General features: G+C 42.8%; 5 protein-coding genes across 6 annotated transcripts; 1 reads left to right on the forward strand and 4 right to left on the reverse strand.

Annotated features, from left to right (window-relative positions):
* Positions 1–12,154: 12,154 nt before the first annotated feature.
* Positions 12,155–13,707, reverse strand: LOC139405685 (twist-related protein 2-like). Its single transcript, XM_071148103.1, has 2 exons — positions 13,040–13,707; positions 12,155–12,706 (listed from the first exon to the last, which is right to left on the reverse strand). Exon 1 carries the CDS (start codon positions 13,571–13,573, stop codon positions 13,070–13,072), a length of 504 nt encoding a protein of 167 aa, XP_071004204.1. The 5' UTR covers positions 13,574–13,707; the 3' UTR covers positions 12,155–12,706; positions 13,040–13,069.
* Positions 13,708–45,422: 31,715 nt separating this feature from the next.
* On the reverse strand, positions 45,423–47,399 carry LOC139405588 (transmembrane protein 196-like). Its single transcript, XM_071148001.1, has 3 exons — positions 47,093–47,399; positions 46,954–47,010; positions 45,423–45,698 (listed from the first exon to the last, which is right to left on the reverse strand). The coding sequence occupies exons 1-3, from the start codon at positions 47,252–47,254 to the stop codon at positions 45,423–45,425; spliced, it is 495 nt and encodes a 164-aa protein (XP_071004102.1). The 5' UTR covers positions 47,255–47,399.
* Positions 47,400–59,210: 11,811 nt separating this feature from the next.
* LOC139387241 (metastasis-associated in colon cancer protein 1-like) lies at positions 59,211–64,508 on the reverse strand. Of its 2 annotated transcripts, none has more exons than XM_071133358.1 (5): positions 64,367–64,508; positions 62,948–63,073; positions 60,479–62,532; positions 60,128–60,316; positions 59,211–59,838 (listed from the first exon to the last, which is right to left on the reverse strand). In XM_071133358.1, the coding sequence occupies exons 2-5, from the start codon at positions 63,063–63,065 to the stop codon at positions 59,635–59,637; spliced, it is 2,565 nt and encodes an 854-aa protein (XP_070989459.1). In that variant the 5' UTR covers positions 63,066–63,073; positions 64,367–64,508; the 3' UTR covers positions 59,211–59,634. The 2 variants fall into 2 exon arrangements, with proteins under 2 accessions (XP_070989459.1, XP_070989451.1); XM_071133350.1 differs by having other exon boundaries at positions 59,224–59,838; positions 64,363–64,426.
* Positions 64,509–74,989: 10,481 nt separating this feature from the next.
* Positions 74,990–96,310, forward strand: LOC139387256 (ATP-dependent translocase ABCB1-like). Its single transcript, XM_071133370.1, has 29 exons — positions 74,990–75,236; positions 75,933–76,010; positions 76,894–77,011; positions 77,110–77,155; positions 77,348–77,498; positions 85,550–85,643; positions 86,022–86,213; positions 86,369–86,540; positions 86,837–86,961; positions 87,085–87,262; positions 87,426–87,539; positions 87,697–87,807; positions 88,014–88,139; positions 88,691–88,894; positions 89,168–89,338; positions 89,591–89,752; positions 90,022–90,252; positions 90,723–90,878; positions 91,130–91,234; positions 91,368–91,445; positions 91,837–91,920; positions 92,128–92,331; positions 92,611–92,711; positions 92,814–92,954; positions 93,404–93,560; positions 94,103–94,300; positions 94,548–94,754; positions 95,020–95,166; positions 95,359–96,310. The coding sequence occupies exons 2-29, from the start codon at positions 75,959–75,961 to the stop codon at positions 95,554–95,556; spliced, it is 4,023 nt and encodes a 1,340-aa protein (XP_070989471.1). The 5' UTR covers positions 74,990–75,236; positions 75,933–75,958; the 3' UTR covers positions 95,557–96,310.
* A 2,158-nt stretch (positions 96,311–98,468) lies between these two features.
* On the reverse strand, positions 98,469–101,516 carry LOC139405686 (transcription factor Sp8). The gene is made up of 2 exons (XM_071148105.1): positions 101,496–101,516; positions 98,469–100,964 (listed from the first exon to the last, which is right to left on the reverse strand). Exons 1-2 carry the CDS (start codon positions 101,514–101,516, stop codon positions 99,627–99,629), a joined length of 1,359 nt encoding a protein of 452 aa, XP_071004206.1. The 3' UTR covers positions 98,469–99,626.
* Between the last annotated feature and the right edge of the window lie 42,663 nt (positions 101,517–144,179).

Here is a 144,179-nt window from a genome sequence, read left to right on the forward strand (position 1 = left end):
TTTGACATGATCTGATTTGACTACAAATGCATTGGAAACATGATTCAAACCATAGCCACATGTGTTGTAGGACTAGCGGCGTTGTGCGGAGCCTGGCTGGATGTGAAGGTGGTATGATAACACAGCCAAAAGACTGAAACAGTTTTGAGAGCCAAACAGTTCACATTTACCAAGGAGGTGTTTCTCTCTGCTTCCTCAGAAAATCAGATTTCTGCTACGCTCTCAAAACTGTAACTCCGGTTAAATATATAGCAGCCTATATTAATCATGGTTGGACATAAACAAGAACATTTTAAATCATTGTGTTTGGGGCCGAAACCGCTTTTCCCTTCATATGTGTGTTTACTCCTCCTATGAGGGGCCCTGTATTTACCGGAGAACACAAATAATCATCCCCCTCAAATGAAAAATCAGCCTTTATCATCCATGAACGTCTGCAGTGCCTTTGTGTACTCTCGTGCTGCCTCCTGATTGCTTGTTTATTATTCCAGGGTGGCCTCTGAGCCAATGGGGGGCGAGCCAGCTACCTCAAGGTGCCAAGTCATTCCCAGCCATTTCCTGTCTGTGACATCATTGTGTATTCCCCAGAAAGCACCCTGATCCGTGTCTTGTCTGCAGCCTGGGTGGCACACGGCGCACACAGCTAGCGTAAACACAAGGTGCAGTGGTGAACCCGTCATTTAGCCTGTTCTCTGGACAGCTATGAAGGGAGAACTCAGGGCTCTGGACGCAATCTGATGCCACGTTTCAATTACTCAGTCACTTTGGATTACCAATGTACCATTCACTGTGATGAAACACTGACCTGTTATGATTTGATTCAGACGTTTTATTCTTGGTGAATTGTTGTGCTGGAATGAATTGGCCTTTCCTCTGACCAGCAAATTAAGTATGCAAATCTTGCTTCAGTCAACTCTCTCTCAACATAGCTCATTAAACTAACCAATGCAAAGTGTAGCAATAAGGTATTTAATTTACCATAACTTTATACATCGACTGCCAGATTAGGTTGTATTGGTTATTTGAGACCTACCTGAAAGTCATATTGACTTTTCCTCAAAAAGCCTAATTTGATCATCTATTTCTGGAACATTTCTCTAAACATTTCTGTATTCTTTGATTGTATTGTAAGGACATGTGACTTATAAAAAGTCAAGCCTAACTGGTCTGTTTCATTTTCTCTCTTCACACTGATGAAGGCTGCAAAGCCAAAACGTCCGTGTACGCTATTCCTGATGCAGTGAAAACAAGCTTCATGCGACATGGATTTGAGTGTGAACCCATCACACCTTTTGTTTGTCTGAATTCACAATTAGGCACCAGCCAAGCTTCTGGGGGAGCACCATGATCCCCTTCTGATTAACTCTCTCACCAACCCACCTGAGAGAAAAGCACCTCCCTCTCGCTCCAGTTATACATCGATTCACAAATCCAAGGGAAATCCTAATGAAAACAAGCTTTCCTCCAAGGCTGAGATGATATGGGTCAAAGAATTACACCCTATTCCCTACATAGTGCACTACTTTTGACAAGAGCCCTATGAGCCCTGGTCAAAAGTAGTGCACTACAACATATTGAGTCAGTTCCATTTGGAACTGACTCAATATGGTTTCAGTTATACTGAAACAATGATCTGAGATCTGTAAATCAAACATGAAAAGGCCTTGGAGGAAAAGACAGAATATATTTTTCATTGGTCATCCAGTCAGGCAATACTTTGTCCATCTCTTCGGGAATGGAAAGGTTCAGTCATCCCCATCTGTAGTATTGTACAGCACTGCTTTCATGAATACATACGCCTGCTTATCAAAATGACTACTACTTTCAAACATTATCCAGTTGAATGACACAATAAAGATATAGGCTTTAGTCTCAGTGCTGAAATCGTACATTTAGTGTACTGTGGATGTGCACCTCTACTCATTCCCAGCTTCCAATGGGCTCATTCAATCCCTGTCCTATCCTCCTCCCCAAGTTGTTGTTGTATCTACATGTTTTCAAACACCTTACCTGGTAAATGCATGTAAGTAAGTAAATAAATACAGAAACAACTCATGCCATGTCAGAGCTTCTTCCACTTCGTAAACCTCATAGACATCTTGCCTTTCCACACAGCTCTCAGGGTTTTTCATTGTAAAGCACAAGGCAGCTAGAGGTTGTGACTCAAATGGAACACTATTCCCTATATAGTGCACTACTTTTAACCAGATCAAAAATAATACACTATACAGGCAATAGGGAGACATTTGCATGCATCCACACTGTTCCTACAACAGCAAAGCTAAACAGATTCAACAAGCCCTCCCCTTACCTTCTAGAACAGTACAGAGCTACAGGGGAGATGGTGGGAGTCTCAAATGGCCCTCTATTCCCTATATAGTGCAATACTTTTGACCAAGGTCCATAGATAAAAAGGATGCACTATATAGGCAATAGGGTACCATTTGGGATGCAACCAGGGGCCTTACTCTTCATTTCTGCTGGATGAGTCTCACTTTGTCTGTAATAATAATCATAGCTTTGTGTCTCTGTCTTACCTTCCATAATATACAGCTAAGAGTGCAGGAACCAATGGGACTGGTCCTTTATTTTTCAGAGACCCTGAGGTGATCTCTCTGACACTGGAGGATGTGTCAATGTAAGCTGGTGTATAGCAACTATATGTGGACAACACCAAATTAATTGTTGCAATTTTAGATATTTATATTGTAGATCAGCACATCTGGACTGAATATGAGGGGTATCGTTCATTAATTATTCATAGATTTTCAGTATTCAAACAATCAGCAGACTTACAACCTCAGGGTGTGTGTGTGTGTGTGTGTGTGTGTGTGTGTGTGTGTGTGTGTGTGTGTGTGTGTGTGTGTGTGTGTGTGTGTGTGTGTGTGTGTGTGTGTGTGTGTGTGTGTGTGTGTGTGTGTTGGTCTCCTGTCTACCAAAGCCTTGTCTGGATTGAAATACTGTATCTTTGATCTTATCTCCAGCCCTGGTCTGCACCGGTCCTTTGTTGAATCCTCACATAGTTGGAGGGCTTTGCAGTCTGCACCTGTTTCTTATTGGGATGCCACTAGGTCTTATAGCTGCAGTCTGCACCTGTTTCTTATTGGGATGCCACTAGGTCTTATAGCTCTGCAGTCGGCACCTGTTTCTTATTGGGATGCCACTAGGTCTTATAGCTCTGCAGTCTGCACCTGTTTCTTATTGGGATGCCACTAGGTCTCAGCTCTGCAGTCTGTACCTGTTTCTTATTGGGATGCCACTAGGTCTCAGCTCTGCAGTCTGTACCTGTTTCTTATTGGGATGCCACTAGGTCTTATAGCTCTGCAGTCTGCACATGTTTCTTATTGGGATGCCACTAGGTCTCAGCTCTGCAGTCTGTACCTGTTTCTTATTGGGATGCCACTAGGTCTTATAGCTCTGCAGTCTGTACTTGTTTCTTATTGGGATGCCACTAGGTCTCAGCTCTGCAGTCTGTACCTGTTTCTTATTGGGATGCCACTAGGTCTCAGCTCTGCAGTCTGCACATGTTTCTTATTGGGATGCCACTAGGTCTTAGCTCTGCAGTCTGTACCTGTTTCTTATTGGGATGCCACTAGGTCTCAGCTCTGCAGTCTGTATCTGTTTCTTATTGGGATGCCACTAGGTCTCAGCTCTGCAGTCTGCACATGTTTCTTATTGGGATGCCACTAGGTCTCAGCTCTGCAGTCTGTACCTGTTTCTTATTGGGATGCCAGTAGGTCTCAGCTCTGCAGTCAGCACCTGTTTCTTATTGGGATGCCACTAGGTCTTAGCTCTGCAGTCTGCACCTGTTTCTTACTGGGATGCCAGTAGGTCTCAGCTCTGCAGTCTGCACCTGTTTCTTATTGGGATGCCAGTAGGTCTCAGCTCTGCAGTCTGCACATGTTTCTTATTGGGATGCCACTAGGTCTTATAGCTCTGCAGTCGGCACCTGTTTCTTATTGGGATGCCAGTAGGTCTCAGCTCTGCAGTCGGCACCTGTTTCTTATTGGGATGCCAGTAGGTCTCAGCTCTGCAGTCGGCACCTGTTTCTTATTGGGATGCCAGTAGGTCTCAGCTCTGCAGTCGGCACCTGTTTCTTATTGGGATGCCAGTAGGTCTCAGCTCTGCAGTCGGCACCTGTTTCTTATTGGGATGCCAGTAGGTCTCAGCTCTGCAGTCGGCACCTGTTTCTTATTGGGATGCCAGTAGGTCTCAGCTCTGCAGTCGGCACCTGTTTCTTATTGGGATTCCAGTAGGTCTCAGCTCTGCAGTCAGCACCTGTTTCTTATTGGGATGCCACTAGGTCTTATAGCTCTGCAGTCGGCACCTGTTTCTTATTGGGATGCCAGTAGGTCTCAGCTCTGCAGTCTGCACCTGTTTCTTATTGGGATGCCACTAGGTCTTATAGCTCTGCAGTCTGCACCTGTTTCTTATTGGGATGCCAGTAGGTCTCAGCTCTGCAGTCTGCACCTGTTTCTTATTGGGATGCCAGTAGGTCTCAGCTCTGCAGTCTGCACCTGTTTCTTATTGGGATGCCAGTAGGTCTCAGCTCTGCAGTCTGCACCTGTTTCTTATTGGGATGCCACTAGGTCTTAGCTCTGCAGACTGCACCTGTTTCTTATTGGGATTCCAGTAGGTCTCAGCTCTGCAGTCTGCACCTGTGGCCCACAGTTAAATCCACCAAACAAAATATTGTCAAGTCCATTGTCCTGCAATATATCCATAGTCTATTCATCATAGTCTATTCATCATAGTCTATTCGTCATAGTCTATTCGTCATTGCAATGTATTCTGTCAGATATTTCCATCTAAATTGTTACATTCGTCAATCAATTATATTTTCAAACATATTATCACTTTACAAATCATAGCTGAATAATCAGCGAGGGTGCCGTGGAAATTGAAGTTCCCCACTGGTCACAAAGTGGTTGAATCAAGGTTGTTTCAACGTAATTTGTGAAGGTATTGTGATGTGGAATCTATGTGGAAAATACATTGGATTTGAAAAAAGTACAATTTAAAACTGTTGTTTTAAGGGTGAAATTTCAACTACAGGATTGTGTCATCATGGTAAACAAACTTCAACATAGACAAACCTTGGAGAAAATATGTATTGGACATGTACCTTTCAAACAACGTCAGATCTTCAACTTAACTCCACTGGGCAGCACCTCCTACTGGAGAATTGATGTATCTATCTACAGCTTCCCTTTGGCCTCCCATCCAGGGTTTTAACCAACGTCTGTGTTAAAGAATAGGCCTAAAGCAAATCAAACTTTTTAAAGTGCATTTAAAGTTAGATTTTCTTTCATTTAGTCCTATTCTTTAAATTAGATTTTTGGATGAAATGGAGACATGAATACAACATATCAATGATTCATTGTAGACAACTGTAATTAAAGCCAGACTAAGTCAATGGCACAGATGGAACTATCAAGCAGAAGGTGCATATCTCATACGTTGATATTTGGAAAAACCAAAGACTAATCAATATCACTTTTGAAATACAACAAATTGCGCATTCATTTGTCCACAAGTTAACCAATTATACTGTATGTTGGATTCACCTCTCTAACTCAACCAAAAATGTAAGTCAAAGACTGTGATTAAGCCAGTGGTTCAGATGGAACTATCCAAGCAGTAGATACATCTCCTTTAAATGTTGATATCTGGTTGCATTGTCAACCAAAGACAATTCAATATTAGGTTTGTAATATTAAGTTATGGCTATTTTACAAACGAATGTAACATTCAACATTAAAATGAGTATCACATCCATGGCCACATTGAGGTTACTGTAACTATACATGTCTTATTGTGTAATCATATAACGCGTGCATGTTGAAGATAGCATGCATGACCTATGCATGTCTTGTTGTGTAATCATATAACGCCTGCATGTTGAAGATAGCATGCATGACCTATACATGTCTTGTTGTGTAATCATATAATGCGTGCATGTTGAAGATAGCATGCATGACCTATGCATGTCTTGTTGTGTAATCATATAACGCGTGCATGTTGAAGATAGCATGCATGACCTATGCATGTCTTGTTGTGTAATCATATAACGCCTGCATGTTGAAGATAGCATGCATGACCTATACATGTCTTGTTGTGTAATCATATAACGCGTGCATGTTGAAGATAGCATGCATGACCTATGCATGTCTTGTTGTGTAATCATATAACGCGTGCATGTTGAAGATAGCATGCATGACCTATACATGTCTTGTTGTGTAATCATATAACGCGTGCATGTTGAAGATAGCATGCGTGACCTATGCAGGTCTGTGGAGAGCTTCACAATTACTGTAATAATCTGCGCAGAATCTCTAACGGCATTGATCACTTGCGCCATGTACTTTTAATGTCATCTCAACTGCAATCCCGGTCATTCGGTTCTGCTAAAATATTAAACACAGTGATAACACATTATTAATGCTGAATAAATAAAAAATATATTTTAAATTGAATTCCCATTTTAATTTTGCTGTGCTTTTAAAAATGTTTTAAAGTGCATAGACATTTGGTTGACAATTAAACCAAAACATCTGACATTGTTTTTCGATTGGAATTTCGTGGTACTTACTGACTTTATAATCCCCATGGGGAAACTGTGTTGCCGTGTCATGTACACGTTTAAAGCGGCGTTTAAAACAAAATTGACAATACAACTTTCATAATATACCAATATATATATATATATATATTTAAAAACTAGCCTGCTGGCCTTACTGTGTCGATAGGAACATTAGCCCGAGATATTTAGGAGGGATATCACACCTGGCACAAATGACTGTCTAGTTCTGTTTTTCCTGCTGAGTGGTGCCCAATGCCTGCGCCCAGAGGGGAGTAGCTCAAAGTCCGGGTACAGGGGGTGGCTTGGGTCTAAAATGATTTTGTACGTTTTGTACGCATAGTGACAACACATTGGAAATTCAACTAACTTTTGGGTGTATTTTTGAGTGGGTGAATAAAGGTTGTAATCTCATCAACGTCTCAACCAAATATTACCCAATTGTCCACGTTGAAATGACGTGGCGTGCCCAATATAATTGTTTTTAATATTACCTTTATTTAACTAGGCAGGTCAGTTAAGAACAAATTCTTATTTTCAATGACGGCCTAGGAACAGCGGGTTACCTTCCTTGTTCAGTGGCAGAACGACAGATTTGCTCGGGGATTTGTTCTTGCAACCTTCCGGTTACTAGTCCAACGCTCTGACCACTAGGCTACCTGCCGCCCCATTATGATCAAGTTGCATCTACCGACTACTGTCCTGTCCTTCACCACGGAAAGTTTTGATGCGGCCTGGACAGACTTGTCCTGTCCTTCACCACGGAAAGTTTTGATGCGGCCTGGAACGACTTGTCCTGTCCTTCACCACCGAAGGTTTTGATGCGGCCTGGACAGACTTGACCATTGAAAATGTTTATATTTTCACAACATTTATAATGGGTGTGTACATATTTAGCCATTGAAAATAGCGTCATTGGAATAGTAGCTTATGCTATTTATGAAAGAATTGTGTGCTATTAGGAAAGCGGCCTATGGTAGAATAGGTCTATACACCTGTTCTCATGGTAGAATAGGTCTGTACTCCACCTGTTCTCATGGTAGAATAGGTCTGTACTCCACCTGTTCTCATGGTAGAACAGGTCTGTACTCCACCTGTTCTCGTGGTAGAATAGGTCTGTACTCCACCTGTTCTCATGGTAGAATAGGTCTGTACTCCACCTGTTCTCGTGGTAGAATAGGTCTGTACTCCACCTGTTCTCATGGTAGAATAGGTCTATACTCCACCTGTTCTCATGGTAGAATAGGTCTGTACTCCACCTGTTCTCATGGTAGAATAGGTCTGTACTCCACCTGTTCTCATGGTAGAACAGGTCTGTACTCCACCTGTTCTCGTGGTAGAATAGGTCTGTACTCCACCTGTTCTCATGGTAGAATAGGTCTATACTCCACCTGTTATCATGGTAGAATAGGTCTGTACTCCACCTGTTCTCATGGTAGAATAGGTCTATACTCCACCTGTTCTCATGGTAGAACAGGTCTGTACTCCACCTGTTCTCATGGTAGAATGGGTCTATACTCCTGTATACACCTGTTCTCATGTATGTCACAGTCATTCTTTACACTGTCCACTTGACCTAGTCCCCTGCTATATCAGAACTCAGGCACCCCTCGCCCCATTTGTGTGTCAATTATATTATAATAATTATTATTATAATAATAATAACAATCATAATAACAATCATAATATTCATCATAATAAATTGTGTATAATTATAAATAACAATTTGATAAAATGTGTTTTAGGCCAAAATATTATTTTATGTAATTTACCTTGGGCCAAATCTTATTAAGAAACGAATGAACTGAATATAGAATAGTACAAGACAGTATCAGAAAGCCATATATCCTCGAAGGAAGGAATGCATTCTGGAGATAATGAACAACTGTTACCAGTGTATGCAGTTAGTTATTCAAGACTCATTTTCTGATGAAGTTATTGGCACCCAGTGATATAAACCGAGACTACAGGGATGAGGGATTATTTCACATTTTTTTATTTTAAAATCACGTTATTTCATTCTTACATTGCATTTAAATTATACATTCGGTAGGCCTATAATTTGCTTATTAGGAACATCACAAATACTTCAACCCTTATAGAAAACATTCCGTTATTGGTCAACACAGAAAATAGTCTGTATTATATTGATTTATGATAGATTGATTTTATTTTCTTGTCCTTTTCAAAACCACATATTTGTCATCGATCATTTTACGTCCCCATTTTCTAACAAAGAGGTATCATTTTGCATCCCGATTTTCTAAGAAAAGAAACTCTGCAAAGTATTGGCTAAGGTTTAGCAGTCAACGAAGAGCAGGAAACTCACTGCAGGTCGTATTGAAGGCCCATTTCAGACTAACCCTTTGTACCAAAGTACAATTCCACACAGGCCTGGCCTATATTATATTCAACATCTCAATAGATAAGCGCGTTTCAATAACTATCAGACGTTATTTGGCGTCTTTCCAACAACCACTGGGATACGGTATTGCATCCTGCCATTACCAAAACAACTTACATAATACTGGTTAACAACATTGACGTCGATTGCTGTAGGCCTTCTCCCAGCACATATTTAAAAAAATGCTATATTCTCTTACCCCCATCTCCAGCAAATTCCTGCGCGGTTGGAACCGTCCATTTTAGTTTGATAGATTTCCAATGGGACGTAGGCCGAGGTTCCATCGCAGGTGAGGCCCGTGGTAATCTATTATCACCCACACGATGTGCTGAGTCGTTTTTTGTTGTGAATAGAACGCTAATGCTTCTCTCCGATCTTATTTCGAAGCCTTTCTGTCGAGGAATGCTCTCGAACCAAGGCGAGTCCCTGTTCTACAACAACATCTGTTCATTTCACGTGACTTTTGTAAAATACTAACATCTGTTCAGAATAGGTTTCTTTCCGTGCCTCTCTCTGCGTCGTGTCCGTTACCAACTCCTCTCCGCAAACACAGGAACGTATACTTGCTCTTAGTTGTATTACATTTCTGAGTTGGAGAGAGTTTGTTGACTTCAAATTAAGCTATTTTGCTTGTCAACGGGAACAGCTTGGATGTTCATATAAGCAAGTTGTGTTCTTAGGTAGGCTAAGGACTAGGTTTATCTTTTGCATTCAGGTTTTTAGTTTGCACGTAACTCTATTTTGCGTTTTGGAACTTTTCTTGTGATTCTGCAGTGACTGTGTCCATAAAAACAAGCGGTGTATAGGAGACTTTCACATATGCTGGTTGTATACTCCACCACCTCACACTAGCCTACAGGGCCTACCAAAGACGCCTTGAATTTCATAGACATCTGGGAATTCCATACATGCCTCACAAGCCAATTGCACACCTTCAAACGGACACGTGCTTTGAATTAAACGACTTCAGGAGGGTTGAAGAGTCCAAAATACTTTTCCAGATTCAACAAACGGATGGATAGATGAAGCGTCCAGGGGCAGTAACTGCAGGCTATGCAATACTTTGATTGAACATGTATTCTGAGGGAACACGCCTGCGATCTCAGATTGACAATCAGTTGTTCTGCGTTATCTGCCATAAAGGGACATGTTTGCACAGCATCTACAACTGATACACATGGCCACATGGCCTAATACATGCTAATGCTAATAATCTATCAACACCCGTTCACCTCAAATAAATCGGTGAAGAATATGGGGACAACGTTATGGGGATCAATTCATTAGACGCGCTTTGATTTACAGGCGGTTTGGCAGGAGCTTTAGCCTGAGCGCTTGCTATTAAAGCCCGCCATATGGGAAATAACGTGCGCTCATCAGTTCGATTTATTAAATAGTTTTTGTTTATATGAAAGCCACAGACAGAAAATAAAACCCACCAACAAGATTTGTTAACGTAAGCTTAATATTTGACTCTGTCTCGCATCAGTAGCCTATTACATTTAGCAAAGTAACATGACTCTTTGTGAATAGATTAGAAGTAGCCTAAAATAATACAGACAGTCATTTACAATAGGCCTGCTACATCGTCTAGGCTACATACTAGGCTATATGCAATATCATGATTTAAGGTGTTATGAATCGCATATCAATATATATCACAATTGAATAGGCCTATATTAATTTAGTATGTTTCAGCTTTTGCAAAACTAAAACTAGAGTAACTTCATTTATCAGAAACATGGAATAATCTCATTTATCAGGAACACAGAATAATCTAATATATCAGGAACATGGAATAATCTCATTAACAGGAACGTGGAATAAACTCATTTATCAGGAACATGGTATAACCTAATTTAATATGAAAACATAATAACCTAATTTATCAGGAAAACGGAATAACCTAATTTATCAGGAACATGGAATAACCTCATTTATCAGGAACATGGAATAAACTCATTTATCAGGAACACTGAATAACCTTATTTATCAGGAACATGGAATAAACTCATTTATCAGGAACGTGGAATAACCTTCTTTATTCTTTATCAGGAACGTGGAATAACCTCATTTATCAGGAACATGGAATAAACTCATTTATCAGGAACATGGAATAACCTCATTTATCAGGAAAACTGAATAACCTCATTTATCAGGAAAATGGAATAACCTAATTTATCAGGAACATGGAATAAATAAATTTATCAGGAACATGGAATAACCTCATTCATCAGGAACATGGAATAACCTCCATCAGGAACATGGAATAACCTCATCAGGAACATGGAATAACCTCATTTGTCAGGAAATTGAATCATCTAATTTACCAGGAACATGTAATAACCTAATTGATCAGGAAAATGGAGTAACCTCATTTATCAGGAACATGTACTAATAGCAAATGTCAACACTATAGGCTTTAGTGGCGCACAAAGTGTTGCTACACAATTAAAAACGGCAAAGTTTGCCTACTACTATACAATAATAATTAAAGCAGTAGTCTGGTTTATTTTACAAATAGGCTAATAATAATATTGTTCATAATAATAATAATAATACATTATTCCAACGATGTCCGTTCATTACTACAAAACAAACCTAATAAATAGTATGATTATTTAGTCTTTCATAACCTATAACATAACCTATAGTCCCATTGGGTCGAGAGAAATCCGATATTCGGAGGCATTTCAGGAGTATGTTGGTTTAAGATGAAGCGTGATTATGTTGATTATAAGACCATGCCAAAAACAACCGTGAAACGTTTCCCAGGTGGACACAGTTTTAATACATTGCATACACACCTCTTACTGAATGATCTCTGCGAAAGTTGTTGTCGTAAATGTGAATGTTAAGCATGGTCCACTTGTGGATTGGAGCAGGACACATTATAAACATTCACTTCAATGTGAAGACTTACCGCCAATTTATTAACTATTTGTGTCAGAATAAAAGTCGAAGTAGCCTAACTGGTAGCCTACCAGATAACTCTGCTGCATAAGATTGCATGTTTGCATCAAAAGAGGGAATTACTAAAGTATTTGACAATTGTTCGATCCTAGGACATTTAGATTTGTATAATCATACCATATGTGTTTGGTTGAAACTTAATTAATGAAGTAAAAAGGGAAATCATTTTGTTTTATCATTTACTTTATTGCGGAAAATATACAATTATTTACACAACAATAATAAAAATAGGAATGCATTTCAGACATAAGATCTATTCCTCATGTAACACGTGTCATCAATAAATAAATACATGTATTCTGAAAAGAATAACCTCAATTATTTTTGCACAGGTTGGCGACACATTATTTCAACCCATTAGCCTATAATACCGCAGTCAGTCCACATCGAAAGTCTCACACGGAAACTGAGACAAATGCGTCGATGCGGCCCTTTAACCTCCACAGAATACGGTCCACAGAGTCAAAGACATGCATGAAAACATACATTTCCAAGTAACATTCGTCGTCAACAATAAAAAAAACTAACGTATTTCAGAATGTAGTAGTGTAGTAGCCTAGCACTCGAATGCAGATCCAGGTCGTCCAAACGCGGGCCTTTCCCAGGCAAAGTGCTCTCCCCACGCCCTGTCCTTTTTGGTTTTAAATGGTTGTCAAAGTTTGCTCCCATAAACCGCAGCTTTGTGTGTTTCCAGCATTATTCTCCAGAATTGCCCCGTTGTCATACTGATAAGCAGAATCAGCTGTCACCTGCAGATCAGAAAATTATAAAAAATACGATTAATTATTGACGCCTGACTACGAAAAAGTTCAACAAAACACAGCAACCTAGACTTGTTTATGGCTGCAGTATGACTCACAGATCCAGGAAAGTACAATAGTCTATTAAAGTAGAACACTATTTAAACTGATACTGTTAAAAAAACAATAGCCCAAATAGGCTGTAGTCAAATGTAGTAGGCCCATAGGCCTAAAGTGATTATTTTTGTATTTAGCCATTTTGTACAACGAACATCAACTGAAATGGTTGCAATGTAGTACGGTCTTAAAAAGTAAGACAATGAGTTGGAAAACAGAGCATACCATTTTGGACTACAACTCTTCGGCCGTGAGCTAGTGAGATGCTGACATGGACCAAGCGCCCTCCATCCTCCATACAGAAAACGCATAGCTTAATCTCTCATGAGCCACATAACTACAACTTGCCATTTTGGAGTCCAATTCATCGCTCTGCAGAACTTGGTACAGGAAATCGATGTACCTGGCAGCAAGTTTTAAGGTTTGTATTTTGCTCAGTTTGTCTGAAGGCAAAGTGGGGATGATTTTCCGCAAAGACGAGAAAGCTTCGTTGAGTGACTGCGTCCTCTGCCGCTCGCGCACGTTCGCCATGACTCGTTGCGTCTGTAGGTCTTCGAAAGAATGTGGACTGCTGCTGCTTGACTTTTTCCCTCTTTTCCCAGGGGTAGGGCTATCTGAATCCTCCCCGTTTTTCCTGCTTGATGTCCTTTTCCTCCCACATCTCTTCGGTTGCCTATCCAGTTCCCCCTCACTGTTGCCGAGACTGTCTAGTGGAGAGCCTGGGGAGCTCGACTCTTCCCCGGTCATTTCCTCAGACATCACCCCTTAGTTAGAAGACAGACAAGCGACAGTCAGTCCGAATGATCCACGCATCAAGTTAACGGTTATTTCCAGTTGCGCCTTCGATTCACCGCCTTTGAAGACACCAATAATAAAGTATCCATACATGGGATCCCGAGACAAGAAATGTTTTCTGATACTTGAGAAAGTTACGGAGTTCTTATAGCCTGTATGGCGTAAAGATTTGGAGAGAGAGAGGATTGGCCAATAAAGTATATTACGTGTAAAGAGGGGTGGGCGCGAGCAAGGAACTATGAGGAACTCCTCTCGCTGCATGGTCTGCTGAAAACAAAGTCGGAGACCTCTGAAAGCTACTTCATCAATGGCGGGATTGGTATTGTAAAGCCTAGAATATAAATTGGATAGGCTTATCAAAGTAACACATTTTGTTTGATCTAAATCTCATTGAATATGCTAATGTGTAATGACACTATTAGGTAAAACATAAATACGTTTAAGCGTTGAATGCAATATTTGTTTTTACGCGCAACAAACAATCTAGATTTTAACTCAATGTATGCCATGCACCATGTTGTAATTCAAGATGAAATTAAACACTAAAGTAAAACAGTAACACGATATGGAGCCAAACGATGAATACCTAAACGTTATTCTTATATTCCTCTAGTTTGGATAAACATTATCATTATACGCTGGCTCATTCATGCGCACAAGTAGAGCGTATCCAATAGACCACACACACACCACCTGTAAACATACAACTGGCAACCCGCTGCTGACCCAACCTTTAATTTACCTAAACAGTTTTCGAGGTAATTATCCTGGATGAGAATGATCCTGGGTGAGAATGATTCTGGATGAGAATGATTCTGGGTGAGAATGATCCTGGATGAGAATGATTCTGGATGAGAATGATTCTGGATGAGAATGATCCTGGATGAGAATGATTCTGGATGAGAATGATTCTGGGTGAGAATGATCCTGGATGAGAATGATCCTGGATGAGAATGATTCTGGGTGAGAATGATCCTGGATGAGAATGATCCTGGATGAGAATGATTCTGGATGAGAATGATCCTGGATGAGAATGATCCTGGATGAGAATGATCCTGGATGAGAATGATTCTGGGTGAGAATGATCCTGGATGAGAATGATCCTGGATGAGAATGATCCTGGATGAGAATGATCCTGGATGAGAGTAAACTGACATATTTTTTCTTTAAGGGCATTTAAATGTGTCCTTAACTGGAATCCATGTATTTATAAATGAATATGAGACTTAGCCCATACTTTCTGTTGACTAGGCTACTGCAGTACTACTTTTAGCCCCTTATTCTGGAAACTAGAGATGCGTTTGAGTCCAACAATATCATTGTCCTCTATAGCCACAATTCTTCAGTGTTGTTGAAACTCCAATTCTACATGGGCATCAGTGTTGTTGAAGCTCTCTTGAGAAGACTGTAACTACATTGTCCACAAGAGGGCATATACCTCTATCATTATCTTTATCTCTAGACTCTAGAGCAGAGCTCTCCAACCCTGTTCCTGGAGAGTACCCTCCTGTAGGTTTTAACTCCAACCCTGTTCCTGGAGAGATACCCTCCTGTAGTTTTTAACTCCAACCCTGTTCCTGGAGAGCTACCCTCCTGTAAGTTCTAACTCCAACCCTGTTCCTGGAGAGCTACCCTCCTGTAGGTTTTAACTCCAACCCTGTTCCTGGAGAGTACCCTCCTGTAGCTTTTGACTCCAACCCTGTTCCTGGAGAACTACCCTCCTGTAGGTTTTCGCTCCAACCCCAGTAGTAACTGATCTGGTTCAGTTTATCAATCAGCTAATTAGAATCAGGTGCGCTAGATTAGGGTTGGAGTTAAAACCTACAGGACGGTAGCTCTCCAGGAACAGGGTTGGAGTTAAAACCTACAGGACGGTATCTCTCCAGGAACAGGGTTGGAGTTAAAACCTACAGGACGGTATCTCTCCAGGAACAGGGTTGGAGAACTGTGCTCTATAGTCACTAGACCAGGGTTCCCCAACTGGCGCGTTTTTAAATTGAATTATTCATTTATTTGTACTTTTATTATTGTTGGACATAAAATATTGTTCCCAAGTATTCCCTCGCATACGATCAATAGAAATGTAAGCAAGGTTTGAAAGGATTACGTTTTAGTGAAATATTATATCTGTTTGGGCTTGGGGTCAATTTGCAGCCTGCAAATTATTTGAAATTATGTTCCGGTCCCCCGACCAAAAATCTTCCCACAGCTGAATCTAGTTTGATGATCCCTGCTCTATAGCGTTTCTAATTAGAAGATATTCCCCCATGCTATAAAAGTGATGTCTCATGTACAGTAATTTAGCTTAATACAGAAATCTAAACAAAAAACAGTTATCTCATAAATACTGCAATAAAATATTATTGAAGTCAATCACATTTACTACATTTTGTAACATACAGTATGAATGCTTAGTCCTGGTTAAAGTTGTAGCCAAGGCTACATGTGGGCTCCCAAATAAAAGGTAAGTTAACACGGCTGCTACCTCACCCTCTAATGAAGGTGAATTGAGGAGAAAACTGAATTGCAGAGGAAATTTTGCAACTCTTGGAGGACAGTGCCCCTATATAAAAGGCCTCTCTGTAAGAAATATTTACCAGGATGTGGGGGTGGTAAACAATAAACAATATCCATCTTGTGTCATAGTAAGAGGATTACCTTCTCTGGGTTCTAGAATCCCCAGGAGCACCAATAGGGGAGCAGGAAGCATGAGGGCAGGCAGGGTTAGAGGTCACAACACCAGTGACTATTCATTGAAACCAGCGTCCAACCAGGGCCCAGGGCTCAGAATGAATCATTGTTCTGACTGGGGGACAGACAGGGAGACACCTTAGGGCATACCTTACTTACACCGAGGTTGGTTAACTGTGACCTGTCCTGACCAATCATTTAATTGAATCAGTTTGACATGTTAGGGGCCAAACTGAAGTGCCAGTATCCAGGAACATCCATACATTTTGACTTAAAATATTATTGCGATTTGCCTACAATTTAAGGGCTCATTTGAAAAAGAGGCCTGGGTCCCAATGGGACTCCCTGTCAAAATAAAGGTTCACTAAAATATTGTAGCGACCCACACAGACAGCTGTGTGTTATGTGTTAGGCTATTAGTTGGTTGTGTTGTACTTACCAGTACCCAGTGTTTGCAGGGTCTGCCATGCCAATCAACCTGCTATCTGCCAATCACGGGAATGCCTGGAATGTTCTGATGCCGGGCATCCTGGTGGTTGGTGGAGTGGCGTGGAGGGGGGTTGGAACATTGGAAGTTAAGACCAGGTTTAGCCTTTGTTCTCTCTCTTACGTCTGGCTTTCACAAGAGAAGGTGACGGTTGTTTTATAGGGTATCCTTCATTTATTTGGCGTGGGCTACGGCCAAACAGTAGCCTGCGTAAAGTTGGGTTAATAAACCATAAATTCGTAAGCTCAATCCTCTGTCTGGACAATTGTTCCTTTGTGATCTAGTCAGGACATTACAATATTTTTTCTTCTTCTCCAGAATCATAAACGTTTTCAGAATGATTTAGCACTGAGACTAAAGATTCAACCAGTGATATTTCAGTAGATTTGAAGAGTCTATAAGCATCAGGTCCCCTCACCAGGTGACTTTACCTGCCTGTGTAGCCCTGTCCGTGGTGCTGATCCTTACAGTATTACTTCGCCTGATGTTGTCGTCAGGCTACAGTAAATTATGTCGAGCTATTAGCTTGATTATGGAAAACATCACATTCTGCAGTGAGGAGGCAGACAATAATATTACGCTGTTTTGCTTAAAGGTGAGGGCTTTTCTTTGATGTTGATATAAATAGGTTCCAAAACCTACAATGTTAATTAACAAAGCAGTAAACTGGACCAAAAGAAGAGCAACATAAACTGGATTGAAAGTCAGCAGTAGTCTAACCCAGCATTTCTTAAAGTATGGGTCGCGACCCGAAGTGCGTCGCGGACCTGTTAATAGTGGTTCGCGACGTGTCAGACTAAATGTATAATTATTTAACTAATTACTGGAATTGAGTTGGTGCAAGTGCAAATGCGCTCACTGTTTAGCAGCGGTATCTCAGCTCTGTTTGACAGCTGCTCGAATGGGAGGAAGATGTATGCTTCGTCGTTTACCGGGTCTTTTTTCTGCAGTTTTCGTGAACATCACTCTGCGCCCAACACGCTGCAGCTCTGTTGTTCAGCAGCAGGTGATGTGCTGTCTGCCGCTGACTTGTCATTCCCTCTCTCCATCACGTACCACTGTCATCAAATGGACTCGAGCTAGCCACAAGTTCTGACTGAGCTCAATCGTCATGAAACGCAAATACAGCGATGAGTTTCTCACTCTTGGTTTTGTACAAACTTTGAGAAATAGCGAGGATCGCCCGCAATGTGTTTTGTGCGGGGAAGTGCTTAGTAATGATTCTCTTAAAACAAACAAATTTAAACGACACGTCCTGACCAAACATCCACAGCATGACGGTGAACCCAAAGAGTTATTTCAGAACAGGGGAGAATGCTTCAGGAAACAGGGCTTCGACAGTGGAAGAGTAAGTCAACTAGCAAGGCATTGTTGTCATTTTATAACAGGTAATGATAAACAGAAATAAGGGAGCATGATTTCTCATAGAAGTAGATGCGAGTTTCTCTTTCCAACAACCACCTCGTACTCAGCTATTAGCTAACGTTACCCAAAGCAAGCTAGTGCTTGCTTGCTTGCTTGCTTGCTATACTAATAGTGCAGCCCTAAGTAACAGTACAGATGAAGATGACAAATTCAGTCCTACTGTACATCTTACTGTAGCGATGATTGTTGAAAACAAGTCTAGGTTGGAACTGTTGCTGTTAAAATACAAGTATTTAAAAAAATTCTAAATAAAATTATTTAGCACATCATAGTCTAACACTCCACAATGCCCAGGACTCCATAATGCCTGATTGATAGTCAGATCAGTAGTCTAACCCAGGACTCCATAATGCCTGATTGATAGTCAGATCAGTAGTCTAACCCAGGTCTCCATAATGCCTGATTGATAGTCAGATCAGTAGTCTAACCCAGGTCTCCATAATGCCTGATTAATAGTCAGATCAGTAGTCTAACCCAGGACTCCATAATACCTGATTGATAGTCAGATCAGTAGTCTAACCCAGGACTCCATAATGCCTGATTGATAGTCAGATCAGTAGTCTAACCCAGGACTCCATAATGCCTGATTGATAGTCAGATAGTACTAACCAGGACTCCATAATGCCTGATTGATAGTCAGATCAGTAGTCTAACCCAGGACTCCATAATGCCTGATTGATAGTCAGATCAGTAGTCTAACCCAGGACTCCATAATGCCTGATTGATAGTCAGATCAGTAGTCTAACCCAGGACTCCATAATGCCTGATTGATAGTCAGATCAGTAGTCTAACCCAGGACTCCATAATGCCTGATTGATAGTCAGATCAGTAGTCTAACCCAGGACTCCATAATGCCTGATTGATAGTCAGATCAGTAGTCTAACCCCAGGACTCCATAATGCCTGATTGATAGTCAGATCAGTAAGCTGAACCCAGGACTCCATAATGCCTGATTGATAAGATCAGTAGTCTAACCCAGGACTCCATAATACCTGATTGATAGTCAGATCAGTAGTCTAACCCAGGACTCCATAATGCCTGATTGATACTCAAATCAGAAGTCTAACCCAGGACTCCATAATGCCTGATTGATAGTCAGATCAGTAGTCTAACCCAGGACTCCATAATGCCTGATTGATAGTCAGATCAGTAGTCTAACCCAGGTCTCCATAATGCCTGATTGATAGTCAGATCAGTAGTCTAACCCAGGACTCCATAATGCACAATCGTGACAGAACCATTGTTTAAAAGGTCCCTGACAGTTCCTGGTACAGCTAAAACAATCCCCAGTTTACCGGAAACATATTATAGAACTCCCATAGTTACACAACAACGTAATGAAATGTTGAACCACTGTTCCCTACATGTAGTGTACCATGGGCCCCGGTCAAAAGTAGTGCACAATATAGGGAATAGGGTGCCATTTGGGACACAACCATAAAACTAGTATAAAGGGTCATATCTATTTGAGTCTTTTTGGCAGATCTCCCCCTCAGTGTTCCCCTCACCGCGGCAGAAGAAGTGACTCTGAGAAAACACAGCTGTTTCATGAGAATATGATGTCATCAGAGGACACACAGACAGCCTGGTGTTGATTTTTAATAAAGACAGGCCTTTAGGAGCCATAATAACCTTTAAAATGAGATAGCATTTGTCAGTGGTGGATATTACGAGAGGTAGTAGGTTAGTCATGTCATTAGGACACTGAATAGGGACCGAGATAAATCCTGTCCTGTCATGCTTATTTTGCTAACAGGTACACCAAATGAGGCTCCATAAACTCAAGCTGCTCCCTTCAGGGTTAAAGCATGCTCATAGTATTTTCTTTCTGAATATTAGTGCTGACTTTGTGCTGATTCTTTGCAAGTGGATATGAGCTCTGACCCACTATGTCTGTCCAGCCAACTCTTTAAGTTGGACAAGGACATTCTGTGTTTTGATAAGATAAGAGGTTTGCACATCTAACAGTTACATATGCATTTTTCTTAATAATTGTTTTCCTTCTTTATTTTTGATTGTGTGGTATAAATGGTTTCAGGATGTAACTGTCTCCTACACTACAGGTTACATAAAGGAATAACACAAACTGAGTGTCCCATCCCTCACCACCATAATACAAACCCACTCTTTGTCTTTATGAGTAGTGAGTAGGAGGAGTGATTGTCTAAATGTATAATGGTGATTCATGCACCTTGACTTGACAGTCCTGAGTGACCCAGCCCAGAGGATTACTAACAGCCCCCACCAGGTCATTCAGGTCCATCCAGCCTGCAGTCAGAACCGGGTCCAAGCTCCACTGCCAGAGTCAGATCCACAAGGACTGGTGACCTCCAGCCTGCAGTCAGAACCGGGTCCAGCTCCAGCCTTCACCACCACAGCCAGAGTCAGCCCACAGGGACTTGTGTCCTTTCCTCTGTTATTAATCTATCTGCTGAGCCTTATCTCTCTCTCTCTCTCTTAACCTACTCACATATCTGTAGAAATAACAAACCCTGCACGGTCTCTCCATAACATAAGTCTCCCCACAATTGCCAGTGATATTCGTGTTCACTCCATTAAGTTGACCACACCGAGTGGGACGCCAGAGAGGGAAGATGGATCAGCTGCTAGCGTTGAGAAAAGACAGGGGCCTTGTCTTCAAAGAGGCAGGCAGAGCTTGGAGGATAAAGTCCCCTCGGGCCTCGCCAACTAACAAGGTCAGGCTCTTGTGTTGGATGACAGCAGTTTTCCACCTCAAATTCATTCAACCAAATTACCTCAAAACGTTGCATTCCGAGGAGAAACTCAGACATCATATCTGGGTGTTTGATAGCGGCCAGTCTGGCAGTCGGTCGGGGGAGAGAGGAGAGGATGTGGGGTTTAGATTAGAGCGAGGCGAAGATGAAGACAGGCTTTTATAACCAGTCTGGATGTGAGCCGGGGCCAGAGCTCCTGAAGTAAGCTGTTAAAGAAGCCTTTTAAAAACACAGGGCTTTGATGCTGGGAGAGGCTAATCGTTTTGGTTGGCTATGTATCGCTTTAGCAGAACTCTAACCAAGTCCCAGACAGACTGCCCAAGAAAAAGACCCTCAGATCTGGCATGGCTCAGAGTGCCTACTGCATTGGACACAGAGAGACACCTCGACCTAGTCAGTCACCAATCAGTCATATAGCATAGTGGTATGTCAATGTGCATCACTAGGAGCTTGCTTTCATTATTTCTGTACTAAACAATACAAAAAGACAGATTGGAACACTGTTTTGGTAGAATAGAATCTACTCTATACCTGTATGGTTTGTAGAACTTGGTAGACTAGAATCTACTCTATACCTGTATGGTTTGTAGATCTTGGTTGACTAGAATCTACTCTATACCTGTATGGTTTGTAGATCTTGGTTGACTAGAATCTACTCTATACCTGTATGGTTTGTAGATCTTGGTAGACTAGAATCTACTCTATGCCTGCATGGCTTGTAGATCTTGGTAGACTAGAATCTACTCTAAACCTGTATGGTTTGTAGATCTTGGTAGAATAGAATATACTCTATACCTGCATGGTTTGTAGATCTTGGTAGACTAGAATCTACTTTATACCTGCATGGTTTGTAGATCTTGGTTGACTAAAATCTACTCTATACCTGTATGGTTTGTAAATCATGGTAGGCTAGAATCTTTTCCTGTATAGTTTGTAGATCTTGGTAAACTAGAATCTACTCTATGCCTGTATGGTTTGTAGATCTTGGTAAACTAGAATCTACTCTATACCTGTATGGTTTGTAGATCTTGGTAGAATAGAATCTACTCTATACCTGCATGGTTTGTAGATCTTGGTAGAATAGAATCTACTCTATACCTGTATGGTTTGTAGATCTTGGTAGAATAGACTCTACCATATCTGCATGGTTTGTAGATCTTGGTAGAATAGACTCTATAATATCTGCATGGTTTGTAAATCTTGGTAGAATAGACTCTACCATATCTGTGTAGAGCAGTAGGAAGATGTCTAGTCTCTATCGACAGCCTGTGGTTATAATGGCTCACTGGGATCTCAGACAGCTCTACCATACATCAACACCTTATTGGCCACCGAACCCCAACAAACCTTTAGCATGTTTTCACAGCTTGGAAGCCAGAGGTGAGGGGAGGTCTGGGAAGAGCTGGGATCCCCACGGTATGCTTTCCCCCTTTTACTTTGGAGCACACACTCACGCACCCACATGCACACTCACGCACGCACACACACTTGTGGAATTCACACAAACACACACATATGCACACATACATCCACATGCACATTTTTGGAATTCACTCACACACACAAATTATTCATACAATTATTTTATAAAGCCTTTTTTTTTACATCAGCAGATGTCACAAAGTTCTATACAGAAACTCAGCCTTAAACCCCAAACAGCAATGCAGATGTTGAAGCACATGCATGTACACACACTTTGCATGGATGAATGCACGCACACACATACATTTTGAATTTCACACACGCACACACACGCACACACGCACGCACACACGCACACACGCACACACGCACACACGCACACACGCACACACACACACACACACACACACACACACACACACACACACACACACACACACACACACACACAGTGAAAGCCTTTCCCCTAGGGGTGTTTGAAGCTGCCTCTCCAACCCATGTTTATTATTCCTGAGTGATTCTCTCCACAGAGACAATAGATTTGAAGGGGCACATGGCTCTCTTCCTCGAAATCTTTGTTTATATGTTTTCCCCAACCAAGTAAACATGCCTTGTGAAAACAAGACAGATCGGGTTAGGGCAACACGTTACATCATGGACACACAGCGAGGCAGTATAGTCACTATTTGTGCCTTCTGACAATTGTGAGAAGTTAACAATGAACCATTATTGCACCTGCTCTAAACTTGTTTGGTAACATTGGAAACATTCATATTTTCAACCATAGCATGTGATGAATGGGAATGTGAATGTGGTGAGTTTCCAACATGATACACCAGGGGTATGTACGTCTCAAATGGCACCCTATTCCCTTTATAGTGCATTACTCTGATCAAAAGTAGTGCACTACATAGGGAATAGAGTGCCATTTGGGAAACAGTCTAAGAGAACAAGGGCCTCGCAACCACTGAACCACCCTGCTCAGCCTTCTGCTACCCATAAAGCACTCTGCCTGCCACCAGGCAGATCCCACACATCTTGCCATCCTCTGGCTCCTGCAGGAGGCCAACGCACTGACCCACGGAGGGAAACAGCCTCACTACAGATAACTATTTTAGACCACAACAGGAGCTACTGTCGTTTTACTGTGCGATGACTGAAAACGTTATTTGAGTGAAGTAGCTAGATGTTTCTGTAGCAGTCACCTCAGGACAGGAAATCTAAATCATTACATCAATATTGGTTATGATGTCATGTAATAGCAGGCTGTAGCCATAGCAACATAACCTATAACTACCGTACCATGAAGCCTTACATTTAAGAACTACATATTTAATTTGTTGTCTAGTACTGCGAGGTGAGGACTCATAGTCTCTTAATGCGAGCTCTGTGAGAGGAGAGGAGGTCACACAGAGTGTCTGCAGCTGCAGTCCAGGATGAATGGGGGGCAGGGGGATAAAGATGGGGGATGCATGGGGGGGTAGGGGGATAAAGATGGGGGATGCATGGGGAGGGGCCGGGGGATAAAGATGGGGGATGCATGGGGGGGGGGGGCAGGGGGATAAAGATGGGGGATGCATGGGGGGAGGGGGATAAAGATGGGGGGGCAGGGGGATAAAGATGGGGGATGCATGGGGGAGGGGGATAAAGATGGGGGATGCATGGGGGGAGGGGGATAAAGATGGGGGATGCATGGGGGGGTAAAGATGGGGGATGCATGGGGGGCAGGGGGATAAAGATGGGGGATGCATGGGGGAGGGGGATAAAGATAGGGGATGCATGGGGGAGGGGGATAAAGATGGGGGATGCATGGGGGGGTAAAGATGGGGGATGCATGGGGGGAAGGGGGATGCATGGGGGGGAAGGGGGATAAAGATGGGGGATGCATGGGGGGGACAGGGGGATAAAGATGGGTAGGGGGATGCATGGGGGGGCAGGGGGATAAACATGGGTAGGGGGGTGCATGGGGGGGCAGGGGGATACAGATGGGTAGGGGGATGCATGGAGGGGCAGGGGGATAAAGATGGGGGATGCATGGGGGGGGGCAGGGGGATACAAATGGGTAGGGGGGTGCATGGGGGGCAGGGGGATAAAGATGGGTAGGGGGTGCATGGGGGGGCGGGGGATACAGATGGATAGGGGGATGCATGGAGGGGCAGGGGGATAAAGATGGGTAGGGGGATGCATGGGGGGGCAGGGGGATAAAGATGGGTAGGGGGATGCATGGGTGGTCAGAAGGATTAAAAAGATGGGTAGGGGGATGCAGGGGGAAAAAGATGGGTAGGGGGATGCAGGGGGAAAAAGATGGGTAGGGGGATGCAGGGGGATAAAGATGGGTAGGGGGATGCAGGGGGATAAAGATGGGTAGGGGGATGCAGGGGGATAAAGATGGGTAGGGGGATGCAGGGGGATAAAGATGGGTAGGGGGATGCAGGGGGATAAAGATGGGTAGGGGATGCAGGGGGATAAAGATGGGTAGGGGGATGCAGGGGGATAAAGATGGGTAGGGGGATAAAGATGGGGGATGCATGGGGGGGCAGGGGGTGCTCTTGGCCAAGAACAAGAGAGGGACCGAGGCTGACCCACCACTCAGAGAGACAGAGACATTATGGTGTCCCACCTAACCTGTGGTTCTGCTCCTACAAGAAGAGAGAAACAGACAGACACACTGATAGACACAGACAGACAGACAAACATGGACAGACAGACAGAAACAGACACAGACAGACACAGACAGACAGACAAACATGGACAGACAGACAGAAACAGACACAGACAGACACACTGACAGACACAGACAGACAGACAAACATGGACAGACAGACAGAAACAGACACAGACAGACACACTGACAGACACAGACAGACACACTGACAGACACAGAATGACACACTGACAGACACAGACAGACACACTGACAGACACAGACAGACACACTGACAGACAGACAGACACAGACAGACACACTGACAGACACACTGACAGACAAACATGGACAGACAGACAGAAACAGACACAGACAGACACACTGACAGACACAGACAGACAGACAAACATGGACAGACAGACAGAAACAGACACAGACAGACACTGACAGACACAGACAGACACACTGACTGACACAGTCAGACACAGACAGACACACTGACAGACACAAACAGACACACTGACAGACACAGACAGACACACTGACAGACACAGACAGACACACTGACAGACACAGACAGACACACTGACAGACACAGACAGACAGACAAACATGGACAGACAGACAGAAACAGACACAGACAGACACACTGACAGACACACTGACAGACACACTGACAGACACACAGACAGACACACTGACAGACACAGACAGACACAGACAGACACACTGACAGACACAGACAGACACAGACAGACACAGACAGACACACTGACAGACACACTGACAGACACACTGACAGACAAACATGGACAGACAGAAACAGACACAGACAGACACACTGACAGACACAGACAGACAGAGACAGACTATTTGCACACAGTGAACTATTTGGACATAATGACATTTGAAATGTCTATGTATTTTTACTTCTGTGAGTGTAATGTTTAATGTTCATTTCTATTGGTTATTTCACTTTTGTTATCTACTTCACTTGCTTTGGCAATGTTAACATATGTTTCCCATGCCAATAAAGCCCTTAAATTGAATTGACAGACAGACAGCAGACACGCTCACAAAGAGGGAGAGAATTCCTCACTGGTTTCTCAGGTCAACATGATAAGTATTGTGAATTATGTGGTTAAGTGAGAAGCATCATCCTCCTGTACATCTGAGGAGGGTGAGGTGGCTCTCGGCCCAACAACTATAAACACCATGAGAAACATAACCATTTACACCATGAGAAATAGAACCTTTTAAACCATGAGAAATATAACCATTTACACCATGAGAAAAATAACAATTTACACCATGAGAAATAGAACCTTTTAAACCATGAGAAATATAACCATTTACACCATGAGAAATATAACAATTTACACCATGAGAAATATAACCATTTAAACCATGAGAAATATAACCATTTACACCATGAGAAATATAACCATTTACACCATGAGAAATATAACCATTTACACCATGAGAAATATAACCATTTACACCATGAGAAATATAACCATTTACACCATGAGAAATAGAACAATTTACACCATGAGAAATAGAACCATTTACACCATGAGAAATAGAACCATTTACACCATGAGAAATAGAACCATTTACAACATGAGAAATATAACCATTTACACCATGAGAAATAGAACCATTTACACCATGAGAAATAGAACCATTTACACCATGAGAAATAGAACCATTTACACCATGAGAAATATCAAAGAGATCCCAAAAATGTATCCTAGCGGTCCATCTTAATTATGTGAGACGGTGACACCCCCACTTCTCCCCTGAACTGCAGCTGTGAGCTTCACGCTGTGCCACAAATGGCAGCCTATTCCCTACATAGTGCCCTATTCCCTACATATTCCCTATCCCCTACATAGTGCTCTATTCCCTATCCCTTACACAGTGCACTAATAGTAGTAAATAGGATGCCATTTGGTATGCAGACTAAGTTTCCGTCTCCAACTAAAATCCAGTTTCCCTCTCCTCTCATCTCCTCTCGGCTCTTCCAAGCTTGTCAGAGAGATGACCTCCTCCTCCCCAAGTTAGACCAATCTGTCATGACACAATGGGCTTCCTCTCCTCTCGTCTCCCATCGTGTTGTTTTTGGAACGCAGACCCCCTCATCCTGTTGAGGGCGTCCCAAATGGAGCTTTATTCCAGGAATAGGGTGTCATTTGGGAGGCCCGCTTACCTTATTCTCCCTCTGTTGACTGACAGACGTTAGTGGCCGGCGAGGAGTCGAGGGACGGCGCTATGTGTGATTTATCTCCACTCTCCTCAATTCACACTCATGAAGTCCATTTCACAATGTGTTTCTAAGGAGCTGTTGATTGGAACACATTAATGTGGTGACCGTGGAGTCGCGGTCCAGTGGTCCAGTGATCCTGTCTGACCACCCAGCTTAGACAGCTTCTCTCTCTATGGTGTGTCATACAGGATGCACCCTATTCCCTATTTAGTGCACAAGACCAGGGCCATTGTCCAAAGTAATGAACTACATTGGGAATAGGGTGCATTTGTGGACAAGGACACAGTCAGCTAACATGTAGACTGTTTCACATTGACAGTATGAATAGAGGAATCACATTGATTCTGTACCTGTACACATCATTTGACATGCTCCTCAAGCCATGGCCACTCAAGAAGCAACAACTCTGGCCATTAGGTTTTAATAACAACACATGGGTTTTATATGCTGCTTTTCATGGACTCTTAGATGCTCCTTCAAACCAACAAAGTGCATCACCAGCTATGTACTATGTCCTTACGCCTATTACCATCAAACAGTAGTGGAGGTCTGTGTCTGGTGGACACAGAGCAGTGTGAAGGTCTGGGTCTGGTGAACACAGAGCTGTGGGAAGGTCTGTGTCTGGTGAAAATAGAGAGCAGTGTGAAGGTCTGGGTCTGGTGAACACAGAGCTGTATGAAGGTCTGTGTCTGTTGAACACAGAGAGCAGTGTGAAGGTCTGGGTCTGGTGAACACAGAGAGCAGTGTGAAGGTTGTGTCTGGTGAAAACATTAGACCGGTGTGAAGGTCTGGGTCTTGTGAACACAGAACAGTGTGAAGGTCTGGTGAACACAGAGAGCAGTGTGAAGGTCTGTGTCTGGTGAACACAGAGCAGTGTGAAGGTCTGGTGAACACAGAGAGCAGTGTGAAGGTCTGGGTCTGGTGAACACAGAGAGCAGTGTGAAGGTCTGTGTCTGGTGAAAACATTAAACCGGTGTGAAAGTCTGGGTCCTGTGAACACAGAACATTTTGAAGGTCTGATGAACACAGAGCAGTGTGACGGTCTGTGTCTGGTGGACACAGAGCAGTGTGAAGGTCTGTGTCTGGTGAACAAAGAGCAGTGTGAAGGTCTGGTGAACACAGAGCAGTGTGAAGGTCTGGGTCTGGTGAACACAGAGCAGTGTGAAGGTCTGTGTCTGGTGAACACAGAGCAGTATGAAGGTCTGTGTCTGGTGAACACAGAGCAGTGAGGGGGTCTGGTGAACACAGGGAAGTGTGAAGGTCTGGTGAACACAGAGCAGTGTGAAGGTCTGTGTCTGGTGAACACATTAGAGCAGTGTTCTAGTGTAACATGGAGCCCCTGGCTCTGCAGACCATCTGGTCCTGTACGGCCACTCTGGAGGTCAGGGAAGGTAAAGAGGAATGTGTGGCTCCACACTGCAGTAGTAGAGGAGCAGATTCTAGTCCCATTCCCTATATCGTGCACATTAAAGGGAATAGGGTGCCATTTGGGCCAGGGACTATGAAAACTCTGCCTTTCTGTGGGTTCCAGTTCCACTATGTATATACACTGCACTGGTGAAAGACATAATCGACTCTTTCCACTCCAAAGCATTAATATGACTAACAAAACATACATAATCTACTGTCCTCATCATTATGACCTAATAAAACATACATCATCTACTGTCCTCATCATTATGACCTAACAAAACATACATAATCTACTGTCCTCATCATTATGACCTAACAAAACATACATAATCTACTGTCCTCATCATTATGACCTAACAAAACATACATAATCTACTGTCCTCATCATTATGACCTAACAAAACATACATTAGTCTACTGTCCTCATCATTATGACCTAACAAAACATACATAATCTACTGTCCTCATCATTATGACCTAATAAAACATACATAATCTACTGTCCTCATCATTATGACCTAACAAAACATACATAATCTACTGTCCTCATCATTATGACCTAACAAAACATACATTAGTCTACTGTCCTCATCATTATGACCTAACAAAACATACATTAGTCTACTGTCCTCATCATTATGACCTAACAAAACATACATTTGTCTACTGTTCTCATCATTACGACCTAAATCATCAGTGTCCATATATCCATGCTGTGTCAGTAGTATTGAACCGTTGCCCTCCTCCTCCTCCTCCTCCTCCTCCAGCTAACCATCCCTCTGGTTCTAACGTTAACAGGGGAACTGAGAGAGTCGATGTTGATACCTCAGCAAAACCTGGCCCACAAGTTTTTGACAAACAAACGATTTTTACAAACAAATCTGTGAAGGAAAAAATCTGTGCGGCCTTCCATGAATTTCAAAATCCAGAGGCTGCTGTTAGACTCTCCTCCAACTTATCAAAGGGCTATGCTGTGAGGATATCTCTTTAAGTGGTGTGTAGGTGGCTAGCTGGTGGAAAAAGTGAGAGTGAGAGAAGCACAGTGAAGTGTCCAAGGATGTGGATATGACCCAGCAAACCACAACGATTACTCACAAACAGACTTCCAAACACTTCACATTTCCTCTCCCTGCAGTGAGTCACAGGGCTGGAGCGGCAGAGCCCTCCATTCCCAGCGGTGGTCCCGGGGGACACTGCTCCCTTCCCAATATTGTTTAGTCAGATCAGGGGGAGAATCTACAGTACCTCTAGTCAGATCAGGGGGAGGATCTACAGTACCTCTAACTTGTCAAAAGTACGACCACCTCTTATACGTTCATAAGTCATACGTTATACGTATGTTCTAACTCTTGTACATAGTTATGTAGTAATACTCATTATTAGTAATACTCATTATTAGTAATACTCATTATACTACTACTCATTATAATAATGCTCATTATAATAATACTCAATATTAGAAATACTCAATATTAGAAATACTCAATATTAGAAATACTGGGAAATGGCTGACAACACAGCTCTTAGCTCCCTCAGTAGATGCCTACTGGATAACTTATTTGTATTGCTTTTAATCTTTTTAATGAATTTATCTTATTAACACTTTGTTCTAGATAGCTATTTGTGTAGGTAGCTATTAAGGAAACGCAATGAAAAACTCATATGTATTAATAGTCATTATTAGAAAAACTCATTTTTAGAAATACTCATTATTAGTAATACTCATTATTAGTAATACTCATTGTTAGACATACTCATCCATCATTAGTAATACTCATTATTTGAAATACTCATTGTTAGAAATAATAATTATTGGTAATACTCATTATTATTAAAACGCATAATTAATACTTATTATTAGTAATGCTCGTTAGTAATACCCATTATTGAAATGCAAATTATTATTAATACACATTTTTTTTAACCTTTATTTAACTAGGCAAGTCAGTTAAGAACAAATTCTTATATACAATGACGGCCTAGGAACTGTGGGTTAACTGCCTGTTCAGGGGCAGAACGACAGATTTGTACCATGTCAGCTAGGGGATTTGAACTTGCAACCTTGCAACCGATTACTAGTCCAACGCTCTAACCACTAGGCTACCCTGCCACCCCATAATTAATACTCATTATTAGTAATACTCATTATTAGAAATACTCATTATTAGTAATACTAATATACATAATTAGTAGTCGTAATATTATACGTGGTAAATCTTTTTGTGTAATTTTATGGCATTGTAGAATGGTCATTTACTTACGTGTTACACTGAGGGAATTGAAATGTTCTCTTAATTGTTCCTGGTCTGTCTTTGGTGTATAACAGCTGACTGATTAATGAGGAGTTGATGAGAGGCTGGTTACAGGACAGATCAACAAGTGACTCAACACCATCTACAGGCTGCATTCCAAATGGCTCTATATCCTCTATAAAGTGCACTTCAGATCCCTATAGGCTCTGGTCAAAAGTAGTGCCCTAAATAAGGAATAGGGTGCCATTTCAGAGACACATAATGCACAGTACATGTGTTATACTCTGCTCTGTCAGAGGTCTGCTTCCATGCACTGGTCTCAACATTCATCCATTACCTTCCACAGTACTCAACTACCAGAGTGATACATTAACTGTTTTCATTTGGTCTAACTGTCGAACTTTCTCTACCTTCACATCATCTGTCACAACATGATTAGAGTACTCCGAGGAGGAGTGGGAAGGAATAGAGAGATTGAGGGATGGAGGGATAGAGGGATGGCGGGATGGGGTAGACACTACTGGTGCTTTTATAATGTACACAGAGGAGGAGTGGGGAGAGATGGAGGGATGGGGTGGAGGGATGGAGGGATAGAGGGATGGAGGGATGGGGCAGACACTACCAGTGTTTTTATAGTGTACATAAATCAAGGGGCTAATAAATTAATAGCTACATGACTTCTTGGCCTCAGCATATATCACAGAGGGGAACCAGACGAAGCCCCGTATACCCCAGAGGACAGAAGAATGCTTCTGTTCAGAACTGTGATTTGTGGATGTCTCTTAGACACGTCAGCCTCTGAAACTCAAGCTCAAAGACGGTAATCAGGCTTCGAGAGGCCAAGGACTCTGGTTACACATACTAACAAGCAGAACCCCTCTGTATACAACAGGTCTGTGTCCCAAATGGCACCCTATTCCCTATATAATGCACTACTTTTGTCCGGGGCCCATAGAACCCTATTCCCTATATAGTGCACTACTTTTGACTAGGGCCCATAGAACCATATTCCCTATATAGTGCACTACTTTTGACTAGGGCTCATAAGGCTCTTGTCAAAAGTAGGACACTATATTGGGAATAGGGTGCCACACCTCAGAATCCTGTCTTCCTGCAATGTTATGGGTGTGTTATTGGATAGATAGCGGTTTTGGAGGTACATTTTTTTGTTAGTTAATAAATGGATTTGGTACATTTTTGAGGTGTTAGTGACAGGCTGTTAATGGACTCATAAAAGAGGCCCCAGGAACATCTCAGATTCAAATAAAAGCAAAGACTATACATCATTAATGTAAAAGTTAAAATACGGATGTACCAATCCCAGATTGCCCCTTTAAACCACAACTACACCCTCTGGCAACGTTCTTCTTCCCAGGTTGGCTGAAATGAACTGTAGTGAAAATGTAGTTTTGTCTAGACTCTAGTAAACCCACAAATTCCAAAAGATTATGAAGAACCATTAATCTCTATGAGTTTGCAGATTAAAACTTCTTACAGGGAGCAAATGGAGAGGCAGTGGATTACTAGGAGAGAAAGGAAAACAGAGGAAATAATAGCAAAGGACAATCCAAAATAACATGGTATTAGACACGGGATACTGTTCTCATGCCTTTGACCTCTTTTTATCAACACAGACATAAAGAGCTCATTCAGACTGAATAGACAGGGACACAAAGTGCATGTTCCAATCAGTTCCTCGTCTTTTGATACCACAACATACAGCACCAGTCACCTAGTCATTCAAGGGTTTTTCATTATTTTGACTATTTTCTACATTGTAGAATAATAGTGAAGACATCAAAATTATAAAAAAACAAATATGGAATCGTGTAGTAACCAAAAAAGTGTTAAACAAATCAAAACATATTTAGCATTTTAGATTCTTCAAAGTAGCCACCCTTTGCCTTGATGACAGCTTTACACAGTCTTGGCATTCTCTCAACCAGCTTCACCTAGAATCCCTTTCCAACGGTCTTGAAGGAGTTCCCACATATGCTGAGCACTTATTGGCTGCTTTTCCTTCACTCTGCGGTCCAACTCATCTCAAACCATGTCAAATGGGTTGAGGTCGTGTGATTGTGGAGGCCAGGTCATCTGATGCAGCACTCCATCACTCTCCTTCTTGGTCAAATAGCCCTTACACAGCCTGGAGGTGTGTTGGGTCATTGGCCTGTTGAAAAACAAATGATAGTCCCACCAAGCGCAAACCAGATGGGATGGCATATCACTGCATAATTATGGGGTAGCCATGCTGTTTAATTGTGCCATTAAAAGCACCCCCACACCATCACACCTCCTCCTCCATGCTTGACGTGGGAACCACATATGCAGAGATAATCCATTCACCTATTCTGCGTCTCACAAAGAAATGGAGATTGGAACCAAAAATCGAAAATGTGGATTTATCAGACCAAAGGACAGATTTCCACCGGTCTAATGTCCATTGCTTGTGTTTCTTGGCCCAACCAAGTATCTTCTTCTTATTGGTGTCCTTTAGTAGTGGTTTCTTTGCAGCAATTCGACCATGAAGGCCTGATTCACGCAGTCTCCTCTGAACAGTTGTTAAGATGTGTCTGTTACTTGAACTCTGTGAAGCATTTATTTGGCTGAAATTTCTGAAGTGCAGTTAACTCTATCCTCTGCTGCAGAGGTAACTCTGGGTCTTCCTTTCCTGTGGCAGTCCTCATGAGAGCCAGTTTCATCATTGTGCTTGATGGTTTTTGTGACTGCACTTGAGGAAACTTTCAAAGTTCTTTACACTTTCCTGATTGACTGACCTAATTAATTTGTAACTTATTTTGTACATAATGTTTCTGCAACCGTATCTTATGGCAAAAAAGAGCCTCTGGATATCAGGACAGCGATCACTCACCTCGGATTAGACAAAGATTTTTCTTCAACAAACAAGATGCACAGGACATTCTTCAAACACCCGACAGGGCCAACACCCCCGTTATTTGCAAGAGGAAGCGACAAAGGTACAGAGGACAAAGATCTGGATGCCTGGTCAGGACCTGGAGAAGGCGACTGGGAAAGCTGCTGTTACCATTAATACTACTCGCCAATGTGCAATCATTGGACAATAAACTAGACAAGGTATGATCACGAATACCCTACCAACGGGACATCAAAATCTGCAATATCCTATGTTTCAGCTATACTTTTCGTGACTGTTTATTTACCACCATAGACAGATGCTGGCACTAAGACAGCAGTCAGTCAGCTTAAAAGGAAATAATCAAACAGAAAACCACTCACTCAGAGTGGTTGGAGACTTTAATGCAGGGAAACATACCAGTTCTACCAAATTTCCATCAACATGTTAAATGTGCAACTAGAGGGAAAAAAATGTTTAGATCACCTGTACTCCACACACAGAGTACAAAGCTCTCCCTCGCCCTCCATTTGGTAAATCCGACCACAACTCTATGATTCCTGCTTCCAAGCTAAAATTAAAGCAGGAAGCATCAGTGACTCGGTCTATAAAAAACTGGTCAGATGAAGCAGGTACTAAACTACAGGACTGTTTTGCTAGCACAGACTGGAACATGTTCCGGGATTCTTCCGATGACATTGAGGAATACACCACATCAGTCACGGCTTTATCCATAAGTGCATTGAGGACGTCGTCCCCACAGTCACTGTACGTACATACCCCAACCAGAAGCCATGGATTACAGGCAACATTCTCTCTGATCTAAAGGGTAAAGCTGCCGCTTTCAAGGTGCGGGACTCTAACCCGGAAGCTTACAAGAAGTCCTGCTATGCCGTCAACCATCAAACAGGCAAAGCGTCAATACAGTGCTAAGATTGAATCATACTACACTGGCTCCGACTCTCGTCGGATGTGGCAGGGCTTGCAAATTATTACAAACCACAAAGGGAAGCACAGCCACGAGCTGCCCAGTGACACGAGCCTACCAGACGAGCTAAATCACTTCTATGCTTGCTTCGAGGCAAGCAACACTGAGGCATGTATGAGAGCATCAGCTGTTCCGGACGACTGTGTGATCACGCTCTCCGTAGCCGACGTGAGTAAGACCTTTAAACAGGTCAACATACACAAGGCTGCGGGGCCAGACGGATTTCCAGGACGTGTGCTCCAGGCATGTGCTGACCAACTGGCAGGTGTCTTCACTGACATTTTCAACATGTCCGTGATTGAGTCTGTAACACCAACATGTTTCAAGCAGACCACCATAGTCCCTGTGCCGAAGTACACAAAGGCAACCTGCCCAAATGACTACAGACCTGTAGCACTCACGTCCGTAGCCATGAAGTGCTTTGAAAGGTTGGTAATGGCCCACATCAACACCATTATCCCAGAAACCCTAGACCTACTCCAATTTGCATACCGCCCATAGATGATGCAATCTCTATTGCACTCCACACAGCCCTTTCCCACCTGGACAAAAGGAACACTTATGTGAGAATTCTATTCATTGACTACAGTTCAACACCATAGTACCCTCAAAGCTCATCACTAAGCTAAGGACCCTTGGACTAAACACCTACCTCTGCAACTGGATCCTGGACTTCCTGACGGGCCACACCCAGGTGGTGAGGGTAGGTAGCAACACATCTTCCACGTTGATCCTCAACACTGGAGCTCCCCAGCGGTGCATACTCAGTCCCCTCCTGTACTCCCTGTTCACCCATGACTGCATGGCCAGGCACGACTCCAACACCATCATTAAGTTTGCAGACGACACAACAGTGGTAGGCCTGATCACCGACAACTACGAGACAGCCTATAGGGAGGAGGTCAGAGACCTGGCCGGGTGGTGCCAGAATAACAACCTATCCCTCAACGTAACCAAGACTAAGGAGATGATTGTGGACTACAGGAATAGGAGGACCGAGCAAGCCCCCATTCTCAATGACGGGGCTGTAGTGGAGCAGGTTGAGAGCTTCAAGTTCCTTGGCGTCCACATCAACAACAAACTAGAATGGTCCAAACACACCAAGGCAGTCGTGAAAAGGGCACGACAAAGCTATTCCCCCTCAGGAAACTAAAAAGATTTGGCATGGGTCCTGAGATCCTCAAAATGTTCTACAGCTGTAATACTGAGAGCATGGTTGCATCACTGCCTGGTACGGCAATTGCTCGGCCTCTGACCGCAAGGCACTACGAGGGTAGTGCGTATGGCCCAGTACATCACTGGGGCTAAGCTGCTTGACATCCAGGACCTCTACACCAGGCGGTGTCAGAGGAAGGCCCTAAAAATGTTCAAAGACCCCAGCCACCCCAGTCATAGAATGTTCTCTCTACTACCGCATGGCAAGAGGTACCGGAGTGCCAAGTTTAGGACAAAATAACTTCTCAACAGTTTTTACCCCCAAGCCATAAGACTCCTGAACAGGTAATCAAATGGCTACCCGGACTATTTGCATTGTGTGCCCCCCCCAACCCCTCTTTTTATGCTGCTGCTACTCTCTGTTTATCATATATGCATAGTCACTTTAACTATACATTCATGTACATACTACCTCAATTGGGCCGACCAACCAGTACATTGGCTAACCGGGCTATCTGCATTGTGTCCCACCCACCAACCCCTCTTTTACGCTACTGCTATTCTCTGTTCGTCATATATGCATAGTCACTTTAACCATATCTATATGTACATACTAACCGGTGTCTGTATTTAGCCTCAATACTTTTATAGCCTCGCTACTTTTATAGCCTGTTTTTTTACTGTTGTTTTATTTCTTTACCTACCGATTGTTCATCAAATACCTATTTTGCACTATTGGTTAGAGCCTGTAAGTAAGCATTTCACTGTAAGGTTGTATTCGGCACATGTGACAAATAACCTTTGATTTGATTTAATGATGGACTGTCATTTCTCTTTGCTAATTTGAGCTGTGCTTGCCATAATATGAACTTGGTCTTTTACCAAATAGGGCTATCTTCTGTTTACCACCCCTACCTTGTCACAACGAAACTGATTGGCTCAAACACATTAAGAAGGAAAGAAATTCCACAAATTAACTTTTAACAAGGCACACCTGTTATATGAAATGAATTCCATGAAGCTGGTTGAGAGAATGCCAAGAGTGTGTGCAAAGCTCTCATTAAGACAAAGGGTGAAGAATCTCAAATCTAAAATATATTTTGATTTGTTTAACACTTTTTTGGTTAATACACGATTCTGTAAAAAATAAATAAAAGACACTGGAATGAGTAGGTGTGTCCAAACGTTTTACTGGTTCTGGTCATGGTCTTTAATTTATGAATAATCCCTGCCCTTTTCTTGGACTACAAGTCATGATGAGATAGACTCTTTCTCAATCAAAAACCATAAATCCCTGTGGTATACAATGGAAACAGCACATGTCAGCTGTGTATATTAAGGGCAGCTTGTGATGTATGGGGATGTTGGATAGAAATAGTTTTAATCCCAATAGGATAGTGCCACCCCTTGGATTGACAGTGTACTGCAGTTTAATTCCCAGTCCAAAATCTTCTGTTCGCTCTCACACAACTGAAAGAATACTATAGTCGATAGTACAATATTAACCAAAGGACAAAAAAACACGAGTTATGTAATCAACATGATATCACATATATGTCCAGTACAGTATATAAGTAATGATAGAAGTAAATATCAGGTGTAAACAGTACTTGATAATGGCAGGAACTCACTGGAACTAAGTACAGGCACCTCTAATGTTATTCTGCTTGTGTTCCTCTTCCTCCTGTTGAATATTACCCCAGAGGTATTGCACCTACATATAAACGCTACCAGAACCCAAAATGAGTAGCGGCCCGTATTTCAGTCCAAGTCAAGCACGGAGTGTAAAATGAGACCTGTTTGATCACAGAACACTTGTGGCTGAACCTGTGGGATGTCTGTTGTTCACCTAAAAAAAAATGACATTGACATTCAGTGCAGAAAGAACAACACTCACACAAACACACTCAGGATGCATCCCAAAAGACACCCTATTCCCTTTTTAGTGCACTACTTTTGACCAGGGCCCATTGGGCACCATGCACTATGTAGGGAATAGGGTGCCATTTGGGACTCTTACCCAGTCTGCTCAGTGTACAAATCACCTCCCAAATATTGTGGGGGCTGGCTCTTTCTGTGGCTCCAGGATTAACCTTCAGTCATATATCATCAGACACTCCCTTCTGAGACAGGCAGGCAGGCAGGCAGGCAGGCAGGCAGGCAGGCAAGCAGGCAGACAGATAGCCAGACAGATAGCCAGACAGACAGAAACATAGTCAGACAGACAGATAGACAGAGTCAGACAGACACAGGCAGACAAACAGAAACAGGCAGACAGACAGACAGACACACAGGCAGAAAGACAGATAGACACATAGGCAGACAGACTTATAGACAGTCAGACAGACACACACACACACAGACAGACACAGTGGCAGACAGACAGATAAACACATAGGCAGACAGACAGTCATACAGTACAGTATGGACCTCACCACCGGGGCAACATCGTGTAGATCTCAAATGGCTCCCTGCATATGCCCTATGGGTCCTATGGGCCCTATGGGCCCTGGTCAAAAGTAGAGCACTACAATGGGAATAGGGTGTCATTTGAACACATCCACTGATCCATCACTGTAGTACTCACTCAACATTCCCTGAAAACATCAAAGATGGCATATGTCTGTCTGAGCTCTTCCCCTGAAGTCTCTCATGAAGGAAAAACAAATACCAATGAATAATAAAATAAGTTGTTATTGGCAGTCAGCCAGTCAGTTTGTCAGTTAGTCAGCCAGTCAGTTTGTCAGTTAGTCAGCCAGTCAGCCAGTCAGTTAGTCAGTCAGCCAGTTAGTGAGGCAGCCAGTCAGCCAGTCTGTCAGCCAATTAGTCAGCCAGTCACTCAGCCAGTGAGGCAATGGGTCAGTTAGTCAGTCAGTCAGTCAGTTAGCTTGCCAGGAGTAGAGCCAGGTGATACAGTCAGCCAGCCAGTCAGTTAGTCAGCCAGTCAGTTATTTAGTCAGTCAGCCAGTCAGTCAGATAGTGAGCCAGTCAGCCAGTCGGTCAGTCAGCCAGCCAGTCAACCAATCAGCCAGTCAGTCAGTGAGTTAACTGGTCAGGACTAGAGCCAGGTGAAACAGTCAGTCAGTCAGGACTAGAGCCAGGTGAAACAGCCAGTCACCTAGCTCAGTCAGTTAGGATTAGAGCCAGGTGAAACAGTCAGTCAGTTGGTCAGTCAGTCAGTTAGGATTAGAGCCAGGTGAAACAGTCAGCCAGTTAGGACTAGAGCAAGGTGAGACAGTCAGTCAGTCAGTCAGCCAGTTAGGACTAGAGCCAGGTGAAACAGTCAGTCAGTTGGTCAGTCAGTCAGTCAGGACTAGAGCCAGGTGAAACAGTCAGTCAGTTGGTCAGTCAGCCAGTTAGGACTAGAGCCAGGTGAAACAGTCAGTCAGTCAGTCAGGACTAGAGCCAGGTGAAACAGTCAGTCAGTTGGTCAGTCAGCCAGTTAGGACTAGAGCCAGGTGAAACAGTCAGTCAGTCTGTGAAACAAACAGTCAGCCAGGTGAAACAGTCGGTCAGTTGGTCAGTCAGCCAGTTAGGACTAGAGCCAGGTGAAACAGTCAGTCAGTCTGTGAAACAAACAGTCAGCCAGGTGAAACAGTCAGTCAGTTGGTCAGTCAGCCAGTTAGGACTAGAGCCAGGTGAAACAGTCAGTCAGTCAGTCAGGACTAGAGCCAGGTGAAACAGTCAGTCAGTTGGTCAGTCAGCCAGTCAGGACTAGAGCAAGGTGAAACAGTCAGTTAGTTATCTGGCTGGGACTAGAGCCAGGTGAAACAGCCAGTCACCTGGCTCAGTCAGTTAGGATTAGAGCCAGGTGAAACAGTCAGTCAGTTGGTCAGTCAGTCAGTTAGGACTAGAGCCAGGTGAAACAGTCAGTCAGTCTGTGAAACAAACAGTCAGCCAGGTAAAACAGTCAGTCAGTTGGTCAGTCAGTCAGTTAGGATTAGAGCCAGGTGAAACAGTCAGTCAGTTGGTCAGTCAGCCAGTTAGGACTAGAGCCAGGTGAAACAGTCAGTCAGTTGGTCAGTCAGCCAGTTAGGACTAGAGCCAGGTGAAACAGTCAGTCAGTCAGTCAGGACTAGAGCCACGTGAAACAGCCAGTCAGTCAGTCAGGACTAGAGCCAGGTGAAACAGTCAGTCAGTTGGTCAGTCAGCCAGTTAGGACTAGAGCCAGGTGAAACAGTCAGTCAGTCAGTCAGGACTAGAGCCAGGTGAAACAGTCAGTCAGTTGGTCAGTCAGCCAGTTAGGACTAGAGCAAGGTGAGACAGTCAGTCAGTCAGTCAGCCAGTCAGGACTAGAGCCAGGTGAAACAGTCAGTCAGTTGGTCAGTCAGCCAGTCAGGACTAGAGCAAGGTGAAACAGTCAGTTAGTTATCTGGCTGGGACTAGAGCCAGGTGAAACAGTCAGTCAGTTGGTCAGTCAGTCAGTTAGGACTAGAGCCAGGTGAAACAGTCAGCCAGGGGAAACAGTCAGTCAGTTGGTCAGTCAGTCAGTTAGGATTAGAGCCAGGTGAAACAGTCAGTCAGTTGGTCAGTCAGCCAGTTAGGACTAGAGTCAGGTGAAACAGTCAGTCAGTCAGTCAGGACTAGAGCCAGGTGAAACAGCCAGTCAGTCAGTCAGGACTAGAGCCAGGTGAAACAGTCAGTCAGTTGGTCAGTCAGCCAGTCAGGACTAGAGCAAGGTGAAACAGTCAGTTAGTTATCTGGCTGGGACTAGAGCCAGGTGAAACAGTCAGTCAGTTGGTCAGTCAGCCAGTAAGGACTAGAGCCAGGTGAAACAGTCAGTCAGTCAGTAAGGACTAGAGCCAGGTGAAACAGTCAGTCAGTTGGTCAATCAGCCAGTCAGGACTAGAGCAAGGTGAAACAGTCAGTTAGTTATCTGGCTGGGACTAGAGCCAGGTGAAACAGTCAGTCAGTTGGTCAGTCAGTCAGTCAGGACTAGAGACAGGTGAAACAGTCAGTCAGTTGGTCAGTCAGTCAGTCAGGACTAGAGCCAGGTGAAACAGTCAGTCAGTTGGTCAGTCAGCCAGTTAGGACTAGAGCCAGGTGAAACAGTCAGTCAGTCAGGACTAGAGCCAGGTGAAACAGTCAGTCAGTTGGTCAGTGAGCCAGTTAGGACTAGAGCCAGGTGAAACAGTCAGTCAGTCTGTGAAACAAACAGTCAGCCAGGTGAAACAGTCAGTCAGTTGGTCAGTCAGTCAGTTAGGAATAGAGCCAGGTGAAACAGTCAGTCAGTTGGTCAGTCAGCCAGTTAGGACTAGAGCAAGGTGAAACAGTCAGTCAGTTGGTCAGTCAGCCAGTTAGGACTAGAGCCAGGTGAAACAGTCAGTCCGTCAGTCAGGACTAGAGCCAGGTGAAACAGTCAGTCAGTTGGTCAGTCAGCCAGTCAGGACTAGAGCAAGGTGAAACAGTCAGTTAGTTATCTGGCTGGGACTAGAGCCAGGTGAAACAGCCAGTCACCTGGCTCAGTCAGTTAGGATTAGAGCCAGGTGAAACAGTCAGTCAGTTGGTCAGTCAGTCAGTTAGGACTAGAGCAAGGTGAAACAGTCAGTCAGTCTGTGAAACAAACAGTCAGCCAGGTGAAACAGTCAGTCAGTTGGTCAGTCAGTCAGTTAGGATTAGAGCCAGGTGAAACAGTCAGTCAGTTGGTCAGTCAGCCAGTTAGGACTAGAGCCAGGTGAAACAGTCAGTCAGTTGGTCAGTCAGCCAGTTAGGACTAGAGCCAGGTGAAACAGTCAGTCAGTCAGTCAGGACTAGAGCCACGTGAAACAGCCAGTCAGGACTAGAGCCAGGTGAAACAGTCAGTCAGTTGGTCAGTCAGCCAGTTAGGACTAGAGCCAGGTGAAACAGTCAGTTGGTCAGTCAGGACTAGAGCCAGGTGAAACAGTCAGTCAGTTGGTCAGTCAGCCAGTCAGGACTAGAGCAAGGTGAAACAGTCAGTTAGTTATCTGGCTGGGACTAGAGCCAGGTGAAACAGTCAGTCAGTCAGGACTAGAGCCAGGTGAAACAGCCAGTCAGTTGGTCAGTCAGTCAGTTAGGACTAGAGCCAGGTGAAACAGTCAGTCAGTCAGTCAGGACTAGAGCCAGGTGAAACAGTCAGTCAGTTGGTCAGTCAGCCAGTCAGGACTAGAGCAAGGTGAAACAGTCAGTTAGTTATCTGGCTGGGACTAGAGCCAGCTGAAACAGTCAGTCAGTCAGGACTAGAGCCAGGTGAAACAGCCAGTCAGTTGGTCAGTCAGTCAGTTAGGACTAGAGCCAGGTGAAACAGCATTTTGAAGTTTTTCACCAAAAAGGGGAAAGAGTAAAAACCTAGAAGTCAGTCTGCCACACCCCCACCTGGTTCACCGTGGCAACAGATTTCTGGGACAGAGAACTGGGTGAAGACCTTGAAGGGAGCTTTGTTTGGGAGGTCTTACCCTGTCCAATGTCCCCATGAGAGGAGGGGTGGCCATGGAAGGACCAGGTTTCACTTTACAGGAAGTTCTGGTGGTTCTCACAGCTTCCTGGGATACAGTCTCTCCGTGTCCCAAATGGCACCCTCCCTATGGGCCCTGGTCAAAAGTAGTGCACTGTGTAGGGAATAGGGTGCCATTTGGGACGTAACCCATAATCTGTATTCTTACTTTGCAAGGGATGAGGGAGTCGGTAAGAGAATACATGAATGTAAATTCATGGAATGTTTTTCCTTGTCCTTCCATACTCTGCTTATCTTCTCTGGACAGCATTCCCATAAATAGGACTGGATATTTTCAGGTTAAGGGTTTTGCTCAGGGATACACAGGAAGTAGGACTACAATTTCAATCTGTCAGCAACACTTTATCCATAACTTTCTATATGTATTATTCTGTTCAAATGTTCGACTAAAAGATTCAACCTCTGAGTCCCAATTCCCTATATAGTGCACCACTATTGACCATAGGGTTCTGGTCAAAAGTAGTGCACTATATAGGGAATAGGGTGCCGTTTGGTAAAGAGATTAAGTTAAAAGGAGATGGAGTGCTCCCTCTAGTGGGGGAATATAACTATCACTACTGCCTCCTACTGGTTGTGGTCTGGTGCAAAATATACTAATGCATATAGAATTAATTTCCTAATGGATACAATAAAGTCATCATTCAACATCATCCACCATAGTCATCATCGTCATCATTCAACATCATCCACCATAGTCATCATTCAACATCATCCACCATAGTCATCATCGTCATCATTCATCATCATCCACCATAGTCATCATCCACCATAGTCATCATTCAACATCATCCACCATAGTCATCATTCAACATCATCCACCATAGTCATCATCGTCATCATTCATCATCATCCACCATAGTCATCATCGTCATCATTCAACATCATCCACCATAGTCATCATCGTCATCATTCAACATCATCCACCATAGTCATCATTCAACATCATCCACCATAGTCATCATCGTCATCATTCATCATCATCCACCATAGTCATCATTCAACATCATCCACCATAGTCATCATCGTCATCATTCAACATCATCCACCATAGTCATCATCCACCATAGTCATCATTCATCATCATCCACCATAGTCATCATCGTCATCATTCAACATCATCCACCATAGTCATCATTCAACATCATCCACCATAGTCATCATTCATCATCATCCACCATAGTCATCATCGTCATCATTCAACATCATCCACCATAGTCATCATTCAACATCATCCACCATAGTCATCATCGTCATCATTCATCATCATCCACCATAGTCATCATCGTCATCATTCAACATCATCCACCATAGTCATCATTCAACATCATCCACCATAGTCATCATCGTCATCATTCAACATCATCCACCATAGTCATCATCGTCATCATTCAACATCATCCACCATAGTCATCATCCACCATAGTCATCATTCAACATCATCCACCATAGTCATCATTCAACATCATCCACCATAGTCATCATCGTCATCATTCATCATCATCCACCATAGTCATCATCGTCATCATTCAACATCATCCACCATAGTCATCATCCAACATCATCCACCATAGTCATCATCGTCATCATTCAACATCATCCACCATAGTCATCATCCACCATAGTCATCATTCAACATCATCCACCATAGTCATCATTCAACATCATCCACCATAGTCATCATCGTCATCATTCATCATCATCCATCGTAGTCGTCATCATTCATCATCATCCATTGTAGTCATCATCATTCATCATCATCCGTCGTACTCGTCATCCAACACCATCATTAAACCTTTAATTCATTATAATGCTCTAAATTGTAAAAACCTATCACAGATGGGATGTTAGTATATTTTCATGCTTATGAATAAACAAACATATATTTAAATAATAAATACATAAATAATAATTCAAATAAATAATAGTACTGGAAACTACTTCCACTGTATGACATGATCGCTATGACCAGTCAAACCCTGAAGCAGTTATGTCTTTCACCATCTCAACACTGACAATCTCAAGTGGTTTAGTTGTTCTTTTTGAGCCTTTGGATGTGCCATAGCTTTGTTCCCTCTACCTGCTGTTTCCATGTCCCCCAAATCCATGTCTGGGGACTATCCAGGTGCATCATTCAGCCTGCATCGTCACTAGTAAGCCGATTGTCAAATCTCACAGCGCCTTCTCATAGTGTTGCCGTATGTTGATTCCTTTGTGTATTAGTTCATTGTAAGAGATCACGTCCCCTGTAATCGTTGGTGTTGAATGGAACCAACATTGTCTCCATGATGCTTTGAATACAGTTAACAAAGCTGGGCTTCAGCCTAATGACAATGGAGGTGAGGACTTTCCATTGAAGGAGATCTGGGGAATGCTGGCTGCTCTCTCAGATCTCTCACCCAACTCCTGGAATAAACAGTAGTACAGCAGGGTTATATGAGCTTCTCAATTAGTACTTTTTATCATTTTAGTTAGCAGACAGTCTTATGCAGAGCGACTAAAGATAGGTTCGCTCCAGTGGAGGCTGCCGAGGGGAGGACGGCTCATAATAATGTCTGGAACGGAGCAGATGCAATGGCATCAAACACATGGAAAACACGAGTTTGATGCATTTGATAACATTCCACTCATTCTGCTCCAGTCATTACCATGAGCCCATCCTCCCCAAGTAAGGTTCCACCAACCTCCTGTGGTGCATTCATATCCCTCTTCAGAACAGTGGTTCCCAACTCCAGTCCTCCAGTACCCCCATCAGGACACATGTTTATTGTAGCCCCGGACAAACATGCCCGATTCAACTCATTGAGGGCCTGATGATTAGTTGACAAGTTGAATCAGGTGTTCTTGTCTGGGCTACAATAATAATGTGTAGCGTTGAGGGTACTGGAGGACCGGAGTTGGCAACCACTGCTTTAGAAATACATAGTGACAGAAATGACAGGCCATTCACTCTGTCCAATTCTATATTATTATTGAGTTTTCCGTTCATGTTTTATCTGAGCTCACCTTTTCACTCATCTCATGGGAATGGTGCAGGGACAGCTCTCTCTCCAGGTACATCCTCTGCTGTTCACTGCTGGCCAGACGACAGGTGAGCCAGGTAAACAGGATGGACACTCCGATGCCCAGGCAGGCCAGCACCATGATGGCCAGGTAGAGGGACGGCAGGGCATCGGGACGCTTTGCCACCACGCGCACAAACTGGAAGTTTAGGATCCCACTGATCAACCCACAGATACAGCAGGCTGAAAATAGGATCATCTGAAGAGAGATTTAAAACACTTTTTTTTGCAATTCTACACATTTTGCCATGGGGTGGAGAGACAGTTTTGCAGTTTAAAAGTTAATTTCATACATTTTGCCATGACTTGTGCCATGTTAATGATATCTGAGTGAGAGTGACTAACAAAACAATGGGGGCCCCCTGCAGGTCAGGGCCACTGGGCACGTGCCCTGCATGCCGGTTGGTATTCAGGCATTATTACTATATGTTTAGATGGCTGGCTAGACTAATTTACCAATCTAAAAATGTTTCGCTGACACGGCTAATTGAGTGACTGTCAGTGACTGACAAAACAAGAGCAAAACTGCTGATGCACAACCACATGTTGAACTGCACCTTGTGTATTCTACTACTGTAAAGTTAACTGTCAACAGTAAGTTGAGATCCTGACTGAGCTCTCTAGCAGCCTGGGGCCCCAAGTGACCGCTTATGTTCCTTATGCAGCTGGCCCTAGGCAGTGGTGGAAAAAGTACCCAATTGTCATACTTGAGTAAAAAATACCTTGTTAGAAAATGACTCAAGTAAAAGTGCGTCACCCAGTAAAATACTACTTGAGTAAAAGTCTAAAAGTATTTGGTTTTAAATATACTTAAGTATCAACAGTAAATGCAGCAAGTGTGTTTAGTGAGTCTGCCAGATCAGAGGCAGTAGGGATGACCAGGGGTGTTCTCTGTTTAGTGAGTCCCCCAGATCAGAGACAGTAGGGGTGACCAGGGATGTTCTCTTGATAAGTGCATGAATTTGAAAATGTTTCTATCCTGCTAAGCATTCAAAATGTAAAAACTACTTTTGGGTGTCAGGGAAAATGTATAGAAGTAAACATGACATGGTTTTATTTAGGAGTGTAGTGAAATAACTGTAGGTACAAATATAAATAATAAAGTATACAGATACCCCAAAAAACGACTTTAGTAGTACCTTAAAGTATTTTAACTTTAGTATTTTACATCACTGGCCCTAGGTGTGTTTCAAGCACAAGTACAGTGAAATGCCTTTCTTGCCAGCTCTAGCCCCAACAATGCACTGCATGCACTGTACACTCTTAGAAAAAAAGCTCTTAGAAAAAAAGTTTGGCTTTGGCTGTCCTCATAGGAGAAACATTTTGGGTTCCAGGTAGAACTCTCAGTGGAAAAGGGTTATACCTGGAACCAAATAACCCTTTTAGGTTCTAGATAGCACTTGTTTTTCTAAGAGTGTACCCACGTTAAATACGTCGTATTAAAATCAACTTACAATCAATCCTGACCTCTTCTTTGCACACACCATCCCACATAGTCCACAGATGAGAAACTGAAGGGAAATAAGAAGTTATACCCTCCCTCCTATTAACAATAGAGGTAATAATATTGCAAATTTGAATTATTTGACTTACACAAATTCCGCTCCATATAGGAGAGGCATCCCCCAGCTGCAGCTTGTGAACCGACCGGACTCGGATGATGCCGAACACCCCGAGGGCGATGCTGGACGCACCGAGCCCCATCTCCAACACCGACAGTACCACCAGACTCCAGATGTTACATCTGTCCGGCATCACTCATTCCTTCACAGCGGGTCATTCAAGAGGTGGTGGTGGTCACCCCCTCGAACCACCCAAAAAGCAGCGAGTATTGACTTTTGCGCTAAAGGCATTAATCCATTAATCAAAATTACGCAGGTGGACTTTTGCGCGAGGGAACGTTTTCTATCCAGTAACCACCAAGTGATCCACCATGTAAGGGCTACTTACACGTTCCCTCTGAAAAATACTCTACTGTTAGACTTTATAAGGCATTCTAAATCATATCTTGTCATAGACTACATGGATTTATCAGGATTTGCTCTGGACAGCTCTGTGGACTGCTAGTATGCGTGTTTGATCTACTGTAAGACAGACACGCGTCATTCTCGCCAGTTGCCACCCTCTCAAAACTTTTCTTGCCCACAGCTGCAGTGCTCGCGACTCACGTGACTTCCTTGACGTCTTATAGCGCTCATGTGTGCAGTTTATATACATGAGGGTGATTTAAGGTAACTAGCTAGTAAGATTATATAACTAACGAATCCCATGAATTACCCCTAAGGGGATAAAAATAGTCATCTTAAATTAAACACCCATCAATGCATAATGCATAGGCTAATGCTGTTAGTGTTCAAATACTGGAGAGTTGAGACCAAATCACGGACGCTGGACAGAGTGGATTTCAGTTGTAACAAAAGACAGTTTTAATGAGTCAGAGATATCTTGTCCCGCAGTTTTACGTGCACGGACCTAGTTCACATAACTCGGCAAGGAGCCAGGTGAAAAAGAGACCTATACAATGGTTACATACATTTTTATACATAGAATAAAGTAGGTGGAGTCTTGTCGTTTCGGTCTTCTTGACTGGTCGGAGGGTTGGAGGCGGGCCTTGCTCTAGCCAGAGCGGGCCCCATTGGTGCACAGCAAAAGTTCTTTGCTCTTGGGACCGGCCAGTTAGAGGGAGATGAGATGTGTGTTTATATAAGGAAGAGGGGGTCAGTCTTATGGCTGGGTGTATGTGTTCTTACGACGGAATGTCTTTGTTTATATGAGCTATGTGTATGAATATTTATATAACAATGCACAATGCATAATACTCGATATCTTTGATAATTGCATTTAGAAAATTAGTGTCATTTGTTTTAAGAGGAAAGTTATTGTCAATTGCATAGCTTGTATGGTCCAATGTTACAGTATATAGTTGAATGAATCCATTTTTGAATTTATTTTGTGCACATTATTACACATTATAAACTGGGTGGTTCAAGACCCTGGATGCTGATTGGCTGAAAGCCGTGGTAAATCAGACCATATACCATGGGTATCTCAAACATGTATTTTTACTGTTCTAATTACGTTGGTAGCAATAGCAATAAGGCACCTTGGGGGTTTGTGGTATATTGCCAATATACCACAGCTAAGGGCTGTATCCAGGCCCTCCGCGTTGCGTCATGTTTAAGAACAGCCCTTAGATGTGTTATATTGGCCATATACCACACCCCCTCGGGCCTTATTGCTTAATTATATTTAAACTGTAGTGTTAAAAAAAATATATGGCATTATGAAATATATGTAGTAGAATTACTTCCTGTGTAGTATAAGACCCAGTAACATGATGTAGGGCTGGTTTCCCAGACACGGATTAAGCCTGGACCTGGACTAAAATATTTGAATCCAAGAATAAGCATAATCTGTGTCCAGGAAACCAATCCTTAAATGTTGCATAATAATTGACAAACCCTTCCAACCTGATCCTTTACTCCAAGCCCTGGAGAACAACTCAGTCTGACATAGTAAGAGGCTTGCTATTTTTAGCACCTGCCACGATATAACATGAACACTTCCCTCTACAGAGGCAGACATTGATGTTCACACTGCTAAACCCTACACACCTACTCTCTGAATGAGATAACACTCCATGATCAGTGTGTGCATTTAACACTACTCTCTGAATGGGATAACACTACTCTCTGTATGAGATAACACTACTCTCTGAAAGAGATAACACTACTCTCTGAATGAGATAACACTACTCTCTGAATGAGATAACACTCCATGATCAGTGTGTGCATTTAACACTACACTCTGAACGAGATAACACTACTCTCTGAATGGGATAACACTACTCTCTGAATGAGATAACACTACTCTCTGAATGAGATAACACTCCATGATCAGTGTGTGCATTTAACACTACTCTCTGAATGGGATAACACTACTCTCTGTATGAGATAACACTACTCTCTGAATGAGATAACACTACTCTCTGAATGAGATAACACTCCATGATCAGTGTGTGCATTTAACACTACTCTCTGAACGAGATAACACTACTCTCTGAATGGGATAACACTACTCTCTGAATGAGATAACACTACTCTCTGAATGAGATAACACTCCATGATCAGTGTGTGCATTTAACACTACTCTCTGAATGAGATAACACTACTCTCTGAATGGGATAACACTACTCTCTGAATGGGATAACACTACTCTCCGAATGAGATAACACTACTCTCTGAGATAACACTACTCTCTGAATGAGATAACACTACTCTCCGAATGTGATAACACTCAATGTTCAGTGTGTGCATTTAACACTACTCTCTGAATGGGATAACACTACTCTCTGAATGAGATAACACTACTCTCTGAGTGAGATAACACTACTCTCTGAATGGGATAACACTACTCTCTGAATGGGATAACACTACTCTCTGAATGAGATAACACTACTCTCTGAATGAGATAACACTACTCTCTGAGTGAGATAACACTACTCTCTGAGTGAGATAACACTACTCTCTGAATGAGATAACACTTCTCTCTGAGTGAGATAACACTACTCTCTGAATGACATAACACTACTCTCTGAATGAGATAACACTACTCTCTGAGTGAGATAACACTACTCTCTGAATGAGATAACACTCACATGTTCAGTGTGTGCATTCCAAATTGAACACTTCTTTTGACCATGACCCATAGGGCACTATAGATGGAAAAGGGTGCCATTTGGGACAGAGTGTGACAGTGAATGGGAAGGCTACAGTATAAAAGGCTCCCTCAACAAAAGTACTCATATCTCATTAATCTCAAAATGCGCTGCCTCACTAAATCTGAAAAGGCAGAGTGCTGGTCCATTCTTTCTGCAGGTTGGTTTTGCCTGGGGGCATTTTGGGGTTTTGCTCCTCTGGTTTCGCTGCTATGGGTGAAGTCTCTCGGGTGAATCCTCCCTTGGCTTGTTAACAATAAGTAGGCAGGCAACAGATACATTCCAGACAGTGTTCGTGTTCAGTTCACACAGACAGTCCATGTTTTTGGTGCTGACAGTCTCAGACAACCTGTTTTGTGTGTTTCTGTGTGTGTTGTTCTGTTCTTGCTCTACTGTCGGTGCAAGGAAGACACCAGGAGAAAGAACTTGTCAAGCAGCATTACTTTTTACACTTGACAAGATACAGTTTATGTTAACGCTGTTGATGTTAGTGTTGTATGAGTGTTGTATGTTGTATGTTATTGTATGATGTATAAGTGTTGTATGTTATTGTATGATGTATAAGTGTTGTATGTTGTTGTATGAGTGTTGTATGAGTGTTGTATGTTGTATGTTATTGTATGACGTATAAGTGTTGTATGTTGTTGTATGAGTGTTGTATGTTATTGTATGATGTATAAGTGTTGTATGTTATTGTATGATGTATAAGTGTTGTATGTTGTTGTATGAGTGTTGTATTATGTATGTATGAGTGTTGTATGAGTGGTATGTTGTTGTATGTGGAAGAGGATGCATCCTTTAGTCAAATTCTTGTTCCTGAAAAAGAAACAGTATTCAAAAATACAAGCTACAGTTGTACTATTTTAAAAAATGGTTTTATTTATCCGTTATTTATTTATCTGTACTATTAATACAGTGGGTCCCTCCTAAATGGCACCCTATTCAATAGATAGTGCCCTACTATGGGCCCTGGTCAGAAGTAGTGCACTATATAGGGAATAGGGTGCCATTTGGGACACATACTGTGTGTTTGGAAATGGCCGTCATCTTTAACTGGCCGAGCAGAGGAGACACTGTCTGATGTGGTTGATCATGTGACGTCAATGAGTAGAATGACGGTGATTTACAGTAATGCCAACATCAAAACAGGGTCATGGGGATTAGCTGTGTGTCTTATTCAACGGACACCGACGATCTGTCACCTATTTAGGGGTCGACTCGGTACATTACAATATTTTATTTAACTCTGTAATCGACTATTAACTCTAACCTACTCTCAACATGTGCAGGAAGTTGCGTTACAGATGAGAACGGTTAAAAAACAGAACACGACAGACATGTTTCACACATTTCTTGAGCTTGAGACATGACATCATTTAAATGTAGAACAGGTTCACACACTGTAACCTGACACCTCGGATTATGAAACATGTCAGGTGCGTCGTTTCATCTTCACAAAGGGAAGCTGCGTACCTCCGTCAGGACCTTCTCTTCCTTCCTGTTTACTTTAACTGAAGAAAACCCTGCCACTGAAACTATATTTGAATCATGTAAGCTCAGACCTAAATAAATAGACAATATATCACTGTCTCTTCCTATATGATACTAAGAGAGTGTTGACATCTCACACGTGACGATCTGTGCCGTCCCAGAGAGGAGGTGAGTGCGTGTTACAGCCATTACCTCCATCATCACACTGCTCCCAGTAATGTGGAGTGTCAGAGCCAGCGTCATCTTAGAGAACAGCTCACCAGGTACAGGCAACACTACCTGCCTGGCTTCAACATGTCTAGTGAAGGGAAACCACAAAGTAACTATTACTGTACAACAATAACCTACATGGTGTTATTCTAAAGGCCCAGACCGTTAGATGCAGGGTTGAGTCAATCAATTCTGTTTGAACTTCCTGAATGACAGAAGATTACGGTGTAAACGTGGCTTTCATTTGAACACATTCAAATGAGACATGGTGAAAGTGTTTCCTATGAAGCAGATCTCCCTGTCTATGGTGGTGACTGGTGATTGAAGGAAACTGATTGAAAAGGAAACTGATTATTTAAACAGATGAATCTGTTTGTTTTTTAAATAAATTGAGCAACCTGTTTCTTTATTGAAACAAGGAAGTGAATCAGAGGAATTGTCCCAGGAAGTGTAGACATGTCAATGACTAAATAGGCAGACATCCTGGCCTGTGGTGGAAATCCAGACTGACAGTAGTCTCTCTAGCCTGTCACATCAGAGAACTGTCATGACTTTGGAAGCTCAGGACGGTAGATTATGTTCAACCACACACTGTGGTTCTAGCTCTGCCTATGATGAAAATGTTTTAATGTTAATAGTGAGGAATAAATACTAAATGTCTCCTCTATGTTCCTCCTCTCTTCTCCTAGGAAACAGTCGGACACGAGCCAGATAACTGGACTGGATTTGGTGTCCTCCTTGTGTTACTGCCTGCTCACCCGGGCTTTAACCTCGCCCGGAAAACAGGACCTCTTTGTCTTGGGTTACGTCACATTGAATGGCCACCTAATTGATCTGAACGCTGGGATTCTTTAAAAAAATGTTTTATGAACTTTTATTTAAAACAAGGCAAGTCTGTTAAGAACAAATTCTGATTTATAATGCCGGCCTACCAAGAGACAAAAGGCTTTCTACTGGGACTGGCGCTGGAATAAAAAATAAAACTGTAGTACAAAACACACATCACAACAAGACACACCACAACACGTCATAAAGAGAGACCTAAGACACCAAAACACTACATAAAGAGAGACCTAAGACACCACAACACTTCATAAAGAGAGACCTAACACCACAACACTACATAAAGAGAGACACCCACAACACTACATAAAGAGAGACACCACAACACTAAGAGAGACACCACAACACTTCACATAAAGAGAGACACCACAACACTACATAAAGAGACACCACAACACTACATAAAGAGAGACCACCACAACACTACATAAAGAGAGAGACACCACAACACTACATAAAGAGAGACACCACAACACTTCATAAAGAGAGACCTAAGACACCACAACACTTCATAAAGAGAGACCTAAGACACCACAACACTACATAAAAAGAGAGACCTAAGACACCACAACACTACAGAGAGACCTAAGACACCACAACACTTCAGAGAGACCTAAGACACCACAACATTACATAAAGAGAGACCTAAGACACCACAACACTACATAAAGAGAGACCTAAGACACCACAACACCACATACAGAGAGACCTAAGACACCACAACACTTCATAAAGAGAGACCTAAGACACCACAACACTTCATAAAGAGAGACCTAAGACACCACAACACTTCATAAAGAGAGACCTAAGACACCACAACACTACATAAAGAGAGACCTAAGACACCACAACACTTCATAAAGAGAGACCTAAGACACCACAACACTTCATAAAGAGAGACCTAAGACACCACAACACTACATAAAGAGAGACCTAAGACACCACAACACTACATAAAGAGAGACCTAAGACACCACAACACTTCATAAAGAGAGACCTAAGACACCACAACACTACATAAAGAGAGACCTAAGACACCACAACACTTCATAAAGAGAGACCTAAGACACCACAACACTTCATAAAGAGAGACCTAAGACACCACAACACTTCATAAAGAGAGACCTAAGACACCACAACACTTCATAAAGAGAGACCTAAGACACCACAACACTACATAAAGAGAGACCTAAGACACCACAACACTACATAAAGAGAGACCTAAGACACCACAACATTACATAAAGAGAGACCTAAGACACCACAACATTACATAAAGAGAGACCTAAGACACCACAACACTACATAAAGAGAGACCTAAGACACCACAACATTACATAAAGAGAGACCTAAGACACCACAACATTACATAAAGAGAGACCTAAGACACCACAACATTACATAAAGAGAGACCTAAGACACCACAACATTACATAAAGAGAGACCTAAGACACCACAACATTACATAAAGAGAGACCTAAGACACCACAACACTACATAAAGAGAGACCTAAGACACCACAACATTACATAAAGAGAGACCTAAGACACCACAACACTACATAAAGAGAGAGCTAAGACACCACAACACCACATAAAGAGAGAGCTAAGACACCACAACACTTGATAAAGAGAGAGCTAAGACACCACAACACCACATAAAGAGACCTAAGACACCACAACATTACATAAAGAGAGACCTACGACACCACAACACTACATAAAGATAGACCTAAGACACCACAACACTACATAAAGAGAGAGCTAAGACACCACAACACCACATAAAGAGAGACCTAAAGACACCAAAACACTACATAAATAGAGACCTAAGACAACAACACAGCATGGCAGCAACACATGACACATGAACTCTGTCTCTCATGCTGCTGAAGAGAGACTGCCCCTACGACACCACAACATAGTAACAATAGTGCAGAATAGGAAGTTACTGTACATTTACCACCATGACCTAAGACACCACAACACTACATAAAGAGAGAGCGATTAAGCATATAGTCCACAACACAATGTAGATTCACATAAAGAGAGACCTAACACCACAACACTACATAAAGACACCAAAACACTACATAAATAGAGACCTAAGACAACAACACAGCATGGCAGCAACACATGACACATGAACTCTGTCTCTCATGCTGCTGACCAGTCTGACAGAGAAGGAAAGAATACTGCCCCTGCAAGCTGGAGGAGTGATATCCATCCCTCTTTTTACGTGTATATGAAAATACATAGTAACAATTTCTTGTTTCCTCAGTGCAGAATGAGGAGTTGGTGTTGACTGTTACTGTACATTTACCACCATGTAGGGCCTTTTTCCCAGACAGCGATTAAGCCTATATAGTCCTGGACAAAAAAAGACTTTCAATGTAGATTCTCTGTTGAGATGTATTGTTAGTCCATTACTGGACCTAAACTGTGTCTGGGAAACCGTCCCATAGTGCTTAAAATGTAATATAGGATCTCAGCTATTGCCCCTTTTAAAGTGCACATTCAAGCGTTGGTCAGAGTCACAGAATCCCTTTTATAAATCAATCTAAAGTTTCAGTCAGTGCGGGCAATTGACTTCAGTGTATTCTCCACTCTGGTGTTTTACAGCACTCTTTGTGCCTCCGCCCTCGCATGGCAAAGTTTTGACTTGGTCAGCCTAATCTGGGATCGGCCCGGACTTCCATTTCAGTGCGGGAGAAATTAGATCGGCCAATTAATCCCAGAGTTTTATCCATCAATCACTTGATGTTTTGCCCAGTGAGATGTCGTCTTCCCATGTATAAATGAAGTGTCACAGCTCCATAATTAATCTACACTTGATGCTGGTCCAGTAACATGTCACTGGTCCACTATCTGGATGGAATATTACCAGGATATTGAATAAGACTATTGTCTCTCTGGTGTCAACAACAGATGAACTAGAAATCACTTCAATGACAAGATATTTCACTAGTCATAATGTAACAGACATTGTTTAAAACTATACAGAACATCTTCTTGCTTTAGGACTGTAAATGTATTAGGAAGGAGGTACATACAGTATATTATACAGTATATCACAAAAGTGAGTACACCCCTCACATTTTTGTAAATATTTGAGTATATCTTTTCATGTGACAACACTGAAGAAATGACACTTTGCAACAATGTAAAGTAGTGAGTGTACAGCTTGTATAACAGTGTAAATTTGCTGTCCCCTCAAAATAACTCAACACACAGCCATTAATGTCTAAACCACTGGCAACAAAAGGGAGTACACCCCTAAGTGAAAATGTCCAAATTGGGCCCAATTAGCCATTTTCCCTCCCCGGTGTCATGTGACTCATTAGTGTTACAAGGTCTCAGGTGTGAATGGGGAGCAGGTGTGTTAAATTTGGTGTCATCACTCTCACACTCCCTCATACTGACTGGTCACTGGAAGTTCAACATGGCACCTCATGGCAAAGAACTCTCTGAGGATCTGAAAAAAAGAATTGTTGCTCTATATAAAGATGGCCTGGGCTATAAGACGATTGCCAAGACCCTGAAACTGAGCTGCAGCACGGTGGCCAAGACCATACAGCGGTTTAACTGGACAGGTTCCACTCAGAACAGGCCTCACCATGGTCGACCAAAGAAGCTGAGTGCACGTGCTCAGCGTCATATCCAGTGGTTGTCTTTGGGAAATAGACGTATGAGTGCTGCCAGCATTGCTGCAGAGGTTGAAGGAGTGGGGGGGGTCTGCCTGTCAGTGCTCAGACCATACGCCGTACACTGCATCAAATTGGTCTGCATGGCCGTCGTCCCAGAAGGAAGCCTATTCTAAAGATGATGCACAAGAAAGCCCGCAAACAGTTTGCTGAAGACAAGCAGACTAAGGACATGGATTACTGGAACCATGTCCTGTGGTCTGATGAGACCAAGATAAACTTATTTGGTTCAGATGGTGTCAAGCGTGTGTGGCGGCAACCAGGTGAGGAGTACAAAGACAAGTGTGTCTTGCTTACAGTCAAGCATGGTGGTGGGAGTGTCATGGTCTGGGACTACAGTTCATTGAGGGAACCATGAATGCCAACATGTACTGTGACATACTGAAGCACAGCATGATCCCCTCCCTTCGGAGACTGGGCCGCAGGGCAGTATTTCAACATGATAACGACCCCAAACACACCTCCAAGACGACCACTGCCTTGCTAAAGAAGCTGAAGGTAAAGGTGATGGACTGGCCAAGCATGTCTCCAGACCTAAACCCTATTGAGCATCTGCGGGACATCCTCAAACGGAAGTTGGAGGAGTGCAAGGTCTCTAACATCGACCAGCTCCGTGATGTCGTCGTGGAGGAGTGGAAGAGGACTCCAGTGGCAATCTGTGAAGCTCTGGTGAACTCCATGCCCAAGAGGGTTAAGACAGTGCTGGAAAATGATGGTGGCCACACAAAATTTTCACTTAGGGGTGTACTCCCTTTTGTTGCCAGCGGTTTAGACATTAATGGCTGTGTGTTGAGTTATTTTGAGAGGACAGCAAATTTACACGGTTATACAAGCTGTACACTCACTACTTTACATTGTAGCAAAGTGTCATTTCTTCAGTGTTGTCACATGAAAAGATATCCTCATATTTACAAAAATGTGAGGGGTGTACTCACTTTTATGATATACTGTTCTTCTATTTTAAGCCAGAATGTATGCAGTCATAACATTCACCTGTAATACAGAACAGAAACAGGATAGACATCCTGAGCTTCCCCGTTGCCAACGCCAACAGATAAAGACTAAAGACCATACAATGCAACTCCCAGTTGAAACCAGCTTAAATAAACAGAGGAGAGAAAGTCAAACTAAAAAGGTCAACAAGAGTAAGTCAACAGAAAACACACAGCCAGGAAATTATAGGACAAGATTCAGTCATATATAAGGTTCAAGGACAGGATTCAATCATATATAGGGTTCAAGGACAGGATTCAATCATATATAGGGTTCAAGGACAGGATTCAATCATATATAGGGTTCAAGGACAGGATTCATTGCTTATAAATTTCATATAGGGGAGTTCATTGCTTATAAATTGGGGAGTTAGGGAGTTTCAGATGAATTTAAGCTTCAGGTCTTTTAACTGAAGGGTTTCCTCTGTGGATACAATCTGTCTGTACAGAGAATGTGATCTAGGCCTATGTAATTAAAGTGTTATTGCCATGGTAAATCAAGTCGTTTCAATCATGAACAGACTTCAGTATTAGGGTCAATGCACGTCCCTAACGGAACCCAAATATTCTCATTTATCTTTAACTGAACGGATGTGACATGTTAGAGACCAAAGTGAACCGCATGACACTACTCGTAGTATCTTGTCACATTATTACACTACCCACAATGCAAGACACAGACCCTTACTGCTCACTATCCCTGCTACTCTTACAAGACATGTGATTCACAACATAAATAATTGATCTTCTTCTCAATTGACTACTTTAGTTGACAAATCATTGAAAATAGTCATATATTACTTATCTGTCAAAATGTAAGTGATATTAATTCATACTTCATACACACCAGGTCACCATTTCAGTTATATATTACTTATCTGTCAAAATGTAAGTGATATTAATTCATACACACCAGGTCACCATTTCAGTTATATATTACTTATCTGTCAAAATGTAAGTGATATTAATTCATACACACCAGGTCACCATTTCAGTATATATTACTTATCTGTCAAAATGTAAGTGATATTAATTCATACACACCAGGTCACCATTTCAGTTATATATTACTTATCTGTCTAAATGTAAGTGATATTAATTCATACACACCAGGTCACCATTTCAGTTATATATTACTTATCTGTCTAAATGTAAGTGATATTAATTCATACACACCAGGTCACCATTTCAGTTATATATTACTTATCTGTCTAAATGTAAGTGATATTAATTCATACATATATCATCATTGTGAAATATTATATTTCAGAAAAATCACAACAAGGTTGTTTTACATTATATTACATATTTCAAATATATTTTAACATAATATGCTATTTTCAAGTAGACAAAACTAAATGCACTGAAAAAGGTTTCAGTGTATGGGCTTAAGACACAGAGTTAAAAAAATAGCAATCTGAATACTGAGGATTGGATTTGGCAGAAAAAACAAATGTAATCCCTTCCAACCTTAACTAAAATTAGCGTAAATACAGCTAAAATAAACGTAAATAAATGTCAAATGTAATGAAAAACCAGGGGGATTTCATGTAACATTGTAACATAAAATATAAAAGGTATGAAACCGTGTGACAACTGGAACTGGAAGTAACTCTACTGTATGTTGCCTCACTATTAATGTCAAATCAATAACAAGCGCTATCACATAGTGTCTAACAGAAAAACCCAAAGTAACAGACCTCAATATAGTTTCTGCTGTTTGGTCTTAAGAAATGATGTCAAAGAAAGCAGATATCTGTTAGACAAATTATCAAAACGAAAACTTTATAAAACTCATGTAAAGATACATATGGTTAATATGGCTGAGATATATGTTCGTACACTGGTTCTGGCTTTGTATGAACCAAATCTAGCAATATAGTTTAAGTATCTAGCCACAATGAATAATTAAATATAGCTATAATTATGTTTACGACATGAACTGAACTCTAAGAAGAAACTCTGACAAAGTGGGCAAAGACGACATGACACAAGAACAAGAACAAACAGACTTCATCTTCGCCTCCCCCTCTGCATCGTAACAAGGACCTCCATATTCAAAGACAGTGGGAACTGCAGTAAGCTTGATCAAAAGGCCTCTGTGGCCTCAGTTCTACAGTTGTTACCCATTTGAGCTCTCCAGCATGCTCATTCTTCTCCTCAGTGGGGTTCTATGGTTCTATGGTTTGGTGAAGGCTGAGACCCTGAGGATCTCCAGACAGTTGACTGCGATTAGCGCCCCGGTCAGCTGCCTCCACTGTCTGGTGATTGGGCTCTTCATCTTGTCTAGGGCCAGGTGGAGGTCCTGGATCATGTCCTGGTAGCCCTCCCCGTACAACTGGCTCCATGAGTACAGGAAGTCATAGGCAGGTTTCCACATAGACTACAATAGAGAGAGGAGGATCCACAAGTTCAGTTGATAGATTCTCGAACTATCAACTAACTATCAAATCAGAGTTTATTCGTCATATGCACAGGATACGCAGGGTGTAAATGGTACAATGAAAGCAGTTGAAATAAATCTACAGCACATCTATAATGGACTATACAAAAAAAGTATTGGTACAGCCTCCCTAATCGTTGTCTGTTGATCCAATGAGATCATGAAGGGGTGATCTCCTAAGAACAACACATTTTCCTAAATAGAACAAATAAAAGTCAAATGAACTAACCACGACGCTAACTTCTCCACTCTTCCCCCGGTGTGGTGCCTCGTAAGCAGCGATCTGAGCACTGGAGAGTTTCCCCAGCCTCTCAGCGAGCTCCCTCCACCTGATACCCAGCTCCACCGCTGTGGACAGGATGACCGTGTTCTGGATCAGATGAGCCACTAGAGCCTGAGAGTCCATCTTCAACAGACCCTAGGATGGAAAAAGCAACATATAAAACACTTACTTGAAATGCAACAAATGAAGCGCAATTGGAAAAGAGAAAAAGTTATTCAAAACAAAGGTCAAGCTGGTTTGAAGATTCTTCTCTAAACCGGAATACTATCAAACATGTCCCGTCCTTTCTACACTTACGATCATGAGCTTGTGCTGGAACTTCTTCTTGCTGTTCTCAGTGTGGCAGTCCTCCTTCAGTTTCTCCAGCACGCAGGCCACCTTCTCGGCTTCTGTTTCAGCATGTCTCCGTGTGATTGTGTCCAGCAACAAGCTCGAGTAGCCCAGGGCATCAGCGAAGCCCCTCCAGCTGGGGATGTGTTCAGTCACCAGTGTCTGGATGTCTGAGTAGATGTAGGTGAGCTTCTTGAACGGCAGTGCCATGTTGTCCAAGAGGGTCTCGGTGGTGAAGTCAGTGCCGTTGAAGTCGATCACTTGGTCTCGGGTGATGAGCTTGACGTTCTTGCAATGGACCAGGCCGGTCCTGCCTCGGAGGAAGCCGATGTACCACTCCTTGACTTTGGACTGGCCCACCGACCTCACGGTCTCTCTGGAGAGGAGAGCCACGGTGTCACCCTTGAAGTACTCCAGGAGGTACTCCACTCGCGGTTGCCGGAGCACTGACTTCAGCGCCACCCCGTAACACTGCACCTTCACAGGTCTGGTCCAGAATTTGGGGAACTCTGGGACGGATTCCTCCGGTATAGATAGCGATTGACACATTTTGTTTCGCACGGGATCTCGCTTTTCAGAGCGAATAGGTGCCGCTGCAGGGGAAGACACCTGGAACTCTGCTACTGTGACGCTGTTTGAATCCCTCACCTGGAGGCATAGTTTAAAGGAATCCATCTCCCCATTGCCCATCTTGGCCAGCTCAAGAGGCAGGTGAATGACTTTACCCAGTTTGAGTAGCCCTTGTTTCACCTCTTTCCTTTTATCCTGGGCTTTGACTTCGAACTTTGACGCTAAGACGGAAGTCGCAATGTGTAGGTCATTCAGTCTCTCTGGGCTAAACTGGTGCTTCTCCCAGAGCTGTAGCACCAGAGGGGGCAAGTTTCTGCTGCCCCTGTGGATATCTGAGAACGGAAGCCTCGGTGGAACGTTATCGTGGCAAGAGACGACCACGACCACTTTGAAAGATGGATGGATATACTTTGGGCCATAAACGGCGACGGTGACTTGACGATCCAGGTAATCCCAAACGGATGTAGCAGGGGGCTGGATAACCGAGGCCTCTGCGGCTACAATAACATAGAAATTAGACTTTAAGTCTTGAAGACTCATCTGCATGATGTTCTTGTAAATGTAACAGTCCTTGACTTTCTGATAAGGTCCCTCTCTCTTGTTGGACACTAGTCCCACAAATGTGGTCATGACCTGACTTATCGGATCCTTCTTGACCTCCGCGACCATTTTCATTTCCAGCGTGATGGATTCCTTTCCACTCGTGTTGCTGAGACTCACCTCCAGGAGCGGACTCACGGTTGTCATGTAGTTGTTGTTCAGCCCGTGAGGGGGCTCCAGGATGGCTTTCAGTGCAACCTCCTGAACCTCCCCAGCAGGAACATGGCCCTCTGGGATATGGACGGTAATATCAGAGTCTGGTAACTGTAGTGACCCTCCGCTGTGATCTATCTTGCAGACTATCTGAGAGTCGGTGGCTTGGGTCTGGGCCCATCCAGGACTCTGACTCATCAGGCCTAGGTCAAGACATGATCTCGTTAGTTGCCTGTGACTCAACCAGGCCATTTTGTACGCCTCCCGGTCATTTTTCAACCACTCAAAATCTGCATTCAGAAATGGGCCTGCTGACAATTTGAGGCCATTTTCCCTTTTCGGTTCCTTTCTCTCCTGGTCGTCGAGAATATCCGAGGCACTCCTCCATCTCCCTGATTGTCTTATGCTCTTTTGCTTCGTATCCGCAAAATGGGCGAAGTTTGTTTCGTCCGAAGATGTGCTACTGGCGTCAAAGTTCTCAGTGTCAAACAGAGTCGAAGGTTCATCTTTCTGTACTGAGAGATCAGCGTTGCTTAGTGTTTTGTCATTGTTTGTGTGTAAAATGTCATCCAAAAACGGATTGGATATAGACAGTTTGTTCCAGAATGGATTTGTGGTTTGACTTCCATGTTTGACCTCCGGCTGCAACACAGGCCACTCTGAATGTTTTGTCACTTGATTTATTATGTAACTACTCCCTGTGAAAATACAAAATATCTGTGTCAAATCAAAGCCTTACTTACTAATATAAAACATACATATGAGAGCATGGTAAAATCACACAGAATGGGCTTCAATACTGGTTGTTGCTCTTTAAAGAGGCATTATTTTAAACGAAGGTACCACTCAAAGGAGCTACTGTACAAAACACATAATGCAATCCTCTATTTGAAACTGTTTCATAACCAGGGTTGCAAACATCTAGTAACTTTCCCAAGACTACCAGGCTTTCCAAAAATCCTGTTTCTGGATTTCCTGCTTATTCTCTTCTGATTCCGTGAATCTTCCAACTGGAATCTCTGGAAAACCTGGGAAAGTTACCCGATTTTTGGAAACCTATTAATGACATCTAGTTCAAAGACAATATATTTCATAAACGTTAGAGTAGGCTACCATTTAAATTGTTGATGTTCAGCGTTCCAGTGTCGTCTAGATCAATCAACGTCCCCTCAGATTTGCTCCTAATGAGACTTCCTTGGCGACGAAATGACTTTGCTCTGACAGCTGCCATCTTTACATCTGTAAACAATAAGATTCATAAGTTACACACACAATTACTACACCTCAAATTGCAATCAGTTGGCATAATAATATAGAGTACACAGTATAACCTATATAATATTTTTCAGAATTCGGAGGGTTGCCGTGGCTCGAATTCGGGTCCAGCGGCTGTGAAGCCAAGACATTAACCGTTATGCCAAGAGGTCCGAACCACTTGACAAGGTCTCTAGGTGTCGAGTTAAGGTCGCTAAAATATATTGGCCAATGTTATGTTTTCTACCCTGGCTGTTTATTCTATAAAACGTGGCTACAAACATGATAGTTTAAGAATACGGATAAAGTAGCCTACAGCGGAATCTAAAAAAAAAGCCTATGAAAACACAGAGAAACAACATATCTAATATGGCCTACAGTTTCTTTCGTTTACCAAAAGTTGTTTTGTAGTAGGGCTGGCCGATATCTCAAATTCATATTTTTGGGCCCGATTGCCCAGCCCTATGCCATTGTTAGTCATTTTCCTCCACACTGGTTCACACCTGAGATTCTTTACCTGGGGCTACCTGTGGGATTAGTTTGAGGTAACCTATTTTACAGAGCATAAAGCATGAATTCATTCAGGCTGTAATTTGTTTGCGTAAAGGGATACTTCTTATGATTCATGTATACCCTATGTTGCTGTCGCAGTGAGTCAGTAATAATTAATTTGGGTTGTACACGAGTGCACACAAACAGGTTGCTCTTGTCTGGGATTCAACAATCAGTTATTCCGCAAAGCCGATTCTTGAATGTGTGGGTGGGTGGGTAGCCAACCCTCCTGTCGAATTTCACCTTCGCGTTATCTCGAAATACAGAAGCCTTGTTCAGGCGCACCTGTTGGATAGCCTACCTTATCGTTGAGAAAATATATAGAGACAGAGCTAGGTGTGAATAAACCATCATCAAAATTTGGCTACATACATACAGTATGACTATTGTAATAGTTGTTTTTTCACATGTAGAAATGCTGCTCCTCTGTCTATGCCAGATTTACAAAGATACTGTTTCCGCAGAGTCAACAGGTGTATTACAAACGCTCGCTTGTGCGCTTCAACTACGGTAAACCAGTGGCTATGTAGTTCTGTAAGATGAAATATATATATAATAATAAATAAATATATAGCGTCGCTGTCAAACTTTCAAACACAAGATAGACCTACCTGTACTATGTTCATACAAATGTTATGATTCCGTTCAGCTACTAGATTTGCACACTTGCCTACAATTTCCAGCGTCGGTAGAAAGAGCAGAAATATTGTAACAATACTTACTTACCATGTCTAGCCAAACTGTGTATCAGAGATGTCGGGGAATCTCACTTTTGATCCATGGTAATAAGGTTTCCGCCATAGCCTTATTTAGACACTAACCAAATAATATCTTTACACCTTCACGCCACAACTCTCGGCTTCTGTTTGCTTTGAAACTACAAGCATTCCGGGACTAGTAGTTCAAAACAATGAGGCTACTCTTCAAATGAGCTGGTTTAACTTTATTATACAACTACAATATCCGTAATGCAATCCTGTATTTACGCAAAGAGTATTGCAACACCTGAAACTGTAGCAGAAACTAGGTCGGTTCAGTGTTCTGTCATTAAGGTAGAGATACTTTTTTTTTCTCCCGCGGATGCAATTATGTGAAGGGCAGACAGTTCAATTACAAAATTGGTTCATCATGCATAATCATTTAAGCTATTATAAATAATGGGTCATAATAACACACGTATAAGCTATTTACTAATTGCTTTAAACAAAGAGTTTTGATTAGAAGTTATATATTGTGTTACTCAATTAGTGCATTTAGTGTATGTGTTTGGACATACCTACTCACTCAAGGGTTTTTCTTAATTTTTTACTATTTTCTACATTGTAGATCAATAGTGAAGACATCAAAAGTATGAAATAACACATATGTCAAATCAAATTTTTTATTTGTCACATACACATGGTTAGCAGATGTTAATGCGAGTGTAGCGAAATGCTTGTAATCATGTAGTAACCCAAAAAGTGTTAAACAAATCCAAATATATTTGAGATTTGAGATTACACATTGTAGAAAATAGTAAAAATAAAGAAAAACCCTTGAATGAGTTGGTGTGTCCAAACTTTTGGCTGGTACTGTATGTGAATAACATTGTGATCCTCTCTCTTAGTATAAACGTGGGTGTTTCTTCCAGCCAATGCCATACAATTCTCCTTCCGTGGCCTCCAATTGCTCTTAAATACAAGTAAAACTAAATGCATGCTCTTCAACCGATCGCTGCCTGCACCTGCCCGCCTGTCCAACATCACTACTCTGGACGGCTCTGACTTAGAATACGTGGACAACTACAAATACCTAGGTGTCTGGTTAGATTGTAAACTCTCTTTCCAGACCCACATCCAACATCTCCAATCCAAAGTTAAATCTAGAATTGGCTTCCTATTTCGCAACAAATCATCCTTTACTCATGCTGCCAAACATACCCTTGTAAAACTGACCATCCTACCAATCCTCAACTTTGGCGATGTCATTTACAAAATAGCCTCCAATACCGTACTCAACAAATTGGATGCAATCTATCACAGTGCCATCTGTTTTGTCACCAAAGCCCCCATATACTACCCACCATTGCAACCTGTACGCTCTCGTTGGCTGGCCCTCGCTTCATACTCGTCGCCAAACCCACTGGCTCCATATCATCTACAAGACCCTGCTAGGTAAAGCCCTCCCTTATCTCAGCTCGCTGGTCACCATAGCATCACCCACCTGTAGCACGCGCTCCAGCAGGTATACAGTGCCTTGCGAAAGTATTCGGCCCCCTTGAACTTTGCGACCTTTTGCCACATTTCAGGCTTCAAACATAAAGATATAAAACTGTATTTTTTTGTGAAGAATCAACAACAAGTGGGACACAATCATGAAGTGGAACGACATTTATTGGATATTTCAAACTTTTTTAACAAATCAAAAACTGAAAAATTGGGCGTGCAAAATTATTCAGCCCCCTTAAGTTAATACTTTGTAGCGCCACCTTTTGCTGCGATTAAAGCTGTAAGTCGCTTAGGGTATGTCTCTATCAGTTTTGCACATCGAGAGACTGACATTTTTTCCCATTCCTCCTTGCAAAACAGCTCGAGCTCAGTGAGGTTGGATGGAGAGCATTTGTGAACAGCAGTTTTCAGTTCTTTCCACAGATTCTCGATTGGATTCAGGTCTGGACTTTGACTTGGCCATTCTAACACCTGGATATGTTTATTTTTGAACCATTCCATTGTAGATTTTGCTTTATGTTTTGGATCATTGTCTTGTTGGAAGACAAATCTCCGTCCCAGTCTCAGGTCTTTTGCAGACTCCATCAGGTTTTCTTCCAGAATGGTCCTGTATTTGGCTACATCCATCTTCCCATCAATTTGAACCATCTTCCCTGTCCCTGCTGAAGAAAAGCAGGCCCAAACCATGATGCTGCCACCACCATGTTTGACAGTGGGGATGGTGTGTTCAGCTGTGTTGCTTTTACGCCAAACATAACGTTTTGCATTGTTGCCAAAAAGTTCAATTTTGGTTTCATCTGACCAGAGCACCTTCTTCCACATGTTTGGTGTGTCTCCCAGGTGGCTTGTGGCAAACTTTAAACAACACTTTTTATGGATATCTTTAAGAAATGGCTTCCTTCTTGCCACTCTTCCATAAAGGCCAGATTTGTGCAATATACAACTGATTGTTGTCCTATGGACAGAGTCTCCCACCTCAGCTGTAGATCTCTGCAGTTCATCCAGACTGATCATGGGCCTCTTGGCTGCATCTCTGATCAGTCTTCTCCTTGTATGAGCTGAAAGTTTAGAGGGACGGCCAGGTCTTGGTAGATTTGCAGTGGTCTGATACTCCTTCCATTTCAATATTATCGCTTGCACAGTGCTCCTTGGGATGTTTAAAGCTTGGGAAATCTTTTTGTATCCAAATCCGGCTTTAAACTTCAGTATCTCGGACCTGCCTGGTGTGTTCCTTGTTCTTCATGATGCTCTCTGCACTTTTAACGGACCTCTGAGACTATCACAGTGCTGGTGCATTTATACGGAGACTTGATTACACACAGGTGGATTGTATTTATCATCATTAGTCATTTAGGTCAACATTGGATCATTCAGAGATCCTCACTGAACTTCTGGAGAGAGTTTGCTGCACTGAAAGTAAAGGGGCTGAATAATTTTGCACGCCCAATTTTTCAGTTTTTGATTTGTTAAAAAAGTTTGAAATATCCAATAAATGTTGTTCCATTTCATGATTGTGTCCCACTTGTTGTTGATTCTTCACAAAAAAATACAGTTTTATATCTTTATGTTTGAAGCCTGAAATGTGTCAAAAGGTCGCAAAGTTCAAGGGGGCCGAATACTTTCGCAAGGCACTGTATCTCTCTGGTCACCCCCAAAACCAATTATTTCTTTGGCCGCCTCTCCTTCCAGTTCTCTGCTGCCAATGACTGGAACGAACTGCAAAAATCTCTGAAACTGGAGATACTTATCTCCCTCACTATCTTTAAGCATCAGCTGTCAGAGCGGCTCACAGATTACTGCACCTGTACATACCCCACCTTTAATTTAGCCCAAACAACTACCTCTTTCCCTACTGAATTTATTTTATTTTATTTATTTATTTATTTTGCTCCTTTGCACCACATTATTGTTATTTCTACTTGCACATTCTTCCACTGCAAATCTACCATTCCAGTGTTTTACTTGCTATATTGTATTTACTTTGCCACCATGGCCTTTTTTTTGCCTTTACCTCCCTTATCTCACCTCATTTGCTCACATCGTATATAGACTTGTTTCTACTGTATTATTGACTGTATGTTTGTTTTACTCCATGTGTAACTCTGTGTTGTTGTATGTGTCGAACTGCTTTGCTTTATCTTGGCCAGGTCGCAATTGTAAATGAGAACTTGTTCTCAACTTGCATACCTGGTTAAATAAAGATGAAATAAAAATATTTTTTATATAAAACTATATAAAAAAAAATGCACACCATATGTTTGTGGTGTTGAGTTTGCACTCATATATCTTGTCTAAACTCAATATCCAAACCCAATATGCAAACTCAATATCCAAACCCAATATGCAAACTCAATATCCAAACCCAATGTCCAAACTCAATGAAAAGTTGATGTGGATGAATTGTGGCCAGAACCACTATTATTGTGGCCAGAGCCGGTGTGGTGTCGTGTTGACCTTGGTCTCTGAAAGTAGCTGGTGTTGGAGGAATGCGACTAAGCGCTCCTGAGTAGATTATGAATGTTCATTTTTTATGTGGAAAAGGAGGTCATACAGCACCTATTTAAAACTCTGGGTAACACATACAATTATTGTGAAAGGCAAAATGCAAATAAAACTTCACTTACAGATTAAGGTTATGCCCTTTTGGTGCTCAAACCTCAAATTAAAACTTTTTTTGATAAAACATGATTGATCAAATATTTCAGTATTGTACATATCATACCCCTGAAACTGGTACTGTAGTAGTCGATGCTTTGGACAACTCTACTGACAATGACTTGAAAGAAGTGAGACAGATATGCCTCCTACTGGTCATCCTTAAACAAACTTGCATCACAATGCTGGTTAGATACGACGCTGTTGAGAAAGTTGACTAAAGTCTGCTCTCTAGTGGTGCTCTTAAAGTGTTGTTGTGCCAGAATAAACATTTACTAGATGACTGACTGAATGTACATTGAGTGAAAACGTCTTTCCCCTCATATAGAGCCTTGCTACTCAAAAATGAGTTCATGGACATCATCATAAGGCCCGTTTATACCTGCCACTAACATGCATCCTTTGCCCTGATCTTGTCCCAATCTTATCCGTTTACACTTATAAAATCAGATCAAAATCAGTTCATAATGCATCTGTTAATCATCTACACCTGTCTAAAAATGTGGCCACAATCTGAATGTGGACAAGATCAAGACAAGGGACGCATGTTAGAACCAGGTATGAATGGGGCTAGAGTCTCTGTGGAAAGTAGCAATATGTTAATCACTTTGTATTAAAGGGATAGTTCACCCAAATTACAACATTACTTACATCAGTGGTTCCCAACCAGGGCTACTTGGGACCGCTACGGGTACTTGACCTACACACAGAGGGTACTTGAGAAGACATTGGTGGAACAGTAACCAAAAAAGGTTGAGAACCACTGGAAGTCATCTATTAGCCAGAAGAGACCGTATTCAGCATTTCAAATATTTTTTAACTGTTAACTTTGGGGCAGCAGCATGTTCGAATTGCATGAATATATTTTACCCAAATTACAACATTAGACGATTCATTGCCCTGAAAGCAGTCTATGGGCTAGAAGATACTATAATTATTATATATATATTTTTTACTTCACAACTGCCACTAACTGCAAACGTCAGACCAGCAACATGTATGAATACATGTCTAAACCAGCTAGGATGGAAAGAAGTACAGTACCAGTCAAAGGTTTGGACACACCTACTCCTTCAAGGGCTTTTCTTTATTTGGACTATTTTCTACATTGTAGAATAATAGTGAAGACATCACAAATATGAAATAACACATATCATGTAGTAACCAAAAAAGTGTTAAACAAATCAAAATAGATTTTAGATTTTAGATTCTTCAAAGTAGGCACCCTTTGCATTGATGGCAGTTTTGCACACTCTTGGCATTCTCTCAAACAAGTTCACCTGGAATGTTTTTCCAACAGTCTTGAAGGAGGTCTTACATATACTGAGCACTTGTTGGCTGCTTTTCCTTCACTCTGCGGTCCAACTCATTCGAAACCATCTCAATTGGGTTGAAGTCAGGTGATTGTGGAGGCCATGTCATCTGATGCATCACTCCATCACTCTCCTTCTTGGTCAAATAGCCCTTACACAGCCTGGAGGTGTGTTGGGTCATTGTCCTGTTGAAAAACAAATGATAGTCCCACTAAGCACAATCCAGATGGGATGGAGTATCGCTGCAGAATGCTGTGGCAGCCATGCTGGTTAAATGTGCCTTGAATACTAAATAAATCACAGACAGTGTCACCAGCAAAGCACCCCCACACCATCACACCTCCTTCTCCATGCTTCACAGTCGGAACCACATATGCGATGTCATCCGTTCACCTACTCTGCGTCTCACAAAGACACAGCAGTTGGACCCAAAAATCTCAAATTTGGACTCATCAGACCAAAGAACAGATTTCCACCAGACTAATGTCCATTGCTCATGTTTCTTGGCCCAAGCAAGTCTTGTCATGCCCTGATCTGTTTCATCTGTCTTTGTGTTTGTCTCCACCCTCTTCCAGCCATCTTTCCCATTATCCCTGTGTATTTATACCTGTGTTCTCTGTTTGTCTCTATGTAAACTGGAAACCACATATCCTGAGGCTGCATTCATTGAAGCTGGGGATTTTAAAAATGCTAATCTGAAAACAAGACTCCCTAAATTCTATCAGCATATCGATTGTGCTACCAGGGCTGGTAAAACTCTGGATCATTGTAATTCTAACTTCTGCGACGCATATAAGGCCCTCCCCCGCCCTCCTTTCGGAAAAGCTGACACGACTCAATTTAGTTCCTTCCAGCCTACAGACAAAAACTAAAACAAGAAGCTCCCGCGCTCAGGTCTGTTCAACGCTGGTCCGACCAATCTGATTCCACGCTTCAAGATTGCTTCGATCACGTGGATTGGGATATGTTCCACATTGCGTCGAACAACAACATTGACGAATACGCTGATTCGGTGAGCGAGTTCATTAGAAAGTGCATCGGCGATGTTATACCCACAGCAACGATTATAACATTCCCAAACCAGAAACCCTGGATTGATGGCAGCATTCACGCGAAACTGAAAGTGCAATCCACTGCTTTTAACCAGGGCAAGGTGACCGGAAACATGACTGAATACAAACAGTGTAGCTATTCCCTCCGCAAGGCAATCAAACAAGCTAAGTGTCAGTATGGAGACAAAGTAGAGTCACAATTCAACTGCTCAGACACAAGAGGTATCTGGCAGGGTCTACAGTCAATCACGGATTACAAAACATGTTAACCCTTGCAAGGCTGCACTCCCAGACGGTATCCCCAGCCACATCCTCAAAGCATGCGCAGACCAGCTGGCTGGTGTGTTTACGGACATATTCAATCACCCCATTCCGTGGCGGCAGGGTAGCCTAGTGGTTAGAGCGTTGGACTAGTAACCGGAAGGTTGCAAGTTCAAACCTCTGTCGTTCTGCCCCTGAACAGGCAGTTAACCCACTGTTCCTAGGCTGTTATTGAAAATAAGATTTTGTTCTTAACTGGTTAAATAAAGATAAAATAAATAGAATTCCCATGAATGTTAGAGCGCTGGATGGGTTCTCCATAGGCCGGGTTACCCACCATACCACCCCCATCAACCTAAGAGTGTCAGGGAACCACAGCGAGACGCTCCAGTTCCTGCTAGTTAAGTTTCTGCAGGTTCCCGTGGTATTGGGATTATTTTGGCTCCAGCGACACAATCTCTCTATTGACTGGTCTCTCTATTGACTTGCCCCGGACCTCTTCGCCATTTCCGCGGAGTACACCCCCAGGAGCCAAGACCATTCTCCCATCCTCCAAGATCATTAGCCCCTCTGCTGTTCGTCTTCTGTTGCCCCGTACCCTCCCGTATACATCCTACTTTTCATATATCTACAGTTAAACCCATGTCACGCAGCCCTTTGTTGCCTGTTTCTGGGTCACACCCTGATCTGTTTCACCTGTCTTGGTGTTTGTCTCCACCCTTCTCCATGTTTCGCACATCTTTTCTGTTATCCCCTGTGTATTTATACCTGTGTTCTCTGTTTGTCTGTTGCCAGTTTGTTTCGTTCGTAGAACCTACCAGCATTTGTTTCCCTGCTCCTGCCTGTTTCTTGCTCCTGTTTTGTCTTTCCCTGTTTTTGACCACTGCCTGCCCTGACCCTGAGACTGTCTTGCGTTCTGGACCCTGTTGGAGCGAACCATTAAGGAGAGAGCTGAGCATTAAATAGGTCTAGTTGCCAGGCTGAAATAGCAAGGACATGCACATTAAGAGAAGATGACACCCAGGCCTTATGACACCCAGGCTATACTCTATTTTTGAAAGAGTACATTAACCAAGACCATACAAACATTTATGACAGCTGGACATACTATGGTCAGCAGGATACAGAAAGAAAGATAGAAGCAAGATAACTGATGACTAACACGTGAAACATAAGCATGCAATGCATACATTCTTTTTAGAACATGGAAAGAGTTCTACCATCATTATAACCTAACCAAAAGCAGATATGTGGGCGTGAACTAGCTCTGAGATGAGAAGAAAATAATATATGCATTGCATGCTTACGTTTCACGTGTTAGTCATCAACCCTTACACCCTCTCTGTATTATTGACCCTTGCCTGCCTTGCCCTGTCATTTGCCTGCCCCTGTTTAAGGAATAAACTTTTGTTTCTTCAAAACTGTCTGCATCTGGGTTATAGCTTAAATGTGATAAGTCTCTTCTATTTGGTGTTCTTTAGTATTGGTTTCTTTGCAGCAATTCGACCATGAAGGCTTTATTCACGCAGTCAATAAACCTGAATGAGTATGTGTCCAAACTGGACTGCTCCTGCACGTGGCTGTAACGTGTACGCTAAGAATCGGGAAGCAAGTACAGGTAGTGAATTTAATAAATACCGTAACAAAACATGAAATACGATTAGTGTAGACATGAAACAAAATCAGAATCAATAACGTCTGGGGAAAGAACCAAAGGGAGTGACAGATATAGGGAAGGTAATCAGGAAGGTGATGGAGTCCAGGTGAGTCTCATGAGCGGGAGTAGACGTGACAGTGGCAAGGGGTTAAGCCCTCTCACCTGGTTAAAAGTTAAAAGTTTGTACAGATGTAGAATCTTAATTTGACCTATACTGTCACAGCAAAATAAGGATTTAAACATTTAGGCCATACATTCTGAGCAACAAAAGAGTGATCAAATTAAGATCCTACACCTATAGATTATATCAGTGGGACTGTTTACCTCCAGGGAACCTAGTGGATGCAGGTTCCTGGTGCTTCAAATGCCATAGCAGGTTCATTTAATGTGAAGAAAGTTCATTTACTGTGTGCTATGTTAGCCCTACACATGTGTAGGCTAGTATTGACTCTCACAGTCTTACAGTATGTTCATATTTTAAGCTATACTGATTCACAAACAATTGATATGCAAACATTCATTGTGATATAAAAAGGTCTTTACTTCTTATGCTTTTCCAAATGTTGCATTTGAATGCAATATGAACACAGCATCTACTGTCCATGGGCTTCAATTAAGCCTTAACAGTTACATTTTGTCTAGAGTGGGACCAACAGTTGTTGAGAACATAGTTGGCCTGAACCCTTTTTCTAGATTAAACAGTAAGGTAGTAGTTTATGTGATTCAATCTATCTGGAATGAATGGTTGTACAAGCCAGTGTGTTCAGAGTTCATACATGTTGAACAATACAGTTCTCCAAATACTCAGACAAACCTGTTTTTTCTAGATAGCATCTCATGCATTGTAGATAGCATCTTCTGCATTCTCGCCATGACCTGTGCATTATTCAAACACACGCACACGGTTGTGCACACACACGCACACATCAGGTATATCTTAGTGCCGAAACCAGATCATACTGTAGTTCCTCAACAACATGGTGTTAGGAGAGTTCATTTATCTTAAGTAGCACGATCACTAACATGTCATGAAAGTAATGACATTTTCATGAGATGCGCAATTAAGTAGAGGAAAAAATCAGTAAGGAAAATCAGATCAATGTCAGGTTGATTAATCTGACTTGATCACTGGGTCGAGATTATTAATATTAATACAATTAAACATTTAAATGCTCATTCAAATGAAAGTCTTGGTCCAGATATTATTCTGGACATAAAATAACAAGAAACAAGATTCTTAGGTTGGCATCTAATTTAATCATACGTTTTATTCTGAAAATGAAAAACATCATTGTCTGATGGGAGACTATCTGCTGGTAAGAGTGGTCTTATTCCACTTATAAGGATTATATTTATTCCACTTTTACTGATATGTGATGGGATGAATGTATGAAGTACGACATTACCATTGGCTTTGAGGGGCCAGTGTTTTGGGCAACCATAGTTCTGAAGAAGAACCATAGTGGGGCCAAACATGATCATCCTAATATTCAAACATTGTATTGATCCTCATGATATTCGGACATTGGTATGATTAGCCTAATATTAAGACATGTTATTGATCATCCTAATATTTTAACATGGTGGGGTGGCAGTTAGCCTAGTGGTTAGAGTGTTGAACTTGTAACCAAAAGGTTGCTAGATCAAATCCTGAGCTGACAAGCTAAAAATCTGTTGTTCTACCCCTGAACAAGGCAGATAAACCCACTGTTCCTAGGCAATCATTGAAAATAAGAATTTGTTCTTAACTGACTTGCCTAATTAAATAAAGGTTAAAAAATAAGTGGAATATTCAAACAGGTTGTTGATTACCCTAATATTCACTTGGCAGGCCATGGCAAATATAATTTGAATGAATGCATCATGCCATTAGAACAATGGTACAAATGTGTATGCTGAATATTCATTAATGAAATAAATAACTTACAATGACGATGTGTCTCTCTTTTCCTTTGAGATTTCAGGATCCTAGTTGAGGACAATTTCAGATTAGCACTTGGATGCATTTCAAAGGTTATGAAAGTTGCTTGTCACACCCACAGAAGCAGAACTATGATGCCAACCACATGACTTTGAGGTGTGACAGTGCACCTGTCAGAAGAACTTCAATTCATAAGTTCATACACTTATCACATAATTCGAAGGCAGAATAAATCATTATCAAATTACCTGTCTATGAAATATGGCATCAGTGACATGAAGTGTCATTATTGATGAATTGTATAATGTGTCATGAAGCACCTCCCCCAGCCGTGTGGAATGTCAATAGGATCCTGAACTTGAGGTAACCTGACACCTGACACCTGATGATGATGCTGTCCTGCATAGCGATATAAAATCTCCCAGCTCCCAAAAGAATGATTACATTCACCTGACAATTAGTAAGGGTGGTATTATGTTGAGAGAATAGCTTGTGGATTGTCTAAAAGCCTCATACTGGATTCTCTGAAGGTAAGTAGCCCACATCTGTACACATTATGTTTGTAGACTACAATATTTGGTACAACATGCTTTAAAAAAAATATTACATAGCTTTAATTTTGTTGTTGTTGTTGACAAAAACCCCTCTTATTGTGATTCATTCATTTTAAATGTTGAACTTAGTTCCACAAGATATAAAAGCCAATATGCACTTTTTGATATGTAGCTTAACACGGTATTAGAAATGTAAATATAATATTACTATAATACTACATTTGCCAATATTTGCAATTTAATGCTCCCATAATGAATATTGAAAATATAAAATAATTTGAGATGCTGTAAGAAAAGCAAGTGTTGATGAGCATTACCCTTGTACAGCCTCCCTGGCTCCCTGGCCTCCCGGTTCCGGAAAGAACCCTCCATTAAAATACATTACTGTAATTATTTGCTAAATGACATCACAGTTTATAGACGTTACACAAGTTAACTTGTATGTAAATCAAGTTTGTCTAGTTCAAAGCAGCTTAAAAACATGTACTACAACATGCATACATACATGAAGGCAAACCTCAATTCGCCCTAGCATAGCATTCAGATTGTTTAGTACAGAAATCATTATTCACTTTTCAAAATGTACATTAACTCGTTTATTTAGGGTCCGCAAATATTCTCATATTTACTATATTGAAATTACAGTTTAAAATCGCTTTCTCTGAATTGCAGGAACGTAGCGTCAGAGTTCATTCACCATGGGGAGAGAGGATGGGGACATGCCAGACTCTCTACCAACCATCCCTGAGGGTATTGTCTGTCTCACATCATTTAAGGTCTTATTTATTGGCATAGAATTCCAAGTTAAGAGTAGATTAGAAGGAGTTGTGGTTGACTGATATAATCAGTAAGTGAAATTAAATAATTCTGTACAGTCAGTACACCAAAGTGAGAGGTGTCGTTCAACCTGGTTTCAGAGCACTTCATATTATTCTCTATGTAAATTATAAAATCAATTTAGTATGATATGTTAAGTTTTGTATGGTATGTATTACTTTGTGGATGTCCATCACCCATTTTGTATGACATGTTAGGAATTACAATTTGTATTATATGTTGCGAATTAGAAAAATATCAATATGTTCCCGAATTTGCTAAAAGTATGATATGTTACGAATTCTAGCTAGGTAGCTAGGTGGCTAACTTTAGCTAGCTTGCTAGCGTTAGCTAGGCTAGGGGTAAGGTTTAGGGGTTAGGGTTAAGGTTAGGGTTAAGTTTGAAATGAGGTTAAAGGGTTAAGGTTAGAGTTATGGTTATAGGAAGGGTAACTAAAGGGGTTATGGTTAGGGGAAGGGTTAGCTAAAAGGATAATGGTTAGGGGAAGGGTTAACTAAAAGGATTACATTTAGTGTTAGGGGAAGGATTAGCTAACATACTAATTTGAGTGTCCCGAATGTACATGTACTATGTTATGTCTAATCAATGAGACCAGGCAGTATCATTGGATGCCAGGTAGCGTAGTGGTTAAGAGCAATGGACTAGTAAATGAAAGGTCGTTGGTTTGAATCCCCAAGCTGACTAGGTGATAAATGTGTCCTTTAGCATGGCAATTAACCTCCCTTTAAATCGCGCTGGACAAAGAGTGTCTTCTAAATTATGTCTATGTTTAATTGATCATTGGTAATTGATTCAGAGGTATTTGCAAAAGGCTACCCCAACCTGGCCTTCCATGAGGATAAGAAGCCTCAGGAGCGGATGACAGAGGGGCAGCCAACCGTTGACACGGAGCGCAAGCCAAAGAAGGGCCTCGGGTAAGCAACATTGCCATTCCTACTTAACTCCTATTACAGTGTGCTATTACTGTTAAATATATTTTGGTTTGCTCATGAATCTATGTTTCATTTTCAAGAAGGAAGAAAAAAGAACCAGCCAAAGCAGTGGGATTTTTCCAGTTGGTATGTCCTGATTTTGGTTTCAGAAATAGTAGGAAATACACAATCATATTTTGGCAATCTGCACATACACTGTAGTACATGTAGTATATGTCAAAATGGGATAATTTGTTACAAGTGATCAAGATTCATATTCTCCAGTCATTCCAATGTCTGCTGCATTTGACTGTGGTTTTATGTGTGTTGTGGATGCAGTTCCGCTACGCTACTGGTTGTGAGGTGCTCCTGATGATAATCGGCCTGCTATGTGCTGCCCTCCACGGGATAGCCCTGCCCCTTATGTGTGTTGTGTTTGGACAGATGACCGACAGCTTTGTACAAAGTGGACAGCAGCTCAACTTTACAGGTACATATTCTGTTTGACAAGGTACAGATGTAGAATCTTAATTTGATCACTCTGTCGCAGGACAAGGGCTCTATTTTAACAAACCTAATGCAATGGTAAATCTAAATGCTGGCGGTAGGGCTTTAGGTTGGGGGTTTGTCAGAAAATATTTGTCTATTTTCACAACCAAAAATGATTGGCGCAGTGCTGACGGTGGCGAGAAAGGGCATAGTTTTGACGATTAAACTAGTTGTGGGTGTGTCAGGCTTGGCCCCTCACTGGCCATTCAGAAAGTGCTCAATGGCTAAATATATGGTTTATTCAAGTTCTGTATTTATGGTCTTTTATGTATCACCTTGGAATTAACTCCAATTCCAAAGTTAGTCCATTATAGTTTAAACAGCTTACAGAAATTAAATAACACAATGTAGACCTATCCTCTCTTTGCTAAATAGGTAAACTTGAACTTGTTTCCAGTCTTCATTGTTCTAAGTAATTGCATGGTTTCAATGTGGACATAAATACATAGCATTCACACTGATATAGGGGCTAGGCCTACTGTAAATTGCATTATGGCTGAGCATGGACATGCCAAAAGTTGTTAATAAGCTAAGGTCTAAAAAGAGAGCTAATCACATTTGAAACAAAACAACCACTTGTATTAAATAGGCTATGTCTAAATACAGTTACAGGCTCCATAATTACTCCTCTCAAACATGATCTTTTAATAAAGCTTTGGTGATTAAGATTTGTTTCCAACCCTTTTACAATCTTGACTAGCCTACTTGATTGCATTGGACAGGACAAAAAGAAAACAGCCTTCATTGACAGAATCGGAGGCTATGCTTGGTTTTTAATCAAATAAAACGAAATGGGGGGGAAAATATAGTGTTTTATGTTTTTAAATACTATGAAGGCCTATACAGGCACCAAAAGCCCATTACTCTTGTTCCATGTTCATATGGGCAATGTGAGTCACAGCTGGATATCCGCTGTATAAATCGGTAAAACCATCTTCTGTTTGGTATTAAATATCCCTGCCAGCACTCCCTGAAATTAGCACTTTGATCATGTTTTTAAGGACGCACCTCAAATATTTCCTCCCATCTGAGCGCAAGCAAGCTGGAACAAGACAGGGAAATGACCAATCCTTGTGCAATAGTGTAACAATAGCAGAGCGCTGGTTTTAAGAGGTCGAAATTGCAAATGAAAGTGAGATTGACACTAGCCCTGCCATAACGCCAGCCAAAAATAGAGCGGGTCCTTCCCAACAACGCAGAGAATGTTTACTGTTTATACTTCACCCTGTCCCCACTGCCAGAGTATCCCACTTCGTGAATGTTTAGTGTATATACTTCACCCTGTCCCCACTGCCAGAGTATCCCACTTCGTGAATGTTTACTGTATATACTTCACCCCTCCCCACTGAGAATGTTGACTGACTCCAGCACTTCCTGGTTCTGTCAGCAGTCATTGTCCTGTTGGAATGTAAATCTTTGCCCCAGCCCCCCGAGTGACACAGCGGTCTAAGGCACTGCATTGCCGTGATAGATGCGTCACTACAGACCCAGGTTTCGATACCTGGAGACCCATGAGGTGGCGCACAATTGGCCCAGCGTTGTCCGGGTTAGGAGAGGGTTTGGCCGACCAGGATGTCCTTGTCCCATTGTGCTCTAGTGACTCCTTGTGGCGGGCCGGGCGCATGCACGCTGACTCGTGTCGCTAATTGTACGTATTTCCTCTGACACATTGGTGCGGCTGGCTTCCGGGTTAAGGAAGCAGTGGGCCAAGAAGCAGTGCGGCTTGGCAGGGTTATATTTTGAAGGATGCATGGCTCTTGACCTTCGCCTCTCCCGAGTCCATACGGGAGTTGCAACAAGTTACACTGTAACTACCAATTGGATATCACAAAATTGGGGTAAAAAGTACACCCCCAAAAATATGTTCGCCCCAGTCTAAGATAATTTACACTCTGAAGCATGTTCACAACAAGGATTTGGCTCTATTTATTGTTCCCTCTATCCAGTCTCACAGTCCCTGCCACTTAAAAGCTTAGGGATGGTGTTAAATAGGTGATGAGCTATGCATGTTTTTCTCTTATGATCTCAGTCTTTCATGTGCCTTTTTTTTGCACTCCAACTGTCATGTTCTTTTTTTCTCAGGAGTGGCTTCCATCTGGCCACTCTCCCATAAAGCCTAGATTGGTGAAGTGCTGTAAAGACTGTTGTCCTTCTGGCAGCTTCTCCCATCTCAGCCAAGGAAAGGGAAAGGGGATCTCTAGTCAGTTGCACAACTGTTGTCTTCTGCATTTAACCCAACCCTTCTGAATCAGAGAGGTGCGGGGGGCTGCCTTAATCAATGTCATTGGCTCTCGGGGAGCAGTCAGTGGGCAAGACAAGATATTTAAGTGCCTTTGAACAGGGTATGGTAGTAGGTGTCAGGCACACCGGTTTGTGTCAAGAACTGAAACGCTGCTGGTATCCCATGTGTATCAAGATTGGCCCACCACCCAAATGACATCCAGCCAATTTGACACAACTGTGGGAAGCATTGGAGTCAACATGGGCCAGCATCCCTGTGGAATGCTGTCGACACCTTGTAGAGTCCATGCCCCGATGAATTGAGGCTGTTTTGAGAGCAAAAGAGCCCTTCAGGTCTTACTCAGACTGGCTACGGAGAGTGTGATCACACAGTCATCCAGAACAGGTGGTGCTCTCATACATGGTTCAGTGTTGCTTTCCTCGAAGCGAGCATAGAAGGATAGCGTTATGGTCATATTTGCAGAAATGGAGGGCAAGGGAGAGCTTTGTATGTATCTCTCTTTGTGGAGTAAAGGTGATTTAGAGTTTTTTTCACCTCTAGTTGCACAGGTGACATGCTGGTAGGATTTCAGTTTTCCAGCATTAAAATCACCGTCCACTAGGAGCGCTGCCTCTGGGTGAGCATTTTCTTGTTTGCTTATGGTCCTATACAGCTTGTTGAGTGCGGTCTTAGTGCCAGCATCGTTTTGGTATTTGACATTTATTAGGATCTCCATTAGCCGCTGCAGAAGCATCAGCTACTCTTCCTGGGGTCCACATGAAACATACTAACATCATACATAGTACAGCACATTATTAGTTAAGCACTGAAATGCATACATTTGAAATCACACATAGCCTACGTATCAGTACATACACACAATATCTAGATCTAAACAGTGCAATTAGCATTACAATACAAAATATATAAAATGGCTGTGCAGCAAGGTGTTCTTTTACCTGATTTTTAAACTGATTTTATTGCTTGAGTTACCTGGAGTGATAGAGTTCCATGTAGTCACAGCTCTATTTAATACTGTACGTTTCCCAGCCTCTGTTCTGGACCTGGGGACTTTGAAGAAACCTCTGGTTCATGTCATGTGCTGTACCGATGAGTGTCCGAACTGTGTTCCAACTGCTTGAACAAACAGTTCGGTATCTTCAACACATCAATACCTTGCACAAAGACCAATAGAGGTTCAGTCAATCTTTCCTCAACTTTGAGAGGAGAGACTGATATGCATGTTACTGACACTTACCCTCCATGTACTGTACATCTAAGTGCGATATGTGCTCCTTTGTTCTGGACCAACTGCAATTTACCTATGTCCTTCTTTGCTGCACATGACCACAGTAGTCCAGAAGCGACAAAACTAGGGCCTGTAGGACCTGTCTGGTTGACTGAGATATCAAGAAGGCAGAGCAATGCCCTATCATGGACAGATCTCTTCCCATTTTAGCAACCATTGAGTCTATATGTTTTGACCATGACAGCTTACTACCTAGGGTTACATCCAGCAGTTTAGTCTCATCAACTTGCTCAATAGCCACATTATTCAGTAATAGATCTAATCAAGGTTTAACGTTGACTGATTGATTTGTTAAATAAATAATGCTTTTTGTTTTGAGATTTATCACCAGACTATTGCTAGTTACCCATTCTAAAACTGACTGGAGCTCTATATTAATTGTCTCAGTTATTTATGTTACTGTTGCAGAAGACGTGTATGCTGTTGATTTTGTCTGCGTACATAGACAAACAGGTTTTATTCAAGTTCAGTGGAAGGTCATTTGTAAAAACAGAAAACAATAGTGGCCCTAGCCGGCTGCCCTGCGGTACATCACACTCAACGGAATTTGCATGAGAGAGGCTTCCATTAACGAAAACCCTCTGTGTTCTATCAGATAGGTAACTCTCAATCCATAATAAGGCAGCGGATGAAAATCCTCGGCAATAGGTTAGGATCACTACATCAAAAGCTGCTCTGAAGTCTAACAAAACACCTCCCATCATCTTCTTACTATTCATTTCTTTCATCCAATCATCAGCCATTTGTCAGTGCTGAGCATGTTGAGTGCCCATCCCTATAAGCATGCTGAAAGTCTGTTGTTAACTCTGTAAAATAACTTTGTTTTTGATCAAACTATTTTTTTCTCTCCAAAAGTTTGCTAAGCACTTGTAACAGGCTGACTTGTCAGGTGTTTTAACCATTAAAGGGTGCTCTTCTATTCTTGGGTAGCGGAATTACCTTTGCCTCCCTCCATGTCTGAGGGCACACATCGTCTTCTAGGCTTGTGGTGTTAAATCCACAGCTATCTTGGTAAATAGTATAGTCTACAGCTTATCACGAGGTATTCTTACTCAGGTGAGCAGAACCTTGAGACTTCCTTAATATCACTCACCAGCTGTTGTTAACAGAGACACTCACCTCCCCCCTTGATCTTACCTGAGCTAGATGTATATTATCCGTGTCCTTGTTCAGCCACGACTCTAAGAAACATAGGATATTACAGTTCTTCAGGTTCCATTGATAGGATAGTCTCGAAAAGAGCTTGTCCAGTTTGTTCTCTTGAACGTTCGCTAATTGAACAGAGGGTAGAGGCAGTTTATGTATTCATCTATGTACAATTGTGGCCAAAAGATTTGAGAATGACACAAATGTTAATTTTCACAAAGTTTGCTGCTTCAGTGTCTTTAGATATTTTTGTCAGATGTTACTATGGAATACTGAAGTATAATTACAAGCATTTCATAAGTGTCAAAGGCTTTTATTGACAATTACATGAAGTTGATGCAAAGAGTCAATATTTGCAGTGTTGACCCTTCTTATTCAAGACCTCTGCAATCCGCCCTGGCATGCTGTCAATTAAGTTTGTGGCTACATCCTGACTGATGGCAGCCCATTCTTGCATAATCAATGCTTGGAGTTTGTCAGAATTTGTGGGTTTTTGTTTGTCCACCTGCCTCTTGAGGATTGACCACAAGTTCTCAATGGGATTAAGGTCTGGGGAGTTTCCTGGCCATGGACCCAAAATATCGATGTTTTGTTCCCCCAGCCAATTAGTCATCAGTTTTGCCTTATGGCAAGGTGCTTCATCATGCTTGAAAAGGTATTGTTCGTCACCAAACTGTTCCTGGATGGTTGGGAGAAGTTGCTCTCGGAGGATGTGTTGGTACCATTCTTTATTCATGGCTGCGTTCTTAGGTAAATTTGTGAGTGAGCCCAGTCCCTTGGCTGAGAGGCAACCCCACACATGAATGGTCTCAGGATGCTTTACTGTTGGCATGACACAGGACTGATGGTAGCGCTCACCTTGTCTTCTCCGGACAAGCTTTTTTCCAGATGCCCCAAACAATCGGAAAGGGGATTCATCAGAGAAAGTGACTTTACCCCAGTCCTCAGCAGTCCAATCTCTGTACCTTTTACAGAATATCAGTCTGTCCCTGATGTTTTTCCTGGAGAGAAGTGGCTTCTTTGCTGCCCTTCTTGACACCAGGCCATCCTCCAAAAGTCTTTGCCTCACTGTGCGTGCAGATGCACTCACACCTGCCTGCTGCTATTCCTGAGTAAGCTCTGTACTGGTGGTGCCCCTATCCCGCAGCTGAATCAACTTTAGGAGACAGTCCTGGCACTTGCTGGACTTTCTTGGGCGTCCTGAAGCCTTCTTCACAACAATTTAACCGCTCTCCTTGAAATTCTTGATGATCCGATAAATGGTTGATTTAGGTGCAATCTTACTGGCAGCAATATCCTTGCCTGTGAAGCCTTTTTTGTGCAAAGCAATGATGATGGCAATGTTTCCTTGCAGGTAATCATGATTGACAGAGGAAGAACAATGATTCCAAGCACCACCCTCCTTTTGAAACGTCTGTTATTTGAACTCAATCAGCATGACAGAGGGATCTCCAGCCTTGTCCTCGTCAACACTCACACCTGTGTTAACAAATCACTGAATCCCTGACATGATGTCAGCTGGTCCTTTTGTGGCAGGGCTGAAAATGCAGTGGAAATGTTTTTTGGGGATTCTGTTCATTTGCATGGCAAAGAGGGACTTTGGAATGAATTACAATTCATCTGATCACTCTTCATAACATTCTGGAGTATATGCAAATTGCCATCATACAAACTGAGGCAACAGACTTTGTGAAAATTAATATTTGTGTCATTCTCAACTTTTGGCCACGACTGTAGTTTTGTCAGGGTGCCCGCACGTCGGCCTCTCTTGCACTTTCTCCTCCGAGTGCAGAGGATTAGGGTCTGGTCCGGGGTGAAAAGTATGTCCTGCACCGCCAACTGGTTGAAGTAGAAATCCTCATCCAATACAAGATTATTTATTGCTGTTCTGATGTCCAGAAGCTCTTTTTGGTCATAGCAAACCATGGGGGAAACATTATGTACAAAAAAGTTTAGATCGGCACAATGGAGTTTGTTTCTGGTCTCAGTTTCAGGAATGGCTGAAAATTTTAGGTAAATGTAATAATTTAACTCGGCTATTTGCACTGTTGGGAGATTTGGAAAGTCAATCATTCAACAATATTATAATAATTTTAGTGAAAATATTCTTTAAATCTTTAAAACGTACAATCTTTGGATACTATGTCATTAGAAAGGTTCAAAATTCATATAAAACATCACAGCACAGTCGAAAGATATATGGCTCGTTGAAATCAAAAGAGGATGGTCTTACGGAGATACATTTACTGTAGGTGGGCTGGACTGAGAGTAGCAGAGGGGTGAGATTAAAACGCTTATGATCAGTGATAGTTATTACTGAAAACACTATCTATATATAGATGTCTGAGTACATATCCAGTATCTATCCAAAATGTAATGTGTATAATCCAGAAACAGATATATTTGTTGTGTAATTACTGTGTATAAAAGTACCATGTATGACTGCAGTTGGTTCAGAAAATGACCATTTAATTTATGCAGAGTTAACAGCAACAAAACAAGTTATCCTTAGTGCTTCGATTACCCCTGCAATCCTCTCACCACAAACATGGTTATCATATTTTCAAGATAATGTTTGTATAGAGCGATCCGTGGCTGTGATAAACAATGCTCGGACAAATACAGTTGATGCATGGGATGTATTATGTAAAACTGTATCAGATATCAACAACTCTTGACCAAGCAACAGACCTACAATGTGAGTGGTGGGATGACATTTTATTTTCTGAGAATAATATAGAACATATTGTATTATAAACTCTACTTCCTTCCTACGAAATGTCATTGTGTACTCAAATAATTAACTCCTGACGGTATGTAAATAGTAATTTTGTCATTTTGATCATTAAAAAGTGCCATGTATGTAAAACGTGTGTAAAATGTATATGTAGCCTAACAAAAAAGAGCATCAAACACAGGGGGATATGCAACAACAAAAAACACACACAAAAAAACACACTAAACAGCAGAATTGGTCAGGAACTAGTCAAACGGCCGCTATCCAATCCAGCACCATTCAATGCCCATTCATTATAATCCACCTGTCCTGTTGCTGCAGGATTATTTTCCTGCTGTAGCAAACTGGCTCAAATTAAGATTTTACATCTGTGTATTGGCTATAAAGTGCAGGGATCCTTTGTGGCCATGCATTACAGTGAGCTACATATATGATTATTTCTATTATGGGTTGCATTGTTTATGCATATCTTCACCATGTACAATGGTGATTTGTGGATTATGTTTTATACTACACATATCATATGTTAGGCACGCCAGATTGTGAACATTGACTACTGGTATTGTCATTTCTCCATAGCCAATTTCACTGTGGAGGAGATCAGCGCTATATTGAACTCAACTGACGGATGTATTCAAATTCCTGGAGTTGATATAGAGGCTCTAATGACTCGGCAAGTGATAATAAGTACAGTAGATAACAGACACACATTATCAATATATTAATACAATGTGGCTTTTATTTCTGATTATAAACTGGGTGGTTTGATCCCTGAATGCTGATTGGCCCGACAGCCGTGGTATATTAGACCGTATACCACGGGTATGACAAATTATTTTTTTTTTACTTATCTAATTACATTGGTAACCATTTTATAAAAGCAATAAGGCACTGGGGTTTGTGGTATATGGCCAATATACCACGGCTAAGGGCTGTATCCAGGCACTCTGCATTGCATCGTGCATAAGAACAGGCCATATACCCCCCCCCTCCACCCCCATTGCTTATTGCTTAAAAACATACTGTGTGATACATACATTTGAATTTCCAGACATGCCTATTACTTCATTGGGATCGGTTGTGCTGTGTTCCTGCTGGGGACCTTTCAGGTGATGTTGTTCTTGTTGACAGCCACCAAACAGACCAAACGGATCCGGGAGAAATACTTCCATGCCATCCTCCACCAACAGATGTCCTGGTTTGATACACACCAGATAGGAGTTCTCAACGTCAGGTTAACAGAGTGAGTTTGAAACATTGGATGAATGATTGGGATTTTTTTTAAAATCAAAGACAATGTCATATTTTAGCATATATGATCACATTGAGCAACTACAGATTGTTTCAATAATGTAAATTATTATAATATAAATAATGTAATACTTTTACTTTCTACAGTGACATCAACACAATCAACGAAGGCCTTGGAGACAAGATCTGTGTGTTCGTGCAGTTCTTCTGCACCTTCTTGTCAGGGTTCATCATTGGTTTCATCTTCGGCTGGAAGCTAACCCTCGTCATCCTGACCGTCAGTCCTCTCCTGGCAGGATCAGCTGCCGTCTGGTCCAAAGTAAGACTACCAATGATCTGCAAAGACAAAAGCTTCATCCCAAATGGTACCCTATTTCCTATATAGTGCACTACTTGAAAGTAGTAGACTATATAGGGAATAAGGTGCCATATTGTTTTCATATGTGTCACTAAACAGTGGTCGCATCACTACTCTCGTGCCCAATCCCAAATCCACCCCTAGTTTATACTTATCCAATCCTCTCAGTTTTCCACAATCACATTTCTTTTATAAAGACATTTTTACATCAGCATTGTAAGATACCGTATTCATGAACAGTTTCTATTTGATTTCAGATACTTGCCACCCTGACCAGTAAGGAGCTGTCTGCCTATGCCAAAGCAGGGGCGGTAGCTGAAGAGATACTGGTGGCTATCAGGACAGTTGTGGCTTTCAATGGACAGAAGAAAGCTGTGGAAAGGTTAGTCAATTACTAACTAATTAATGTGTTGCATAAAACAGTGGATCTTTCCATAATTATTAATATGATCTACCAAAATCAAGACACATTCCCCTATTTAGGCATGTCTTCTATATATTTTAGGTATGAAAGAAACTTGGAGGATGCTAAAAACTTTGGGATAAAGAAAGCCATCACCACTAACGTGTCCATGGGCTTCACCCAGTTTGTCATATTTGGGACGTACGCCTTGGCTTTCTGGTACGGGACCAAGCTCTCTGTAGACGAGCCTGAAAACTACACTATTGGAAAAACCATTACAGTAAGCTTTTATGGAAGATTTTAAGTAGGAATTTACTATTTTCCAATAGATGCATTTACATTTTATTGTGAAGAGGCCTCTGCAATGTTTTCACACCTGTTACTCTGTCTGATATTAATATAATTCCTTTCTTCATTACATTCTTTGTTGCTGCTATTTTTAGGTCTTCTTCTCTGTGATGATTGGGGCGTTCTCTTTGGGCCAGGGTGCGCCTAACTTGGAAGCCATCGCCAAAGCCCGGGGTGCTGCCTATGAAGTCTACAATACCATTGACCAGGTACCGGAAGTATTCAGTTTAACCCCTAAATCATCATAGCACTGATTCCGTATGAACTCACTCTAACTCACTCAGAACAACATGATCTCAAGAACTCAAGTCGAATTTAGACATTTGTCCTACTGCCGCGGTTGATGAGTTGATTTGTTTGTCATAGCCGCGGCCCATAGACAGCAGTTCAAAGGAAGGTCACAAACCAGACTGTGTGAAAGGAGACATTGAATTCAAGAACATCCACTTCAGCTACCCCTCCAGGAAAGATGTCAAAGTAAGTAGTGGATTTGAATCGAACCAGATCCAGACACTAACCTGTCTCCAAATGATTTGAAAAAATGCACAATAAGGAAGAAGCTAAGTTGAATTTTCAGTTTCCAGTTGGATTAGCAAAAACAAAATGACAAGCCGTACAATTGTAAAATGACAGGTAAAAATACATGTTAAATACGTTGTGGGATGTGTTCCCTGTCGCTGTAGATTCTTCAAGGAGTGAATCTGACAGTGCCTCGTGGGAAGACCATAGCTCTGGTTGGAGCCAGTGGATGTGGGAAGAGCACCACCATTCAGCTGCTTCAGCGCTTTTATGATCCAGACTCAGGAGAGGTACGATCAAATCTGATCAAGGCTTATTCAAAGTGTGTTTAAAGTGCATTTGATGAGCCCGTCCTCCAATAGCTCCACCCACCAGCCTCCAGTGAAGGACTCACATGCTTTATGATCCAACCTCAGGAGAGGTATGCAGTACACGAGCGCATTAAAGTTCAAACACCTGACCCATAGTGCATACAGAGACTCACATGCACACACGTGTAATGTACACACAAACATTCACTCACGTACACTCATTCCCAAGTTCTGGTTTATCAGGTTTAGTGTTGAATTCAGTTCAGTAAAATAGTATTGTAGTGCCCTCTTGTGGAATGTTGATATATCATTTGTCAGAAACGCTGTTGGTTTTGTTTGTATAGCTGAGGGTGGTAGGGGTGCTGAGGCTGCTGCAGCACCCCCTGATAAATCAAAATAAGAAATAAATAACAACAATAATAATAAACAACATTCCCACCTTTATTACTCCTGTATGAGCATAGAAAGTACTTGTCAGCAAAGCAGAGACATTTGCATGCCTAATGAATATGACCCTGGTTTGTTGTCAGATTACCCTGGATGGTCGGGACATCCGGACCCTGAATGTGAAGTGGCTGAGGGAGAATATGGGTATCGTCAGTCAGGAACCTGTGCTATTCGGAACAACCATTGCAGAAAACATCCGCTATGGCAGAGAGGATGCCACAGATGAGGACATCGAACAGGCTGTGAGAGAGGCCAACGCGTACGACTTCATCTCCAAACTCCCCGATGTACGTGGGGATACTGACAAATGAGTACATACAATGGCTTCAGTGTTTCACATGTGTTATACATTAAATGATCTATGGTGTACAAATGATTTGAAGTGAGTAGGACAGCAGATATTCTGTTGTTTCTATGGCGACTGTGTTGAATTGAAATGTTTTTTTGTTTTGAAATTGTATACAGTGTAAGGAAATGGCCAAATAGTGATGATGTTATCCCAATGGACAAATTTAAACATGATTATTTCATCTCCATCCCATTTCATGTGGCGTTAACAGAAGCTGAACACCATGGTGGGGGAGCGGGGAGCCCAGCTCAGTGGAGGACAGAAGCAGAGGATAGCTATCGCCCGGGCCCTGGTCAAAAACCCGAAGATCCTCCTGCTGGACGAGGCCACCTCCGCCCTGGACACCCAGAGTGAGTCGGTCGTTCAGGCCGCTCTGGATAAGGTCAGTACCCTCCCTGAGGACCAGACCCATGGTTAAGGTTGTTCTCAAACCTGCTTTTGCGCAACCTAATAGCCTGATTCGATTTGTTTGACTGCAGCCTTGCAAGTTCACATTTGCAGCAGTTGACAAACGTCAAGAATCAGAGTGAATCCATGAGATCCTGTTGGAATCCATCTCAGCGAAAATGAAGACGTAATAAAAAAAATGATTTGGAACAAATGATGGCAATATTGTCTCCTCCCATTCCCATAGGCCAGAGCGGGCCGCACCACAATAGTGATCGCCCACCGCCTGTCCACCATCAGAACTGCTGACGTGATCGCTGGCTTCAGCAACGGAGAGGTGGTGGAGCAGGGAACACACAGGGAACTCATGGCCAAGAAGGGGGTTTACTACTCTCTGGTCATGCAGCAGGTACTGTATCACGCTCACTGCATCCCAAATGGCACCCTATTCCCTTTATAGTGCACTGCTTTTGACCACCAGGGCCCCAACTCTGCCTCAACAGTAGAATCAGCCAACGTCTAAATCATGTTGATCAGAGTCATATTTAGAGACGTATATCATCAGTATCAGAGCAATATACCTTATCAAGCCTGTTTCTATATGAATAATGATCAGTAATAAACAGGCTCTGTGTGTAACATGTTCAAATCCACTATCACACCTTGTCTGTTGTTCAGAGTCAAGGGAAGCCAGAGGAAGATGAAGAGGACCCTGTGGAAGAGGATAACCCTCCTAAATATGAGGATCTGGATTATGTCCTATATGACTCATCTGACATGGATGAGCTGGAAGTGGGAAACGAGGAAGGAATAGAAAACGGCGGCTTTGAAAAGAACTCAATCAGCAGTGGCCGTGTGGAAATGAAACCGACCAGGAGGAAATCTAAAAAGTCCAAGAAGGACAAGAAGGTACTATTACATAGATAATCCTTTATGACGTCCTTCATGTGCTATATAGGAACATGGCTTTGTTATAGTGCTATTGCTAAACTATCATCATACCTATTATATAATGTATGGCATAAAATGAATGGTATATAATGTATGGTTTATAATGTATGGTGAATATAATGAATGGTATATAATGTATGGTTTATAATGTATGGTGAATATAATGAATGGTATATGATGTATGGTTGCATTAATTTACATTTGAGTAATTTAGCAGAAGCTCTTGAGCGACTTACAGAAGCAATTAGGTTTAAGTGCCTTGCTCAAGGGCATATCGACAGATTTTTCACCTAGTCGGCTCGGGGATTCGAACCTGCCACCCTACTGTATATAGTGGTAGTTCATGTCTTCAGAAATAAGATCTGTTACATCATGTTGGTCCTTGGTCATTTAGTTTTGTCATTGATGACAATGTTTGATGACAGAAGGAAAAGAAACCAGATGAAGCTCCAGCCATCCCCTTCACCAGAATCCTGGCCTTGAACAAGCCCGAGTGGCCGTACATGTTGGTAGGAACCCTGTCTAGCTTGGTGGGGGGAGCCGTTTATCCCTGTGTCGCCATCATCTTCGCCAAGATCATTGGAGTAAGTGTTTCACAAGACCACCTCCTTGTGTTCATAATATGAAGCATTGTTAAATACTGCAGAGACTATTCACATGTCCTAGGTGTCTTCATTGAGTTTGATTTAAACGAGGTGGTCTTATTTTTCCACATCATTTATTTGATGGTCGTTGGTTGGTGGGTTTTGGCTCTTATTTTCCAAAGCAGCCTTTTCATTTTCTGTTGTTATCTATTTTGGGGGGGGGTTTCTCTCCACCCCGTGACCTTCTCTAGGTGTTTTCCGAGGTTGACCCGGAAGTCAAACGACAGAAAACCATGATGTTTTCCCTGCTCTTCCTTCTCATCGGAGGAGTGGCTTTTGTCACCTACTTCCTAAAGGTTTTCTAATTTATAGATCTAAACTGTGTCCAACATGGCAACCTATGCCCTATACAGTGCACTATCTCAAACATTTAATATGTTGTGGGTATGTCTGTTTGAGTACATTTCTGCTGTATGTTCTATGTTTCAGGGTTACATGTTTGGAAAATCAGGAGAGCTTCTTACCATGAGGCTGAGGAGGCAGGTATTCCATGCCATGATGAGACAGGTAGGACAAACTGTCATGCGGGAACATGTATACTTCAGCAATTGTACATCAATTTAAAAAGACTGACTTGTCATTTCTAATTTACTTTACTGTATTGATAATACCAGCAAAAGGATGATGCTGAAATGCCACTTTGTGGTGTTCTGCCTCAGAACCTTGCTAAAATTACGATTCTGAACTGCCACTTTGCAGTGTTCTGCCTCAGAACCTTGCTAAAATTACGATTCTGAACTGCCACTTTGCAGTGTTCTGCCTCAGAACCTTGCTAAAATTACGATTCTGAACTGCCACTTTGCAGTGTTCTGCCTCAGAACCTTGCTAAAATTACGATTCTGAACTGCCACTTTGCAGTGTTCTGCCTCAGAACCTTGCTAAAATGCATTCCTTACAGGAGATTGGATGGTTTGATGACAACAACAATGCAGTGGGAGTTCTAACCACCAGATTGGCCACAGATGCATCTCTGGTTAAAGGGGTAAGCACAATGCTCTGATTTACACATTGAGATACCGATCAAAATCTATCACATCAAGTCGATGTCAATTCAGAATCATTCTACTGTACAAATCTTTAAAAATGTCTACCTGTACATATGCTTCCATGTATTTACAGTTGCGTTCTTTAGAGTTGCAATGTCTGATAATGGATGGAACCTACTTGTTTCCTCTCTCCTCACCACCAGGCGACTGGGTCTAGGTTGGGTCTGGCCACCAACACAGTCTGTGCTCTCACCATCGCCATTGTGGTGGCCTTCATCCACAGCTGGCAGCTCACCCTCCTCATCCTCGCCTGTGTGCCCTTCCTCATTGGAGCCAACTTCATTCAGATGAGGGCCATGGCAGGCCACGCCTCCAAAGACCAGGGTGCCCTGGAGCAGTCTGGGAAGGTTAACATCAACTTTCTATTGCAATTGGGGTTGCAAAATGTTTCCAAAATTCCCAGATTTTCCAGTAATCCCAGTTATAGGTTTTCCGGAATCAGGAGGGAATAAGCAGAAAATCAGGGAAACCTTAAAACAGGATATCTGGATAACCAGGGAATTTCAGGAAGGTTACTGCTATTATGCAACCCTAATTGCAATGCACTTTGAGACAGTGGGCTATATCAGTGTGTGACACCATGTGTTCAAATAAAACGTTAATAAATCTTTATTCATCTTTTGTAGATATCTACAGAGACCGTTGAAAACTTCAAGACAGTTGTTGGATTGACACGGGAGGACGTCTTCTTTCACAAGTTCATGGACAGTCTAGAAAGACCATACCAGTAAGAGTACAGTTATTCACTTTGTTATAGACTCAGCTTTTGGATTGTTTGACCTTATAACCTACAGTCAAGTACTGATTAGATTTCAACTGAATACATCAGGAACGGTTTGGTGAAGGCTCCCATCTACGGACTAACATTTGCCGTTGCCCAAGCAATCCCTTACATGGTCAATGCTGCAATCTTCCGCTTTGGGTCCTGGCTTATTGCTCACTGTCACACAGAATATGAAAATGTTTTCCTGTGAGTATACATTCTGGTACTGTTATATCTCAAATGAATACATTCACACCAGGGTTGGGGTACATTCCATTTACATTCCAGTCAATTCAGGAAGTACACTGAAATTTCAATTCCAGTTGTCTTCAATGCTTTTCATTGAGGAAAATGTGGTGTTGGAATTGGGTTTTGAATTGACTGCAATTGAAATGGAATGTACCCCAACCCTGACTAGAACCCTTGGCTGCCACATTGTCACTACACGGTAATATACAAATTATAGTAATAATATAATTATAACATTAATTTGGTGGGTGCTTATATTTGTCCTATTTCACACATGTGTATTAATGCACATGTGTGTTTTTTGCATATCCCAAATCTCCCTGAGACAGCCTCGTTGAGTTGGGTCATGACCAGGGTCTGCCGATATAGTGGCAGTGATAGTACAACATTGTCCTTTTCTTTCGCAGTGTGTTTTCTGTGATCATATTTGCTGCCATGAACATAGGAGAATCAGCATCTTTTGCTCCTGACTTTGCCAAAGCGAAAGCAGCTGCGGGGAGAATTCTTGGCTTGTTGGAGAAGAAACCAGAGATTGACATTTACAGTGAGGAGGGAGAGAAGCCAGTGAGTGAGATATAATGTGTCTTACTCCAATATAAACATAAAAACAATGATATAACATTGTGCTTTGTCTGGGACAATGATATAACATTGTGTTTTGTCTGGGACAATGATATAACATTGTGTTTTGTCTGGGACAATGATATAACATTGTGTTTTGTCTGGGACAATGGTATAACATTGTGTTTTGTCTGGGACAATGATATAACATTGTGTTTTGTCTGGGACAATGATATAACATTGTGTTTTGTCTGGGACAATGATATAACATTGTGTTTTGTCTGGGACAATGATATAACATTGTGTTTTGTCTGGGACAATGATATAACATTGTGTTTTGTCTGGGACAATGATATAACATTGGGTTTTGTCTGGGACAATGATATAACATTGTGTTTTGTCTGGGACAATGATATAATGTTGTGTTTTGTCTGGGACAATGATATAACGTTGTGTTTTGTCTGGGACAATGATATAACATTGTGTTTTGTCTGGGACAATGATATAACATTGTGTTTTGTCTGGGACAATGTTGTCTTTTCCAGACGGACTTTGTCGGGGACATTGAGTTCCGAGGGATCCACTTTGCGTACCCGACCCGTCAGAACGTGAGGGTTCTCCAGGGGTTGAACGTGTCAGTGGGGCCTGGTCAGACCCTGGCCCTGGTCGGGGAGAGTGGCTGTGGTAAAAGCACCTCCATACAACTACTGGAGCGCTTCTATAGCCCTGCTGAAGGACAAGTGGTGAGACCAACACCAAAAATAATCAAATCATAAATGTAATATAAAGCACGCTTTCAAAACTATTTCAAAGTGCTAAACCAGTATACTGTGAATTGGAATGCAACAAATATAGTAAAACTGTTAGGCCACTTTTTAGCATTTTAATATTTAATATTTGTGAAGGTTGGCCTAAATCTGTGGTATTATTGTGGTGTCTCAGTTAATGAAGGGGTTGGCCTAAATCTGTGGTATTATTGTGGTGTCTCAGTTAGTGGATGGGTTGGATACTAAGACCCTGAACCTGTCGTGGCTGAGGTCTCAGCTGGGCCTGGTGTCCCAGGAGCCCATCCTGTTCGACTGCAGCATCTCAGAGAACATCCAGTATGGGGACAACAGCAGAGAGGTCTCTCAGGATGAGATAGAGGAGGCAGCCAAGAACGCCAACATCCATGACTTCATCATGGGCCTGCCAGAGGTATGTATAGTAACAGTATAGTGAGGGAGATTGGAGGAGACAGGATAGGCTGTAGCTGTAGGATGATATTTGAAGTCTTCTCAAAGGGGATCCAAAAAATGTCACTGGTGAGGTCACAGTAGAACTTAAACTAATGTCTCTACAGATATTCATATAGAATAGCTATTGACTAGCCCAAGACGGGCTGTTATGACTTTATATTTTAATTTATATTTTAAAAGTGTTCAATATAGACAAACACTATAATTTGTGTTGTTTTTGTCAGAAATACAATACCAGGGTTGGGGACAAGGGGACCCAGATGTCTGGAGGTCAGAAACAGAGGATAGCCATCGCCAGAGCACTGGTCAGGCAGCCTAAAGTACTGCTGCTGGATGAAGCCACTTCCGCCCTGGACACAGAGAGTGAGAAGGTAAGTCACATGGACATTGAGTGCCGGCCATCTCATTTTCTACCTATTCATTAATTCATTAATTACTTAATGGCCTGGTCACACACAAAAGCTTATCTTCACACAGTATGTCCTCTCCCTCCTTCCCAAATAACCTCTCTGTCTTTCTGTTTCCTCCCTCCTTCTCTCTCTCCCTATCCCTCCCTCCCCCAGATTGTCCAACAGGCTTTAGACGCCGCCCGGCAGGGCCGCACCTGCATCGTGATCGCCCACCGCCTGTCTACCATCCAGAACGCAGACCAGATAGCGGTAATTCAGTATGGTCAGGTGACAGAGCAGGGTACACATACTGACCTCATGGCTAAAGGGGGGGCTTACTATGCCCTGGTCAACGCACAGGTCAACCACTAACTCATATTCAGATTGATGTTTTGCAGCGTATGTACTGTTCTGTTGAATGTTGTTTTGTGAGCTCTTTTTATTGAGCTGCACTTCTTAGCCAGGTCCCCCTTGAGAAAGAGGTCTCCTGTCCATAATGGGACTTCCTGGTTTAATGAAGGTTATTTATAAAAATGTATAAAGAATAAGGAATCTATATGGATAATGATATGGCAGCCATAACTCACTTTGAACGGACTGCTAAAATGATGTTCAATTGCATGATACAAACTGTCTCAGTGTCAATTGGTTTGATCACATGTAGGTGGTGCACTGAAATGTAGCCTATTGGGTTACTGTGCTATTGGTTACTCACTGTATTACTCACTTTAGCAGTAATGCTGGAGCACGGACATCAGTGCAAATATGTTTTGATAAGCTGCCACGAATGAATGAACTGTTCTTGACCATGGCACCTTTCATTGTCTAAAGACAACAGGTACAGTATGTATTTCTATAAGAAAAACAGAAAGACACATTATCACAGTTAAATGACTGGATAAAAGCAGTGTTTGGGAAAGGTTGTATACCTGTAAATATGAGAGGTTGATGTTCAGAAGACTGTTGTATGTTATTGTATACTGTGATATTTTGATGATTTTAAACAGGGACACTGCTATAAAAGGCAAAGTATGCATTTGAAGAATATCTATATATTTAAATGAGTACACTATGTAAGGCTGTTACTTGTTTGTAAATATGCATTCAAATAAAACATTACATCCCATAACATGTCATTTTTAACCTGATTCTAAAGTGGCATAATGATTAATCTACAATCTAAATTAGATTGTGGGGAATATGTCAATACATTTTCAAATAAACTTGGAACTCGTTCATTTTAAATGAGCCTAAATAGGCTACTGAAGTCTACAGAGGGCGGGTGGACACAAGATGGCGCCCGTTAGTGGGGTAGTAGAACTTTGAAAAGACTTCAATTCGATTGAGGCCTATTTCAAATGCCGCTAAATGTAGCCTATCTCCAACCACGGCTAACTTCGGTAAAAATGCCACTTGTTTTCCAACTGTAAAATAAGGTTTAAATAGCACTAGGTGGCATAATTGTAGAAATATTAGACCACGTCGTTTTAGTCTAGTGTTATGGAAATGATCTTATTTGGTTTACATTCCCCAAAAAATGGTGTAAAGGTAACATTTTTTATCTTGCACGCCGGCAACATTAATTGTATTTCGACCTCCCGAATTAAATCAGAAATAATAGTCTACAGTTGGCCATAAGAAAATTATTTTAAAAACACGTTAAAATATTTTTGTTATCAAAATCGTAAAATGATAAAATCGCGATAGTCCCAGGCTTGCTGTTAAACGATGTCGGCCTATTTCAAAAGGCCCAATGTGAAGCGATGAACCAGTTATCCCTATCGTACATGCCCTTCTCAGTCAAGTCAACCTAAAACATTTTGGGAGACATGTATTATTCTTTGCCAATGTATTCACTTCGTTACATATTTGTTTTATTAAGAGTTCTAAGAGTTTTATATATTAACGTAGCCTACATTTTTCCCACAGCAGGTGAAACATGCACCGCTGCACTGTTTCCCAAATCCAGTAGCTGATTTGGTTCTGGGTGCTACTGCCGAGATTACTCAAATATATACTATAGACAGGCTATAGGCTATATTTAAGCAATACATATAATATATTATTTCGTGGGAATAATTTTGTGGCTCTAGAGAAGTTTTGCACTACAATAAATATACTAAGTATTATGATGGAAATTATTTGACGGATCTACAAAAGTTTTGCGCCTCAACTTTTTCATCCGACTTTTGCCCATTTTATATTTGGTTTTGTTTGAATAATGCTGATATTAATAACATCCTATACATATTACATTATAGCAAATTAACAAGTGCTGTAAACTTATACATATTAGAAAGAAAAACTACTTCTGTCTATTTCTAAAAGTGGCACGTTACATTCGCAACCAAATATGGAACAGGTTTTAAGCACGCAGCATTTTCTTTATCTGGACGCGAGCTTTTATGTTCAGAAAATGAGATGGGACCACAAGAAAATTATAATACTTCAAATAGTAGTTACAGTATTTATTTTTCAAACATGGTCATGCAATCCAGCTGAAATGTTTGTTTTTAATGTGGATGTTCGTTTACTCAAACTACCCAAACTGTCAGACACGTATCTTGGCGTGGAAACGTCATATATACTATATACTTTTATTATAATTGCCCATCGGTAATAACAATTTCATTACATACATTCAAATATAGAATTGTATTTGTTTTTATATAAAATGTTTTGCACATCTGGATGTAAAACGTCACAGAAAGAAAGTTCAGCGCTAATACTAATTTGTTACTAATTTATTAAGAAAAACTATGGTTTAGGCTATGAAATTCTGATTTTATTTTTTACCTTTATTTAACCAGGCAAGTCAGTTAAGAACAAATTCTTATTTTCAATGACGGCCTGGGAACAGTGGGTTAACTGCCTGTTCAGGGGCAGAACGACAGATTTGTACCTTGTCAGCTCGGGGGTTTGAACTCGCAACCTTCCGGTTACTAGTCCAACGCTCTAACCACTAGGCTACCCATAGAACGAATATGTTCTATTAAATCGTTTGTTTGAACTTTCTTATTTGTTTAAGAAGCAGCAGATCGGAGAATCAAAGACATTTGATTGAATGAACTTGTAATTGTACATAAAAAAATTAATGTGCAGCATCGGCCTATGTCAACTATTTATGAAATTGCCACAGCATAGCAACATTTTGGGTGGGCTCTACCAGTAACAATTTTAGCCTACTTCTAAATTGCAGAGAATAGCATTGTCGACTGTGCCAATGACGTGTTCAATTTCAATTAGGAAGCAAACAAACTCAGTCTAAACGAATTGATTCTGAATCCATACCGACTTTATTGAGTGGCTTAAATTAGAAAGCCAGTCTCTGAGAAATGATGCTTGTGAATTTAACGTCACTTTACAACATGCTTACTTAAATTAAAAGATGAGAATAATAAACAGTGAATGATTTCGAAATCTTCTTACAAATAAATTCAAAGTGCGTCTATTAAAAGACTCAGAAATACAAGTAAAACTCGTGGTTAAATATAACTCCCCACAATAACATTTTTTATATCCTGACAAACAAACAAAACAAAATAAAACAATAATGTCAAAATACACTTCCGTACATGTTCAGATATCTACTAGAGCCAAATGTACAACTAGAAATGACTATACAAAATCGTCTCATGAACAAATACATAACTCCCCTTTACATTGGTGCGGGATCATTTTCTAGGCTATTACATTTCTCATTATATACAGCCTTGCAGTGACGTGAAATGTAAGTATTCATTACAAACTTGGACAGGCTCTTTCTGATAGTATCCGTGGAGCGTTTAACCAACGGGTGACACAACTTTTCCTCCATTATTAATAATAAACAGGCGATGTGTTCGATAGGGTAGATCAGGACATAAAGAAAACGTGGATCACCGCACATAAACAGCTACAGTGATTTGTTCTTACAAAGGAGCCGTCGAAAAGGACGCGTACTGATCATTTCAGTGTTCAACAGGCTAATAAAGTGCCACAGTTTGGTTTTGAATAAAAGTACGTCAGCACAGCAGTAACACGATATTGCAGGACACATATTATCACCAAGTGATAGAACAACGTTGTCTATTTCTTGCTTATTGTAATACCCATGTAATAACCATGTTGCGTAAAAACACTCAAAAGGGTACATACACCAAAGTACAGGCGTCCCCGGTTGGATCAGTCTGTGCGTTAGAAGAACACTGATGTGTTTACATTGTGCCCCAGTGTTCCAGTGTGCCTTCAGGATTACTTTACCAGTACTGTATTTGACCTGTACACCCCACGTCATCAATAGGCTACTAGGAGATATCATTTGATCAGTAGTCTAAATCACTTGATTAACTCAACTTGCACACATTAGCATAATTTCGCATACTCGACGTATGTCCACTGTAGTTTAGCCATTTCCCTCAGATCATATGTTTTTCTCAGATATTATACTTAGTCGAGAGAGTTTAGAAAGGCCGTTCGTTTCCCGTTCCCGGGGTAGATTCGGGAGCTTGCAACAGGTCGGGGGAATGGCATCGAGGGCTCCCCGGTGCACTGTGCTCACTGTCGGTATCGCTTCCCCTCTTTCCCCCGCTGCCAGAGCCAGACCCGGCGGAGCCCCCGGCGCTGTGAGTCTTTACGTGTTTACTCAGATGGTCGCTCCGCATAAACCTCTTGTTGCAGACCGGACAGGCGAATCTTTTCTCCCCGGTGTGCGTGCGCAAGTGTCGCTGGAGCTCATCAGAGCGCGTAAACCTCTTCCCGCAAAACAGCCAGTTACACACAAACGGTCTCTCTCCGGTGTGCCACCTCAAGTGCGCCTTGAGGTGCGACGTTTTGCCGTAAACCTTTCCACAGCCCGGAATGTGACAGCTATGGAGCCCTTTCCTCCGCAGACTTGCTCCTGCCGGCCCCAGCCTTTCCGACTCCTGACAGTTGGGACAGTCGCAGGTGGCTCTGCCAGAGTAGCGCCGTGCGGAGGACCGGGGAGACCCCGCTAGAGAGGCCGTTGGCCCCCCAGATAACATATTCCCCCCTGCTCCGCCTAATGGAGACGGACTGGAGTCCGGATAAGAGGATAACACCGGCTTGTAACCGTCCATCAGGTGTTGTCCGGTTGTCAAAAGGTGTGGAGAGGGACTTGTACTGAAGGCTGAGTGACTTAGGCTGGAGTAATCGGAGTTGTAGCCCCCTAAAGGAGAGTGTAACGATGTCTGGAGTCCACCGGAGTGCAACGAGGACTGTAGAGCTGCTCCACTCGGGTTCTGAACATCAATCCAACCCGCTCCCACATCCCACCATGCAGACGCGCCGGTGGTGCCAACCTCTCCTGTGGGGATACCATGATGGGACGACTTGAACCAGGACTCGTACGGATGTGCAACGCTCATTCTCGGGTAGATGCCTTGCAGACTGTCCACTGAGGAGTGCACCTTGGAAATGAAGACGGGCTGATGGCTAGGTTCTTGAGAACTGTTTGTAACGGAGGCCTGAAATACAGAATAGTCGTTTCCAAAGTGGGGCGTGGATGAGTTGCCGGACGTTAGGGAGAAGGCACTGGATCCGGGAGAGCTGTTGGTGCCAAACGAGTCCGATAGACCAGCTCCGTTACGGGACACTCCAAAACCGGACAGGCCGGACCCAAGGCTGCAGCTGCTGGCGGTGGCTCGCTTCCACGGATGGAAGCCTTTCCCAAAAGATGAAGAATTATCCGAAATGGAGGATGGTGATGGGCTCGGACTCCCTATCTTGTTGCATGTCGCAGCCAACATGGCTAAAGGAGTCGATCCTAGCCTCGGCTCCTCCTGAAATGACAAGAAACAACATGTTGATATCGATAACCTTTCAGTTTGCTTGGTCAGTTGGTGCCTAATAGCCTTTCCTATAGTAGGCTACAATAACAATGATTATTTTGGTCGGTGAAAAGTTAATTCCGTGCTAATGCAAAAGCTACTTTGTAAACTATTTCCATTTGCAATAGGCCAACTATCGGGACAGTTTAAACAGGCATCTTTTCCAAGTCATAACAGAGTCATAACATACCTGTAGACTGAGATGAAATAGAACGCACCAAAATGTAGCTATAACAAAACTATTAAATGACGTTACATATGACATGTACAACAACATGCGCGTCTTGTGCACATCAGTAGAAAGTTATATCCCGCGCGCGTCTCTCTGTCGTTGCGAAATGAATCTCAGCGTTTTACTCGTGACCCACTTGCTTAAAACATAATCAACGAACTGTCTTTCCTAGTGTGACGGAAGCAATGTTAATCCCCTCCGCTGGACAATAAAATAACTAATTAAACCAGCAAGAAACCCCTTAGACTCACCCCTAGAAGTGAAGTTGCCATCACAAAAAGTGCCCTCCTCAGAGGATCTTTTTATATTTATGAATCACAGCAGTGTTTTTTTAGAGGTGTGCAATACAATGATGTGTTCCGCCCATTCCACCACAATTGTAGGTCCTCTCCGGCTTTGAAGTACCGCTGTGACACGGGCGACCAATCAGCGCCTCTGTTCCACCACACTGCCACATTCTAACGTGAGGTCATCAGTAGACTACTTCAGACAGCTCTCCACCCCTTCACCACCCTCTTCATAATAAAAGAACGGAAGAAGGTAAAGTTAAATGAGAGTGAAAATAATTACTTATTCAAATTTGAAAGAGGAAATTTGGGAATTGTATTCATTTACGATTAAAATGAGACTACTTGTGCTATTATTTATCGTTATCGTAATTATAGTTATGAGGTTACTATTCGTTGTTGCTGTTATTGTTATTTATATTTTGTGGTTATTACAGTGGTATCAAACATTTGTTTATGACTATTTAGGAGATTTTCAATCCCTTTTTTTCAAAGCTTTTGCTTCACTTTCTACCAGTGTTACATTGAGGACACAGATGTTTTAGCTAACCTTCTGTGGCGTATTTCCCTTCGAAGTTTTACATTAATGTTGTTGTCATTACTTTTAAGTAATTCATGCGAACAACGATTATGAAGCCTACAAAAGACTCCACTGTTTTCACAGGCAGGACCAATATTACCTTTTTTGAAAATGTCACTTTACTGTAATTGCATTCAATTATTTTGACAATTTTGATTAAAACTACAATGCACTGCATTCCAGAAAATAGATGACTGACTTTATCATTAACTTCATAGTATGACAAAATAATTATACACTTCATTTAGCTAGTTCGTTTACATTGGTACATCAGTCCACGGAGTTACAGTGTGTGTGTGTGTGTGTGTGTGTGTGTGTGTGTGTGTGTGTGTGTGTGTGTGTGTGTGTGTGTGTGTGTGTGTGTGTGTGTGTGTGTGTGTGTGTGTGTGTGTGTGTGTGTGTGTGTGTGTGCGGGTAGAAAGAGAGATAGAGGAGGCATAAAGGAGAACAGACCACATCTCAAATAAAAGGAAATTAGCTTCATTTAATGTAATCATTCTTACCTTTCCCTTCTTGTGTGTCCAGGTGAGGTCTGTGTAGCCTCATTATATCGTTGATAATTAATCAATGGGATCATAGATTAAACAGTGTAGCCTACAGGCGCATTACAACGATACAATGCACATTTCTGTCTGTTTTCGTACAGCCTTTGCGGATCTTACACATTCGATCAAATATAAAATTAAAAGCTATTTTGATAATATCGAATATGTTCCATCACATCTCAACTGTTATGAGCCCATGTAGCATCATGTACATAATAATAATAATAGCTTCCGTTCGTTACATAACAGGGACTTGAAGGCCATAACAACCCGGGGACTCTCTCTCTCCTTTTCCCTGTCACTCTCCCTCTCTCTCTCTCTCTCTCTATCATTCTCTCTCTCTCTTCCCCTCGCTATATTAGCATGCAATGTGCATTGGCAGCATAAATTTCATTTGAATTTCAAATTTAATAACGCAGGAGGTTTTTAATCATGCGTAGTTTTATATGTTTGATATTAACATGCTTATTGACCGGGTCTGTTGACCAGCTTGGCCATTACAAGACAGCGAAAAGTTAATTAAAACGACCAGGGATTATTCATCACATCATCTGCCTAACCCATGTCGCTTCCTTTATTACACTGTGTGATAGATGGACTATCTGATTAATTCCTCTGTTTCTTCGATTGGACAACAGCTTTTTGGATTTAATTTACGCTGCTAAAGCGAACAAGGTGCAGTCAAAATGTGTCCATAGTGCTGGAAAAACAAAATATGAAATAAATAAATATCTAGGCTAAGTAACAGAGAGCATTGGACTAAAAATGATTACTATACATGTCGTTGATATCGCCTAAGTAACAGTGTCATGTCTATGCACCAGTCTAATATTGACGTAATCATTTCTCGTGTTCATTCAATAACTGTAGAGACAGTTTAACAATTGTAGTAGGCCTACGTTAAAAACACGTCTTTTGAGTTCTTCACATCTCAGTTTTACATTTTATCATTGGTTATTATTGACTGTGATTTCTGCAAATATTGAAATAGAAACCTTCTTTGAAAATAAATCAAACTTTAGATTTGTAAAACTTGCCCGTGGCTTAATTAATGCAACCCATTCATTTAGCTTATCATCTCGGGAAAACTGGGTCTCCAATATTAAACTTAAAACTCACTAATTTGCTATTTAACATTTATGATAACCATAAAAAAACAATACAGAGTTTCCATAAGAATAGAAGTACACTCTATACTAGAACTCAATCAGTTGATTAGTTGACGTCATTTCTTCCCTAACAATTTAGGTCAAATGACAACAACAACAAAAAGTCCAAAAACGTTAAAGAGATACACCAAATTATTTGAAAAATACAATGTGTAGCCTAGATAGAGGCTTACATACCGTGCTCCACTCGGCGCCATATTGATATCGATTGACCCTCGATGTTTCTGTCTGTAGTGCACGAGGCTGAGCGCAGCGCTGCATCCCCTCCACCCGCAGGCGGTACAACAGTAGACCCTGTCTCCTGCAAGATAAATGGTACTTTGGGAATTGCGTTTAATTAGGAATAACTGAGGAGAGAGAGGCTTGCTCGTCCACCGGTGGTCTAATCACAACATGTGTTCAAGCCAACTGACAAGGTTGCGCAGTCACGTGCTTACCTAAATATCCCAGGTAGCTAACATAAGGGATGCAAACATGTGATGCTGTATTTTTCTATGATGTGGAAAGATGGAGAGGTTATCTTTATAAACAAGTCCCCATGTGTGGAAACCATGCTATGTCACATTGACAAATTGCTGGGTTGTATTATCAAGCAGGCTGATTTGATAGGTCGGCAAGATCACAGTTCCCCATGCAACATGTTTCAACATGTCACTGATGGACAACTACATCATTGATGGTAGAGAGAGATTGGACACTTCCAAATGGTCAGTTGACTTTCACATGTTTACTAGGGTGGTTTTACCCATCCGGATTTTACAATTAAAACAATTCCCTTTGTCGGCAATTTGTGTGCACAGACTCTCTCCCATAAACCTTCCAGTCACAGTGAGGGTGGGTTGGCCTGAGTTCATATGGTGAGGCTGGGCCCAGGTTGTTCTTTCTGATCGCCTGTCTCCCCACTAACTGTACGTCACATTGAACAGATGTCCCCATTTAGGGCTTTCTTTCTCCTACACGCATGGACTATATTACCGTCATGAAATCAAACTCCAAACCTGTCGCTTTCACCGCCATAATGACCGCGTTATTCAGGGCCGCTGAGCACGAACAAAATGTGCTCAATATTGTCTTCTTTACAATTATTCTGCATAGAAAATGAAGGGAAGGAGTCTGAGGGGGAAGTAGCCGGATGAAAGGGATGGAGAACTCTGCTCTAAATGTGGTGTTTTACAAAGCAACTTGATCATCTCAGGGTCTTACTGCTGAAGATCCATGCTCGCAAGTAAACTGCAGGTTCAGGCTTGCCACAGCAATTAGTCGACTTATCATGGTGAAATTAGATCTTTGCATAAAACCATGCAAATAATTGTCTTGGAAGAATGACAAAAACGAAACCATTGTTTGTGGGTTTAGGGGCACCACCTCATGTTAAATGAAGAGAAATATAGAGTTGAGTGTCCTAGGGTAGCCTATCAAACCCATGTTTCAACCCTGCCATACTTAGCCTATGATATGTTGTTTTATGCAATATATCTCAAGTGACATAATAGGATTTCAGGAGAGTGTGTTTGAGTGGCTCCACTATTCCACTATTGTTACTCATTCTGCCCATAGATGTGATCATATATAGAGCATGGTGTTAACTCAAGTGACAGAACAGGATATGGGGACACAAGTGTTTTTGACTGACTGACTGCTGGTGTGGGCTAGTGGTGGTTCCCTCCTCTCCTCTCCTCTCCTCTCCTCTCCTCTCCTCTCCTCTCCTCTCCTCTCCTCTCCTCTCCTCTCCTCTCCTCTCCTCTCCTCTCCTCTCCTCTCCTCTCTCTCTGTTCACCATGCAGGAGGTTAGGAGGAGCAGATGTCTGTCTGCCCTGTGAGCTGCCAAGTAGGTCTGAAGCAGGGGAGCCACAGACACAAGGGCCCAAATGGTGTGACAAAGGATGTGCAGGAAGCTTGTCTCCGCCTGGGTGAGCCACACTCACTGAGGGCCTCCCCTCTCCCAGCAAGCCAGCAGGGACACAGAGGTTGTGTGTTCCAAATAGCACCCTATTCCCTATATAGTGCACTACTTTTGACCAGAGCCCTATAGGGAAAAGGATGCCATTTGGAATGCGTACAGATGGACAGAGCCAGGGACACAGAGAGCCAGGGACACAGAGAGCCAGGGACACAGAGAGCCAGGGACACAGAGAGCCAGGGACACAGAGAGCCAGGGACACAGAGAGCCAGGGACACAGAGAGCCAGGGACACAGAGAGCCAGGGACACAGAGAGCCAGGGACACAGAGAGCCAGGGACACAGAGAGCCAGGGACACAGAGAGCCAGGGACACAGAGAGCCAGGGACACAGAGAGCCAGGGACACAGAGAGCCAGGGACACAGAGAGCCAGGGACACAGAGAGCCAGGGACACAGAGAGCCAGGGACACAGAGAGACAGAGACGGGGCAGCAAACAAACCCATGTGTTACACAGCATACTGTTGTGGTTCAGAGATGCATGCACACATAAACACATAGAAACACATACACACATGCACAGAGATACTCCCATGCATGTATAGACAGTTGCACTCGAGCACTCAAGTATCACACACACACACACACACACACACACACACACACACACACACACACACACACACACACACACACACACACACACACACACACACACACACACACACACACACACACACACACACACACACACACACACCAATGGGTGACGAAGATGACCATATTTTGATTGAGAGTAAATATACTTTATAATCACAGTGTCATGCAACAATGCAACATACAGTGTAATTGAGTTTATTTCAGTGGCTTTCACATCCCATCCAACTCTGTGTCAGTAAATTAGTATCAGTGGGTGGTGCTCCGCTCAGAAGAGATTTAAAAGCTCCTAAATATCTTATCACGGTGAGTTGGCTAGATTTACCTACATATAGCCATTACAGACATCAGACAACTTGAAGACATTGTTAAGAAATAACATTGAAACTATAGCTAGAATTCTCAAAAACCAAGCAAAGCTATCATAATGATTCTATTTTTAAAAGCAAAGCTGTCATAATGATTCTATTTTTAAAAGCAAAGCTATCATAATGATTCTATTTTTAAAAGCAAAGCTATCATAATGATTCTATTTTTAAAAGCTCTCAAAGACATGCAACATGTTTGTTTTCATGTAAACAAACTCTGAACAAGACACTGTGTGCTGAAACTCTGGTGTTTATCCATTACAGTATTGGGAGATTTTAGAGAGCGTGCAACTCTCTTTATTTATTTTTTACACGTTTTGAAGTAATCTACTTTATCTGGGATGTGGTGTGGCAGGCAGGCTTTCTGGGCCAGGCCAGGAGGTCATCAACAGTGGGAAAATAGTGTTCCCTCATAGTGTTCCAGGCACAGGTGTGCAGCATGGCCGGTACTGAAGAGAAGCACTGGACCATAAACAATGATATAAATGTCTGGCAGATAAAATGGCTAGTTAACAATCTTTTGACTGCCTTAACCTCTGATCTTTTGTGACATATCGATCAGCCAGCTGCTGGCGGTGTTGTCTAGCGGGACCTCTTTGGTTCAGGGATGAATGGATTGGGGCTGGGGCCTCCAAAGGCTTTTTATCCTCCTTTTATCTTAGCTTTTTTTGGAGGGGGAAATAGTGTAATAAAATGTTTTAGGTTTCATTTTAAAAAATAGCTTTTCTTTGGCAATGTAATAGTTAGGTAATGGAATATAGTTGATAGTTAATAAATGCTTTACTTCCTTGTGGACCATGTCCTAGTTAGCTCCATGGTTCTATTTTTAGAGTTTTAACAAGCCACAACAGAACCTTATTCTCTGTTCCCTGCACAGGTGTTGCTGACGCAACGCAGTGCGTTTCTAAGTTTACAGGGAAAAGATTCAACACCAAGAGAGCTACTGGGTAATTTACATGGACATAATTGGTCCTATGTATAATATCAAGCTAATTGTACGCTAAACAACACATGTCCCCAGAGGCTGAAGTGAAGGCTGGGGGAGGCTGGCTGTAAGACCATGATGGCAGTGATGGTGTGCTAATGATCACTCTTAACACCTGTCTGTCACTGGGACTATGTACATCAGCCTAGATGCACGTCTCCAGCTGCTTGGGCTGTTAGGCATGTAGGCCCAGATCCAACTGTAGGAACCAAGGGAAACGGAACAGAAGGAACAAAAGAGGCATTATGGAAGTTTAGTTGCTACTTTTAGGTCGTATTTAGGCTTTAATGTTGGCTGTATGGTCCATACATACAGTATATGATATAATAATAATTGTTATCTATGAAGCCACGTGCTGTTGATCCCCCAAGCTGCCTGTGTGTTTCACTCTCACTTTGGGATCAATAAGTATCATTGTTGGGAGACACTCAGACAGCTTCTTCAGTAGTGTGTTCAGCGTGAAGTTACTGTTTTCTTCTGATTTGACATACGCTTCACAGTTCACGCAAATGACTGGCCATCTACGATAGATACAAAGTGGTTGCGTTATCCCTATAGCGAGTCCTGATTAACAGTTGGCCTAGCTGATAACGCCTCGTTCACTCTTTTCTATGTCTAGTAGCTGTGTGTTTGGTACATGACTGGAGCGATAGATTGCTGTGTCTGAGGCGCGTCCAGGAATAAGGCAGTTTACAGTATATTGTGCTGCCATTTGGTTTGACTAGTGCGTCTGCAGGCCACGAGGTCCTCTTATTGGCATTCAGCGAGCCGAAGCGTTACACTTTGTCTGTGTGAGCGGCAGCCTAAGAGACAGGCGGGCTGGAGGAGAGGGAGGCAGGCAGGCATACAGAGTCAAGTACCTAGGATTAGCCCTGGCCCTTCAACTTTCTCTAATTATCCTCCTGCAGGCATTCTGGCCGAGTGGGATTATAATGGAAGTCTGTGTGTTCGCCCATCACCTCTCAAGTGTGGGTGGAGAAGGCGAGCGAGAGGAGAGAAATGTTTGCTTTCCTTGTTACGTCACCCATGGAACACAATAGATACACATGACTTTGTTTTGTTAGTTCACTGAACGGAACGGATGGGGGCTGAAGTATGGCTCGCTTAGAAAGTACTTAGCTACCCACTGGGCACAGACATCAATGTTTAGTTTTGATTTACATTTGCTTGAGTTGTCAACTAATGAAACATTAGTTGACACAAAAACAACCCAAAAAAACAACCAAAAATGTCACGCTGTTGGATTTAGGTTAAAAGTTGGGTGAAAAACATACGAAATTACCTTACGTCATCACATAAAATGTTTGTGTTGAAATGATGTGGAAACAACATTGATTCAACCAGTTTTTGCCCCAATGGGTAGGTTCTTTATACTTGTGAACTGTAGCCAATGAATCGATATCAACAGTGATGTTCACATTGCCTTAGTGGTGACTTTAGAGCTGCAGCACGGCAGGGAAACAGTGATGTTCACATTGCCTTAGTGGTGACTTTAGAGCTGCAGCACGGCAGGGAAACAGTGATGTTCACATTGCCTTAGTGGTGACTTTAGAGCTGCAGCACGGCAGGGAAACAGTGATGTTCACATTGCCTTAGTGGTGACTTTAGAGCTACAAAAGGCAGGGAAACAGTGATGTTCACATTGCCTTAGTGGTGACTTTAGAGCTGCAGCACGGCAGGGAAACAGTGATGTTCACATTGCCTTAGTGGTGACTTTAGAGCTACAAAAGGCAGGGAAACAGTGATGTTCACATTGCCTTAGTGGTGACTTTAGAGCTGCAGCACGGCAGGGAAACAGTGATGTTCACATTGGCTTAGTGGTGACTTTAGAGCTGCAGCACGGCAGGGAAACAGTGATGTTCACATTGCCTTAGTGGTGACTTTAGAGCTGCAGCACGGCAGGGAAACAGTGATGTTCACATTGCCTTAGTGGTGACTTTAGAGCTGCAGCACGGCAGGGAAACAGTAGTGTTCACATTGCCTTAGTGGTGACTTTAGAGCTGCAGCACGGCAGGGAAACAGTGATGTTCACATTGCCTTAGTGGTGACTTTAGAGCTGCAGCACGGCAGGGAAACAGTGATGTTCACATTGCCTTAGTGGTGACTTTAGAGCTGCAGCACGGCAGGGAAACAGTGATGTTCACATTGCCTTAGTGGTGACTTTAGAGCTGCAGCACGGCAGGGAAACAGTGATGTTCACATTGCCTTAGTGGTGACTTTAGAGCTGCAGCACGGCAGGGAAACAGTGCTGTTCACATTGCCTTAGTGGTGACTTTAGAGCTGCAGCACGGCAGGGAAACAGTGATGTTCACATTGCCTTAGTGGTGACTTTAGAGCTGCAGCACGGCAGGGAAACAGTGATGTTCACATTGCCTTAGTGGTGACTTTAGAGCTGCAGCACGGCAGGGAAACAGTGATGTTCACATTGCCTTAGTGGTGACTTTAGAGCTGCAGCACGGCAGGGAAACAGTGATGTTCACATTGCCTTAGTGGTGACTTTAGAGCTGCAGCACGGCAGGGAAACAGTGATGTTCACATTGCCTTAGTGGTGACTTTAGAGCTGCAGCACGGCAGGGAAACAATGTTGTGGACGTGATAATAGACTTGTGAAACGCCATGTCACACACGTTTCAGGTAAGTCAATCTTTCCAGAACATTGGATGAAAGTTTCCAATCTGTGAACATATTCTATTGTGACGGAGGATCAATTGTTACAACCTGTGAACATATTCTAGTATGAGGGAGTGAGCAGTGACACAATTATCACATTTGGAGAACATTATTCAGTTTTAGTTACTGAATGTGTACTAAACATTTCACCTCTCTATTATCCTCCATTGACAGACAACATGGCCGGTCCTCTGCTGTCATCTCTCTTCATCTGATGTCTTAGTTTCCTGGTAACGTCCTTATTCTTCTCTCAAGTACGTACACGTGGTGATAATACAGAAAGCTGAGCGAAAACACAATGCTTTAATTAAGACCTGGAGTGATTTCCCTGAGGGGGGAGATTGTCTGCTTCCATGTAGTTAGTTCATCATGCAGTAAAGAGGTTGCCTTGTCCTTCCCTTCCCTGACAATTGGTTTTAATCAGCTAGCATGCCTCTCCAGGCTGATCATTTCTGCTCAATTGACAAGGGTGGTGGATGCCTCTGAAAATCACTATGACAGGGCTAAGGCCACTGGGCTAAGGTCACTGGGCTAAGGCTACTGGGCTAAGGCCACTGGGCTAAGGCTACTGGGCTAAGGCCACTGGGCTAAGGCTACTGGGCTAAGGCCACTGGGCTAAGGCCACTGGGCTAAGGCCACTGGGCTAAGGCCACTGGGCTAGGGCCACTGGGCTAAGGCTACTGTGCTAAGGCTACTGTGCTAAGGCCACTGGGCTAAGGCTACTGGGCTAAGGCCACTGGGCTAAGGCTACTGGGCTAAGGCCACTGGGCTAAGGCCACTGGGCTAAGGCTACTGGGCTAAGGCCACTGGGCTAAGGCCACTGGGCTAAGGCTACTGGGCTAAGGCCACTGGGCTAAGGCCACTGGGCTAAGGCTACTGGGCTTAGGCTACTGGGGTAAGGCCACTGGGCTAAGGCCACTGGCGTCAATATCTTTGGCTTCAGTGCTTTTTAAACAGCATATCCTGGTGCACATCTATATTTTCTCTACAAGGATATGTGTTGCCGTGGCAGCCAATACGTCTCTGGTGTTGTTTCGTCTTTGAAGAATAGCAAAGTGGTGTGGGGTATTTTGGAGCAATGTTTTGCTTTGCTGAGAGAAACATAAACTGTGAGGTTGGTTTGTAACCCCAGCAACACAGTCTTGTAGGTTGCCAAAACATTAACAGGTTTCGCTGGCTTTCTTTCACTCCTTTGGGCGCAATACATTCATGTCATGTTCATGGGCTGTTGCTAGAATGACAACATCATTTATGTGTCAAAGAGAAACCCACAATGCATATCTTTGGATTATTTTGATGATTTCACGAAATGTCTGTTTTCTGTTTTCACTTCACGTGGCACCTACACATGCAGACTGTGCAAGTGTGGAAGTACAAACTGTGATTTGAAGTAAAGGGGGGTGGGGAGCGAGGAAGGGAAGAGGATAGAGGGATGAGTATGAGGAGGAAGCTGGGACCCACTTCTCGCCCTGCAATTTAATCACTGTACACCCAGGAAAGTATTGACAGTTGTCCTGTGGAAGCTATTAAAGTTGCTGTCCAAGGTTAAATGAAATTGCAGTTTATCAAGGCAGCGTTGAGAAAATAAGGGAATCTGTTCATGGCTGTTGATTAATGTGGAGCCTGATCAACACAAGGGGTTCATTAAGCTATACATCACCGGGGTAATTTAACATGTCATCACGCCTGCTGCGGTCTCTTCCCGCAACATGTTTTGCGCGTGTGTGTGGTGTGTGTGTGTGTCTGAGGTGCACCCCATGGTCGTTTGCAACAGATGACACATGCAGCCACAGTCTCAGAGGGTATGGACGAGGATGCGGCCCGTCGCCCCCCTTTGTGACAGTCTGTATAATCTCCAAACCAACCTAACCCCCAGTTATCAATGTTGACAACTACTGGGATAAAGACTAGAGTCTGACGGCAGCATTACAGAATAACATATCAGAAACTTTATTTATACTGTATATGGCAGTAGTACACATGACTTGGTGCAGTAATACACATGACTTAGTGAAGTAATATACATGAATTAGTGCAGTAATGCACATAGCTTAGTGCAGAAATACACATAACTTAGTGCAGTGCATATCAATATAGAAGACAGAGATAGTATTATAGTCATAAGTCACCACACCATCATTAAGTTTGCAGACAACACAATTGTGGTAGGCCTGATCACAAATAACAATGAGACAGCCTATAGGGAGGAGGTCACAGACCTGGCAGTGTGGTGCCAGGACAACAACCTCTCCCTCAACGTGATCAAGACAAAGGAGATGATCGTGGATTACAGGAAAAGGAGGGCCAACCACGCCCCCATTCTCATCGACAGGGCTGTAGTGGAGCAGGTTGAGAGCTTCAAGTTCCTTGGTGTCCACATCACCAACAAACTATCATGGTCCAAACACACCAAGACAGTCGTAAAGAGGGCACGACAACGCCTATTCCCTCTCACAAGACTGAAATTATTTGGCATGGGTCCTCAGATCCTCAAAGTTATACAGCTGCACCATCGAGAGCATGGTTGCATCAGTGCCTGGTATGGCAACTGCTCGGCCTCCGACCACAAAGCGCTACAGAGGGTAGTGCATACTGGCCCAGTACATCACTGGGGCCAAGCTTCCTGCCATCCAGGACCTCTATACCAGGCGGTGTCAGAGGAGGGCCCTACTCCAGCCACCCCAACTCCAGACTCCGCACGCCACCCCAAAAAAGGCTACTTAGCTTCTACTACCAAGCCATAAGACTGTAGGACAGCAAACCAAATGGCTACCCGGACTATATGCATTAACCCCCGACCCCCTTTTTACGACTCCCTCAATTACCTCTACTAACCTCTACCCCACACACTGACTCGGTAGCCACCCCAGTCATAGACGGATCTCTCTACTACCGCACGGCAAGCGGTACCGGAGCCCCAAGTCTAGGTCCAAAAGGCTACTTAGCTTCTACTACCAAGCCATAAGACTGTAGGACAGCAAACCAAATGGCTACCCGGACTATTTTATTGCTTGCTACTCGCTGTTTATTATTTTATTGTCATTAACTGTTTGTACATATTACCTCAATTACCTCTACTAACCTCTACCCCACACACTGTCGGTACCGGTAATATAGCCTCGTTATTGTTATTTTATTGTTGTTCTTTTATTTTTTACATTAGTTTATCCAGTAAATATTTGTCTTAACTCTTATTTATTTTTTTAACTGCACGGTTGGTTTAGGGCTTGTAAGTAAGCATTTCACGGTAAGGTTGTATTCGGCACATGTGATAAATCAAATGTGATTTGGTTTGACATGTTATTTTCCATTACACACATTTTCAGATGCAATGCATGCGGTGCATAACATTTTGGGACACTTGATTAAACAGTAATTTAACTCCATTTAAGGTGCATCTTTATTGCTGTAACCCAGACTAAATGCACACGGTACAATACATATTCAGAACCAGAACCAGAACCAGAACCAGGCCACAGAAGGTCACTATTCCTCCTCCTTGTCATGGACTCTAACTACATCCACTGTCCATCTCTGTCATCAGGGCAGGATGGACTCTAACTACATCCACTGTCCATCTCTGTCATCAGGGCAGGATGGACTCTAACTACATCCACTGTCCATCTCTGTCATCAGGGCAGGATGGACTCTAACTACATCCACTGTCCATCTCTGTCATCAGGGCAGGATGGACTCTAACTACATCCACTGTCCATCTCTGTCATCAGGGCAGGATGGACTCTAACTACATTCACTGTCCATCTCTGTCATCAGGGCAGGATGGTCCCTAACTACATATACTGTCCATCTCTGTCATCAGGGCAGGTAGGGTTTTGATCACTTGGGTTTTCTCTACTGTAGCTGCAGGAGACAGGACAGGCAGGAGACAGGACAGCCAGGAGACAAGACAGCCAGGAGACAGGACAACCAGGAGACAGGACAGGCAGGAGACAGGACAGCCAGGAGACAGGACAGCCAGGAGACAGGACAGTCAGGAGACAGGACAGCCAGGAGACAGGACAGGCAGGAGACAGGACAGGCAGGAGACAGGACAGGCAGGAGACAGGACAGGCAGGAGACAGGACAGGCAGGAGACAGGACAGCCAGGAGACAGGACAGCCAGGAGACAGGACAGCCAGGAGACAGGACAGGCAGGAGAGAGGACAGGCAGGAGACAGGACAGGCAGAAGACAGGACAGCCAGGAGACAGGACAGGCATGAGACAGGACAGCCAGGAGACAGGACAGTCAGGAGACAGGACAGGCAGGAGACAGGACAGCCAGGAGACAGGACAGCCAGGAGACAGGACAGCCAGACCTGCATAAATAACAGAGGTTAGGTCCCTAATTGCTCCATATTCCCCATATAGTGCACTACTTTTGACCAGGGTCTCCAGGGAATAGGGTGCCATTTAGGATGCAAACGGTGCTATGCTAATCAGGCCTCCCACCCGGTGTGGTTGTGATTTTTTCTTCTGGGGGATTTGTTTACTGGCGGATAATTGATGGTGCTTGAGGGACAGGCGTGAGTTGGACATGAATCACGGGGCGACGCGCCTCATGATAAGGAGCTGAAAGTCGTCCGTAATTAAGCAGGGCACTAGAGACCAATTGTTTGCAGAATGATTTGGCCGCCGGCTAATTGACACTAATTGTTTAATCTGATTTTTTCCCCCTCACAACACCGTTAACTAAAAGTCAGGCCACTCTCTTGTGCACTCATCCACAGCACTGTGCATGAATACAGCAGAGGCTCACACAGTGGGGAACCCTATTCCCTATATTATGCACCTATTTTGTCAAGTTTCTTGTCAAAAGTAGTGCACTATATAGGGAATAGGGTGCAATTTGGGACACAATCACGGTGTTATGATGATAGGTGGTGTTTTGGGGGGGGGGGGGGGGGGTGAGTGAGATAGAAGGTGGATCAGATCATGATGTACTGTTCATTCGGAAAGTATTCAGACCCCTTGACTTTTTCCACATTTTGTTACATCACAGCCTCATTCTATAATGTATGAAATAGTTTTTCCCCTCTCATCAATCTACACATAATAGCCCATAATGACAAAGCAAAAACAGGTATTTAGAAATGTTTGCTACTCCTGGGTGGCACAGTGGTTAAGGGCTCTGTACTGCAGCGCCAGCTGTGCCATCAGAGAGACTGGGTTCGCGCCCAGGCTCTGTCGTAACCGGCCGCAACCGGGAGGTCCGTGGGGTGACGCACAATTGGCTTAGCGTCGTCCGGGTTAGGGAGGGCTTGGCCGGTAGGGATGTCCTTGTCTCATCGCGCACCAGTGACTCCTGTGGCGGGCCGGGCGCAGCGTGCGCTAACCAAGGTTGCCAGGTGCACGGTGTTTCCGCCGACACATTGGTGCGGCTGGCTTCCGGGTTGGATGCGCGCTGTGTTAAGAAGCAGTGCGGCTTGGTTGGGTTGTGTATCGGAGGACGCATGACTTTCAACCTTCGTCTCTCCCGAGCCCGTACGGGAGTTGTAGCGATGAGACAAGATAGTAGCTACTAAAAAACAATTGGATACCACGAAATTGGGGAGAAAAAGGGGTACAATTTTAAAAAATAAAAAATGTTTGCTAATTTATTCTAAATAAAAAACTAAAATATGACATTTACCTAAGTATTCAGACCCTTTATTCAGCGATTACAGCCTCAAGTCTTCCTTGGTATGATGCTACAGGCTTGGCACACCTGTATTTGGGGAGTTTCTCCCATTCTTATCTGCAGATACTTTCAAGCTCTGTCAGGTTGGATGAGGAGCGTAGCTGCACGGCTATTTTCAGGACTCTCCAGAGATGTTCGATGGGTTTCAATTCCGGGCAACTCCTGCGTTGTCTTGGCTGTGTGCTTAGGGTTGTTGTCCTGTTGGAAGGTGAACCTTCGCCCCAGTCTGAGGTCCTGAGCGCTCTGAAGCAGGTTTTCATCAAGGATCTCTCTGTACTTTGCTTCTTTCATCTTTCCCTCGATCCTGACTAGTCTCCCAGTCCCTGCTGCTGAAAAACATCCCCAAAGCATGATGCTGCCACCACCATGCTTCACCGTAGGGATGGTGCTATGTTTCCTCCAGATGTGAAACTTGGCATTCAGGCCAAAGAGTTCAATCTTGGTTTCATCAGACCAGACATTTTTTCTCATTGTCTGAGGCCTTTAGGTACCTTTTGGCAAACTTTTGGCAAACTCCAAGCGGGCAGTTTTACTGAGGAGTGGCTTCCATCTGGCCACTCTACCATAAAGCTCTGATTGGTGGAGTGCTGCAGAGATGGTTGTCCTTCTGGAAGTGTCTTCCATCTCCACAGAGAAACTCTGGAGCTCTGTCAGAGTGACCATCGGGTTGTTGGTCACCTCCCTGACCAAGGCCTTTCTCTCCCTATTGCTCAGTTAGGCTGGGCGGCCAGCTCTAAGAAGAGTCTTGGTGGTTCAAAACTTCTTCCATTTAAGAATGATGGAGGCCACTGTGTTCTTGAGGACCTTCAATGCTGCAGAAATGTTTTGGTACCCTTCCCTAGATCTGTGCCTCGACACAATCCTGTCTCTGTGCTCTACAAACAATTCCTTTGACCTCATGGCTTGGTTTTTGCTCTGACATGTACTGTCAACTGTGGGACCTTGTACAGACAGGTGTGTGCCTTTCCAAATCATGTCCAATCAATTGAATGTAGCACAAGTGGACTCCAATCAGGTTCTAGAAACATCTCATGGATGAATACTGGAAACAGGATGCACCTGAGCTCAATATTGAGTCTCACTGCAAAGGGTCTGAATAGTTAAGTAAATGTGGTTTTTCATTTATTTGTAATTTTTTATTTGCACAAATTTCTAAAAGTCTGTTTTTCCGTTGTCATTGTGGGGTGTTGTGTATAGATTGATAAAGATTTTTTTTTATTTAATTAATTTTAGAATAAGGCTGTAACGTAATAAAATGTGGAAAAAGTCAAGGGGTCTGAATAGTTCCCTAATGCACTGTATAATCATCCCATTTTCTTATCTAAAAAAAAAAGATCAGTAAGAAAAGACTGATCAAATTTAGATCCTACATCTGTAGTTGATTTATCGCATTGAGAGAAGGCTTATAAATGAACAATGTTAATCCCCTCCTCCTCCCCTCCTCCACTATTTTGTCTGAATGACATATACTGGTTTTTAATAGCAGCAATACTTTATAATTAAGGGGTCAACATTACAGTAAAGGAACACATTTTATGGCTCATTAACCAAAAATATTAGGACGGAGACTAGGCTATCACAACGGAGACTAGGCTACCACAACAGAGACTAGGCTATGTTGTGAAGGGATGTTGGCAATCATGTCAACTCTACCCATACAGTATATGGGTCATAGAGATTCTATGGTATACAGTATTACAGCATTCTCCTTCTATCCTATAAGTGAATGACATGATCTTTATCGTCTGGGTAGTAAGTACAGAAACCCTCAGGACTGTTGTTTTGATAAATACAGGACTTGAAAACACTAAGAATATGGGATTTGACACCTGGTTATTGAGGATGAAGGACAATGGATATATTTCTGATATATTTCATGCTATGCCACGAGAGTGGGTATTGAGAAGACACCTCATTATTACAGAGCTATAGCCTGTATGTTGCATTCGTGTGCTTTTGGGAAGTGGGAAACTTGGAATTGGGAAGTCATTAGTATGACTTGATTGTGTTCAAGTGCTTTTGAAGTCGGACCAATTCTTCAACCAATACGATTTTAGCTAGCTTGATAAGCTAGCTAACATTGCTAATAATAAAGTTAGCTAGCTTACTTAACATTGACAATATGGTTAAACTAGCGAAATTATCCACATTGAAAAGATGAAAGGTCAGTGGTGAAAACATCACAACTCGGCAACTCCAGTAACAACATTTTCTCAGGGTGTCCCACTTGTAGTTACGACTATGAAGGTTGATCAAGTGAAACTTCCCAGTGGAGAACTCCGAACTTCCGTTAACCCCGACAGCATGTGAACGCCCCATTAGCCAGAAGAACCAGATTAATCATAATAGTAGCATAGCCACTTAGTATAGTCACTTAGCATCTCTGTTAGCTTGCTAGCCTAATATTCTGGAGTAGGCCGATGATTGACTTGATTGACATACAGTAAGTGAAGGACATAGGAACAAACGAGCAACAAACTTAGTTTGAAAACACATTACATCATTAAAATAGCCAAATGATGTATATGAAAAAAGCACCAAGCACGTTATGCTATGAGCATCAATCTTGCACATTGCCAATGTCATTATGCAGTGTCAGTCCAATGTCTTTACTTTTTACAAGGCTACGATAACAGAACCATTTGTTACCTTGTGATGAGTGTCCAGATGACTCAATTGACTTATTTGGGAGTTGTCACTCTTCATCTGGTTGCTTCTCAACATTACTGTGTCCCACCCAGGCCAATATATACATATCTATCTGGAGCTCTGACAGTAGGGGATCAAAGAGAGTGAGTGGCTGGCTGGTTGCTGGTAGGCTGACCATCCTACAGTGGGAGCCATTATTGTTAGACCAAACACTCCTGAACCCCTTGGGGATAACCCTTCCCTACTCTTTATTAAAAATGGTCTGGCACAAAGTGCAGTTGGAAAGTATTCAGACCCCTTGACTTTTTCCACATTTTGTTACGTTACAGCCTTATTCAAAAATGTCTTAAATAATGCCAAAAAAAAACACATTTTTAGAAATTTGAGCAAATTTTAAAAAAAGTAAAAAACATATACCATACTTACACAAGTATTCAGACCCGTTGCTATGAGACTCTAAATTTAGCTCAGGTGCATCATGTTTCCATTGATCACCCTTGAGATGTTTCTACAACTTGATTGGACATGATTTTGAAAGAAACATACCTGTCTATACAAGGTCCCACAGCTGACAGTGCATATCAGAGCAAAAACCAAGCCATGAGGTTGAAGAAATTGTCCGTAGAGCTCCGAGACAGGATTGTGTCGAGGCACAGATCTGGGGAAGGGACCAAAACATTTCTGCAGCATTGAAGGTCCCCAAGAACACCGTGGCCTCCATCATTCTTAAATGGCAGAAGTTTTGAACCACCAAGACTCTTCCTATCGCTGGCCGCCCGGCCAAACTGAGCAATCGGGGCCTTGGTCAGGGAGGTGACCAAGAACCCGATGGTCACACTGACAGAGCTCCAGAGTTCATCTGTGGAGATGGGTGAACCTTCCAGAAGGACAATCTCTGCAGCACTCCACTAATCAGGGATTTATAGTAGAGTAGCCAAACGGAAGCCACTCCTCAGTAAAAGGCACATGACAGCCCGTTTGGAGTTTGCCAAAACGCACCTAACGGACTCTCGGACCATAAGAAACAAGATTCTCTAGTCTGATGAAACCAAGATTGAACTCTTTGGCCATAATGCCAAACGTCACGTCTGGAGGAAACCTGGCACAAAAGGACAATGACCCAGGGCACACAGCCAAGACAACGCAGGAGTGGCTTCGTGACAAGTCCCCGAATGTACTTGAGTGGCCCAGCCAGAACCTGGACCAATCGAATATCTCTGGGGAGACCTGAAAATAGCTGTGCATCGAAGCTCCCCATCCAACCTGGCAGAGCTTGAAAGTATCTGCAGACAAGAATGGGAGAAACTCCCCAAATACAGGTGTGCCAAGCTTGTAGCATCATACACAAGAAGACTTGAGGCTGTAATCAGTGACAAAGATGCTTCAACAAAGTACTGAGTAAAGGGTCTGAATACTTATATAAATGTGATACTTCCATTTTTTGTTTGTAATACATTTGCAAAAATGTCTAAAAAACTGTTTTTGCTTTGTCACTATGGGGTATTGTGTGTTGGTAAGGATTTTTATTTAATTTAATAATCAGTTTTAGAATAAGGATGTAACATAACAAAATGTGTAAAAAGTCAAGGTGTCTGAATACTTTCCGAATGCACTCTACAATTGTCCAAACCATTATAACTTCCAAACTCATACACATCCTAATAAAACTACTCAAACACATATCCTGATGAACAATACCTCACTGGCAAACAAACCAAGATTCCCAATATGCAAAACATGGCTGCTAAACTCCCATCCAATGTCTACTACCTACGATGTGTTCGTTGGTGTCAACTTAAATCATTTCTTTAGCTCTTAGCCGATGGTAGAAAAGTGGTGTGTTGTGGTGTGTTGTGTCTCGGCGTGAGATGAGATGATGAAGTAGAACTGATCATTCCACATAAAGGGGGAGAAGACTTCCCTCTCTATTTGATTAAACCAAGTCTCAATAACCAGAGCCATGATAGATGGGATCCTCACAAAGGAACATTAGATCCAACATGATTACATTTAACGCCAATTCACTTTGCAGCTTTTTTAATTAACACAAACTATGATGAGATATTAATGATTATTAGAGGGGGGGGCAGCAAAGGGTTGACACCCCCCCCTCCCCCTATACCCCACCACCCCCCATACAGGACAAAGAGAGCGTGTGCAAATCCAAACATACATAATTTAATAGTGTCATATTTAGTCCCATCCTTTGTGAGAGTTCTCTATGACAACTTCAAATGGCCACCTTTAATGTAATTATCCATCTCCATGACTACAAAGCCTATACTGTGAACATGAATAACTGTCGTTTTCCCTCAATTCATAGCTGTTGGGGACCAATCAGACGAGAGCCACTCATGTGCATCCAGTCATCTGTTTAGGTCCAATCCGCTGAGAGAATGATTAGCAACTTAAAGAGAGGACAGTACAGTATCATGGAGATGGTGTTAGAGAAGCCTCTAAAGACACACTGACAGTACAGTATCATGGAGATGGTGTTAGAGAAGCCTCTAAAGACACACTGACAGTACAGTATCATGGAGATGGTGTTAGAGAAGCCTCTAAAGACACACTGACAGTACAGTATCATGGAGATGGTGTTAGAGAAGTCTCTAAAGACACACTGACAGTGCAGTATCATGGAGATGGTGTTAGAGAAGCCTCTAAAGACACACTGACAGTGCAGTATCATGGAGATGGTGTTAGAGAAGCCTCTAAAGACACACTGACAGTACAGTATCATGGAGATGGTGTTAGAGAAGCCTCTAAAGACACACTGACAGTGCAGTATCATGGAGATGGTGTTAGAGAAGCCTCTAAAGACACACTGACAGTACAGTATCATGGAGATGGTGTTAGAGAAGCCTCTAAAGACACACTGACAGTACAGTATCATGGAGATGGTGTTAGAGAAGCCTCTAAAGACACACTGACAGTACAGTATCATGGAGATGGTGTTAGAGAAGCCTCTAAAGACACACTGACAGTGCAGTATCATGGAGATGGTGTTAGAGAAGCCTCTAAAGACACACTGACAGTACAGTATCATGGAGATGGTGTTAGAGAAGCCTCTAAAGACACACTGACAGTACAGTATCATGGAGATGGTGTTAGAGAAGCCTCTAAAGACACACTGACAGTACAGTATCATGGAGATGGTGTTAGAGAAGCCTCTAAAGACACACTGACAGTACAGTATCATGGAGATGGTGTTAGAGAAGCCTCTAAAGACACACTGACAGTACAGTATCATGGAGATGGTGTTAGAGAAGCCTCTAAAGACACACTGACAGTGCAGTATCATGGAGATGGTGTTAGAGAAGTCTCTAAAGACACACTGACAGTACAGTATCATGGAGATGGTGTTAGAGAAGCCTCTAAAGACACACTGACAGTACAGTATCATGGAGATGGTGTTAGAGAAGCCTCTAAAGACACACTGACAGTACAGTATCATGGAGATGGTGTTAGAGAAGCCTCTAAAGACACACTGACAGTACAGTATCATGGAGATGGTGTTAGAGTAAACCTGTTCCCTTTTTAAATCATTTGTTGACATTAAGTTTATGACTTAGAGTTGGAGAGATTGATGAACAATCATATTCATTCTGTTCATTTATCTTGAACTACTTGTCACTGAATTGTACTACCATCTCATCAAACATAACCATCTCAAATAAATGGTAAGTAATAAATCGGAGGCTGTATCTTTTAGCACAGTATTGTGCATTATTTGCATTCCAATCAACATTTATCTTGTCTGTGTCTCTTTTCAATAAAGTTTGCTGATTTATTGTGGTAGCCTGCCTTTACTTTGTGCTAATAATTGGATGCTATTGAAAGGATGAGTTTCTATTGATTTTGTGGATGACTGGGAGCATTAACAGGGCCAGATCTTAGATTGTCAGCCGGCTCTCTCTGTGTTGAGACGGGATCGATGTCTGTGAATCTTCCCTCCCGGCTTTTTTATTCACTTCTGTCTCCATTGATTGAAACATGCAATAGTTCAGAGGGCTATTATCACACTGATGCTACGTTTCTCTCTCTCTCTCTCTCTCTCTCTCTCTCCCCCCCCCTCGCTCTCTCCATCCTCCTCTCTCTCTCTCTTTTCCTCCCCCCTCTCTCTCTCCCCCTCGCTCTCTCTTTCTCCCCCCTCTCTCTTTCCCCCTCCTCTCTTTCTCCCCCCTCTCCCCCACTTCGTCTCTCACCCCGCCTCCTCTCTCTCTCGTTCCCCCCCTCCTCTCTCGCTCTTCCCCCCCTCCTCTCCCTCTCTTTCTCCCCCTCTCTCCCCCCCTCGCTCTCTCCATCCTCCTCTCTCTCTCTCTTTCTCCCCCTCCCCCCCTTCGTCTCTCACCCCGCCTCCTCTCTCTCTCTTTCCCCCCTCCTCTCTCTCTCTTTCTCCCCCTCTCTCTCCAGTGAAATCACTCCCTTTATTTCAAGCCATACCTCACTGCAGCAAGTGCTCTCCTCTGTTACTTTCGAACTAATGAGTGAAGAGTATTACAATGACCTGTTAGCATGAATCACAGACACCAAAGGAGACATTGATTGACTGCTATCTGCACGATGAAAGCCAGAAGATTAAATTAAAGGGTGCTATGATTCTGGGATGTATTAGTTTCAAGTTTAAAAAACAAACTGCACTTTATCAAAAATAATGAATTTGGTAGCCTGGTTGTAGTGGTCAAATACATGATATTACTGTTGGAAAAACAGGAACAGCAACATGTCCAATGCAACCGACACTTAAAACAAAAAACAGCAACCAAAAATTTACACTTTTTTGTACTTTCCCTGTTGTGAATTCAACTGATGATCCTTAATCCAATTTAGTGTTCTCAAGACTCTCCAAAAACCACACATTTTCAATCCAAGCATTACAATCGAGCCACTTTCAAACTGATAACTTGTAGAATCTACCTTGTAGTCGCTGCCCTGGTTGATTATTCCCACAATACAACACATATGGTCGTAATGTGGCTGTGGTCTATCCTGCTGTCCTGTCCTTCTACGTATCTGATCTTCTCTGGAGTTGGCAGAAAGGTCAGTGTCGCAATCGAACTGGGATTCTCCTGATTCAATGTAATCAGTATATACTTGTTATTCTGAGTGCCAGGGCCTTTCTTTTATTTGCTGGCCCAGAAGTTAATTTCCCCAGTGACCTTTGTGTAATAAAACTGTATTATCTGTTGCAGGAGCCATTGGGAGGAAGCAAATGAGCTTTCTCAGCAGCGTTTTGTCACTAAGGTGATCAGTTGTAAGTTTATTTCCTTTAGTTAGATTAAAGTGAGCTAAAGGCATGCGTCTGTCTGAGAACAGCTCCCTTGTCTCCTTCCATTATCTGATCCATCCGGCCAGTGAATCAGACAATGGCTAAACATTTGAAAGATTACGCACTCAGTCTCAGTGACACGTATTGGTGGTCAATGCCATTCAAGGGTTAGGTTGATGTTTTCAATACGTTGAAGAATGAAAATAATAAACATATTGCTGTTTTTTTTTTTAAATATACAAAGTTATAAGCATAATTTATAAGTTATAACACGTTCAGTACTATTTTTGAACTAGGTAAAGCAAATGTAATCAACTTAGTTTTGATAGGGAATTCTATAACCTCCTGACTGAAATGTAATCAACTTAGTTTTGATAGGGAATTCTATAACCTACTGACTGAAATGTAATCAACTTAGTTTTGATAGGGAATTCTATAACCTACTGACTGAACTGTAAGCTACAGATGGACACGGACAAAGGCTTAGTAATTACAGTGTTGTGAATAAGCACAGGCCTCTAACAGGGGAAGTAATGTGTTGTTGTAAAGCTGTTCATTTCTCACACCTCTGCACGAACATATGCCATCTGATACCCAGGAAGGAATGTCTCTAATCCTTCCTCCTGCTTTGAAGGGAGTGGAGCAGCTCTCTAACTGTGCTTTGTCAAACACCCTCTCTCCAGAGACTGACCATAATCTGTCAGAAACACTAGACAGACTTTTGATTTCAACCTAATTCCTGTTCAATTTCATGACAAATAGATTTTCCTTGAATAGCCTGTTATGTACATCCGAACAAATCTGTGAACAAAATTCAGACTGAATCACAAATATTTGGTAAGTCATAAACAGGAGTCAAAGGCTGAGATATTTGACATGTATTAGGACTAATTCTGTCTGTAGTTTACCCTCATACTTATCTTACTGCTGCCCATAACTTATCCTCATGCCCACTGATCTCAGGGCAGCAAGTCCACCTCATTGGCTCTGTCTCTATCCAGCATCTACCTAGTAGCTTTAGAGTGCAGCCTAGTGTGTGTGAGAGAGGAAGAGAGAGAGAGAGAGAGAGAGGTGAGAGAGAAAGGTGAGCGAGAAAGAGGTGAGCGAGAAAGAGGTGAGCAAGAGCTGACAGTAAAGAGAGAGAGTGAGAAAGAGAAAGCGAAGACAGGAGAGAAAGAGAGAGGGAGAAAGCGAGAGGGAGAGAGAGAGAGAGGTGAGAGAGAGAGAGAGAGAGAGAGGTGAGAGAGAGAGAGAGAGAGAGAGAGGTGAGAGAGAAAGGTGAGCGAGAAAGAGGTGAGCGAGAGAGCTGACAGTAAAGAGAGAGAGTGAGAAAGAGAAAGCGAAGACAGGAGAGAAAGAGAGAGGGAGAAAGAGAGAGCCAACAGAAGAGAGAGCTAGCTGTAGAGGCCTAGAGGAGAGGTGAATGCAATGCTTTACTGACCCGAGGAATCTCCTTTATTATGGCCCTTCTTTGTGCCTCTCTCTCCCTCCTCTGCTGCTCTGTCAGCCCATTCAGCCTGGTGGCAGCACCTACATTATGTCCTGGAAGGGCAGGGACATTCATGCCTTTTTAGCCCATTGTCCTTCCCCCGGGGTGAGGGCCCAGCGCGGGATGTGAGAACCCCGGGCCGGCCATTGTGCCCTGCTCCGCACTCTTCACACGCCTGGCGGGATACTTCCTTTCTGGTGTCACCGAAACCTGTGTGGTGTAATCCCCCAGCACCCCGCTGGGCAGGATGGGAAGGTTATTAAAAAAAGTGCCCCTAATGTCTCGTTAATAAATCGCTTCCATTTTCCGCTTCGTTTCAAAGCCGTCGCCGAGGGATCAGCGACGGGGGGAATCCGGAAAAGGAGAGAAGGGTGGAAGGAATGTGTTATAGGACCAGCCTACCGGCCAGGCTGTGTTGTTGAACGTATCAAAACAGCAGGGGAAAAAGCTGCCGTTTTAGTCAACCACGGCCTGGATCACGACACGCTATAAGTCCAGAGCCCATTAGAGAAGTCAACCTTTGACCTTCCTGTCACAAATCTACTGTCTGCACCTACTGCTTCCTGCAGACGTCAGAGTAATTCATATCTTGGGGTCAAGCCAAAGGACTCTGATGGTAGTGTGATTGCGGTAGGAGGGATGTCTGAACAAGGCAGTTCATATTGAGTCCAGACTGAGCTGAGAGGTTTGGGTTAATAGTTAGATCACTAGCCTATGACCCAGTAGGGTGCCGTGTTTAAGTCTCCTCTGGGGGGGGTAGCGGTTAGCTCTGCTCTCTCTGCTAACGGAGGTCACTCCAGTCATAGTGCTGCTGTGGTGAAGAGGTTAGAGAGCAGCGGGTCCCCACACCGGGCTAACACAAGCACTCTCCATGATGCGATAGAGAGTAGAGAGAGGTGGCGATCCCTGAACTGCTGGGGCTGATTGGCACACTGGGACTTGGGAGGGAGGGGAGGGGTGGGCTGGGAGGTTAGGAACGGCCCTGCTCTGCCCCGGTAATCCCATTAAATGTGACTCCCCCCCCCTCCCCTCTCTCTCTCGCTCACTCTGTGGGGTGTTTGTGCGTGTGTGTGTGTGTGTCTGTGTGTGTGTGTGTGTGTGTGTGTACTGACCCCAAAGACATTAGCCTGCCTTACAGGTCAGAGGGCAGAAGAAATTAAAACGCAAATGAATCATTCATCAAATATGAACGTCTCCCTGCCTCTCACAATGAGCTGTTAGTATGAGCAATCACCTGTTACAGCTTGTGAACCCTGAGGCCCAGTGAAGTTGGTCAGACAGTGACTAACCTCAACCTACACATAGCATTTATTACATTTAATAACGGACCGACTAAAAGACGGTCGGTCCGTTATTTTCATGTATCGAAGGATTTACACTCCATGTCTCTGTCGCTGCTATGTTTTCTTCATCTTACTTTGTGGTCGTCAACTTTGGGAACTCTTTGAGAAAATAGATTATTTTTGAAAGGAAGAAAATGTTATTATTTATGTAATTTGAGTTCAAATCATAACTTGTCCATTCAATGAAATGTTTTCTTTAGAACATCTATATACTATATGGTAAATGTACACTGACCGGCAATGATATCTTTTTAGCTGAGTAGCAGTGATTTTCATCAGGCCTGTTGTTTGACAGTGTGAACTATGTGCTAGTGTCTGTCTACCTGTTGACAGTATGAATGTGTTGCACATGTTGTTTTGTTTTTTTAGTTTTTTTCTCACCTTTATTTAACCAGGTAGGCTAGTTGAGAACACCTTTATTTAACCAGGTAGGCCAGTTGAGAACACCTTTATTTAACCAGGTGGCCAGTTGAGAACACCTTTATTTAACCAGGTAGGCCAGTTGAGAACACCTTTATTTAACCAGGTAGGCTAGTTGAGAACACCTTTATTTAACCAGGTGGCTAGTTGAGAACACCTTTATTTAACCAGGTAGGCTAGTTGAGAACACCTTTATTTAACCAGGTAGGCCAGTTGAGAACACCTTTATTTAACCAGGTAGGCCAGTTGAGAACACCTTTATTTAACCAGGTAGGCCAGTTGAGAACACCTTTATTTAACCAGGTAGGCTAGTTGAGAACACCTTTATTTAACCAGGTAGGCTAGTTGAGAACACCTTTATTTAACCAGGTAGGCTAGTTGAGAACACCTTTATTTAACCAGGTAGGCCAGTTGAGAACACCTTTATTTAACCAGGTAGGCCAGTTGAGAACACCTTTATTTAACCAGGTAGGCCAGTTGAGAACACCTTTATTTAACCAGGTAGGCCAGTTGAGAACACCTTTATTTAACCAGGTAGGCCAGTTGAGAACACCTTTATTTAACCAGGTAGGCCAGTTGAGAACACCTTTATTTAACCAGGTAGGCCAGTTGAGAACACCTTTATTTAACCAGGTAGGCTAGTTGAGAACACCTTTATTTAACCAGGTAGGCCAGTTGAGAACACCTTTATTTAACCAGGTAGGCTAGTTGAGAACACCTTTATTTAACCAGGTAGGCCAGTTGAGAACACCTTTATTTAACCAGGTAGGCCAGTTGAGAACACCTTTATTTAACCAGGTAGGCCAGTTGAGAACACCTTTATTTAACCAGGTAGGCCAGTTGAGAACACCTTTATTTAACCAGGTAGGCTAGTTGAGAACACCTTTATTTAACCAGGTAGGCCAGTTGAGAACACCTTTATTTAACCAGGTAGGCTAGTTGAGAACACCTTTATTTAACCAGGTAGGCTAGTTGAGAACACCTTTATTTAACCAGGTAGGCTAGTTGAGAACACCTTTATTTAACCAGGTAGGCTAGTTGAGAACACCTTTATTTAACCAGGTAGGCCAGTTGAGAACACCTTTATTTAACCAGGTGGCCAGTTGAGAACACATTTATTTAACCAGGTAGGCCAGTTGAGAACACCTTTATTTAACCAGGTAGGCCAGTTGAGAACACCTTTATTTAACCAGGTAGGCCAGTTGAGAACACCTTTATTTAACCAGGTAGGCTAGTTGAGAACACCTTTATTTAACCAGGTAGGCCAGTTGAGAACACCTTTATTTAACCAGGTAGGCTAGTTGAGAACACCTTTATTTAACCAGGTAGGCTAGTTGAGATCACCTTTATTTAACCAGGTAGGCTAGTTGAGAACACCTTTATTTAACCAGGTAGGCCAGTTGAGAACACCTTTATTTAACCAGGTAGGCCAGTTGAGAACACCTTTATTTAACCAGGTGGCCAGTTGAGAACACCTTTATTTAACCAGGTAGGCCAGTTGAGAACACCTTTATTTAACCAGGTAGGCCAGTTGAGAACACCTTTATTTAACCAGGTAGGCTAGTTGAGAACACCTTTATTTAACCAGGTAGGCCAGTTGAGAACACCTTTATTTAACCAGGTAGGCCAGTTGAGAACACCTTTATTTAACCAGGTAGGCCAGTTGAGAACACCTTTATTTAACCAGGTAGGCCAGTTGAGAACACCTTTATTTAACCAGGTAGGCTAGTTGAGAACACCTTTATTTAACCAGGTAGGCTAGTTGAGAACAAGTTCTCATTTACAATTGCGACCTGGTCAAGATAAAGCAAAGCAGTTCGGCACATACAACAACACAGAGTTACACATGGAGTAAACAAACATACAGTCAACAACACAGAGTTACACATGGAGTAAAACAAACATACGGTCAACAACACAGAGTTACACATGGAGTAAAACAAACATACAGTCAACAACACAGAGTTACACATGGAGTAAAACAAACATACAGTCAATAACACAGAGTTACACATGGAGTAAAACAAACATACAGTCAACAACACAGAGTTACACATGGAGTAAACAAACAGAGTCAATAACACAGAGTTACACATGGAGTAAAACAAACATACAGTCAACGACACAGAGTTACACATGGAGTAAAACAAACATACAGTCAACAACACAGAGTTACACATGGAGTAAAACAAACATACAGTCAACAGCACAGAGTTACACATGGAGTAAACAAACATACAGTCAACAACACAGAGTTACACATGGAGTAAAACAAACATACGGTCAACAACACAGAGTTACACATGGAGTAAAACAAACATACGGTCAACAACACAGAGTTACACATGGAGTAAAACAAACATACAGTCAATAACACAGAGTTACACATGGAGTAAAACAAACATACAGTCAACAACACAGAGTTACACATGGAGTAAACAAACATACAGTCAACAACACAGAGTTACACATGGAATAAAACAAACATACAGTCAACAACACAGAGTTACACATGGAGTAAAACAAACATACAGTCAACGACACAGAGTTACACATGGAGTAAAACAAACATACGGTCAACAACACAGAGTTACACATGGAGTAAAACAAACATACAGTCAACAACACAGAGTTACACATGGAGTAAACAAACATACAGTCAACAACACAGAGTTACACATGGAGTAAAACAAACATACAGTCAACAACACAGAGTTACACATGGAGTAAAACAAACATACGGTCAACAACACAGAGTTACACATGGAGTAAAACAAACATACAGTCAACAACACAGAGTTACACATGGAGTAAAACAAACATACAGTCAACGACACAGAGTTACACGTGGAGTAAAACAAACATACAGTCAACAACACAGAGTTACACATGGAGTAAACAAACATACAGTCAACAACACAGAGTTACACATGGAGTAAAACAAACATACAGTCAACAACACAGAGGTACACATGGAGTAAACAAACATACAGTCAACAACACAGAGTTACACATGGAGTAAAACAAACATACAGTCAATAACACAGAGTTACACATGGAGTAAAACAAACATACAGTCAACAACACAGAGTTACACATGGAGTAAAACAAACATACAGTCAACAACACAGAGTTACACATGGAGTAAAACAAACATACAGTCAACAACACAGAGTTACACATGGAGTAAAACAAACATACAGTCAACAACACTGAGTTACACATGGAGTAAACAAACATACAGTCAACAACACAGAGTTACACATGGAGTAAAACAAACATACGGTCAACAACACAGAGTTACACATGGAGTAAACAAACATACAGTCAACAACACAGAGTTACACATGGAGTAAAACAAACATACAGTCAAATGTTGATGCAAAGCTCACTCATTAGTTAAGACACAAATACTCCCCTAAAAAAGGAAGGTACACAACAAGCCCTCGCTGTAACAATTCATACCTTTAGCTGAGCGCCATCAATTACCATGTGCCTTTCATTTTGCTGGGAAAACTAACTGTGTCTCAAATTACACAAAATACATATTGACCTCCTTTTTCATGGAAGATCTTCAGTGTTGAACTGTGAAGTAGTCTATTCTTAAATGGCTTGAAAATATCACATCTATTATATGTTATGCACTGTGTTCCCTGCAGCTATCTTATCGGCTCTCAGTCACTCAGCCAATCAATGCAGGACTCTATCTGCAGAGGCATAAGTGTAGGGCAGTTATAGCATCAGTGATACTGAATAGAGGGAAAATACTAAAGGGGTCAGACGTCAATGGCAGCGACTATCAGAGAGGGAGGGATTGTTATCAATAATAGCTTGGGGTGATTGAGAGAGAGAGATTAGTCTGAGGAAAGAGCTTTGGGGGGGCGGCTGGGTTAGTGCTGTTCTGGAGAGATAGGTTACGCATATACGACACACACATGCAGACACACACACACACACACACACACACACACACACACACACACACACACACACACACACACACACACACACACACACACACACACACACATACACACACACACACACACACACACACACACACACACACACACACACACACACACACACACACACAGAGAGACGGTATAAGGTAAAGTCACTATAAGATCCTATATAATCTCACTGCTCTCTGTTCTGAATACAGTATACTATCAATTGAGGAAGGTCTTTATTTACACAGTATTTATTCCCTAAACATTGTGATTTTGGTTTATGGAAAATATATTACATGACATTATAATCTTGTTGTCAACCGAGGGTGGCTTTTAGTGCACCAAGTTTGTACTTTGAATTTGTACACTGAGTCTGTACTCAAAATCAGAGTTTGTACTCTGAATCAGTTCAAGGGTTACCCAACTAGAGAGGCCATTTTGGCCAATCAACCTCACTGAAGCGTTCTCTGTAATGGCCAATTCATATGGTTTCCCAGAGGACTAGCTTCTCAGAGCACTCTTGTTGCTTGACTTTTTACACATCGTCAGGTTACATAAATAAGTCTTGCTTTTTTTCCATCAGTGTCTGGACTGGAGAGAGAAGCACAAAATATAGCCAGCATTTACATTGACATTTAATTAATTTAGCAGAAGCTCGTACCCAGAGTGACTTAGTTAGTGCATTATTTTTGTATCTTCTTTTTGGATGATCCTGATCTTATATCTCTCAGATATATACGACAGACACTTCAGAACAAACCTTGTTATGATATTGTTTTGGGACTACCTGTTGTTCCATGTAGTGAATCTGTTATTCAATGCGTTTGTATGGGCTAATAGCAGTAAGGACAAAATAGTATTAGGATACTTCAAGGGGTCTTAGAATTCAAAGTCAAATAGCTAAATGATCCTTGGTATGACCTTCTTAAAACAATTCCATATAGCTTAGTAGAACCCCCCCCGGCTTAGACTCTTATGGGCTAAGATAGATAGGTGAGACAGCCACATATCACAGTCGTAGTAAGTACTGTACATTTTCCCTCAATAAAGAAGTTATCAGCAAAGTCAGTGGCAGTAGGAAATACAAGTGCCAACAATCACATAGGAGGAATTGAAGAAACCATGCTCTGATTTTGTGCTCTGACTCTTGTCACGAAACAATGTCAAATCAAATCAAATATTTGTCACATTCACCAAAGACAATGCGTGTAGACCTTACTGTGAAATGCTTATTAGCCCTAAACCAACAATGTAGTTCAAGAAATAGAGTTAAGAAAATATTTACTAAATAAACAAATCAAAAAGTAACACAAGAAAATGACATAACAATAACGAGGCTACAGCAGATGTCGGAAGTTTACATACACCTTAGCCAAATACATTTAAACTCAGTTCTTCACAATTCTTGGCATTTAATCAAAGTAAACATTCCCTGTTTTAGGTCAGTTAGGATCACCACTTTATTTTAACAACGTGAAATGTCAGAATAATAATAGTGAGAATGATTTATTTGAGCTTTTATTTCTTTCATCACATTCCCAGTGGGTCAGAAGTTAACATACACTCAATTAGTATTTGGTAGCATTGCCTTTAAATTGTTTAACTTGGATCAAACGTTTTGGGTAGCCTTCCACAAGCTTCCCACAATAAGTTGGGTGAATTTTGGCCAATTCCTCCTGAGAGAGCTGGTGTAACTGAGTCAGGTTTGTAGGCCTCCTAGCTCGCAAACGCTTTTTCAGTTCTGCCCACAAATTTTCTATAGGATTGAGGTCAGGGCTTTGTGATGGCAGCTCCAATACCTTGACTTTGTTGTCCTTAAGCCATTTTGCCACAATGTTGGAAGTATGCTTGGGGTCATTGTTCATTTGGAAGACCCATTTGCGACCAAGCTTTAACTTCCTGACTGATGTCTTGAGATGTTGCTTCAATATATCCACATAATTTTCCCTACCTCATGATGCCATCTATTTTGTGAAGTGCACCAGTCCCCCACAACATGATGCTGCCACCCCCGTGTTTCACGGTTGGGATGGTGTTCTTTGGCTTGCAAGCCTCCCCCTTTTCCCTCCAAACATAACGATGGTCATTATGGGCAGACCGTTCTATTTTTGTTTCATCAGACCAGAGGACTTTTTTCCAAAAAGTACGATCTTCATCCCCATGTGCAGGAGCAAACCGTAGTCTGTCTTTTTTTATGGAGCAGTGGCTTCTTCCTTGCTGAGCGGCCTTTCAGATTATGTCGATACAGGACTCGTTTTACTGTGGATATAGATACTTTTGTACCTGTTTCCTCCAGCATCTTCACAAGGTCCTTTGCTCTTGTTCTGGGATTGATTTGCACTTTTTGCACCAAAGTATGTTCATCTCTAGGAGACAGAACGCGCCTCCTTCCTGACCGGTATGACGGCTGCGTGGTCCCATGGTGTTTATTGTTACTATTGTTTGTACAGATGAATTTGGTACCTTCAGGCATTTGGAAATTGCTCCCAAGGATGAACCAGACTTGTGGAGGTCTTGAAAGATTTATTTTGATTTTCCATGATGTCAAGCAAAGAGACACTGAGTTTGAAGGTAGGCCTTGAAATACATCCACAGGTACACCTCCAATTGACTCAAATGATGTCAATTAGCTTTTCAGAAGCTTCTAAAGCCATGCCATAATTTTCTGGAATTTTCCAAGCTGTTTAAAGGAACAGTCAACTAAGTGTATCTAAACTTCTGACCCATTGGAATTGTGATACAGTGAATTATAAGTTAAATAATCTGTCTGTAAACAATTGTTGGAAAAATGACTACAAAGTAGATGTCCTAACCGACTTGCCAAAACAAGAAATTTGTGGACTCCAACCTAAGTGTATGTAAACTTCCGACTTCAACTGTATATCAAATGGGTACCGGTACCGAGTCAATGTGCAGGGGTACAGGTTAGTCGAGGTCATTTGCACTACGCATAAATAATAAACAGAGAGTAGCAGCAGTGTAAAAACAGGGGGGGGGGTCAATGTAAATAGTCCGGTTGGCCATTTGATTAGTTGTTCAGCAGTCTTCTGGCTTGGGGTTTGAAGCTGTTAAGGAGCCTTTTGGTCCTAGACTTGGCGATCCGGTACCACTTGCCGTGCGGTAGCAGGGAGAACAGTCCATGAAAGGGAAAGGGGGATACCTAGTCAGTTGTACAACTGAATGCCTTCAACTGAAATGTTTATTCTGCATTTAACCCAACCCCTCTGAATCAGAGAGTTGCGGGGGGCTGCCTTAATCAACATCCACGTCTTCAGCGCCCGGGGAACAGTGGGTTAACTGCCTTGCTCAGGGGCAGAACGACAGATTGTTAACCTTGTCAGCTCGGGGATTCGACCCAGCAACCTTCCGGCTACTGGCCCAACGCTATGACTTGGCTGACTGGAGTCTGACAATTATTTGACCCTTCCTCTGACATGCCAAGTATATAGGTCCTGGACGGAAGGAAGCTTGGCCACAGTGATGTACTGGGCCATACGCACTACCCTCTGTAGCGCCTTACGGTCAGATGCCGAGCAGTTACCATACCAGGCGGTGATGCAACTGGTCAGGATGCTCTCGATGGTGCAGCTGTAGAACTTTTGGAGTATCTGAGGACCCATGCCAAATCTTTTAAATCTCCTGAGGGGGAAAATGTGTTGTTGTGCCCTCTTAACGACTGTCTTGATGTGTTTGGACCATGATAGTTTGTTGTTGATGTGGACAACAAGGAACTTGAAACTCTCGACCCGCTCCACTACAGCCCCGTCAATGTCAATGGGGGCCTTTTCCTGTAGTCCACAATCAGCTCCTTTTTTATTGCTCATATTGAGGGAGAGGTTGTTATCCTGGCACCACACTGACAGGTCTCTGACCTCCTCCCTATAGGCTGTCTCAACGCTGTCTGTGATCAGGCCTGCCACTGTTGTGTCATCAGCAAACTTAATGATGGTGTGGGAGTTGTGCTTGGCCACGCAGTCGTGGATGAACTGGGAGTACAGGAGGGGACTAAGCACGCACCGCTGAGGGGCCCTAGTGTTGAGGATCTGCGTGGCAGATTCCTACCCTTACCACCTGGGGGTGGCCCATCAGGAAGTCCAGGATCCAGTTGCAAAGGGAAGTGTTTAGTCCCAGGGTCCTTAGCTTAGAGTTGAGCTTTGTGGGCACTACGGTGTTGAACGCTGAGCTGTAGGCAATGAAGAGCATTCTCTTTAAAAAATATATAGTTTTTGTCTCTCCAATTGGTAGTTACAGTCTTGTCTAATCGCTGCAACTCCAGTACGGACGAAGGTCAAGAGCCATGCGTCCTCCGAAACACGATCCAACCAAGCCGCACTGCTTCTTGGCACAATGCCCGTTTATCCCGGAATCCAGACACACCAATGTGTCGGAGGAAATACTGTACACCTGGCGACTGTGTCAGCGTGCATGCTCCCGTCCCGAAGTCATTAGAGAACGATGGGACAAGGACATCCCTGCCGGCCAAACCCTCCCCTAACCCGGACGACGCTGGGCCAATTGTGCGCCGCCCAATGGGTCTCCAGGTCGCAGCAGGCTGTGACATAGCCTGGACTCGAACCAAGATCTCTAGTGGCACAGCTAGCAACTGTGATGCAGTGCCTTAGACCACTGTGCCACTCGGGAGGCCCGTGAACAGCATTCTCACGTAGGTATTCCTTTTGTCCAGGTGGGAAAGGGCAATGTCGAGTGTGATTGAGATTCCGTCATCTGTGGATCTGTTGAGGCGGTGCGCGAATTGGAGTGGGTCTAGGGTTTCCAGCATGATGGTGTTGATGTGAGCCCTGACCAGCCATTCAAAGCACTTCATGGCTACCGACGTGAATGCTATGGAGCGGTAATCATTTAGGCAGGATTCCTTCGGTTTCTTGGGCACAGGGACTTTGGTGGTCTGTTTGAAACATGTAGATATTACAGACTCGGACAGAGAGAGGTTGAACATGTCAGTGAAGACACTTGCCAGTTGGTCCGCGCATGCTTTGAGTACACACCCTGGTAATCCGTTGGGCCCCGCGGCTTTGTGAATGTTGACCTGTTTAAAAGTCTTGCTCACATCGGCTACGGAGAGCGTGATCACACAGCCGTGCAGAACAGCTGGTGCTCTCATGCATGCTTCAGTGTTGCTTGCCTCGAAGCGGCATAAAATACATTTAGCTCGTCTGGTAGGCTCGTCTCTCTTCTAGCTAAATATCCCATTACTCATTGTGCTGTCAATAGCACAGACACACGTTAGGTATATTGTCTTTGTATTGGCACGTAAAGGTATATTACAGACACACGTTAGGTATATTGTCTTTGTATTGGCACGTAAAGGTATATTACAGACACACGTTAGGTATATTGTCTTTGTATTGGCACGTAAAGGTATATTACAGACACACGTTAGGTATATTGTCTTTGTATTGGCACGTAAAGGTATATTACAGACACACGTTAGGTATATTGTCTTTGTATTGGCACATAAAGGTATATTACAGACACACGTTAGGTATATTGTCTTTGTAATGGCACGTAAAGGTATATTACAGACACACGTTAGGTATATTGTCTTTGTATTGGCACGTAAAGGTATATTACAGACACACGTTAGGTATATTGTCTTTGTATTGGCACATAAAGGTATATTACAGACACACGTTAGGTATATTGTCTTTGTATTGGCACATAAAGGTATATTACAGACACACGTTAGGTATATTGTCTTTGTATTGGCACATAAAGGTATATTACAGACACACGTTAGGTATATTGTCTTTGTATTGGCACATAAAGGTATATTACAGACACACGTTAGGTATATTGTCTTTGTATTGGCACATAAAGGTATAGCACAGAAACCCATTATGCATATTGTCTTTGTATTGGCAGCACCAAGGTATAGCACAGAAACCCATTATGTACAGTATATTGTCTTTGTATTGGCACATAAAGGTATAGGCTATTGAATCACTTTCATCCCAGCTGGTTTACTCATCTCATTCTAACTAATTCAGTTGGTCCTACAGTACTATTGGGAGTTATTGGTTATTTGGGACAATGTGAACACTGTGTGTCTATATATTGATCAGTTTGAGGGTCTCCTGTTGTCTGTCAATAGCAGTAGATTCATCTAATTACGCTTCCCCTCTGGTTCTCCTGTTTACTGTCACCACGGGAACTCTTAACAAGCCCAGCCCCCGGAGGGAGACGTCACAACATTAGGACAGTCTAGTAGTTAGTCTCCCACCTCCCTCCTTTAACCCAGGTCATAAACCATTCACAATGCTCCCATACAGCAGAACACTAAACATTTCATTTAGACTATTAGGAATGTAAATGTCTATATCCCAAATGGCACCATATTCCCTTTACTGTGCACTTCTTTTGCCTATAGAACTGTTGTCAAAAGTAGTGCACTATATAGGGAATAAGGTGCCATTTGGAACTAATTTAATTGACATTCCAAATAGTTTTATGACAAGTGATGTCATTGTCATGACACGTGTCTTGCCTGGGTAGGTGAAATGAGATGGCTCAGTGAAGCATGGTATAAGTGTCCACTTACCAGTTCTAGGGATGATTACTATAAACCACATTCCTCCTATCTCTCTAGTCCTGTCAGATCTCACGATCTGTCTGTGCATTTCACACCTGTGATCTTGGAATGGTCATAACAATATGTTGGTGCATGGGAGTGCAAAGCAGAAGAAGCAGAAGAATTTGCGTTGTAACAAATGAACAAATAAAGTTGTGTTGTATTGTATTGGCCATCTTTCATTACTGTCCATCTTCAGAGTCATCCAGTCCCTCTCAGTCTGACCTCACTAACTAGTAGCTAGCTATAAGTTAGTAAGTTATTAGCCTTGTCCAAGCCAGAACGGCCCAAGTTTTCTCCTGTTTCTGTAGTGAGGCAGCTTGATGTACCAGTACACTTCCTGGACAGGACACTAGTCTATCTCCTGTTTCTGTAGTGAGGCAGCTTGATGTACCAGTACACTTCCTGGACAGGACACTAGTCTATCTCCTGTTTCTGTAGTGAGGCAGCTTGATGTACCAGTCCACTTCCTGGACAGGACACTAGTCTATCTCCTGTTCCTGTAGTGAGGCAGCTTGATGTACCAGTACACTTCCTGGACAGGACACTAGTCTATCTCCTGTTTTTGTAATGAGACAGCTTGATGTACCAGTACACTTCCTGGACAGGACACTAGTCTATCTCCGGTTTCTGTAGTGAGGCAGCTTGATGTACCAGTACACTTCCTGGACAGGACACTAGTCTATCTCCTGTTTCTGTAGTGAGGCAGCTTGATGTACCAGTACACTTCCTGGACAGGACACTAGTCTATCTCCTGTTTTTGTAGTGAGACAGCTTGATGTACCAGTACACTTTCTGGACAGGACACTAGTCTATCTCCTGTTTCTGTAATGAGGCAGCTTGATGTACCAGGACACTTCCTGGACAGGCCACTAGTCTATCTCCTGTTTCTGTAGTGAGGCAGCTTGATGTACCAGTACACTTCCTGGACAGGACACTAGTCTATCTCCTGTTCCTGTAGTGAGACAGCTTGATGTACCAGTACACTTCCTGGACAGGACACTAGTCTATCTCCTGTTTCTGTAGTGAGGCAGCTTGATGTACCAGTACACCTCCTGGACAGGACACTAGTCTATCTCCTGTTTCTGTAGTGAGGCAGCTTGATGTACAGTACACTTCCTGGACAGGACATTAGTAACTATACTGGGAGGCTGAAAGCTTGCATGGAGAATCACAGATAGAGCCTCAGACTGACGGGACCCATTGAGTTTAACCTAGTATCCCTGCCTCCCCCTCCCTCCCTCCTCTCCTTCCCCTCCCTCCATCCTCTCCTTCCCCTCCCTCCCCCTCTCCTTACCCTCCCTCCCTCCCTCCTCTCCTTCCCCTCCCTCCCTCCTCTCCTTTCCCTCCATCCCTCCTCTCATTACCCCCCCTCCCTCCCTCCTCTCCTTACCCCTCCCTCCCTCCCTCCCTCCCTCCCCCGCTCCCTCCCTCTCTCCCTCCCTCCCTCCCTCCCTCCCTCCCAACCATGCCTGCATGTCTCCCTGTCTTACAATTGACTCATTCATCCCCCTCCTCTCCCCTGTAACTATTCCCCAGGTTGTTGCTGTAAATTAGAATGTTTTCTCAGTCAATTTACTTGGTAAAATAACGGTTCAATAAAAATCTAAATAAAAACGGTCTCCCTGCCATCCAAACACAAGTGGACCACGTTGTTCATACTCTCCCCTCTAATCTCTCTTCTCTTCCCACACACACAAACACCACAAACCCTCACGTATGAATGTACGGGCACACAGACACATACTGTACACATTCACACAGACGCGCATACATGTGAGGACAAAGACAAACAGTAAACACACACTCATACCCCGCCCCCCCCACACCTTCTATCTATCAGGGATTTCCAGGGAAAGCCATCAGAGTTGGAAATCCTCCTTGGCAAGTGCAGCATTTCATCAAGGGTGAAGACTGACTGACTGTGTCCTGGCTATCAGAGATGTATCACTGAGTCTGATGAAGCCGTCAGCCTGCCTGGTCTCTGGCTGCGTGCACGCGGACACACGCACACACACACACACTTACATACACTCACACACACACACACCACACACACACACACACACACACACACACACACACACACACACACACACACACACACACACACACACACACACACACACACACACACACACACACACACACACACACACACACAGCAACCCATCATAAATAAAATAGTGAGCTGAGAAAGAGAGAGGTGCCTTTGTCACTGTTTATCTGCTCTGCTTGTCTTCCTCGTCCTTGATTTCCTCCTCAGAAAATTGATGCACCCTTAAATTGAAGCGGAGTGTTTGACAGGAAATGGCCAGCGTGATAACTGCACAGATTTCATCAGCCAGGGTCTCTCTCTCTCTCTCCAATTGTTGGAACTTTCAGCCAGATGACCTGTCATCCAGAACATCAGATAAACATGCACAGCTGGGACATCAGGGGGATGGGATCCAGCCAATAGCAGGGCTGCTAGGGAGAGAAAGAGTAGATAGTGGCGTGGAAGAAAGGGACATCATTATGAGTCTGTCTATCTGTGACCTACAATAGTCCTGCCCTTTCATACAGCGTGGGCTGTTGTTGTTGGTTTGTACCTTAGAGTCCCTTCATTCTGGCTATGCATCAGTTTAGCAGCCCCTATAGCTTGTTGATAGTTTGTTAAAAAGCTTTGTTTAATAGTCTCTTAAATTATTTTAAGACTCTTATTTGATCCTGGATCACAACTGATTGTGACCCTAATTTTATTTTGTGAAAAAAGTGACACGAGGAGAAATATCTTTGTTTCAATCATTTTAAAGTGTTTCCAAATCTATTGACATGACGGTTCTGGCTTGAAATGGTTTGAAATGATATTGCTTTTGCTTTGTGCAGACAAGACAGAAGCTCAGAATCAAATTGCTCTGATTATCTGTGAGACAGAAGCTATGCAGTGTCAAACAGACCCAGTCAAAACTCTGCTGTTTATCTGTTGGTCTATTAACATTGTACTAGTAACTTACAGAGCTGAAATCTTTTGGCAGATGTGCAGAAGCTCATTTTCCCCATCAGCTATTATAGCATTATAAACACTTGGTTGGAGTTACATAAAACATGCATATTTTTTGGACTGCATGGGAGATTCTTTTATTCTGATGAGAGAGAGAGAGAGAAACAGCTGTGCTGGCCTTACAATGCATTAAGTATTTCATCCCTTTTAGATGGTTAAATTGTGCATGAAATGTCGCTGGCGCTGGGCTCTCCCGAGCTGGACTGATTAGACAACATCTGTTACATGGGGAGAAATCCCTGTCTTTCCTAATTAGCTGTCAGCTTGCGCCTCCGTTGTGCCTGATGGTGCCGTGATCTGCCACAGGTTCTTCTCCTCATCCTGTCACCTGCCTGAGTCCTCCCCCCTCTCCCCCTCTGCATACCCTCCCCCTCTCCACTCCCCACGCCCTGCTCCCCTCTCCCATCCCTCCTCCCCCCCTCCACCCCTGTTCCCCTCTCCTCCCCTCTCCCTCCTCTATCCCTGCTCTCCTCCCCTCTCCCTCCTCTGCCCCTGCTCCCCTCCCCTCTCCCTCCTCTACCCCTGCTCCCCTCCCCTCTCCCTCCTCTACCCCTGCTCCCCTCTCCTCTCCCTCCTTTTCCCCTGCTCCCCTCCCCCCTCCCTCCTCTACCCCTGCTTCCATCCCCTCTCCCTCCTCTACCCCTGCTCCCCTCTCCTCTCCCTCCTTTTCCCCTGCTCCCCTCCCCCTCCCTCCTCTACCCCTGCTCCCCTCCCCTCTCCCTCCTCTACCCCTGCTCCCCTCCCCCCTCCCTCCTCTACCCCTGCTCCCCTCCCCTCTCCATCCTCTACCCATGCTCCCCTCTCCTCTCCCTCCTTTTCCCCTGCTCCCCTCCCCCTCCCTCCTCTACCCCTGCTTCCATCCCCTCTCCCTCCTCTACCCCTGCTCCCCTCTCCTCTCCCTCCTTTTCCCCTGCTCCCCTCCCCCATCCCTCCTCTACCCCTGCTTCCATCCCCTCTCCCTCCTCTACCCCTGCTCCCCTCTCCTCTCCCTCCTTTTGCCCTGCTCCCCTCCCCCTCACTCCTCTACCCCTGCTTCCATCCCAATCCCTCCTCTACCCCTGCTCCCCTCCCCTCTCCTTCCTCTACCCCTGCTTCCATCCCCTCTCCCTTCTCTAACCCTGCTCCCTTCCCCTCTCCCTCCCCTCCCCTCTCCCTCCTCTACCCCTGCTCCTATCCCATCCCCTCTCCCTCCTCTACCCCTGCTCTCTTCCCCTCTCCCTCCCCTCCCCTCTCCCTCCTCTACCCCTGCTCCCCTCCCCTCTCCCTCCTCTACCTCTGCTACCCTCTCCATCATTTACCCCTCTCCTCACCCCCTCTACTGCCCACAGTCTCCCCTCTCCGCCCCTCTCGCTCCCCCTCACACACAGTCATCAGCTGTAATTAGTGAGCAGGGCTCCATACAAAAGAGCATGCTGGGGAACGAGCCCCAACCCCAAGCCCATCTGTGCTGCTCTGTCATCAGCCACCACGAAGGAGGCACACTACTTCTCACACGGTGGTGGCTCTCCTCGCCTCTAACTCCTCTCCTCTATCTCCTGTCCTCTAACTCCTCTGACTCCTCTCCACTAACTCCTCTAACTCCTCTCCACTAACTCCTCTCCTCTAACTCCTCTAACTCAACTAACTCCTCTATCTCCTCTCCTCTAACTCCTCTATCTCCTCTCCTCTAACTCCTCTCCTCTAACTCCTCTATCTCCTCCCCTCTAACTCCTCTAATTCCTCTCTCATCTCCTCTAACTCCTCTAACTCCTCTAACTCCTATATCTCCTCTAACTCCTCTCCTCTAACTCTTCCCCTCTATCTCCTCTAACTCATATATCTCCTCTCTAACTCCTCTAACTCCTATATCTCCTCTAACTCCTCTCCTCTAACTCCTCTCCTCTATCTCCTCTAACTCCTATATCTCCTCTAACTCCTCTCCTCTACCTCCTCTCCTCTAACTCCTCTCCTCTGTCTCCTCTCATCTATCTCCTCTCTTCTAACTCCTCTATCTCCTCTCCTCTATCTCCTCTCCTCTAACTCCTCTATCTCCTCTCCACTAACTCCTCTATCTCCTCTAATTCCTCTCTACTCTAACTCCTCTATCTCCTCTCCTCTAACTCCTCTCCTCTATCTCCTCTAATTCCTCTCTATCTCCACTCTTTTATCTCCTCTACTCTAGCTCCTCTAACTCCACTATCTCCTCTCCTCTAACTCCTCTATCTCCTCTAACTCCTCTATCTCCTCTCCTCTAACCTCTCCTCTATCTCCTCTATCTCCTCTCCTCTAACTCCTCTCCTCTAGCTCCTCTATCTCCTCTAATTCCTCTCTACTCTAACTCCTCTATCTCCTCTCCTCTAACTCCTCTCCTCTAGCTCCTCTATCTCCTCTAATTCCTCTCTACTCTAACTCCTCTATCTCCTCTCCTCTAACTCCTCTCCTCTATCTCCTCTAATTCCTCTCTATCTCCACTCTTTTATCTCCTCTACTCTAGCTCCTCTAACTCCACTATCTCCTCTCCTCTAACTCCTCTATCTCCTCTAACTCCTCTATCTCCTCTCCTCTAACCTCTCCTCTATCTCCTCTATCTCCTCTCCTCTAACTCCTCTCCTCTAGCTCCTCTATCTCCTCTAATTCCTCTCTACTCTAACTCCTCTATCTCCTCTCCTCTAACTCCTCTCCTCTAGCTCCTCTATCTCCTCTAATTCCTCTCTACTCTAACTCCTCTATCTCCTCTCCTCTATCTCCTCTAATTCCTCTCTATCTCCACTCTTTTATCTCCTCTACTCTAGCTCCTCTAACTCCTCTCTGTTACGGCTCTCGTTGGTGTTAGGAAGTGTGGGCCAAAGCGCAGCGTGGAAAGTGTTCATGACTCTTTTATTCAAAAAAACTCAAACAAAAATAACAAAAGCGAAAGCGAACAGTTCTGTCAGGCACAGACACTAAACAGAAAACAAGATCCCACAAAACCCAAAAGGAAAATGACAACTTATATATGATCCCCAATCAGAGAAAACGATAGACAGCTGCCTCTGATTGGGAACCACACTGCCAAAAACAAAGAAATAGAAAACATAGACTTTCCCACATGAGTCACACCCTGACCTAACCAAACATAGAGAACAATAAGGATCTCTAAGGTCAGGGCGTGACACTCTCACTCCTCTCCTCTAACTCCTCTATCTCCTCTCCTCTAACTCATCTCCTCTACCTCCTCTCCTCTCCTCTAACTCCTCTCACTCCTCTCCTCTAATTCCTCTATCTCCTCTCCTCTAACTCATCTCCTCTACCTCCTCTACTCTCCTCTAACTCCTCTCCTCTAATTCCTCTATCTCCTCTCCTCTAACTCCTCTGCTCTACCTCT

Source organism: Oncorhynchus clarkii, chromosome 3, assembly GCF_045791955.1.
Source record: "Oncorhynchus clarkii lewisi isolate Uvic-CL-2024 chromosome 3, UVic_Ocla_1.0, whole genome shotgun sequence".
In the NCBI taxonomy this organism is placed as follows: Eukaryota; Metazoa; Chordata; class Actinopteri; order Salmoniformes; family Salmonidae; genus Oncorhynchus; species Oncorhynchus clarkii.

What these genes read in the sequence shown, in the direction of transcription:
- LOC139405685 (XM_071148103.1), bottom strand. Translation starts at nt 13,573, where the DNA reads ATGTCTGAGGAAATGACCGGGGAAGAGTCGAGCTCCCCAGGCTCTCCA.
- LOC139405588 (XM_071148001.1), bottom strand. Translation starts at nt 47,254, where the DNA reads ATGCCGGACAGATGTAACATCTGGAGTCTGGTGGTACTGTCGGTGTTG. An exon ending in CTATATGGAGCGGAATTTGT is followed by an intron (nt 47,011 to 47,092) that starts GTAAGTCAAATA and finishes ATTTCCCTTCAG; the next exon opens with TTTCTCATCTGTGGACTATG. An exon ending in AGAAGAGGTCAGGATTGATT is followed by an intron (nt 45,699 to 46,953) that starts GTAAGTTGATTT and finishes ATCTCTCTTCAG; the next exon opens with ATGATCCTATTTTCAGCCTG.
- LOC139387241 (XM_071133350.1), bottom strand. An exon ending in GAACATCAACAATTTAAATG is followed by an intron (nt 62,533 to 62,947) that starts GTAGCCTACTCT and finishes GTATTTTCACAG; the next exon opens with GGAGTAGTTACATAATAAAT. An exon ending in GTGGAGAAGTTAGCGTCGTG is followed by an intron (nt 59,839 to 60,127) that starts GTTAGTTCATTT and finishes TCTCTATTGTAG; the next exon opens with TCTATGTGGAAACCTGCCTA.
- LOC139387256 (XM_071133370.1), top strand. Translation starts at nt 75,959, where the DNA reads ATGGGGAGAGAGGATGGGGACATGCCAGACTCTCTACCAACCATCCCT. An exon ending in CCTCCAGGAAAGATGTCAAA is followed by an intron (nt 87,808 to 88,013) that starts GTAAGTAGTGGA and finishes CTGTCGCTGTAG; the next exon opens with ATTCTTCAAGGAGTGAATCT. An exon ending in GCCCTGCTGAAGGACAAGTG is followed by an intron (nt 94,301 to 94,547) that starts GTGAGACCAACA and finishes GTGGTGTCTCAG; the next exon opens with TTAGTGGATGGGTTGGATAC.
- LOC139405686 (XM_071148105.1), bottom strand. Translation starts at nt 101,516, where the DNA reads ATGGCAACTTCACTTCTAGGG. An exon ending in TGGCAACTTCACTTCTAGGG is followed by an intron (nt 100,965 to 101,495) that starts GTGAGTCTAAGG and finishes TTGTCATTTCAG; the next exon opens with GAGGAGCCGAGGCTAGGATC.